Source organism: Tiliqua scincoides, chromosome 1 (assembly GCF_035046505.1).
Source record: "Tiliqua scincoides isolate rTilSci1 chromosome 1, rTilSci1.hap2, whole genome shotgun sequence".
Lineage (NCBI taxonomy): Eukaryota > Metazoa > Chordata > Lepidosauria > Squamata > Scincidae > Tiliqua > Tiliqua scincoides.
The window spans coordinates 67491943-67596398 of record NC_089821.1 but is presented as its reverse complement, the minus strand read 5'-3'; the positions used below and the strand labels follow the sequence as shown (position 1 = coordinate 67596398).

General features: G+C 44.6%; 9 protein-coding genes and 1 pseudogene across 10 annotated transcripts; 2 read left to right on the top strand and 8 right to left on the bottom strand.

The window, feature by feature from the left end:
* Positions 1-224: 224 nt before the first annotated feature.
* On the bottom strand, positions 225-1160 carry LOC136636484 (olfactory receptor 8U3-like; annotated as a pseudogene).
* Positions 1161-7302: 6142 nt separating this feature from the next.
* LOC136644433 (olfactory receptor 5J3-like) lies at positions 7303-8247 on the bottom strand. The gene has a single exon (XM_066620318.1). It carries the CDS (start codon positions 8245-8247, stop codon positions 7303-7305), a length of 945 nt encoding a protein of 314 aa, XP_066476415.1.
* A 5493-nt stretch (positions 8248-13740) lies between these two features.
* Positions 13741-14676, bottom strand: LOC136644427 (olfactory receptor 9G19-like). The gene has a single exon (XM_066620304.1). It carries the CDS (start codon positions 14674-14676, stop codon positions 13741-13743), a length of 936 nt encoding a protein of 311 aa, XP_066476401.1.
* Positions 14677-26129: 11453 nt separating this feature from the next.
* On the bottom strand, positions 26130-27053 carry LOC136662118 (olfactory receptor 5AP2-like). The gene has a single exon (XM_066639154.1). The coding sequence runs from the start codon at positions 27051-27053 to the stop codon at positions 26130-26132; it is 924 nt and encodes a 307-aa protein (XP_066495251.1).
* Positions 27054-31127: 4074 nt separating this feature from the next.
* On the bottom strand, positions 31128-32066 carry LOC136644419 (olfactory receptor 5AP2-like). The gene has a single exon (XM_066620291.1). The coding sequence runs from the start codon at positions 32064-32066 to the stop codon at positions 31128-31130; it is 939 nt and encodes a 312-aa protein (XP_066476388.1).
* A 6157-nt stretch (positions 32067-38223) lies between these two features.
* Positions 38224-39168, bottom strand: LOC136636385 (olfactory receptor 5AR1-like). Its single transcript, XM_066611425.1, has one exon. It carries the CDS (start codon positions 39166-39168, stop codon positions 38224-38226), a length of 945 nt encoding a protein of 314 aa, XP_066467522.1.
* A 4337-nt stretch (positions 39169-43505) lies between these two features.
* On the top strand, positions 43506-46489 carry LOC136636384 (olfactory receptor 5AR1-like). 2 transcript variants are annotated; one of them, XM_066611424.1, is made up of 2 exons: positions 43506-43520; positions 45554-46489. In XM_066611424.1, exon 2 carries the CDS (start codon positions 45611-45613, stop codon positions 46487-46489), a length of 879 nt encoding a protein of 292 aa, XP_066467521.1. In that variant the 5' UTR covers positions 43506-43520; positions 45554-45610. The 2 variants fall into 2 exon arrangements, with proteins under 2 accessions (XP_066467521.1, XP_066467520.1); XM_066611423.1 differs by lacking the exon at positions 43506-43520 and having other exon boundaries at positions 45545-46489.
* Positions 46490-56872: 10383 nt separating this feature from the next.
* Positions 56873-57817, bottom strand: LOC136636386 (olfactory receptor 5AR1-like). The gene has a single exon (XM_066611426.1). The coding sequence runs from the start codon at positions 57815-57817 to the stop codon at positions 56873-56875; it is 945 nt and encodes a 314-aa protein (XP_066467523.1).
* A 19401-nt stretch (positions 57818-77218) lies between these two features.
* On the top strand, positions 77219-78181 carry LOC136644413 (olfactory receptor 5AR1-like). Its single transcript, XM_066620278.1, has one exon. It carries the CDS (start codon positions 77219-77221, stop codon positions 78179-78181), a length of 963 nt encoding a protein of 320 aa, XP_066476375.1.
* A 10846-nt stretch (positions 78182-89027) lies between these two features.
* On the bottom strand, positions 89028-89972 carry LOC136654211 (olfactory receptor 5AR1-like). Its single transcript, XM_066631141.1, has one exon. It carries the CDS (start codon positions 89970-89972, stop codon positions 89028-89030), a length of 945 nt encoding a protein of 314 aa, XP_066487238.1.
* Positions 89973-104456: the final 14484 nt, after the last annotated feature.

Genomic DNA, 104456 nt, shown 5'->3' with positions numbered 1-104456 from the left:
TGGATGCAGCGCAGGCCTACTTACCTGCCTTTTCCAGTGCAAGTTATGATTGTGCCTTTCATTAGACAACAGCATAGTCTTTATCCACATGTGATGAGACACAATTCAGTTGTGCTTTAACAAGGTTGTTTCAAACTGAAGATCTTCTTCAATCTAGCTAAGGTGTCCTGTCTATAAAAGGTGGAGGAGAAGAAGAGTTCCCAAATCAGGAATGTTCATATATGCTAGAAAACAGCTAACCTTTTCAGGACTTTGCTGAGGGCATCCTTTACCTCTTGGTTCCTCAGACTGTAGAACAAGGGGTTCAACATGGGAGTCACCACTATGTAGAACAGAGAGGCAATTTTGTCTACACTGCGAGTTCCCTTAGAGCTGGGTCGTGCATACATGAAGCCACATCATCCATAGAAAATGGAGATAGCCGTCAGGTGGGAGGTGCAAGTAGAGAAGGCCTTCTGCCGGCTTTTGGCAGAGCGGATCTTTAGAATCGTGACCAGGATGTAGGTGTAGGAGGTGAGGACAATCAGGTTAGTTGATATCATATTGAAGCCCACAAACACAAATATCAAGATGTAATTGAGAGTGATGTCTGAGCAGGAAACAGCATAGAGAGGGGGACCTTCACAGTAAAAATTACTAATGATGTTTGGGCCACAATAGGAGAGTCTAGCTGCAGCAACCGTGTGTATCAAGGCATTTATAATTCCTGCAAGGTATGAAAGAGCTACTAGTTGGATACACCTTCTTCAGGACATGGTGACTAAATAGATCAGTGGGTTACATATAGCCACATAGCGGTCATAGGCCATCACAGCCAGGAGGTAGCACTCAGTAGTGGCACCTATAGCATAAAAATAGAGTTGAGTGAAACAGCTGACAAATTCAATAGTCTTCTTCTTTCTAAAGAAATCAGTTAGGAACTTCGGTGTAACAGACGATGAATAACAGATGTCCACAAGAGAAAGGTTGCTGAGGAAAAAGTACATAGGTGTATGGAGTTGGGAACTACACCAGATTAGGACTATCATACCCAGGTTCCATACCAAGGTGACAGCATAAACAGCAAGGAACAGCACAAAGAGGATGATCTGGAGCTGAGGACGATCTGTCAACCCTGTGAGTATGAACTCAGTCACTTGAGTGTTGTTTTCCCTTGGCATTGTTGTAACACTGTGGAGATCAAAAAACCACAGTCAGTGTTAGCTTACGTGGGAATGAGGAAAGTCATTGGGACTTACTTCTGAGGAGACACGTACAGGATTGTGCTCTTCAAGTAGGTTTACCAGAGGAGCGGTTTGAACAAGCCGCTCTTTCACACAGTGAAAGAAAAATGCTCTGAATTACCCCAGATGCAAAGAGTGGGGCCAGCATGTATGTGCCCAGGGGGTTCTAACAAGTGGTTCTTGATTAAGAAGAGTTGTAGCTCCTCAATTCTCTGACCATTCAAACTAACCCACAGCCTCACACTAATTCTCACTGGAACATGCATTTCATCTTCCACATTGTGAAGATTGTGACTTCCCTTGACTACCACTTGTATATGCCCCCGCTCCACTATGGGTTTGTTCAGTGTTCTGGAGTGCATCTGCAATTCATTAAGCTTGGCTTGTGCCTTAGATACGGGTCCCCAGAATTCTTTGCAACCTGCAATGGAGAAAGCAAGGGAGTTCTAAAAAAACATCTACTTCTGCTTCATTGACTATGCTTTAGCCTTTAATTGTGTGGATCACAACAAATTGTGGCAAGTTTTTAAAGAGATGGGAGTACTGTCTCCTGAGAAATCTGTATGCTGCTCAACAGTTAGAACCAGATATGGAACAACTGATTGGTTTAAAATAGGGAAAGGAATACGACAAGGCTGTATATTGTCACCCTGTTTATTTAACTTATATGCAGAGTACATCATGCGAAAGGCTGGGTTGGATGAATCACAAGCCGGAGTTAAGATCCCTGGGAGAAATATCAATAACCTCAGAAATGCAGATGATGCCATTCTAATGGCAGAAAGTGAGGAGGATCTAAAGAATGTCTTGATGAGGGTGAAGGAGGAAAGTGCAAAATGTGGCTTGAAACTTAATATTAAAAAAACTAAGACCATGGCATCCAATCCCATCACTTCATGGCAAATAGAAGGGGAAGAAATGGAAGCCATGACAGAGTTTATCTGCTTGGGCTCCAAGATCACTGCAGATGGTGACTGAAGCCATGAAATTAAAAGGCACTTGCTTCTTGGGAGGAAAGCTATGGTAAGTCTAGACGAGACATCACCTTGTCGACAAAGGTCTATATAGTCAAAGCTATGGTTTTCCCATAGTAATGTATGGCTGTGAGAGCTGGACCATAAGGAGGGTAGAGCACCATAGAATACACATGTTCAAATTATGGTGTTGGAGAAGACTTTTGAGAGTCCTGCTGGACTGCAAGGAGATCAAATCAGTTAATCTTACAGGAAATCAACCCTGACTGTTCATTGGAAGGACAGATACTGAAGATGAAGCTTAAATTCTTTGGTCATCTCATGAGAAGGGAGGACTCTTTAGAAAAGATCCTGATGCTGGGTGCAATGAATCACTTATAAAACTGTCATATGAGTACCCTAATGGTCTGACTTAAAAATGTATCTGAACTTTCCCCATGTCACTTACTTCCATTGAATCACCAGCATTTGTAAATAATTCTCATTTCTTTAAGCTTTGTTCTGAACTCTGAATGGTTGTATCTTTATGAAATCTTATGATGACTCTATCTAGTGGTGCGAGGGAAGCCAGGCTTACATCAATGTTGGATGACTCAGGAGATGTTGCTGTTTCTATAAATAGTGACAATATAGGGTAGAATCACTGTTCTCCTGGGCAAACATTTGCTTAGAGACTGACTGTCTCAAGTGTCTCAGATCCCAGATACACCAAATTGCTTTCACTACACAGTGATGGTAGCATAAGCTGGCACACAATTATCTGAAAGACTTAACCTCTGAGGAACACAAGGCACAAGAGAAACTGTGCAATGCCCAGAGCAGTGCCATGAAGGACCACATTCCCCTATGGGAAAACTTATTCATTTCCCCACCCTGTGATCATATGTCTCCTTTCAGGCCTTGAAATATAGGGAAGTAAAATATTGACCAGGCAACAACTGTCTTCTGGGGTTATCATATTTTCCACACTGCTGCTGAATGTTACTGAGGGTGCAATCCTAAGTATGCCCTGAGATGGCACAAGTTGCTTGTGCTGGCCCCGGATGGTCAGAAATGTGCTGTAAAGCACATTTGCGCCTCCCTCTGAGTAAGCTGCACCGACACATGGAGGTGCGCCAACCCATGGAGGCTATATCCAACCTCCGCAGCAGCAGATGATGTGGACGTCTGGCGGTGTGTGGGGACTGTGAGAAGGAGGCGGGGAGGGGGCGGGGAGGAGGCATTTCAGAATGGGGGAAGTCAGGTGGATCTTTGGGTGGGCTGGCAATGAGCAGGAGGCAGGGCCAGGACGCGGCAGTTATGCCAGATCCTAGCCCCATTCCTGGGCAGTGTGGAGCAACTTCAGGCTGCTCTGTTCTGCTCGGATCTGCGACACCTCTTTAGGTGGCGCAGATCCAAGTAGACCCATTGGGGCTGCTGCAACTCTGCCCAGGTTAAGGGGAAATGTTTCCCTTTGCCTAGGGCCGAGGCTCAGCCAGCCTTGAACTTGTGCTGGATACAGTGCAGACCAGCCGGTCTGCCTGTTCCAGCACAAATTAGCATTGCACTGCCCATGTGACTAAATGTGTCACTGCGAAGGCATTGTGACTCAGAGGCAATGTGGTGGAAAGATGGCAACCTCCAGTCAGGACGTATCAAGAGAAGCTCTGAAGTAAAAACCTCTGAAGTTAAGAAGCTCTGAAGTTAAAAAAAAAAAAAGACCTTTTGCCTTCATTTGTAAGAATTTCTTTACAATTAAGAAGTTCCATGCCTCATTAAAACATATTTTCACTGATTGCATTTTTATGCTGAGTTTTGTGTGAAGGAAAAACACCCCCCCCCCCCTAAAAAAAAAGTTTCTACACTAATATTGTACCATCTTGTTCTTAATTTTGATGCTTTGTTATTCCTCCCAGGTTATAAAATAAACTCTAAACTTAAACTGATTTTCCAAATCTGCAACCTGGTTCACACAGGTTGCTGAGGGATTTATAGCCATAGTTCAGTGGAGGAGTGGCCCAAGTCCCTTCCTTCCGCCAAGCAAGTAGCGTTTGCCAACTCTGGTTGAAGTGATTCCAGAAGATTTTTTTCCCCCAGCATGATATATGCTTATGAGCCCCTCAGATCGTGGTCTGCAAAATAAAGTGATTCCAATTTAGGATACAGAGGTCTGTCACTGTTGTCTCATACAAACAAAGAAGTCAGCAGTCATTCTTATGGAAGTGCATTGCATTATGTACATTACATAACAGCCGTAACTTGTCATAACATGTTACATGACATAGCACGTCAACTGATTCCTTGAAACTGAAGAATACCTGGACTAATAACCAATTTTTACTTGGACTGATCCAACATTTTTATTTTCTTACAAAATACAATAGTAGCAAAGTATGATATTGAACAATAACCAAGATGATTCAGGGCGCAATCCTGAACACACCTTGGGCCGACGCAAGTCTTGTGCATCAGCCCATGACAGTTGTGAAAGTGCCATAAAGCACTTTTGTGCCATCTGTGGAGGGGGCAGGCCAGTGCGAGCCCCATTCAGCCAGCCTAAAAGGTAAGCCTGCGCTGGCTGAGCTCGGCCAGTGCGGAGGTCTGGGAGGTGGGGAGAGCAGGTGTTTGGGGGCAGAGGGTGGATGGGCGGTAGACTGGCCCATGGGTGGGCGGGAGTTGAGCAGGGGGTGTGGTCTGTGTCCAGCACTTATGCCGCATCCTATCCCTTTTCCCGGAAGCCCAGGGCAGCTCTGGGCTGCTTGGATCTGTGCCACCTCTTTAGGCTCATAACAACAAAGTATGATATTGGAGGGCAGGAGGTCTGCTCTAGAGGGTAGAGCCTCCATTTGCCTGAAGATTAACATCCACAAGGTCGCTAGTTCGAGGCCACCGGCACCGTGCGACCTTGAAGCAGCTGGCAAGCTGCAGCTGAGCTGTTCCATCTGCTCGGAGCGTGGGAGGATGGAGGCCAGAATGTTAAACCAGATCGGAGTGTAACACCTTGAATGTGGTGGTTCTTGAAAGAGAGAACCTTCTTTCAATTTGTAAAAATCCCTGTGTGGATTTAATAAGCCTGCCTGTGTAAACCGCCTTGAATAAAGTCTTGAATAAAGACCAAGAAAGGCGGTATATAAATACTGTATATTATTATATTATTATTATATTGAACAATAGCAAAGATGATTTAGCGCACTGAGACCTAAGAGTTTGTTGCCGAACCAAGCGATGTAAGCATGCTACCTGTTCCATCTGCCTCCTAGAGGTTGTTAATGCTGATTTTGTGTTATCAGTAAAAGGCATTTGCTTTCCCCATTGATGAGCTGATTCCTGCCAAATTCAAAAAGAGCCCTAATCCTTTGCCAGTATAGTATGGATAAGAGAATTTAGGTACCAACCGCACAGGAGCCAACTGTAGCGATCAAATATATAGGGGGATGCAAATGGTTGTGTAGGAATCATGTGCTGTCACAGCCAGCAGGAAACATACATAACCATTCCTTTCTGTGAGCAGGTCTGAGACATTTTGGAGAGATGGATGCAGAATATCAGAGATTCATGAATGATAAGGGAGCGGCAGCCAGCTCTGGATGTCAGATGCTTTATTAGCATGGACTCCTTGATTCAGTTTACCCATGGGGTTAGCTAGGGTTGGGGACTCTTCTTTGGTGTAGTTAATGACTATGTTTACTCCAAGTCAGGAAGCGGCTTTAGTCCACATGTTCACACATGCTGTGCAAGCAAGGTGCAGTCTCCCATGGACTTTTCCCTGAAACAAGAGCCAGGAAATCATCTTCCAACGCAGCCTGCTAGAGTGGGAGCAGGAGAGGTGATGGCTCTGAAAAACAAAAAGTGTGGCCTTGAAGCCTGCAGTGCGATCTGCAGGCTTTCTGCCATCGGTCCAATTCCAGACTCAGGGCACAATCCTATTCAAAATTACAGCACCGGTGCAGCCACAATGCAACCCTGAGGTAAGTTCCCTTGAGGAGGCCTCTGTGACTGCCTCCCCACCACAGGAAGCAGCGCACACCCCATTGCCACAGCTGCTCCAGCACTGGAAAATTGGATAGGATTGGGCCCTCATATTGCTGGTATGGGCCATGCTCTCCTGGCACGCACACAGCACCACATACATATGTATACATGCATATTACATAATACACACCCAAATGAAAGCGACACAAAGGTTGTTGGGCAACAATGTGCCTTCTTTAATCTCCTCCAAATATTCTGCAACTCCAGGAGAACAGAGTACAAAAAGTAAAACAGTTTTACCTCAACATTCTTTTCCCTGCTTTTGCCCCCCTTGGCTGAAGGGTCTGCTATGAAAGAACAGTGCATTCATGCCCAGAAAACTTAAGGTTTTCTGAAAGAACTGAAGCAATCTGTTTTAGGAGATTAAATATTTAGGGAATTTATATGTCCATCATGTGATTTTGGGACTTGCACCTGAAGAATCTGAGGCCGGACCAGATGTGGTATGCAAGATCTGTGACTGGAAATTTTGGAGCTATTTTCCTTTTCAAAAATCTGCTGAGGAGAGTCCAAAATGGATGTGGCAAAAGCATGGGGGAAGGGGGTGGGAGTCAAAGCCCTTTCCTCACACACTGAGACCCTTAGGGTATGGGACCTTTTTGAAAAAGACAATGGCATGAGTTCCAGTCACGGAACTGACACACCACAGCTAAGTTAGCCTGCAGAGTTCAGTTGTCCAAGGCATGATAATTTATGCAGATGAAACTCAACAACATATTGTATTAAATGCAAATATTTTCTCTCTCCCCCAAGTGAAATTTTTCTTCCTCGTCAAGCAACTGGGTGACACCAAACATCAAGTTCAGAATCAACATCCACAGTACTAGATCTGACTATTTAAGAATGCAACATTCACTTGACATTTGAAAATAGATATATAGACACTACAGATATATAGATACTGCAGTGCATACATAATATGGTACAATTCTTTATCCAACACAACAATGTGCTTCACGTTTTATGGCACAGAATGATTAGAATGGTGTCCATCAGGGCTGCTTTAAAGTGAAGCAGTGTCTTCTGTTACCTGGAAAAACTACAACCACTAAAGATGGAAAAAAAACAGATGTATCCTCAAGCAGTGATGTTCCTCAGATGTGTTTGGAAGCAGCTTTTCTTCCTAGGACTTTTCCCAAGGCACCCCTTACATCCTTATTCCTCACACTGTAGATCAAGGGGTTCAGCATGGGAGTCACCACTGTATACAACACAGAGGCCATTTTGTCTAGGTTTTGCGGGTTTCTGGAGCTGGGCCTTGCATACGCAAAGCCAGCAGATCCATAAAAAATGGTGATGACCATGAGGTGAGAGGAGCACGTGGAGAAAGCTTTCTGCCGGCTCCTGGCTGAGCGAATCTTTAAAATAGTGATGAGGATAAATGCATATGAGATGATAATGGTCAGATTAGTTGCTATCATGTTGAAACCAACAAACACAAACTTCAAAATATCATTAAGAGCAATATCAGAGCAAGAAAGGGCAAGGAGAGGAGGGCCTTCACAATAAAAATTATGAATGGTATTTGGGCCACAGAAGGAGAGTCTAGAGGCAGCAACTGTGTGCACTAAAGCATTAATCGTCCCCGCACTATAGGACACGGTTATTAGCTGAAAGCGCTTTTGGGGGGACATGGTGACAAAGTACTGTAAGGGGTTACATATAGCCACGTAACGATCATAGGCCATCACAGCCAGGAAATAGCACTCCGTGGTGGAAAAGGAGGCATAAAAGAAAAGCTGAGAGAAACAACCCACAAAAGAAATAGTCTTCTTCTTCCTAAAGAAATCACTTAGGAGCCTGGGAGTGACAGATGAGGAATAACAGATGTCCAAGACAGACAGATTGCTAAGAAAAAAGTACATAGGAGTGTGGAGTTGGGGACTGGACTGGATTAAGAAGATCACGCCCAGGTTCCCCAACAGAGTGAGGGCGTAAATAGCAAGGAACATCAAAAAGAGGCTGATCTGGAGCTCTGGAAGGTCTGTTAATCCTGTGAGTATGAACTCCGTTACTTGAGTGTTGTTGCCCATTTGCATCACTGTAACACTGTAGGAATCCAATGAACAAAGTCAGAACTGGCCTTGCTTTCTCCAATTGAGATATTATTATATTGATAAAATAATGACTCAAAACATTATCTAAATTAAATCTCATGGAGGGATTTAAGCGATGTGAGGTTAGATTATTAATCCAAACCATCTTTGATGTTGTTCCTACAATGAGAAAATGCATCTACAGCCCAATCCTGTCTATTACCCCCCCCCCCACCAATGTAGCAGAACCAAAATGGTGATTGCTGCATCCTATTGTGAGGGAATGTCCAGGAGGACTCCTCTGGATAAGGGAATATTTGCACCAGGGGTAAGCCCCTGTGGTATGAAAGGGTCTGCTTAGACCTGCGCTAGCAAAATAGCCTAGACCAGGCCCCAATGCACCCTCCTGCCCCCCCTCCCTCTCCCACTGACTTACCTTTGTTGGCAAGCAGCAGGAGAAGTGCTGGATGAGGCAGGAAGGTGCAGGTCTTCCCACAGAACGCCTTTTGTGACTGGCACTGACTGCTTTACAGCAGTCAACACCAGCACAGGTGGCACGCTGCCATTGGGCGGAACACATAGGATTAGGCGGCAAGTATGTTTTTATAATATCATTGATTCCAACCATATGATTTTCCAAAAGTGCTCGGCTCTCAGTTAGGATCTTTCTGAGAGTTTCATATTCAGTGTTTGTCTGAATCTTTGAGTGAGTTTCCGGGCAAAGAGACTTACCAGGTAGACATCTCAAGGTTACCAACTAGCCAGAAGGATGAATCAAGTTCCAACTATAACTAATATGGTGACCCAATTGGAGTCACTTGGTTATTGTTTATGACACCAGTAATCTGCTGGCTTGACCAAATGCCTATCATGAGTTCACCACATTGAGGTACATGTCATTGTAAGTCAAATATAAATTTTTCAGATTGATATATAACATCAGCACCCCTTTAAAATTACTCTTGATTCATTAAACTATATCAACTTCTAAGTCTGCAATGCAAAATTATTTTGAAGCAGATGTCATTGAGGAAACTGACTTATGTGCCAATGAACATGGAGCATTTTCTATTAGCCTCTTATGGCAGCCTTACATCAGTTTCCCACTTTACCAATCACTGTAACCATAATATTTGTACAGTTCCATTTGGACTCTCTAGGTTTAACTTTTCAGAGATTAGTACTTTACCATCTTTGATCATCTTTAATGGAACAATCAGCATTCACATGGGTGATCTTCTGAGATACGGTGACTGTGGCAAGTGTCCTGCATGAATAGACTATGACCCTAAAACAAGTTTCACACTCAGTTCTCTGCCACTTGCTCAGGAAAAGCCAAACTGCTCCTCTCATCAATTAAGAGCTTTTCATACACCTGCTCCTCATAGCTATGCCTAAAGCATGTTCCAGTAAACCATAGCCCAAGCAGCTGTGGATGTGTACTGTTCATAATCAAAATCCCTTCCTTCAGAAGCCTCCTGAACTTACATTTTTTAAGCATTCTGTTTCTTTGGACTTATTCTGATTGCAGGACAGGATGATTCATTGTGAAACAAATAGCAAAACGCCTCTAGCTCCATGAGGAAAGTTGGGCTTATTTCAATTCCATGTGACTTAGGATGGAGCTCTCTGTATTTTCAGCAAACACAGGCATTGACTCAGAGCAAAACAAAAGAGATGACAAAGACCTACTGGGGAAACTTTTGCTTTGGGACATACTCCCAAGTATCTCAGACCCAAGGCATATCCCTGCAATCCAGTAGCAGTTATCTGATAATTACCCGATGAAGTCAATGACAGACAAATTATTATTATCTGAAAAGTTGGCCGACAATGTTTATAATGACCAAAGTGGCAATTCTATGGAAGTTCTAAATCGAGGGAACTTGAATTTTCTGTATTTATCCGCATCAGCATCAGGTACTCTGGGTGTCATCTGAAAGTTAAAGTCACATTGCTGAAATTAGCATAAGGACTGCTATCCAGGCTTTGGTCGTAATAACAAAAGGAGGGGCGAGTATTCTGGAGGCAACAAGAAAAAGAAAAGGAAATGGTGTCTCTTTCACAGGTTTCACTTTGGCCTCACCTCACACAGTTGCAGACATACAATAGGGTCCTTCCTCTGCTGTGAGCAGTGTTCCTGCTAAGGTGCACACCTCCCACCTGAGCTCCATGCAACGCAGCGTGGAGTTTGCTACACAGGACTTCAGAGATGATGTGATGATGTGATGCTGTCATCACTGAAAATCTGCAGGCAGTGTTGCAATGAGTTGTGATGCCATCCAGCTGCCAAAGGCGACTACGCACTGGCATGGACCTCTTAGAGGAGTGTCTCCTAAATGATTTTGACCATGACGCTAAAAATAGTTTTTCTCTCGGTGTGGTGAATGTTAATAATGATGGTGATTTTAAAAGACCTTCCCATGACTTTCAAGAATACCCATGTGGCCCTTGTTTGGGTCACAATACCTAGTTTGGGAACCACTGCCTTCGAGGGAATGGTGGCAGTGAGCAGTGGGTGCCAGTTCATAACAATCAACCGTCAGGTGTAAATGAGACCAGAGGGTGAGTGGGATCATCTTTCAGGGTCAATGTGGTCAGGGTGATGTTGGCTTCTGGTACACTTGGGCAGCTGCTGGTCTCTAGCCTTCCAACAGGGCCCCCCCTTATGCCTAACCACAGGCACTGCAGCAAGGATTTGGCCTACCTGTCATTATGTTGGCAGGTAGAATTTTCCCACAATTCCCTACAGCATAAAGGGAAAAAGCCCTCCCCACCCCAAGTGGCGTTTACCATTCTGTCACATTGCCGCTTTTCTTTCAAGCCGATCAGTGCACAGAGACACTCTATTGCATCTATTGCCCAGCATCCGAGCAGGCTATGCAGCAGGATGTCCAGGCAGATGCAACTGTCCACAGCAGGGGTGCTCACACTTTTTTGGCTCGAGAACTACTCTGGAACCCAGCAAGGCCCGGAGATCTACCAGAGTTTTTTTTACAATAATAGCATTTGCCATAACAGAATTTCCCACCTGCTTCTGCCCCATTTACCTTCCTCATCTCCTCCAGTTCTGTCAATTTACAGTTCATGTCTACTTAGAAGTCCCATTAATGTCAATGGGGCTTACTCCCAGGAAAGTGTGGATAAGATTGGGCTGTCTGCTCTCTGCCTTGGAGGCACCCATCCCTCTGACAACAATGTCTACATGTTGTCCAGATGGCTTCTCATTCCATCTGCCCCCCCCAATGGTTATCTCCCTCCCTTTAAGAGATGCCCCAAGGTTCCTCACAGGCACCAATGTTGCTTCAGAGTCCGGTCCGATGCCTGTCTACTAAGGTTCCATTATAGTCAATGGAGCTTACTCCCTGACAGGTGTGGACAGGACTGCAGCCCCGGAGCCCCACATCATATGCCTGTCTACTCAGAAGTCAGTATAGCCACTGGGGCTTACTCCCAGGCAAGTGTGGATAGGACTGCAGCCTCAGAGCCCCATCCTAAGCCTGTCTTCTCAGAAGTCAGTATAGCCACTGGGGCTTACTCCCAGGCAAGTGTGGATAGGACTGCAGCCTCAGAGCCCCATCCTAAGCCTGTCTACTCAGAAGTCAGTATAGCCACTGGGGCTTACTCCCAGGCAAGTGTGGATAGGACTGCAGCCTCAGAGCCCCATCCTAAGCCTGTCTACTCAGAAGTAAGTCCCTTTATAGTCACTAGGGCTTACTCCCAGGCAAGTGTGGATAGGACTGCAGCCCCAGAGCCCCATCCTATGCAGGCTTACTCAGAAAAGTCCCATTAGAGTCACTGGAGCTCACTCCCAGGCAAGCGTGGACAGGACCGCAGCTTCAGCTCCTCCAGGGGGACACTCTCACACTCTCTCTCTGCCCCTCATCTCCCTGCCTGCTCCAACCTCCCCACCGCCCTCTCAGGGGGCTCCTTGTGTACTGCCCCGTCCTCGAGCGCGCTCCGCTCCTCTCCTCGCCCCCACCACGCGCGCGCTCCTCCCGCCTTCCTTCCTCTTCGCTGCTAGTGACTAGACTAAGGGCTCCGCGATCGACTCATTTTGCCTGGGGATCGACCAGTAGATCGCGAGCAACATTTTGAGCACCACTGGTCCAGAGCATCCCTGTGCACAGATTGGCTTGAACGAGAAGTGGTTATGTAGCAGAATGGTAAGCGCAGCTCATGGGGAGGAGGGCTTTTCCAAACTCCGGATCTGACCCATGGGTCGGGGTCTGGAGACCCCTGCCCTAGAGCAGCAGTTTTCAAACTGTGGGTCCCGGAACCCATTGGTGGCTTGTGAAACTGATAGGGCAGATTAGGCTATGTACATCAAGGGTTAAACAGGCAGCTACCTGGAGGGGAGAGCATTGCTGCCCAATCACCATTAAATTATAGCCATACCCCTTGGCATTAATGAATCAGACCGCAGCCTCTAGAGCAGTGGTTCTCAAACTGTGGGTCCTGGACCCACCAGTGGGTCATGACCTACTTTTTGGTGGTTTATGGAAACCACGGGGCAGATTACGCTATGTTTATCAAGGGTTGGACAAGCTGCTGCTGGAGGGGGAGCTCTTCTGCCCCATCACCATTATAAGAACATAAGAAAAGCCGCATCTAGTCCAGCTTCCTGTATCTCACAGCAGCCCACCAAATGCCCCAGGGAGTACACCAGATAACAAGAGACCTGCATCCTGGTGCCCTCCCTTGCATTGGCATTCTGACATGGCCCATTTCTAAAAGCAGGAGGTTGCACATACACATCATGGCTTGTAATCCGTGATGGATTTTTCCTCCAGAAATTTGTCCAATTTCCTTTTCAAGGCATCCAGGCCAGATGCCATCACCACATACTGTGACAAGGAGTTCTACAGTCCAACTACACACTGAGTAAAGAAATATTTTCTTTTGTCTGTCCTAACTCTCCCAACACTCAATTTTAGTGGATTTCCCTTGGTTCCTGTGTTGTGTGAGAGTGTAAAGAGCATCTCTCTATCCACTATGTCCATCCCCTGCATAATTTTTATGTCTCAATCAGGTCCCCCCTCAAGTGCCTCTTTTCTAGGCTCAAGAGGCCCAAACGCTATAGCCTTTCCTCATAAGGAAGGTGCCCTAGCCCAGTAATCATCTTAAGTCGCTCTCTTTTGCACCTTTTCCATTTCCATGATGTCCTTTTAGAGATGTGGCGACTAGAACTGGATGCAATACTCCAGGTGTGGCCTTACCATTGATTTGTACAATGGTATTATAATAATGGCCCTAAAACACAAAGAAGGAAGTAATCACTCAGCTTTAGTTATTGTTCTTTTACTATTTGCATATACTAATTCTCATATTCTCAGATTAGATAAAAATAGTGTTGAGAGAATGGGTTCTATTCATATTAAAAATGGAAATTTCATTAATATGGTGACTTACAAAGAATGCATTATATAATGGGAATTCTGAGGATATTTCTATGCACAAATATAGAGCAAAATGCATGTCTCTAGGCCCATTTATTTATTCCACCCTCCATTTCTTTGTCAGTTTCTTCAGAGCATCCTTTACCTCCTTGTTCCTCAGACTGTAAATCAGAGGATTCAGCATAGGGAACACTACTGTGTAGAAAACAGACACTACTTTGTCCCTTTGTAAAGCATAGCTGGAGCTTGGGCGTGAGTAGATGAAGAGGATGGAGCCATAATACAAGGTCACGGCTGTCAGATGGGAAGCACATGTGGAGAAGGCTTTGAGTCTGCCTTCAGTGGAGCGGATCCTCAAGATGGCTGCCAGGATGAAGGCATAGGAGGCAAGGATAAGTGCAGAGGGGGTAATGACATTAGAAACCAAAATGAAGTAGAGTACAGACTGGTAGCTCCTGGGCACATTGCAGGCCAGCTTTACCAGTGGGGGTAGGTCACAGAAGAAATCATCGATAATGTTGCCAGCACAGAAGTTCAGAGTGAAGGTTTCTGAGGTGATGATTACAGCATTGCCAAAACCACTTAGATACGAGAGGGCCACCAGCCCTGTGCATAGCTTCCTGGACACGGCTGTGGCATAAAGTAGTGGTTTGGCAATGGCCATGTAACGATCATAGGCCATCGCGGCCAGGAGATAACATTCACTGTATGCAAGGCCTGCTGAGAAGAAGAATTGGGCAGCACACCCTTCCAAGGAAATGCTCTTGTCCTCAAAGATACAATTCACTAGGATTTTAGGGGCGTAGACTGAGGAATACCAGAGGTCCAAGAAGGATAGATTAGTGATGAAGAAATACATGGGTGTATGGAGGCGAGAGCTGCAACAGATGATTGCAATGAGTGTGATATTCCCAGATAGGCTAGCTATATAGAAGATGAGAAACACCACAAACAGGATCAGCTGCTGCTTTGGGTTGGTTGTAAATCCCAGGAGGACGAAGTCTGTTACTGTGGTGTGATTTGCTTCCTCCATGAATCTAGCAGGAATCAAATCATAAGGAAATTGAAAGTATGTATCAAAGTTATTGATATTACAGCAGAATCAAAGAGCTGTATTTTGGGGGTTCTTCATATGCTGAGGTAGTATAGTGGGAGGTCATTGGGATCTGCCTGCAATGGAGTTAGGGCCAGTGTGGGGTAAGCATTAGGGATGAAATGCAGGTACATCTTTTGCGGCACTAATAAGGTCATTTGGCTACGCCTCCAAGTCAAAGGAGAGCCAACAAGAGGGAATCAAGCCAGCAGTGGAAGATGAATAAGATCTTTTTTACAGCATAATAACAGACACTTTAGGAGCATTTCTTATAGGAACCTGGCATTGTGGAGGGTGTCCAGTACATAAGACTAGAGTTCAGTCAGCCTATTGCAGATGCTGCTGCCATTTCATATCTTTCTCGTAATTAAAACACAGCCTTCTGTTTCTTAGAGCACAGTCCTATGCATGTCTAATTCTGAGTAGATTTAATTCTAAGTCCCATTTTGTCCAATGAGACTTATTCCCAGGAAAGTATGGATAGGATTGCAGCCTTGGGTCCTTTGGTGGGCATTCTTTATCATTTGGCTTTCATCAACCCTGTGGTTTGGTGGAGAAAATCATACTTGCATCACAAAGGGAGTAACACACTGAGAAGTAGCAGCAAGTGCAGCTCAAAATGATGGCTGTGCTCAACTTGCACAGTGGGGGTGATTTTCAGTTCTCCTAGACCCACAAGACCTGATGTGAGGAGCCAGCTTCTAAAAGCTATTGCTGTTACCTTTCCGAAGGATCCATTACTCTTCTACACACATGCCTTGACATCTCAAGCAGTGTTACCTTCTCTTGGGAGTGCACAACTTCTAGGAAATGGCATTTAACCGAGAACCAAGTCATAAGTAATATCAATCACACTGTCTCCATAAAAATAGTGGCCATCGGGGTGCACCAGACTGGAACTATGGTGTGGGGAAGAGGGTTCGATTCTTTGTCAATGCCACAATCATCCCAATCAGGATTTCCTCCCCCCCCCCCCGACAGTTCTAGTTATGGTCTGAAAATAGCAGATATGCAGAGCCGAACTATTAACATCAAGTTAAGTTTCATCTTGAGTATGTTTGATCCATAAAATAGCTACCTTTACCTGTCTAAGGGCATAATCCTATCCAAGTTTCCAGTGCCGGTGCAGCCGCAATGCAGCCCTAAGGCAATGGAACAAACATTCCCTTACCTGGAGGAGGCCTCTGTGATTGCCCCCCCCAACCACAGGATGCAGCGCATGCCCCATTGGCACAGCTGCACTAGTGCTGGAAAGGTGGTTAGGATTTGGCCCTAACAGCCCAATCCTATGCATGTCTACTCAGAATTATCATTATAGCCAATGTGGCTTACTCCCAGGTAAGTGTGGATAGGATTGCAGCCTAAAATACCAAGGAATATATATTCTGAGAAAGTAACACATCCTAGTTTTCCTAATTATTTTCTATTCTGAAAATAGTGTGCACTCTATAGTCTATCAAAAGTGGTTGTAGTGTGTCTTTTTCTTGCTTCAGGTGCAGACCTCAGAAAAGGGTTTTATGCATGTGCACCCTGCCATTCACACAATAAACACCATGTGCTTTTTCCAAACATGGAAACTACATTTTATGTCAGAAACAAGCATTTATACAGCTGCTGTAGCTCAATTCAATTCCTAATTCTTCCAAAGCCCCCCAGTGGAAGTGCTGTAGGAAAGGTATGGTTTGCCTCCATTGTTTCCAAGGACAACTGGGGACAACCAACACCCAAACGTTTTAAAAATTCTGTCCCTCGTTTGCAAGCTTGGAGGTTTAAAGGTAGCATGTATAATATGAACACAAATACTATATTAAAAGAGGGAGACAATAGACGTGCGTTCTCCTTGGAAGCTCCCCAGTTCTGCTCTTACAAAATGGGGTCTTCACAGAATTGGAGTCTACACAATAGATAACTCACCTTAATGGAAGATGGCTAAGTGCCGTATTTATCATTACATTCTCTTCCCATTCATATTCTAGTTTGTTACCAATTCACTTTATTATTTTACACTCACTCTGATAACTTTGCCCCTGTTTGCAAGAAGCCATTCACATGATTGGCGCCATCTTTATGTCCTCAGTCTGAGCCTCGAATTCCCACAAATTGTCTTCACTTTAGTAGTCTTACCTTATCAAGCCCAGTCATGTCGTCCCTGTCCATGCTACTCAATGGAAACTTTTTAGAGTCAAAAGAAAGCATGATCTTCTCAGAGAATGGTGTTCCTTAATTAATAAATGTGTTCCAGGTTGTTTGTTTGCTGACCTTGGTGGGCTTTGCATTGAAATAGACAACGCACGACCCATGAAAGGAGAAGAGGGGTTTCTGGCTATCTTTGATGAAGTTTTGTAGAGTTTAAAAAAATGAGCTTGTTTCATGATAGGGGTCTAGAGTAAAACTTATTTCTCACTGCTAGTATCCAGTAGTCATGATTCAGTGTTACGCCTAAACAAAACAAACCTTGGCTTGTTGAGCACCAGGACTACCTTCTGTGAAACAGCAATTTCCCCTCATCGCATCAGTAGATCCTGAGTAGAGAACAAAGGTGGGCATTTTATACAGAACATTCCATTGTCACTCTAAGGAATATCTTCCCAATGGCTTCTTTAAAGCCACAAGACATCTGTGCTCCACTGGGATTAAAGGTTATTGTGATGCTGGCCAAATATGATTTGTTTGGAGTTTTTCTTCTGGAGTTTGGGATTAAATCCCCCAGAGTTCATTAGCTGAAATATCTTTTCACTACTGGTTTTATGTATACTGAACAAAGCTGAGGAAAAAGATAAGAAAGATAAGGAAGATAAGCCTACACCATGGCTTCCTCATGAGGAAGCTGCTTGAAACATTCACTAAAAAGGCTGTGCCATGTCTCCAAAACTAGACGTGATAGGGCAAAACAGATGCCATTTTTGGAATTGGCACCCCAAATATACCCAGGAATTGGTGTAACGTTTAAGGAAGCAAAATGTGTGTTGGCCTGTGTAACAGGCTGTTGACCCATGCCTTCAGCTAGCAGAATGCAGGTTGCATCAGCGGAAGGCCCTTATAGGATTGGGCCATAAATTTCAAGTGTAGGACATGAGGACAATCAGATTAGTTGATATCATATTGAAGCCCACAAAAAGATATATGAAAAAGAAATTGAGACTGATGTCAGAGCAAGAAAGAGCAAGGAGTGGAGGGCCTTCACAGTAAAATGGTTAATGATGTTTGGGCCACAGTAGGATAGTCTAACTCTGACAACTATGTGTACTAAATTACATACGATTCTAGCAAAGTATGAAAGAGCTACTAACAGGATGCATTTTCTTTGAGACATGACAACCAGATAGAGCAGTGGGTTACAAATAGCCACGTAGCGGTCATAGGCCATCACAGCCAGGAGGTAACACTCAGCAGTGGCACCTATAGCATAAAAGTAGAGTTGAATGAAACAACCAGCAAAGAAAATGGTCTTCTTCTTTTTAAAGAAATCAGTTAGGAACTTTGGTGTAACAGATGATGAATAACCAATGTCTAAGACAGACAGGCTGCTGAGGAAAAAGTACATGGGGGTGTGGAGTTGGGGACTGCACCAGATTAGGACTATCATACCCAAGTTTCCTATTAGGGTGACAACATAAACAATAAGGAACAGCACGAAGTGGATGATCTGGAGCTGAAGTCGGTTTGTTAGTCCTGTGAGTACGAACTCAGTCACTTGAGTGTTGTTTTCCTTTGGCATTGTTGTAACATTGTGGAGATCAGAGAGCATAGTCAGCAGTGTTTGCCTTGCTTTTAGCTAACTCTGATAGTGATATCAATGTTTGACAACAAGTCTCTCTCTGGAACATTGTCTCAAAGTGAGCAGAGTGAGATGGGAAGCTAGCAGAACATGTTATGTGTACAGTAAGAAATATTCATCCTGTCAGAACTGATGCAAGTCTATTTCTGAACATCAGCTCAAACCCATAGAAAATAAGATGCTTTTGATGGCCTATTGTGACTTGCAGTTGTGTTGCTGAATACAGCCACACTAATGACATGTACAGATTGACTTTTAAATTTGATTATGTGCTGAACCTTAAATTGTACTTTATGCATCACAATGCACATGAGTGGCTTGACCAATGATAGAGTGGGTGGAAAGCAAAACAAACTAAGGGCTGGTTGAAATTATACTTATCAGCCCAACCAGCCCCATGTAAAAAACATAAGTTCTCAGGAAGACACGCATCTGTCTTCTTCCCTTCTACCCAGGGCCTGCATGTAGATTTCATTGTAGCATGGGGATGAGCAGTTCATCTGAACCACCATTCCATGCACAATCATAAAGCTTCTTTAGGCTGCAATCTTTACACACTTACCTGGGAATAAGGAAAGTCAGTGGGACATACTTTTGAGTAGATATGCATAGGACTTTGCTCTTCAACTAGGTTTACCAGAGGAGTGATTCGGAAAAGTCACTTTTTAACTTAAACAAAAAATGCTTTGATATACCCCAGATTCAAGCAGAGGGGCCAGCATGTATGTGCCCAGAAAGTGACAGAGTAGCGGGTTGCATATAGCGACATAGCGATCATAGGCCATCACAGCCAAGAGGTAGCATTCAGCGGTGGCAAATAGGGCATAAAAGAACTTAATTAAACAATTGGCAAAACTTATTACCTTTTTCTTTTTCAAGAGATCAGTTAAGAATTTGGGAGTGACAGACAATGAATTACAGATGTCCAAAAGAGACAAGCTGCTGAGGAAAAAGTACATAGGAGTGTGGAGCTGAGGACTGGAGTGGATCAGAAAGATCATGCTGAGGTCCCCCCCCCCCCCAGGGTGATGGCATAAACGGCAAGGAACAAGACAGAATGATCTGGAGCTGCGGAATGTCTGTCAATCCTGTGAGTATGAACTCAGTCACTTGAGTGTTGTTTTCCCTTGCCATTGTTTTAACACTGTGGAGATCAGAGAAATATAGTCAGTGTTTGCTTACCTAGGTGTAAGGAAAGTCAGAGGACCTGAGACATGCATAGGATTGTGCTCTTCAGATACATTTACCAGTGCACATAGAGAAGTGGTTTGGACACTTTCACAGAACAAATGAAAAAAAAAGTTCTGAATTACCTCAGAGGCAAAGAGAGGGGCCAGCATGTCGTATGTGCCCAAGGAGTTCTGACAAGTGACAGTCAGGCAAAACGGATTGTGGCTTCTGGATTTTCTGATCATTCAAACTCATTCTCAGTCCCACACTGATTCTCATTACGTTTCAGTGACCAAATTGCATGTGCCTTCCCTCCAAGATGGTTTAATCACCACGAAGTACATGCACCTGCAAGAAGCCATCATGAGTCTTGTTTGGTGTTCTGGGGCATATCTGCACATCACATGGAGCTCTGGACAGTTCATCCAGCCTGGCGCGTGCCCTGGATATGAGTCCCCAGAATTCTTTGCAACCTGCAAGGGTTTTGTAGAACATATGAATGGTTTCTTACCAGGTTATCAACATGTCACAATCTTCTCATCTAGTAGAGTGAATTACAGCTTATATTGTACATCTTCATTCATGACATATGACCAGAACTTTGGTCAGCATCTGTGTGAAGACAAAAAAAAAAAATCAGTTTTCCTCCTTAGTTCTTTCCTTAAAATAAAAACGTCAATAAAAGCTTTTCACACAACTGTGCATTCCGTGATATTTGTCATTCTAATATGCCCCAGCAAGAAGGAACATGAAATCTGTCATATGAGTACCAATAATGGTCTTCTCCGATCTCTCAGACTTAAAAATGCATCTGAACTTACCCCATTTCATTCAGCTCAATTGCATTGCCAGCATTTCTAAAGAATTCCCATTCTTTCAAGCTTTCTTCTGATTGCTCAATGGATGTATCCTAATAAAATCTTTTGATCTTTCTAGTGTGTGAGGGAAGCCAGGCTTACATCGAAGCTGGATGACTCAGGAGATACTGCCATTTATCTCCTTCCCTCTCGCCTCTTCCCCGCCTCCCCCGCCTACATTTGGTCTTTGCGTTGGCACATCCAAGCCGATGCAAGGCGCTGGAGGAAGCCGGCGTGGAGGCTTCTGTCAGCCTCCGCAGGCCAGCATTTCTCTGCACACCAGCCTGGTTTCCTCCTCAGGAGGCACAAGGGACGAGTCAAGGGCAGGATTGCACTCAAAGTAAAGCTATGTCACCAGGGACAGGCCCCAGCAGTGCAGGCGCCCTGGGAGCAAGGGGCTACATGAGCATAAGAGGGTCCCCAGGAGCAGGGGATAAGTACTGCCTGGATCCAGCCCCCAGTCAGGGGGTCACCCTGGGAGCAGGGCATGGGAGCCCTTGAGACCTGAGGCAGATCACATGACCGGAAGGGATGGAGAATTTGGGGCTGGCTGCTGGGTTCATAAGGAGCCTAGCAGCAGTTAAAAGAGGACACTCTTCCCAGGGCTCAGGCTCCAGGAAGACGGACGGGGTTGTTCTGACAGGCCTCTTGCCTTACACTTGCCTAACCCTTGCCTGCGAGGAGCGGCAGTTGTTCCTCTGCCCGGGGCAGGACTAACCTCTCCGGCAGGGGCTGGAGGACAGAGCTCAGGGACAGAGCTCAGGGACTCAGGGACAGAGCTGCTCAGGGACAGAGCTGCTCCAAGTCCTGGACAGAAGGGATAGCTCCTTTTCATGTAGAAGGAGTGAAGGTGTCCAGGTGGCACCATATCTGCTGGAGGAGCCCAAAGGGATGCAGGCAGGGAGCAGAAAGAAACCCCCAGGGAGCCACACCACACACATCCAAGGAAAGGAAGCAGGGGTGCTGGCCTCAGCTCCCGCCCACCCACTGCACTGAAGCTCCAGTAGACACCCAGTGGCACCCTTCATGGCAGCGCCACAGTTCCTGCTGACCAGCTCGCCAGAAGGACTTTGCAAACGTGGCTCCTGAGACTCTTACTTACCTCAGCCTGGGGAAAGCTATATGAACTGTGGACTATATACGTACCAGGGAGACTGCCCTGAGGACATGGGTCCCAGTGACATAACTGGGAGCCCTGAGGAGTATAAAAAATCTCACAAGAATAAATTGGCTTGGCCAAACCAGTCAGCACTCCTTGTGGTCCTTTTTGTGGTGGGGTAAGTCTGCAGTTTTGTGGGTTTCCTGTCAATTCCACTTGGGCCCCCGGGGGGGGGGTGCTGGGCACAACCATGGACTTACAAGTCGTTAGCGAATGTTTTTCTTTTTTTCACAAATTTCAGGATTTTTTCCTTTTTTATTTTTTTATTTTTTTACAAAAATGAGAAGTGCAGAAAGCAGAAAAGTGCAGAAACACTGTGTGTTTTTATTTCAATATCACAAAAACAAAAGCCACCTCTTGCTATATGAGTTGTAAGCCCATCTGGGGACCTGTTGGGAATAGTGCATGGCTTTTAAACAGGGGTCTCCAAACTCTGGCCCAGGGGCCAGATGTGGCCTGCAGCAAGCCTCTATCAGGCCCGCAGCCAGCCTCTGGTCCCCTGAGGATCTCTGGCCCACTCAACTGAACACGACTTGGAGCTGTGCTCTGATCGCATCCAGAGCATGTTCTGAGCCTAAAAACATCACTTCCTGGTTTTCCGGAAAAAAAAAAACCAGAAGTAACTATTGTGTCCTCTGAAAGCCTTGGAAGGCTTTCTGAGGGCCCGGGAAGCCTCCCAGGCCCTCAGAACACACTCCAGGTATGGGATTTACTCCTGTGTATTTAAGTAAGCTGCTTGGGAGGTGGCGTAATAGGGGTCCATTTAAGTGTGTGTTTTATTTCTATGGTGTGTGTTGGTGCTTAGAGAAATCCTGGAAATTTGAGTCCATTCATTTATTCATTCATCTAAGTTCCATCTCTGATATATTTATTTAAATTTCATATTTAAAATTAATTTTTCACTGTCCCTTGACACCTTGCCAGATATTTGATGCGGTCCTCTGGCTGAAAAGTCTGGGGTCCACTGCTTTAAAACTTTGCTCCTTTGTCTTCAGAATGTCTTGGGGGAACAGCTTCCATTAACAGCAGGGGGAGTTCATCCCTCCTATTTCTCCTATACCTTGTATCACCTTTTGATATTATCAGCTGTGGTATCCTTCAGGACCAATTACCAGAAATGGGAACAAGGAGCACTGTGGTTTGACAGTTTCATTCCCATGTGGCAGATAAGCTTGAGAAAGTAGAGCTGGGAGACCTTGGACTGGTAATCACTATTTTTATCTCCAAACCTCTGAGAATGACACTACATGATAATATGGCATCACTCTGATGGGGTCTCCTGATAAAAAATAAAGTGATGAAGTTATTAGACTGAAAAGACCTATAGTGAGGGCAATTCCCAGAAGAGTAGATGAGAAGAACATCTTCAGAGCAGGATTTCAAGCACAACCTCCTCAAGACTTTTCCCATAGCAGTTCCAGAAGCAGCCACTCCAACTCAGGCAGCACCAATACCAGTATACTTGCACATGCCTGATCTCGTCTGATCTCAAAAGCTAAGCAGGGTCAAGCCTGGTTAGTACTTGGATGGGAGACCGCCTGGGAATACCGGGTGCTGTAGGCTTATACCATAGTCTTTCGAGACTGAAGATTGCCAACCAACGAATGTCCCCACTGCTGATACTAGTTTGAGACTTGGTTAGGGCCACTTGACTTCCAGGGCTCTGTGTTCCAGCAAGGAGAGTCATGTTTCCCTTGCCAGCCCTGAATTCCATCCTAGGCAACACTGATGTTAAAAGTGAGCTACATGTATACAAGAGGCTTCATCCAGCATACCATCCAGCACTGGTAACGAGTTGACCCAAGTGAATATGGTTGTTGTTGCTGCTGCTGGGTTGGTACAAGGACAGTTGCCAGACCTCTGTGCCATCCCAGGGTTTGGCTTCCTGGCTCAAAGCAGTAAATCTATGTTGTTTACATAGATTGTACAAATCTATGGTAAGGCCACACCTGGAGTATTGTGTCCAGTTCTGGTCGCCGCATCTCAAAAAAGACATAGTGGAAATGGAAAAGGTGCAAAAGAGAGCGACTAAGATGATTACTGGGCTGGGGCACCTTCCTTATGAGGAAAGGCTACGGTGTTTGGGACTCTTCAGCCTAGAAAAGAGATGCCTGAGGGGGGACATGATTGAGACATACAAAATTATGCAGGGGATGGACAGAGTGGATAGGGAGATGCTCTTTACACTCTCACATAATACCAGAACCAGGGGACATCCACTAAAATTGAGTGTTGGGCAGGTTAGGACAGACAAAAGAAAATATTTCTTTACTCAGCATGTGGTCGGTCTGTGGAACTCCTTGCCACAGGATGTGGTGCTGGCATCTAGCCTAGACGCCTTTAAAAGGGGATTGGACAAGTTTCTGGAGGAAGAATCCATTATGGGGTACAAGCCATGATGTGTATGCGCAACCTCCTGATTTTAGAAATGGGTTATGTCAGAATGCCAGATGCAAGGGAGGGCACCAGGATGAGGTCTCTTGTTATCTGGTGTGCTCCCTGGGGCATTTGGTGGGCCGCTGTGAGATACAGGAAGCTGGACTAGATAGGCCTATGGCCTGATCCAGTGGGGCTGTTCTTATGTTCTTATGTTCTTAAATGTTGCTGAATCTTCGCAGACTCTCATTTTTTTGTTCTTTTCTGAAAATACTTATTATCTGAGTGTGCAAAGCATTTCCCATTTTTTTTATGATTCCCTATGTATGGTGAGTAGGAATTGTTAAGCTTATATTGCAGAGGGGAAGACTGAGGCTCACAGACGATTAGCTTGCCTATAGTCACCAAGATAATTCATGGCAGAGGCAAGATTCATAACAAAGGAATCTTGAATCACAGCTCGGTCTCCTAGCTGCTTCACTACACCAGCTCTCAGGTCATTCTTGCTTCACTGTGATTTGCACAGCCCCTGAATTACTCTGATACAACTTTCTCACAGAGTAGTTCTTGCCTTGGAGTACACCCGGAGCAGTGGTGGTTGCAGAGGTGCTTACTTTTAGTGGCATACAAGAAGTTCAGGGAGGACTTAGGGCACAATCCTACCCTGCGCTGGAACAGGCAAGCCAAGAGACTTGCGCTTGAAGCCGCTCTGAACTCCCTGGGAACAGGGGTTGGGATCCAGCATAACTGCTGGATCCCAATCCCGTTTCCCATTCCCCACCCACCTGCCCCCAGAGCTGCCCACAGCCCACCCTCCCCCTGCCCCAGAATGCCTCCCTCCTGCCTCCTCCCCACCCACCCCAGAGCCTTGTGTTGGTCCAGCTGGGACGACGCAAGGCTCACTGCCTCCATTGACGCAGAGGCGGAAGTCAGCGTCCGCAGGCTGGCACGCCTCTGCACACTGGCCTTGCCAACTCCCAAAGAGGCACAAACGTGTCTTATGGCACATTTGCAATCCTCTTGAGCTGGCACAAGGGACTTGCACTGGCCCAAGGGTGCCTCTGGATTGCGCCCTTAATGACATAATTATGTCACCTCTGACATTCCCATCTCTTGCATTGGTTTATATGCAAAAAGCCTGCCTCCCTTTGGCGATTTTCAGGCTGTTTTGGGCCCAGCCGCAGAACACTTTTGCAGGTGAGCATTAAAAACATGATCAAAAGTGAGAGAATATGGCTGCTGGGCCTGAAGTGGCCCAAAAATAGTTGAAGGGAGACTTGGGTGGTGTTGTGTCACCCCCTGGCAGGCATCACATGTGAGTTGGCCCACCTCCATTGCCTCCGCCTTGTGATACCACTGCTTTCTTCAAGTGATCTGCTTTAATCAGACCTTTTTGCTCCTGGAGAAGATGGCAATTTGAAATGTGTTGAACATGATAAAGACTCTGGGCATCATTTTGAGGACTTGATACCCTCCTTTGGGGGTCAATTCTTAGAATCCCTTGGGCATACTGGTCCTCTATTTATATCAGGGTGATTCTAAGCATTTTTCTTTCATTTTGTAGAAGAGAGGTTTGTCCAAACCACTCCACTATTTGCACTGGTAAACCTATTTTCAGTGCTGAAAAACCCAAAACAAAAAACCTTGGTGGTTTTAAGGATCAATTTCTGTAGGTGCAACTTTAACAAAGTATTGCATGCAGTTCTACATATTTTCAGATAAGCTCATTATCCAGAGACAAAATGGAACAAGCTTAAAGGTAGCACTCCCAAAAAGTCCCATAAACCCCTACAGATGTGGAATAAATGTAGAGAAATTATGCAGAGAAATGAATCAATCTGAAAATCTAAGGCTGACCTTGAATTTTTGGCACAATACAACTAAAGAATAATACAATTCTTTACAAAACAGCATAGACTTTATTCACATGTGATTACACAGAATGATTTCAGTTTTGCTCTATCAAGGTTGTTTTGAACTGATGGTGTGTACAAAAGATGGAGGAAAAGGAGTTTTCCCCAAACAGGAATGTCAACTAAAGCTAGAAAACTGCTTATCTTTTCAGGACTTTTCTGAGGGCATCCTTTACCTCTTGGTTCCTCAGACTGTAGATCAAGGGGTTCAACATGGGAGTCACCACTATGTAGAATAGAGAGGCAATTTTGTCTACACTGCGAGCCCCCTTAGAGCTGGGTCGTGCATACATGAAGCCACTACATCCATAGAAAATGGAGATAGCCGTCAAGTGGGAGGTGCAAGTAGAGAAGGCCTTCTGCCGGCTTTTGGCAGAGTGGATCTTTAGAATTGTGACCAGGATGTAGGTGTAAGAGGTAAGGACAGTCAGAATAGTTGAGATCATATTGAAGCCCACAAACACAAATATCAAGATATAATTGAGAAAGATGTCAGAGCAAGAAAGAGCATAGAGAGGAGGACCTTCACAGTAAAAATTATTAATGATGTTTGGGCCACAATAGGATAGTCTAGCTGCAGCTACTGTGTGTATCAAGGCATTTATAGTCCCAGCAAAGTACGAAAGAGCTACTAGCTGGATACACCGCCTTCGGGACATGGTAACTAAATAAAGCAGTGGGTTACAAATAGCCACATAGCGGTCATAGGCCATCACAGCCAGGAGGAAACACTCAGTAGTGGCACCTATAGCATAAAAGTAGAGTTGAGTGAAACAACCAGCAAAAGAAATGGTCTTCTTCTTTCTAAAGAAATCAGTTAGGAACTTTGGTGTAACAGATGATGAATAGCTGATGTCTAAGACAGACAGGCTGCTGAGGAAAAAGTACATGGGGGTGTGGAGTTGGGGACTGCACCAGATTAGGACTATCATACCCAAGTTCCCTACTAGGGTGACAACATAAACAATAAGGAACAGCACAAAGAGGATGATCTGGAGCTGAAGACTGTCTGTCAGTCCTGTGAGTACGAACTCAGTCACTTGAGTGTTGTTTTCCCTTGGCATCATTGTAACACTGGGGAGAACAGAGAGCATAGTCATCAGTAACACTCAGTAGTGGCACCTGTAATATAAAAGCAGAGTTGAGAGAAACAACCAACAAATGCAATAGTCTTCTTCTTTCTAAAGAAATCAGTTAGGAACTATGGTGTGACAGAAGATGAATAACAGATGTCTAAGACAGACAGGTTACTGAGGAAAAAGTACATGGGGGGTGTGAAGTTGGGGACTAGACACGATTAAGAGTATCATGCCTAGGTTTCTCACCAAGGTGATGGCATGAATTGCAAGGAACAGCACAAAGAGGATGATCTGGAGCTGTGGATGGTCTGTCAACCCTGTTAATATGAACTCGGTCACCTGAGAGTAGTTTTCCTTTGGCATCGTTGCAACACTGTAGAGATCAGAAAAACAGAATCATCAGTGTTGACCCTACTTTTAACAATTGAAATATTTAACATTTGACAGTGATATAAATCACTACCAAGACTAAATCTATCTCTGGAACATTATCTCAAAGCAAAGTGAGATGGGAGAATAGTAGAGTGTCCATGAGAAACATGCCATCGACTTCAAATGTGCCATCATCTCTTACTGTCTAATTTGCCAATTAAGTCACCTGAAGAGTTCAAAGGCCAAAATTTTTGTGCCAATGGTTTTGTGCCTGGTTCAACAAGGCCGTTATCTCTAACTCTCTGAGTATCCTGTCAAGACTATGTTAAGAGAAAGCAGCACTGACAGACTTGCTCATCCCCTCAGTACTGATGGCCAATCTATTTGTGAAGTTCACATGGTGATGGGAAGTCCCATCCTGTCCAGAGCTGATACAGAGGGACCACAAAGTCCACACCATATCCAGCACTGTTTAGGGGCAGGCTGGCAGTAAAGGAACATTTGTTCCCTTACTCCATGTCGAGCCACAGTCTGCCTATCGTGCTACTTTGATCTGTGCTGGCAAAATCACAAAAAAGCCCAGTGTTGGGGGGGAAAGGCCAAAATCTGCTTGGAAGGCAAAACAGGATCTCATGCACCTCTGGACAATTCATCAAGCCTGGCTTGTGCCCTGGATGTGGGTCCCCAGAATTATTTGCAACCTGCAAGGGGTTTGTAACATGGCTCCTTACCAGACTATCAGTGTACAACAATCATCTTCTCATCTACTAGAATGATTTACAGTTGGTATTGTTGTGTGTCATCATTCATGACATACATGCAGACATTTGGTCAGCGTTTCTGTGAAGACGAACAGTCACTTCTTCTCCTTAGTTCTTTCCTTAACATAAAAACATCAGTAAAAAGCATTTCACAGAGCTGCTCCTTCTGTGATATTTGTGATTCTAATGTGCTCCAGCAAGTAGTAACAAGAAGCACCTATATCGGTCATATGAATACCACAACGGTCTTCTCATATCTCTTAAAAATGCATCTGAGCTTACCCCATTTCATTTACCTCAGTTGTGTCAGTGGCATTTCTGACCATTCTAATTTCTTCACACTTTATTCTGACAGCTCAATGGCTATATCCTTATGACTCTTTGTAGTGGTGTGGGGGAAGTCGGTCTTATATCAACACCAGATGACCCAGGAGATTTTTGCCATTTCTATAAAGAGTTATGCCTTAGGAACAATATAGGTGATGAGTACTGTTCTCCTGAGCAAAATGTTGGCTCAGGGATTTTCTCCCTGAAGTGTCTCAGACCCAGGTACATAGATTTGTGTGAGAGAAAATTAAAAACTTTCCTTCAGGTTTTTTTCCCAGCTAAGTGAAAAATCATCAGGCTAGGCTGCATTTGTTTCAGGAGTTTCCTATTTTATTAAAACAGCTGTTTTGTTGCCAGTTACTCAACATTTCTGATCCACCTACGCAGGAGCAAGCCCTGTTGACTATGATAGGACTTTCCTCTGAGTAGACACAGACAGAACTGTGCTTTGAGCCAGGCATGAAGAGTAAACAGGAGCATAGGACAAAATAATTCAAAATTGTATACTTCATTCACACCCAATTTTTTACATATACATTAATTCAGAGAGATTTGGCTTCATGCCAACTAAGGTAAGATTTTACATTTGGACCAATCAGAACCTGAAATAGTACATTGATTATCTGAGTAAAGGAGGGGTAGATACACATATTCAACAGAGTAATCCATGCATATTCAAGAATACAGCATCCTCTTATAGATCATCGAATTCCTCCTTTCCTGAGAACTCACTTTTGCATTCCTGAGGAAGGGGCCCTATTCTTGAGCCTACACAGGATTTCATATCTCTTTTGCTCAGCATTTGCTTTGGAATGTGGGAAGATCAGGTTTTCCAGGTTTCTCAGGGGGACGCTTTTAACTTCAGTTCTACAAAACCAAACCAATAGCCCATGGAAATACAATTGATAACACATAATTCAACTCAATAACTAACCAAATAAAATGATTAAAAATGAGTATCACAGGATCACATCAGAAATGGACTCTGCATTTCTTCAACACTTGTATTCAGTACACAGTGACATTCAAGTGAGCCAGATCCCAGTTATCGGAAAGGTTTACCAGTGGTAAATGTAAAGCACAAGAAAGAGAAATGTTGACATTCTGCATATTGGAAAACTAGCTTTGTATTTTCTTTCCCATCCTAAAACTTCAAATACATCTGAATGTACTGAGATTCCTGTTGCTAAAGGTAAACATATATGTGTTTCTCACTGCATAACTCATTTTCTTTCCTTTTTAAAAACTTATTTGTTGGATTTAGATTACATCCCTTTCTTCAATGAAGTCACACCAAAATACTATATAAAATATTGTTATGCCCTTTTATCTCATTTTCCATATACATGAGACATTTCGTTCACAGAGTGTGAACTGGCTTCTGGCCTCCTTGGGAGTAGTATTCCTAAATGTGCTTTCAATAAGTCATGAATTGTGTACACAGGGGAAATTTGTTACCTGTGCAGGAATTGAATGCAATAACCTACATCACTACTCAATGGATTGGCATATAAAGTGGTAGGGAAGGGTACAAATGCAAGAACAGAGAACATTTATCATGAGGATGCTGCATTCACCCTTCCATCTCATCCCAAGAGGACAGGTCCATGTCAAAGGGAGTGGGAAATGACATGACCAGGGTTGCAAAGGGAAGGAATCAGACTAGTCCTGATGAGTTCTAAGTAAGCATTTTATTGACTGTCTTCTCCTAAAATGGAGGCTTCTGGACAAAAGAGTGGTCACACTCTCACACGCATATCTTTGTGGGAACTCCAATAGTTGTTTTCACTTGGGCTCCTCAGGGGCACTAGATGAAACTTCACTAGTGCCTTGGGTCAGACCATAAGGACAGAGTGTTCAGACTCAGCTGGGCCCTCTTTAAGGAGTAGGTCTTGCCCTGCCATGGTTTCAGTCTTGGTCTTGCCACACAGGCTTAGCCCTGGCCTTTCCTATTCCTCATTCCTCTTGCTGCTGGCATAAAAGCTTAACATTTAGCATGTAGAGAGAGGAGCGCAAAACTCTCCGATTGCTCCCATTTTCCTATAATAACCATAGGTCTTCTCTGCTCTGTTCCTTCCACAACAATTGCAGTATCCCAGCATGTGTCTTGTTTCTTCCCCAGTAGGTAGAATGAAGCTGTGCCCAGTATGATGGGTAGGTTCACTATGTTGTATCCATAGAAGAATGGGCAGGCAGAGTCCATGGTTTCTATTGTGGCTTAGGTCAATTGCTGTCAATTTTATGCTGAGAAAGATTTCAGACGATGTCCCCCTCTGACTGGGTATTTTCTTCTTCATCGAGCATCTCAGGTTGGTACCTTACATCAAGCTCAGAAACAACAGGTTAGAGCCAATACATTTCTTCAAAGGATTTGAAATCTGAAGATGGAACTAAAGATACTATAGTAGATGTAGGAACTGGCAACAATTATTTACACAGCAGAGCAGCTCCTATTCACAATTTATGACACAGAACAATTTGAACTGTGTCTTTGAACACTTTGAGCTGCTTATAAATGGAGTTGTGTCTTCTGTTTTCTGGGAAAATATAACCTCTACAAAAAGATGGAAGGAAAGCAAGTATCCAGAAATAGTGGTCTTCATAAGTGCTGTAACACAATTTTTTCCCCTAGAAGTTTTCTGAAGGCACCTCTTACCTCCTGGTTCCTTAGACTGTAGATCAAGGGGTTCAGCATGGGAGTCACCACTGTATATAACACAGAGGCCATTTTGTCTAGGTTTTGGGAGTTCCTGGAGCTGGGTCGTGCATACATGAAACTCGCAGATCCATAGAAAGTGGTGATGACCATGAGGTGGGAAGTGCACGTGGAAAAGGCTTTCTGCCGGCTCCTGGCTGAGCGGAACTTTAAAATGGTGATGAGGATATATCCATATGAGATGAGAATGGTCAGATTAGTTGCTATCATATTGAAGCCAACAAACACAAACATCAACACATCATTGAGACTGATGTCGGAGCAAGAAAGGGCAAGGAGTGGAGGGCCCTCACAGTAGAAATTATTAATGACATTGGGGCCACAGAAGGAGAGTCTAGATGCAGCAACAGTGTGCACCAAGGCATTTATCATCCCAGCACCATAGGACACAGCTATGAGCTGAAAGCGCTTTCTTTGGGACATGGTGACAAAATATAGCAAAGGTTTACATATAGCCACATAACGATCATAGGCCATCATAGCCAGGAGGTAGCACTCAGTGGTGGCAAATACACTATAAAAGTAAAATTGAGTGAAACAACCAACAAAAGAAATAATCTTCTTCCTTTTTAAGAAGTCGGCTAGAAACTTGGGGGTGACAGACGATGAGTAACAGATGTCCAGGATGGACAAGTTGCTGAGGAAAAAGTACATTGGAGTGTGGAGCTGGGGACTGAATCGGATTATGATGATCATGCCTAAATTCCCTACCAGAGTGATGGTATAAATAGCAAGGAATGTCACAAAGAGGGCCATCTGGAATTGTGGAAGTTCTGTTAATCCTGTGAGGATGAACTCAGTCACCTGTGTGTTGTTTTCCATTGGCAGCACTGTCAAACTGTGGAGATCAGATGAACCAAGTCAGTGCTGACCCTGCTTTTAACATCTAAGATAGTACAGGTGTGTGCTGCTTCACAACCTTCAGCTCTTAGGCTCTTAATGAGGCGATCAGGTCTCCCATAGCCTGCAGCAGAATGTCTGTTTACACAACAAAGAGGCTCTTAATTCAACAAAGAGGAACTCTGTTTCCAGTAACCTGTGCAGCTGGCTAGTGTATGGCAGGAAGCTGAGGCGCTAGATTGGGCTAAATGTTTGCTTAATGACCTAACAGCATAACAACAGGGATCGGAGAATGTATCCCTGTAGTTAAGTGGCACACACCTATCATCTGAAAAGTCATACAGGTTGAGTCTTGCTATCCACAAGGCCTCTGTTTCCAGAATCCATATGATGCCAAAAATCCTGTTAAAGGAAATTTCTTTTTAAAAAAACAATGTCTCTTTGCGCAATGATTGACTTACCTTTGTAATGCACAACAGAGGCTTTAGGTAGGCAATCATTCTCTCTCCAGATGCTTAGAAAGGCTTCACTTCAAGGCAGCAAACCCTCCCTCCACCAGGAACACAGCACAGGGAAAGAGTGCAAAGAGGAGGTGATAATCACTTACATTCTTTCACATGCTCAGGGGGAAGGGAGGAGTCGCTTTCCTTGGAGTGAAGCTGTTCTAAGCGACTGGAGAGAGAAAGAGAGAGAGAGAGAGATTGATTGTCTGCTGGCTACCCTCTTCCGCATTAACAAGGTCATTGTTAAACAACTTTTTTCCTTTAAGGGCCCTTTTCATCGTCTTGGGCTAAAACTGCTGGTGAAAAATCTGTGAATAATTAGGTTATAACTATAATGGCTCAATTCCTTCACTAAATCCAATCTCATGGAGGGATGAAAGCACAGTGAAGTCGGATTAGTCAGAACTAACTTTAGTAGATGCTGCCTGCACAGTGAGGGGAAATGTAGTCTGCATTTACAACACTATCACTACCAATGGCATGATTTCCTAGGACCTAAACAATGATACAGTTTTTGCCTTCCAAAACCATGGGTAGGGTTTTTTTTTCAGAAAAAGAAAAAAGGTGGCACTTGTATACAGTAAAAAGTCTCAAATTTCACTTGAGGGATTTCTGTCATCCACAGTGTGTCCAGTGGCTGCATCATAACCTTGACTAAGAGTTTCAAGAAGGAGACCTATCCGTAAGGCATGTGAAGGTTACCAACGGGACAAAAGAGTGATTCAAGACCCAGGGACGTAACTATAATTAACATGGAATCCCAAGTGGCATAGAGTCATGATTTAGGGCTGTTGGCTTTGACCAAAAGCCTATCAGGATTCATGAATTCACCTCACTGAGGCACATCACTGTGGAACAAATCCAAACTTCTCAAAAGAACCTTTGTACAGGCACTACTGAAGTTGGGAGCACCATGAATGCTGCTGGGTAGCTCATCCAGAGCTCTGAGCAGACTAGCAGCCCAGTCCTATGGTGGCAGACCTCATTATCTGCCACTGTAAACCCCAGAGTGAAATGCTGGAGCAAAAGCCATGCCACTGTCGTGCTCACAGAAGCACTAGCAAAGTGAATAGGTCAGTGGAAGGCAAAATGGGGGAGGACAGGGAATGGTTTGGGGTCGAAGCAGGCTGGGCCGGGGGCAGTTTGAAAGCAGGAGGGGAAAGATCCCACTGGCAACCATTCAAGCTGAGATCCTATCCCACTTTCTCAGCCCCCAAATGCCCATTTCCTTGGATCTACACAAGCAAAATAGCTGGCAATGGCATAGGTGGGAGGAGATCCATTGGGGGCCAAGTGGTCTATGAGGGAGGCAAGCAAGAAAATTTTTTACCTCTGTCTGGTTGCTCCACCCCACAGCATGCAGCACACAGAGTGTGTTATGGACAGCTGAGCTGGATGTTATGGTCTGGCAGGGGATAGGATTGAGCAGAATAAAGATCTACCATGTGACTGTGAATTCATTTAAAAAAATAAAAAGCTCCAAGCTGAACATGGCAGTTTGCTTCTCTTCTTGGATGGGGATGTGTGTGTTCTAATAAGCAACCAATCAGCAGAAGAACACTCTTCCTATAGCAAATTGGATGTCCTATATTTTGGGATGCCTTGCCCTCTTTTGCAGTTATGACATCCAGACACCCTGCCCCAATCCACACTCCACTCCTCGTGTTACACCTCCTTACACTTCACCTGTGACACCTCCCCTGCACCAGCTTACCTGTTTTTGTGCAGGCTGCCAGCCATGGCAGCAGGCCTCTGATGATGATGCTGTCACTACTGCTGCTTCGCAGCAGCAATTTGAAAATGGCCACCAGAGGTACACCACACACACTGCCATAAACATTTTATGACTGCAGGACTCTCTCCTGCTGTCATAGGTCAGCTCATAGGATCGGGCTACCGAGTCTGTAACCAGATGTGGAAGGGCAATGGGGTAAGAGATAATCATCCTTCCCCTCTGATCAACTCTTTGGCTTATTCCCATGATCAAGCCAACAAAAGGGATCAAATAGAAAAAGCAACTACGTAGAGAAGGAGAGTATCCTTTATTCTCAGCACAGCCTAACACCAGTTTGCCACTTCACCAATCACCATCTATTAAGAATATCAATTGTCCAATTGCATTTGGACACTCTGGCTTTTTCCCTTCCTAGCTAGATCACAGATCAGGTGTGCAATTTTCTTTCCAAAACAGCTTTCCAAATAGCTCCTCAGATTATTCATTTTCTTAGGGCGCAATCCTAACCAACTTTCCAGCACTGACCTAGCTGCAAAGCAGACCCAAGGCAAGGTGACAAACATGGCCTTACCTTGAGGAGACCTCCTTGATGGTCTCCTCACTGCAGGATGCAGTGCACGCCCCACTGGCACAGCTATGTCAGTGCTGGAAAGTTGGTTAGGATTGCACCCTTAATTTATTTTGAAAAAGCTTGTCCTGAAGTTGCTTTCATAGCTATGACTAAAACATGTTCCCATAAATAATAATTCAAGCAACTGTGACCTTGTTCCATTATAACCACAAAGGGGTTCTCACAATCTGTAGACTTAGAAGCCTCCTGAACTTACTTTCTTCCTATTTGCTCAGTTGCACCTTTTACATTTTCTAAACATTCTGTTTCTTTTGAACTGAATTCTGATTGCAGAGCGGGATGCTTCGTTGTGAAAGCAATAGCGAAATCCTTGCTGTTTTGTGTGTGGAGGGGGGGAAATCCAGGTTTATTCCAACTCCAGTTGATTCAGAATGGAGCTCTCTGCATTTGCAGCAAATAGTGACATCAACATGCTGTCTCCTAAACAATGAAAAAGAAGACAAAGATCTACCACGGGAAGATCTACTAAAGAGATTTGGGACGTATTCCCAAGTGTCTCCAGCCCAAGGCACATCCCTATAATATAAAAACAGTTGTCTAATAATTACACAGCAAAGTAAATGAGAACCAAATTATCCTTATCTGAAAAGTTTGCCAACACTTGGCATGTAACGCATGAGGAGGATCAAAAACGTAGCTATCAAACTGAACAAAACCGACAGCTTTGGCTAGGGCAAATTCTGGAAGATCAGATGAAAAGAACTGCTACAGGGATACAGATACTCCCAAAGACTGCTCAAGTATCAGCTCCAGAACTAGCCAAGTCCTATGTTGGACCTCCTAGCTCAGCCATTTTCAACGGGGGCCATATGGCCCCTTGGGGAGCCCTGGCACATTTGAAAAGGGCCACAGACTTGCTATTCAATAATACATGGTTTTATGTTTATCAGTGTTGCATCCTTCTTTGACGGGGGGCCCTGGAACTTGAGCTTCTAAGGAGCCATAGAAGCTCCTTAGAAAAAAAGCTCCTTCCTTTTTCCAAAAAGAAAAAAAAGTTTGAGAACGTCTGTCCTAGTTGAGAGGCTGAGAAGGAGCAGCCTGCCTATGGCCACTATGAGTGCTTGGCAGAGACAAGTTTCATATCAAGGGAGTCTTGTGATTGTGTGTGACTGTGAGCACTTTTAGACAGCTCATGGCACAATCCCAAACTTACCCTGCACTGATACAGCAACCATTACACTGGCATGCACTGTCACAAATGTGTTGTAAAGCATGTTGCAATGATGCAGAAGTTAGTGGTGCTGGCAGGAAGGCCTGTACCATCCTGCTGGTGCCAGTACAAGGAGGAATGTGCACTGGAGCAGTGGTGGACCTCCCCAGCACTGTGCCCCCGGGGCAAAGGCATGGCCTCAGGTGGTGCTCCTTGACCTTTAAATACCCAGTGTAAATATTGGGGGGGGGGGATTCTATTTTTTACTCTGAGCTGGCTCTGCATCACCCATCAGTGCCATGAAGGCTTGCCCATAGGCAAGGGATAAATGCTCCCTTACCTCAATGGGACATCTAGGACAGAAAAATAAACCATGGGATGCAGCCCATGCCCGATTGGTGTGACTAAATCAGTTCCAGGTGGTGTTAGGTAGGATTGGGATACCTGAAAGGCATCACACAACACACAAATTGAACAATGGAAGCATCTTAAATCACAAAGCACTGAGAAGCTCATAGATGTCTTGAATTATTGCTCCTTTGAATGATTTTTCCCCATGAAACAGGAAAAGTGATTGAAGATGACATTGTTTTCCAAATAGAGAACTTGCATTTTGATCCAGCAGTTCTCTTCCATATGCTGGAAAGATGTTCCATGTGCAGGACAAATGATCTTAATAGAAAACATCTCACTGTATTTGGAAAAGTTGAACTGCTGCACTGCTCTTGCTTCTGTGTGTGGAAAGTGATACGGTGTCCTCCTATACAGTAGCACAGCAACCTTATATATATATAGACACAGCACATATGCAGTCTTGTTTTTCCATGAAAACATGTTGTGTATGCAAGAAAGGGCACAAGGATGATGCAGTGTGGCTAATCTGTCTTTCTCAGTCTCCATGGAGAAGTGATAAGTTAGCCTATGCACAATATAGGCATGCGGTGCTTAACAATAATTCACTTAACAACAAGCCAAATATATGACAGTGGTCAAAGCACAAGTATGATGCTCTTAATGAGGCAATCGTGTCTCCCATAGTCTGCAGCAGAGTGTCTGTTTATACAACAGAGAGGCTCTTAATGCACAGAAGAGGCAATCTATCTCCAGTAGCCTGTGCAGACAGCTAGTGTCTGGCAGGGAGTGTCGTTTACACAACAAAGGCAATAGATTGGACTGTATGTTCACTTAATGACCTAATCACATAACAACAGGGATCGTCAAACGTATCCCTGTCATTAAATGGTGCACACCTGTACTATTGATTGCTGTGCCTTTCTTTGCCCATGTCTTTCAACTGAAATCATCATCTCAAAGTCACTTACTTTGGAACAATTCCAGAAGCCTTAGTCACTCACCTTTTTATCAAGTGATTCAGATATTGCCAACTAAATGGCTTGTTCAATAGTAAATAGCGCATGTGGGGTGAAGGTTTTTCTTTCCTGGTCTTCTAACTCATTCAATAGTTGACAGTTATTTTTAAGTAAAAAGAAGTAATTTTAAAAAGTTTAAAAAAATAAGAATTCTAAATATCATGCAGACAAAAAGTGACAAGTGATAATGTTGCTCTCAAGTTAAGGCAGAATTCAGCTTCATCTTGATCAGCTTCCTAAAAGCTTCTTTAACATCCTTGTTCCTCAGGCTGTAGATCAGAGGATTGATCATGAGGATCACCACAGTGTAGAATACCGAAGCGTAGTTGTCTTGGTCCAGGGAATAAGATGAAGTGGGTCATTGATACATGAAAATCATAGTCCCATTAAATATTGTGACCCTCGTAAAGTGGGACCCAAAGGTGGAGAAGTCTTTGAGCTTCCCTGAGGCAGAGGGCATTCTTAGGATAGCCACTAAAATGAAGGCATGCGAGACAAGGATGACTGAAAGGGACCTCATCTCAACAAAACCACCAAAACAAAACCACTGCTTTGGCTTGTTCAATGATAAGCAGCACATGTGGGGGTGAAATTCTGTTTTTCCTTTTCTTCCTGATTTTTTAACTCATCAAAAAAATTGAGGACTAGCTATAAGTAAAAATAGTGGTACATTAATGTTCTGAATAACAGTTCTAGAAATTAAAAAAGTTTCAATATCATGCTCACACAAAGTGATGATAATGTTGCATCTCAGGTTAAGAAAGAATTTATTTTCTTCTTGATCAGCTTCCTAAAAGCTTCTTTAACATCCTTGTTCCTCAGGCTGTAGATCAGAGGGTTGAGCATAGGGATCACCACAGTGTAGAACACAGATGCCCATTTGTCTTGGTTCAGAGAATAAACTGAAGTGGGTCGTAGATACATGAAAATCATAGTCCCATAAAATATAGTGACCCCTGTGAAGTGGGACCCACAGGTGGAGAAAGCTTTAAGCTTCCCTGAGGCAGAGGGCATTCTTAGGATAGCCACTAAGATAAAGGCATAAGAGACAAGGATGACTGAAAGGGAACTCACCTCGACAAAACTACCAAAAGTAAAAAGCAGAATTTCATTGATGTGGGTGTCTACGCAAGAGATTGCAAGGAGGGGAGGAACATCACAGAAGAAATGGTTGATGAGGTTGGAGCTGCAGAACTGAAGGCTAAAGGTGGCCGTTGTGTGTATTATGGCATTAGTTGTGCCGGCAATGTATGATCCAAGTGACAGCCACGTACAGAGAGATTTGGACATGGCAGAGGAGTAGAGCAGTGGGTTGCAGATGGCCACATAGCGGTCGTAGGCCATCGCTGCCAAAATGTAACACTCAGAACTTACAAAAACTGCATAGAAATAGAGCTGGGCAGTGCATCCAAGAAAGGAGATGGTTCTGCTGTCAGATACTAAGTCGGTCAGCATTCTAGGGGCAATGGCAGAGGAGTAGCAGAGGTCACAGGAGGACAGGTGCCAGAGGAAGTAATACATAGGGCTGTGCAGTTGGGGATCAACTGAAATCAGGGTGATCATGCCCAGGTTTCCCACCACATTGACTAGATAGATTAGCAGGAACACCACAAAGAATATGATTTTTATTCCTGGATCATCTGTGATGCCCAAGAGGATGAACTCAGTAATGGTAGAACTATTTCCATCCACCATTCTCTGAAAATGATAAGACAGTTTGAGTAGATGTAGGATGTTATGATCTCTGAGATCCCTGGAACTGAATGTCAGGGTCTTTTCCAAAAACCAGGTGCTGCAGAGCCACCTTTCCTTTCCTGACTGTCTCCGTTAAAGCATCTGTTAGGAAAGAGGAGGAAAAAATGCGGGGGGGGGGTGTGAGAGAGAAAAAGAGAAGACATTAAAAAATTAACTTCTCCCTTTCGCCTGACTGGAACTTCCCTGATGCTCGCCTGTTCTGAATGATGGCCCCATGAGGTTTTCCATGCTGCAAAAAAAAGTAAGCAAGCACACCCAGACTCACAGAATCAGAGTTGTTCACATTTGTGACTCATTTCAGAGTCAGTCAGTCCCCAAGTCACTGAGTCAGTGCCCAAGTCATTCACACACGTGACTTGTGTACACGAAGAAGCAAAAAAATGTGTTTTTGCAACTCTGACTCAAGTTCTGAGACTCAAGTTCCCATTCCTGATATAGATGGTCTTCCTGTATATTAGACGGATAAACCTTTATCTTCTCTGCCAAAGGGACAAAAACTGCAGTACTATCAAGCACACAATTTCACAAGCAGAGCAAGCAAGGGCCTTCCCTATTAAAGGCATTTCTGAACATACAAATGATCATATATACACCTCGGTTTATCTAGAACCATAGCTTCAGCCAAAATTCCTGGTTTCCTCTCCACATATTCTGGTTCAGAATGTGGTATTTCCTGATTTGTATGCAAGCTGAATCAAGATATTTCCAAATAGTGCGCAAAAGTAATTGTCCAAAGAATTATAGTCATCATATCATGATCACATTGGATACTGCATTTAGCTATTTCAACAGTCTAAAATCCACAGAATTACTTATGCTGTAAAAGGACTGCATTCCTATACACACTTATCTGAGATCAAACCCCATTGAATAGAGTGGGACTTAGTTCTGAGTTAACATGCAGAGCATCGTGTTGTCACTCTTTATGTCTCTCTTAAATTCTCTGCCATCAACCCTTTTTCTAAGAATTCCAACACCTCTAACACAATCCAGATTGTCTTAAATCATAATTATGATACTGATGAAGGTGGAAGTTGGAAACTTTAACATTAACAACAATTTCTATTTAGTTTTGTCACTGAAGAATAATATCCAATACTGCATTGGATATTATTTGTCAATGATCCAGAGCCTGCTTCTCAGCAATGTTGTTTGTGGTTGTTTATTCCTTCATTGAAGTAAGTGGGGGGGGGGGGCTGGTGATGCAACAGTACTTACCCAGCTCTTGGTGGAGAGCTTAGCAGACTCCGAATCACTGACTTCTGCTTCATTTACTTGCCTACTTAAACTGTTCTGTAAATGGCAGGAATAAAACCCAAATGTAGTTCTCAAGGTCAGTAGTATTCTCAGGATCCCAGTGAACTCCTGAGCATCTTTAGCTGCCCATCTGCCTAGGCACTATTTATAGGGCGCTGGGTTTTCTGCCTCAGAAAAAATGATGTCATTATGTCTCAGTAAGAAGTGCAGGAGCTGAGAGCTCGGCTCCCAAAGGGTTGTGTTCTTTGATTCCCACCGCAGGGGATGCATGTTCTTGCATATAGTGTTTTTAGAGGGATAGTCATCCTATTCAGTTTGCTCTCCAGTTTTCTGTGGCATTATTTGTTCTTGTTACCAAAACATTGAACTTTGACCTTCTCATCCATGCAGGAGAATAGAAGATATCATAGAATCTAAAGGCGAAAAATGGAATTTCAGCCTCCATTTTCTGTGATGAGACATCTGGCACGTACAAAGCACAGAAAGCTTTGACAGACAAAAGCGGATGCGCCAGAGAGAAAGCTGCATTGTTGTTGACCATAACCTAAGTGTTTCTAGCTAAGTGAATGTTTCAGCTGTGCTCTCAATGTCAGCCTGACTGTTTTACACTTATCAACCTGTCTGCTAATTGCTGTAAAGGCTTGCTTTTACTAGTTTTCAGAGAAAGTGCTTCTCTGAAACCTAGTAAAAGCAAGCCTTTATAGCAATTAGAGTCCATCTTCTCTGTGTGGGGGTGTCAGGTGGGCTGAAGGAGAAGGCAGCTTCTGCTTGGGGATGGTCCTGGTCTGGGGCCTTTCAGGAGGCCACAGGTTGGCTCAGGGGGAGGGGGTTAAATCACCCTGCTCCTCCACCCTGGCGTAGCCCTTGAGACTGAGTCCTTGGCAGGAGCTGTTGGACACACAGCCTTCTGCCTCTCCAGTCCTGGCTTTCTGCCCTCATAATGGGCCTCCTGTCTGTTATATAGGCTGCATCCTTCTCCAGTCCCGCTCCTTCCTTACTGGTGAAGGCACAAAAGGGACCCTGCCCAGGGCCTCTCTTCCTGGTGTTACCTCCCTTGTCTCTTCCTCCTCCCTGACCTCTTACTGGATCAAGTCCTTCAGGCCTCCCACCTTCTCCCCCACATCAGGTACTCCAGTCAGGGAGAGACGCCCTGTCAGCAGACCTCTCCCCACAAGCTGGGGATGTGGGAGGTTGTCGGGCATACTTGCCTGAGCCAGGCGGCTCTCCCTCTTGCCTGGCCAAGCTGCCTTCCTCTTGTGTCTCCTTGGCCCCCTTGCAAGGTAAGTCTGGGTCTGGTGGGGAGGAGGGCACCCTGACACTCTGCTTTTCTCCTCTCCACATAGAGAAAAAAGTCTCTCTAGGCTAGGCCTGTTTGTTACAGAGTTTTCTTCATCAAACCCAATGGGTCAAACCCAATCCATTCAAGGACCCCCTGTGGATACCAATTTCCACAGATAATTGACAGTCCACTCCTATGCATGTCTACTCAGAAGTAAGTCCTACTAGAGTCAATGGGCCTTACTCCCAGGAAAGTGTGGATAGGATTGGGCTGTAAATCTGTAGAAAGCCCTCAGAGGACCTTCCTAATGTGACCAGAAGCATATTCTGGTCACATCCAGAAGTAGTTCTGAGGCACAGGGAGGCACAGAGAAGCCTCCACAGGGCTTCAGAAAGCCTCACAGAGATTCCCGAGGCACTTCCAGTTTTTGCACTGATTTGGGCTGCTATTCTGATATTGAATAGTGGCAAATTGTGTGATGGCACTTCTCACTTTGATGGAGGCACAAAGGATTTTAAACCTTTGAATTAGCCAGGGAACTATGACAGAATATCAGACTGAGGGCGCAATCCTACCCTGCCTGGAACAGGCAAACCAAGAGGCTTGTGCTGTATCCAGCGCAGGATAGGGGCCCAAAGCGGCTCAGCCAGAAGCAAGGAGAAACATTTCCCCTTACTTCTGGGTAAGGCACGCTGGCCCCTATAGGTCTCCTCAGAGTTGTGCCACTGCCTGAGGTTGTGCTGGATTCTAACCCTGTCTCCTGCTCCCCACCCACCTGCCCCTGGGGCTGCCCATTGCCCACCCTCCCCCGTCCAGGAACACTTCCCACCCCACCTTCTCCCCACCTCCTCCCTGCCTAGCCCAGAGCCTTGCGTCGGCCCAGCTAGGCCAACGCCACAGAAACAGCCATGGAGGCTGGATTCAGCCTCCATGTGCCAGCGCATCTTTGTGTGCCAGCTTACTCCTGAGGAGGTGCAAACATGCTGTACAGCACATTTGCGACCCGCCTGGGCTGGCACAAGGGACTTGCATCGGCCCAAGTGAAGGGCAGGATTGTGACCTAAGTCAAGTATCCCTCCATTTCTGTTCCAGGCACTGTGCAATCTATTGGCAGACATTTTGCAACAGCCAAATTATGTTCCATTGTCATAAATGCATCTACATAACAGCCCAATTCTAAATGGTGTTGGACTGTTAAGAGTTTTGGAGTCCAATTCTATTCAGCTTGCCAGTGCTGATGTAGCTGCAATGCAGTCCCAAGTTAAGGGAACAAATACTTTGTTACCTTGAGGAGGCCTCCGTGTCTGCCCACCACCCCCACAGGATGCAGCTCATACCCCATTGGCATGGCTGCATCAGTGCTGGAAAGTAGGATTGGGCCCTTAATCATTGTGTACTTGCATGGATTCAGGATGAAAATGGAACTTTGCCTCCTGAGATCAACTCAAGAGATCAGATGTGAATCTGCTCATAATTCATGCTGTATTTTTGTTCAATGTTCTGTCTACATCACATGATTCTATGTACAAAATCAAATTGCTCTTTTCATTGGTTTGTTAAGGAGAAGTTATGGTTTTTACTTTGCTTCCTATCTAGGTTTTAATTCTGGGCCAGTGTCAGAGATTTTTACACTAACCACGTGTCTCACACCTTAGATCCTTGCTTGCTTCTTGCAACTTTGCTAAGGGTTCACTGGCAGTAAGATATTCCTTTACTTTTATGGAACAAAATTCCATCTGGGGAGGGACTGCAGGATGTCATCATCACTCCCTGATGGTGAACTTCCCAGAAACATTTGGCTGGTCAGAGGGCTGGATCAGATGGAACTTCTTGTGATTCAGCCAAACAATTAAATCTGTTACATGTGGGATAGGGGAACTGATCCAGAGAGAGAGACATGCAGCGCAAATCTGAAATGAACCCTAGGAGAATTGCAAACGTGCCATAAGGCACATTTACACCTCCTCATGAGTCAGCAAGACTGGCACACGGAGGCATGCTGGCATGTGGAGGCTGACATAAACCTCCGCACCGACGGAGGCACCATGTCTTGCATCGGCCAAACTTGGCCGAAGCAAGACTCTGGTGTGGGCAGGAAGGAGGTGGGAGGGGGTTGTTCCTGGGCAGGGGGAGGGCAGGTGGTGGGCGGCCCTGGGGGCGGGTGGGTGAGGAGTGGGAGGCGGAGCTGGGATCTGGCAGTTATGCCAGATCCCAACCCCTGGGAGCTTGGAGCTGCTTCAAGCCGCTCTGCTCTTCTCAAACTTGTGCCACCTCCGGAAGTGGCTCAAGTCCAAGGAGATCCATAGGGGTCAGGGTACCTTACCCAGAGGTAAGGGGAAAATTTTCCCCTTAACTCTGGCTGAGCCACTTTGGGCTCCTATCCTGCGCTGGATACAGCACAAGGCTCTTGGTTTGCCTGTTCCAGGGCAGGATAGGATTGCACCCAATACGAGTGAGCTGAGTGAGCAGGTCATAAGACTCTTAGGCTGCCTTCAACCAAGTGTTTGTCTTTCTCTTCAAGCAGATTTAGAAATTTTGCAAGAGTCAACCACAGGGTTCCATGATAGTTTGTCCTCTCTTCTGTCTAGCCCACTGCTGTACATTGACTAGGAAAATCTCTCCTGGGAGCTCTGGCAAACACTATTTCCAGCCCTCCTGTCTAGGATTCATTAAACAGGGATTTCAAGCACTGAACCTGGGACCATTTGCATACAAAGAATACTACACTATACTCTCAACATACAGGCACCCAGTTCACAAAGGCTCCCTTTCTGCCTAACAGTTGCCTGATAAAGTTAGAAGCATGGCTTTTCCAGGTACATGGCCCAAGGAAAAAACTTTGCCTTGTTGATTTCTATGATACCATCTATTCCCTACGCAGATGAGGTCAATGTTTGTTGTTCTTGAAACTAGAAAAAAATAATGCCACAAAGAACTGGAGAGCAAATGGAATAGGATGACTATTCACTTAGAAAAACTGTATGCAAGAACATGAATCCCCTGACGGGGGAATAAATGAACACAGTCCATTGGGTGATGAGCTCTCAGTACTTCCTACTCTGCTATAATGACATCATTTTTTCTAAAGCAGAAGACCCAGTGCCTAATAAATAGTGTCTAGGCAGTTGGGCAACTGAAGGTGCTCTCACAAGGTCAGGGGGTTCATCAGAATACTACTGATCCTGAGTTCAACATTTGGGTTTTAGTCCTCTCACCTCCAAGAGACTTTAAGAAGCCAAGCAAATGAAGCAGAGACCTTAGTGACTTGGAATCCTCTAAAATCCCTACCAAGAGCCTGGGTAAGTCTTATTGCATCACCAGCCTTCCAAAATTATTGAAGAATAATATGCAACACTAAATATAAATATCAAAGTAATTGACTAGAGGTAATGTTGATTTTAAATAGTTCAGCTTCCACCTTCATCAGTAACTCAGTTACTGTGTCACCAGCCAAGGTGGTGACAATCTGAAGCTTGTTAGAGGTGTGGGAATTCTCAGAATGGCTGATTTGGGAGAATTAAAAATATATATGAAGACTTAACCACATAATCATTTGCATGTTTACGCAGAAGTAAGCCCCCACTCTGTTCAAATGTTGTGGAGACTTCTCATTTCTGCCCCCATTTTTTCTCTTTCTCTTTTTTCCTAACAGATATTCCAGACCAGAGAGAGAAGAGGGATCTGAAGCACCTGGTTTATAGAAAAAGACCCTGACATTCAGTTGCAGGGATCACAGAGATCTTATATTCCAACATCTACTAAAAGTGTCTTATTCTGAGAATGGTTGAGGGAAATAGTTCTACTGTCAATGAGTTCATCCTCTTGGGTATCTCAGATGACCCACAAATGCAAATCATATTCTTTGTAGCGTTCCTGCTCATCTATTTGGTCAACATGGTGGGAAACCTGGGCATGATCATCCTGATCTCATTTGATACCCAACTTCACAACCCCATGTACTTCTTCCTGTGGCACTTGTCCTTCTGTGACCTCTGCTACTCCTCTGCCATTGCCCCCAGAATGCTGTCCGACTTAGTATCTGACAGCAGAATCATTTCCTTCTCTGGCTGCACTGCCCAGTTCTACTTCTTTGCAGCCTTTGTAGTTGCTGAGTGCTACATTTTGGCAGCGATGGCCTACGACCGCTATGTGGCCATCTGCAACCCACTGCTCTACTCCTCTGCCATGACCAAACCTCTCTGTATGTGGTTGTCATTTGGTTCCTACATTGCCGGCACAACTAACGCCATAATACACACAACGGCCACCTTTAGCCTTCACTTCTGCAGCTCCAACCTCATCAACCATTTCTTCTGTGATGCTCCTCCCCTCCTTGCAATCTCTTGCTCAGACACCCACATCAATGAGATTCTGCTTTTTGCATTTGCTGGCTTTGTAGAGATGAGCTCACTTTCAGTCATCCTTGTCTCCTATGCCTTCATTTTAGTGGCTTTTCTAAGAATGCCCTCTGCCTCAGGGAAGCTCAAAGCTTTTTCCACCTGTGGGTCTCACTTTACTGGGGTCACCTTATTTTATGGCACTGTGATTTTCATGTATCTACGGCCCACTTCAGTCTATTCCCTGGACCAAGACAAATGGGCATCCGTGTTCTACACTGTGGTGATCCCCATGCTCAACCCTCTGATCTACAGCCTGAGGAACAAGGATGTTAAAGAAGCTTTTAGGAAGCTGATCAAGAAGAAGCTAAATTCTTTCTTAACCTGACATGCATCATTATCACTTGTCATGTTGCGTGATCATATTTAAACTTTTTTAGATTCTAGAACTGTTATTCAGAATATTAATATACCACTATTTTTACTTATAGCTAGCCCTTAATTTTTTTGATGAGTTAAAAGATCAGGAAGAACAGAGTTTCACCTCCACATGTGTTGCTTATCATTGAACAAGCTTAAGTAGTTTACAAGTATTTCCAAATCACATTTGATAGAAAGGAGGTTAACTGAAGCTTCTGGAATTGCTCCAGTGTAGGTTATTTGGAGACAATGGGCTCAGTTCAAAGACATATGGGCACAGAAGGGCACAGCATTCAGTAGTATTGTCCACAGTTCTACCATGCAGACTCACTTCTCCATGGATATTACAAAAGAGAAACTGAAGTTGTGCATTATCCTTGTGCCCTTTCCTACTTACCCGACATGTTGCCCATGCAAAAAACATATCTGTTAATGTATATGAGGTTGCTGTGCTGCTTATGCATAGGAGCACCCCTTATAGTTTTCCACATGCAGAATCAAGATCACCAGACCTCATGAGGAAGCCATGGTGTAGGTTTCTTCATGAGGAAGCTGCTTGAACCATTCACTAAAGAAGCTATGCAATGTCTCCAAAACTAGACATGATAGGGAAAAACGGATGCCATTTTTGGAATCAGCCCCCCAAATATACTCAGGAATTGGTGTAACGTTTAAGGAAGCAAAATGTGTGTTGGCCTGTGTAGCCTGAATTGGAAAGAAAGCCTACATTGTGTTTTATGTGAATTGCCCAATTGTCTGATCCATCCAGAAGGCTTATCTGCCTGTAACTGGAAGGAAGGTTCTTATTTCCTTTTTTGAAAATAGGGACCAAATTTGATCTAGTCCAGGATTCTAGAATTACTCCAAATTTATTAATTCTTGTAAATAATTCTGCAATGATTGGGGCCCACCAATCCGGTGCTGCTTTATAGATATCTGATGGAATTGTGTCTGGACCAGCTTCTTTATCCTGTTTCAGCTGGTTAATAATTGAAATTACCTCATCCACTGAGACTGTGGGCCATTCTGGGAGGTCTGGCAGGATATGTGCCTTAACAACAGAGATAGATTTAGATTCATTAAAAAAAATTGATTTAAAATGTGTTTCCCACAGATTAGCTGAAATTATGGTAATACCGATTGGCTCTTTATGAAAACAGCCTGATATTATTTGCCAAAAACTCTTGACTTTTTTAGATCTATCAGCGTTAATTAAGAGTGACCATCTTGCTTCTACAATGTGATGGATTGAAACTCTAACAGCATCCTTCAGGCGGGCGGTCAGCTTGAAATATTGGTGTAACAGTGGTCTACTATGAGTATCTCTGAATTTTTTCAGAGATGAGTATCTCTGAAGTGCTGCGAACAGCAGTTTTCAGATATAAGCAGATCTGATCAATCTTGGTAGAATCATCTCTCCAACCCTCAGCTCTTTTGGGGTGAAGGGATCTGAACTAATATATTCAAGAGAGTGGATATTAGGTCCTCAAAAAAGAAGATAATCCCTGGTTGGTCCAAAGTAGACAACTGAGGGATTTCCTTTGTTTGTATCAATGCACAAAATGAATCCTTAGAATCTGGGTCCCATTTAATTCTTTTTGTTATGCTTGAGTAACCAGCTTCCTCCTGGATATTAGTGTTATGATAACAATTTGGAAAATAAGCTAAATCACACATCAGAGGTAGGTGGTCACTAGAATGAGGGTATCCAACACAAAAGTTAGCTATCTGTGGAAGGAGTTGAGGGGGGACCAAAATGTAATCAATGACACTTACACCTCTAGATGAGATGTGAATGAATTCTCCATTATGGCCCAATACATTTAGGCCGTTCAGCCAAATAAGGCCATAGGTAACACAGAATTTGGCTAGAAACAGCCCTGCAGCATTGATTGTTCTGTCTTTCTATTGCCTTTCAAATAAGCAGGGCTCAGGCAACATCATATCCGTAGGTAAATCCCAAAGTTGATAAAAGATGTCAGAATTTTGCCCCACCCTGGAGTTGAGATCTTCTGCGATTAGTGATTTATAAGATGGGAATTTACCAGTCAGGTCATTGATTATACCACTAAGATATACCCATTGCTTTTCTGTTGCAGATTTATCTTTTAAAGGAGGCATGTATACATTGATTATCATTATGCCACTTTGTGGCATTAACTTCAGCTTGATCACTTGTATTTTGCAACAACTATCAGCCATAAACAACAACTTATACCTGAAAACAGGTTTCACTAATATAGCAAGGCCTCCAACTGGGTGGCCTTTTACTGCATTCTTCTGTGCAGGCAAAGATATAGAAGAAAACCCTTCAGACGCGATAGGTCTAATTGTCCAAGTTTCCTGCAGTAAAAGAACATCTTGGTCTCTTAAGACAGTGTCTAGCTCTTTTCCCCGTGTCTTTGCAAACCAGCCAGTGATATTCCAGGATAGGATTTTCAGCTGGCCTCGTGGGATGCTCTGGGAGCAGTTGGGTAAGGGTCAATCTGATGGAATTGAAGTTGAGGGGATTTGAGTGTCTAGACCCCTTTGGTTATTTATAACAAGTTGCTGTGTCCCAGACTCAGGGATAGAGTCCTCAGCCAGTCTTGATTTGGCTTCCAAGTTGTTCGGCAGATTAGCTCCTTCTGGGGCTGTTCCAGTTACTAAAAGGGATTGAGTATGGTCAAGTGTAGAAGATATCTGCAGCAGCTGACTAAACTGAATATCCTTTGATGAAAGCTGAGGTGATTGTACTGTAGCTTCCTCTAGATCAGCAGGTGTTGACTGTTGTTTAGTTGGTGGAGGTGATTTGAATGTGTCTGCTGCTGCTTCTTCCAACACCACATCCAGCTGGCAAGGGCCACTGACAGTGGACATCTTAGATAGTAAATCCATAGGATTATAAGGCAATTTAATAGGCTCAGGGATCTGAGCCACATTGACATATGATGACCCTGAGGAGGCAGAGCACCCATAAAAAGGGGAGGACAAACCTCTCCCAGCTGGGGGCTCTTGGTGGATCTCAGCCAGGAGAGACCACCTCTGGGGGGGGGGGGCACATCTGAGAAAGATGTTGGACAGTCTTGTGAAGGAGGTAAGCTCTTGGGTGGTGCAGAAGAACGGGGTCAGCACAATGTCCGTTAATTCTTGCCAGACCATCTCCACCTTCTTGACCATCCGCAGCTGCTCCTGTCGGGGAAGAACTCTAAATGCCTCCAGGGCCTCCCTGGTCAGTTCATCCTCATTGATGTCCAACTGCAGCAGTAAATCTAAAGACTGGAGGCTTGTGTCACAGTTGGAAAGCCTTTCCAAGGTGACATCATAGTTTGAGGAGGGTTGTTAGACGGGTGCTGAGGAACGTCACCGGTACTTTTAATATCCTCAGAGCTGAGCACAGAATTCCTTGAAGAGTGTTTCCTGGCACATTCTGTGTCTATGTCAGGCATCTCATCCTGTAGCTTGGTGGATGAGTTAATAACCCTCTCTGGGTACCTTGTAGAAAGTGACTCCATATGATCCCTTGTAACCAGTTGGTCATTTGGAGTTTCAAGGGGTTGTTGATTCAAACCTGAAGAGGAGGTTGATACCCTTTTAGCAGTCAACTCTGTAGGTAGAGGAAAATCCAGAGGTGCAGACTGATCCTCCAAGTTCCTTGAGTTATTGGATTCTTCAACAACTTCCATAGTGTCAATCTCAGCTATTGAAAACACTTCTTGTAAGAATATAAGAACAGCCCTGCTGGATCAGACCATAGGCCCATCTAGTCCAACTTCCTGTATCTCACAGCGGTGCACCAAATGCCCCAGGGACTACACAAGACACCCGTATCCCAGTGCCATCCCTTGCATCTGGCATTCTGAGGTAACCCACTTCTGCAATCAGGAGGTTGCACATACATATCATGGCTCATAACCCCGTGATGGACTTTTCCTCCAGAAATTTGTCCAATCCCCTTTTAAAGGCATCTAGGCCAGATGCCATGACCACATCCTGTGGCAAGAAGTTCCACAGACTCATTACACACTTGGTAAATAAATATTTTGTTTGTCTTAACTCTCCCAGCACTCAATTTTAGCAGATGTCCCATGGTTCTGGTGTTATGTTAGAGGGAAAAGAACATCTCTCTATCCACTCTATCTATCCCCTCCATAATTTTGTATGTCTCAATCATGTACCCCCTGAGGGGTCTCTTTTCTAGGCTGAAGAGGCCCAAACACTGTAGCCTTTCCTAATAAAGGAGGTGCCCCAGCCCAGTAATCATTTTAGTTGCTCTTTTTGCACCTTTTCCATTTCCACTATGTCTTTTTTGAGATGCAGCGACCAGAACTGGACACAATACTCCAGGTGTGGCCTTACCATCGATTTGAACAACAGCATTATAATATTAGCCATTTTATTCTCAATACCTTTTCTAATGATCCCAAGCATAGAATTAGCCCTCTTTGCCACCACCACACATTGGGTCAACACTTTCCTCGACCTGTCCATCAGCACCCCAAAATCCCTTTCCTGATCCGTCACAGACAGCTCAAAGGTTCTCACACATTTAGCACCGGGACCCACTTTTGAGAATGAAAATTTGTCAGGACCCACTGGAAGTGATGTCATGACCAGAAGTGACATCATCAAGCAGGAATATTTTTAACAATCCTAGGCTGTAATCCTACCCACACTTACTCAGGAATAAGTCCCATTTACTAACATTGTTAAAAAATATATACATAGTAGCATAGTACAAGTCTGTAACATTTTCACAAATGCAGTTACATACCTTGGTAGCATCAAGTCTGATATATTAAAAATAAAATATTGAAATGAATAGGGACCCACCTGAAATTGGCTCGTGACCCACTTAGTGTGTTCCAACCAGTGGTGGGATTCAAATAAATTAGCAACAGGTTCTATGTCCTAATGAGCAATGAGCAACTCAGCTTCAATTGTCTGCTGCAAAGGAAGTTGAAAGACTATAGCTGCACTCCTATACTGTATAGTACACACTTTCCTGGGAGTAAGTCCCATTGAACATAATGGGACTTACTTCTGAGTAGACAGTCATAGGATTGCACTGTAACTTTAACACGCACCCAATGTCTAAATCCAAATTGCAAGGCTGCAATTCTGTCCTCTATAGTCATACTTACAGGCCTCTGGCCACTAGTTTCCAAGGAGGATAAACATGCAGCTGAAATGCACACTTCAAATGGACATTTTTTCTTGAATTCTCAAGGTAGTTGTATAATGAAATCAGGAAGGCACCAAGAAGAGGAGGTGGGAACTGCCAGGGCTCCAGGTTACCAACCTCTGGAGACACCACAGCAGCATAGCACCTTCACATCTGCACAAAACAATTTGCTGCACTGGGCTTTGAGCTGGGCCACCTTCCTTCTTAGTGGGAACTTGGTGATTTTTACCAGAGCAGTCAATCCTCTCAAGGATCTGGTTCACTTTTAGTGGTGAACATCTGGTTAGCAAAAGAGCACTGAGCACATAGTCTGACACCTCATCATCAACCAAAAGCACAACAGCATAGTAACATCTTTACATCTCCCCTTCTTTTTTGTTCTATTACAGCATTCCTCAGCATCTGCCTCTCGCTTGCTGTACCATTTTGCATGGCCCACCTCTGGGAAGTACAACTGGAAGTAACTGGAATGACTTTATCACCAGTTATTTCCATACTAAGAGGCCAGACATGATGCAACAAACAACGGTAAGAGGCTCAGGCTACAATCCTATCCACTTTTTCCTGGTAGTAAGTCCCATTGACTATAATGGAACTTACTTCTGACTAGACATGCATAGGATTGAGCTCCCAGGGTAGATGGGAGGTCTTTTTTGAGTGCAAGAAAAGCAGAACTGAGCCTCCTACCACTGTTTGTTGCATTGTATTGCTGGTCTCACTTCCAGGCAGTGGAGGTCTGGGGGGGGGGGGTCCTGCCATGAGTACCACTGGGCACCACCTCAAGTACTACTAGTGGTATGAGTACTACTGGTTGAGAAATGCTGCTCTAATACTTTTACCACCCAGTCCCAAAAAGAATTCCAGTGAACTCTAAAGCTTCCCCCTCCAACTTCCAACTCTGCAATCCAATGCACATCTACTCAGAAGCCCAACAAGTTCAAGGGGAGTTGTTGACTTCCAGGGTTTGAGAGAGAATGGCAGCCTTGAAGGACAGTTTCACTAATGAGCAAAAAAGTACTATGAGGGGACTGTTCTTCTAGGTTGGTTTCCGACAGGCAACAGCAGATACCTATCACTTTGGTCTACTCTAGTGGTGAGTCTCCCACAAATTTGAGGGCTGCTACTGACCAGGGAGTGCAAAGCAGGGGCCTGCAGTGGGTGGGGAGGCAGGTGAGGCAGAACCTCCCCACCACAGTCCTTCGAAAGTGTTGCAGCTGTGTAGGTGCCCAAGCACCCACAACCCAGCCTAAAAATGAAAATTAACAGCACATGTAACAAGCCTGCCATTTCACTTGCATGGGGGGGAGGGAGAATAACCTAAAACCTCTAACCTCTTTCTGCTAGAGAAGCAGCAATGCTAACTGTACCATCCTCAGCACACTTACCTGGGAATAGCAGCCCAATCCTATGCAAGCCTACCCAGGAGTAAATTGCATTATATAGTCAATTGGGCTTGCTTCCCAGGTGTGAGTAGGATTGCAGCCTAAGGGCTATCCAACTTTCCAGAGCCAATGCAGCCACACTGCAGTCCCGAGGTAAGGGAACAAACATTCCCTTGTCACAAGGAGACCTCCAGGACTTGTTGCTGGAAAGTTACAGTTAAAAGGACTTAGGACCAAATCCTATTCAATTTTCCAGTGCCAGTGCAGCTGTACCAATATGGCATGCACTGTATCCTGTAGTGGGGGGCAGGGAACATTTGTTCCCTTACCTCAGGGCTGCATTGTGACTGCACAGGTGCTAGAAGAAAGCCTCACTGAGCACAATAGGATTTACTTCTCAGTAGACATGCATAGGATTGTGCCCTAAGGCTGCAATCCTACTTCCACTTTCCTGGAATAAGCCCCATTGGCTATAAAGAGATTTACTTCTGAGTAGATATGCATCGGATTCTACTCAAAGGCTACAATCCTATCCACACTTTCCTGGGAGTAAGACCCATTGAACACAATAGGACTTACTTCTGAGAAGACCTGCATAGGATTGTGCCCTTAATGAAGTAATGTTTTTTTGCCACATTCCTGCCTTTTTTTAACCTGAGGAATTTCAGCTGTGGGAGCATCGCCTCTATGTGTCTATTATACAATCATTGTGTAAAAACACGTTGTACAGCAATGAAAAGATCCCAGGCACAAAACTGCATTCCCAAACCCCAAGGATAAAAACCAACCCCATGGTGCAGTTCTGTGCTTGTGGGAAGTAAGGACACAATCCCTATGCCCGTCTACTCAGAAGTAAGTCCCATTATAGTCAATGAAGCTTACTGCAGCATGAGAGCCCAAGCCTATGCATGTCTATTCATTATAGAGTCTCATTATAGCCAAAGGGGCTTACTCCCAGGAAAGTGTGGCTAGGAGTGCAGCCTTTGAGCACAATCCTATGCATGTCTACTCAGGAGTAAGTCCCATTATAGCCAATGGGGCTTACTCCCAGGAAAGAGTGGATAGCATTGCAGCCTGAGGCAAGATGAGTGCACGACCCAAGGCGAAAGTGAGTGCCCCCTGAGGCCACCTTGTTGTGGGGGGGGGAGCTGCTGACTGAAGGGGGGGCTAGAAAGGTGGCCCTTCCAAAGCACGGAGGAGGTCCTGCCAGCAGGGGGGGCACCCCTCACCTGAGTCCACGACACAGCTCACTCCCCTCCCCAGCCAGGCTGAGAAAAGGCATGGAAAGGGGAGGCGCCTCCCTCTCGTTTCATAAGTGGGAGCACTGGGGCATAGCAAGCGCTTCCAGTGGGAAACTCCAGCCGGGTTTGGAGGGGCCTGAGGGCTCTACGGAGGGGGGGGGGGGCTCTGAAACAGGAGCCTGCTGTGGGTGGGCAGAGTCTCCCCACCAGAGTCCTTTGAAAAGCGCTGCTGTGTGTGTGCTTAAGCACCTTACACAGTGTTTGTGGTGCTTTTTGAGGAACTCCGGTGGCCAGGCTCTGCCTCACCTGCCTCCCCACTCATCACATGTCCCTGCTAAGAAATGGCAAAGGAGAGAGACACAGGGAAGGGGGGGCAGCCCCGGGCAAGGCGTGCTGGAGACTTGGGCTCACCTTCTCCTCCTCCTGCTTGTGCTCAGCTTGCTCCGGCCACTCTGCAGGCGCCCAGCCGCTCTACTTCCCACCCAGCGCCCCCCTCCCAGTCCTGCGAGTAGCGCTGCTGCGATTGGCTGGCCGCGCTCATAGCTAACGTTTCGCAGAACTGACCCATAAGCTAGCAAAGGGTTCTGTAGAACCGGGTAGAACCGGTTGAATCCCACCACTGGTTCCAACCCACAGTGTGAGAAACACTGCATTAGCCTATATGTGAAGATTTGATGTTTTGCCCCAATGTGCATTACTTTACACTGACTGACATTGAAATGCATCGGTCATTTTGCTGCCCATTCTCCCAGCTTGGAGAGATCCTTCTGGAGCGCCTCACAATCTCTTCTGGTCTTCACCACTCAAAATGTTCGGTGTCGTCCGCAAATTTAGCCACCTTGCTGCTTAACCCTGTCTCTAGGTCATTTATGAACAGGTTGAAAAGCACCAGTCCCAGGACAGATCCTTAGAGCACACTGCTTTTCACCTCCCTCTACTGTGAGAATTTCCCAATGACATCCACTCCCTGTTTCCTGATCCTCAACCAGTTCCTAATCCAGGAGAGGACCTGCCCTCTAATTCCCTGGCTGTGGAGTTTCCTCAGCAGCCTTTGTCAAATGCTTTCTGAAAATCCAGGTATATAATAGCCGCAGATTCTCCCGCATCCACATGCCTGTTGTATCCGCAGATCCATTTATCTGCAGATTGGGTCCACAGGGGCGCCTGTGTGCACCCCCATGGGACACATCTCTATATGTAAAATTAAGGACCTAATCTTGTCTAGGCCTTATGCTGGCACATTGTAAGTCCTGGGCCATGGTGCAGCAAGTGCTCTGCAGTTTTGTGGTCCACTGCCACCAAAGCAAAGCCTTGGAAGCTGTGAGCAGGTGATACTGGCTTGCAGAATCTCCACTGTCAATGGTAATATGGTGACAGGATGGATCAGGGGCTGATCAAGGAGGAAACAAGCTGGACTAGAAGTAGGAGTGGTGTGGAGCACAGCAACAGCCATGCATGCTGGCTCCTATTGCCCCCATCTTGGCCCAGACCCAGAGTCTCCTCAGACTTATGCCAGCATGTCCCTTTGGGAACCAGGTGGCCTACAGGGAGGTAAGTTAAAAATATCTTCACTTATGACGTCATTAGCCAAGAGCTCGCACTAAGCTGTGGACAAAGTAATGCCATTTTAGTATCAGCTCACTGACTTTGCCTCTGGTCTTGAAATGATTGTTAGCAAAAAGCTGTGTGCCACCCCACACCCAGTGCCTTTGTTACAGCAATAACACAGCCTCAGGAGCCACCTTTTACCTTCAGGTCTTCACTTAGTGCTTTCAGTCCCAGTTCCCCAGTACCAGTAAATAAAATCTCACAGCAAATTTTTTGGCATGAGCCATTTCTTTAACCCTTCCAATACCAATTGTGTCCAGGCACATAATCTGAATTAGAAAGAAAGCCTGGGGGTGTGCTTCCTCCATTTTGACATGCCTGATCGTTTTCATAGTGACAGTAGTACCTTTGAAACTTTTCATCTTCTTACAGTGTACTAATTAGCTGCTAAAGAGTTTGCTTACAAGAGAAGAAAACGTCTCTTGGCAAGCTGGTCTCAAAGCTCCATTGCTGTTAACTAGAACCAGGACAGATTGTCAGACTGGAAGTCAACAAACTTATCCGTTCCAGAGAATTCTTTCTTTATTCACCAGGGCATGAGAATGACAAATGAGTCATTGGGTAATTATAGCTATAGATATGTTTTTGCTTGGACAACATGTGGGGTTAGTAGGAAAGGGCACAAGGATGATGCACTGTGGCTATTCAGGCTTCTTTTGCAATATCCATGGAGAAGCGAGTCTGCATGGTAGGACTGTGCACACTACTATTGATTACTGTGCCTTTCAGTGCTCACGTCTTTGGCCGGAACGCATCATCTCCAGATCACTTACATTGGAGCAATTCCAAAAGCTTCAGTCAATCTCCTTTCTATCAACTGTGATTTGGAAGTTGCAAACAAAAAAATTGAGGGCTAGCTATAAGTAAAACTAGTGGTATATTAATATTCTGAATAACAGTTCTAGAAACTAAAAAAGTTTCAATATCATGCTCACACCAAGTGATAATGTTGCATCTCAGGTTAAGAAAGAATTTATTTGCTTCTTGATCAGCTTCCTAAAAGCTTCTTTAACATCCTTGTTCCTCAGGCTGTAGATCAGAGGGTTGAGCATGGGGATCACCACAGTGTAGAACACGGATGCCCATTTGTCTTGGTCCAGAGAATAAACTGAAGTGGGTCGTAGATACATGAAAAGCATAGTTCCATAAAATATAGTGACCCCTGTGAAGTGGGACCCACAGGTGGAGAAAGCTTTGAGCTTCCCTGAGGCAGAGGGCATTCTTAGGATAGCCACTAAGATGAAGGCATAGGAGACAAAGATGACTGAAAGGGAACTCACCTCTAAAAAACCACCAAAAGTAAAAAGCAGAATCTCATTGATGTGGGTGTCTGAGCAAGAGATTGCAAGGAGGGGAGGAACATCACAGAAGAAATGGTTGATGAGGTTGGAGCTGCAGAAGCGAAGGCTAAAGGTGGCCGTTGTGTGTATTATGGTGTTAGTTGCGCCGGCAATGTATGATCCAAGTGACAGCCACGTGCAGAGAGATTTGGACATGGCAGAAGAGTAGAGCAGTGGGTTGCAGATGGCCACATAGCGGTCGTAGGCCATCGCTGCCAAAATGTAAAACTCAGAACTTACAAAAACTCCATAGAAATAGAGCTGGGCAGTGCAGCCAACTAAGGAGATGGTTCTGCTGTCAGATACTAAGTCGGACAGCATTCTGGGGACAATGGCAGAGGAGTAGCAGAGGTCGCAGAAGGACAAGTGCCACAGGAAGAAGTACATGGGGTTGTGGAGTTGGGGATGAAATGAGATCAGGATGATCATGCCCAGGTTTCCCACCATGTTGAACAAATAGATAAGCAGGAACACTACGAAGAATACAATTTGCATTTGTGGGTCATCTGAGATCCCCAAGAGGATGAACTCATTGACAGTAGAACTATTTCCCTCAACCATTCTCAAAATAAGACACTTTTAGTAGATGTTGGAAGATAAGATTTCTGTGATCCCTGCAACTGAACATCAGGGTCTTTTTCTATAAACCAGGTGCTTCAGATCCTTCTTCTCTCTCTGGACTGTCTGGAATATCTGTTAGGAAAAAAGAGAAAGAGAGAAAATGGGGGCAGAACTGAGAAGGCTCCAGCACATTTGAACAGAGTGGGGGCTTACTTCTGCGTAAACATGCAAATGATTACGTGGTTAAGTCTTCATATATATTTTTAATTCTCCCGAGTCAGCCATTCTGAGAATTCGCACACCTCTAACAAGCTTCAGATTGTCACCACCTTGGCTAGTAACACAGTAACTGAGTTACTGATGAAGGTGGAAGCTGAACTATTTAAAATCAACATTACCTCTGGTCCATTACTTTGATACAGTGGTGCCTTGCATAATGAAATTAATTCGTTCCGCGAGTCCTTTCGTTATGCGAGTTTTTCGTTTTGCGAAGCGCGTTTTCCCATAGGAATGCATTGAAATTTAATTAATGCGTTCCTATGGGCAAGAAAAGTCAGAACAAAGTCAAATTTGGTTTACAAAGTGTTTATTAAGCGCTCTTTAAAGGCATACATACTGTACTGAGGATTTCAAAAAGGGGGGGATGCTGAGTGGGGAGCTTGAAGGCTGTAATCCTGTGCACACTTTCTTTGGAGCAAGCACAATGGTACTTACTTCTGAGTAGACACGCACAGGATTGTGCTCTAAGCTGGGGCGGAGGACAGAGCAGCTGCACTCAATTGCTTGCTTTTGCTGTGATCATGGAGGGAAACAAGGAAGCACAATGGGACTTACTTCTGAGGAGACACACACAGGATTGTGCTCTAAGCTGGGGAGGAGGACAGAGCAGCTACACTCAATTGCTTGCTTTTGCCGTGATCATGGGGGGAAACGTGAAGGAAATGGGGCAGTGAGAAGGTGAATGAGCGATGGGGGGGATGCTGAGTGGGGAGTTTGAAGGCTGTAATCCTGTGCACACTTTCCTGAGAGCAAGCACAATGGGACTTACTTACATAAACTGACATGAAGATCCTCCCGTTACTAGGGTGGATGGGATCATAAACTGACATGAAGATCCCCCCTTATTAGGGTGAATGGGATCATAAACTGGCATGAAGATCCCCCCTTATTAGGGTGAACGGGATCATAAACTGGCATGAAGATCCCCCCTTATTAGGGTGAATGGGATCAGGCTTGCGGGGGGCGGGGAGGCTGCAATGGCAGGTTGCTGGGGGGGGCTTACATTCAGATGCTGGATGAGGTGAGTGAAGGCACCCCTCCCCTGCTGTGTGAGTGTGGGGGGGGCAGAGCATCTGTGTGTGTAAGAGAAGGGGGCAGCCTGTGTCTGTGAGAGAGGGGGGAAAGTGTTTGTGTTGCAGAGAAGTTGTGATGCTCCAGGCTTGGGGTGGGGGGAAAGAGAGGCTGTGATGCTCCAGGCTTTGGGGGGGGGGAAGAGAAAGGCTGCAATGCTCCAGGCTTGGGGGGAGAGAGGCTGGGATGCTCCAGGCTTGGGGAGAGAGAGGGCTGTGATGTTCCAGGCTTGCGGGGGGCACAAAAATGGGCGGGAGCAAGAACGTGCAACCCCTGACAGGCACACAGGAGCCTGGCCCTGTGAGTGAGTGAGTAAGGGGTGGTGAAGAGAGCATAAGTGTGTGTGTGAGAGGGAGGGAGGGATGCTGACTGACCCACTGCTGCGCGAGGAAACCCCAAGAACTCATCATCCTTCCTTAGGGTGAACGTGAGCATAAACGGGCATGAAGATCCCACCCTTAAAACAAACCAAAACAAACCAAAAAAAAAAATTCGTCTTGCAAAGCACGGGTCATAAAAATTCATTGTGTGAGTCACCAAAAATTGCAAAACGCTTTTGTTCTGCGAATTTTTCGGTGCGCGGGGCATTCGTTATGCGAGGTACCACTGTATTTCTATTTAGTGTTGCATATTATTCTTCAATAATTTTGGAAGGCTGGTGATGCAGTAAGACTTACCCAGGCTCTTGGTAGGGATTTTAGAGGATTCCAAGTCTTCTCTGCTTCAGTGCTTGCCTCTCTTGGAGGTGAGAGGACTAACACCCAAATGTTGTCCTCAGGATCAGTAGTATTCAGATGATCCCCTGGACCTGCTGAGTACCTTCAGTTGCCCAACTGCCTAGACACTATTTATTGGGCACTGAGTTTTCTGCCTCAGAAAAATGATGTCATTCTAGCAGAGTAGGAAGTACAGGCACTGAGAGCTCGGCTCCCAATGGACTGTGCTCTTTGATTCCCCCGTCAGGGGATTCATGTTCTTGCATACAGTGTTTCTAAGTTAATAGTCATCCTATTCCATTTGCTCTCCACTTCTTTGTGGCATTATTTTTTCTAGTTACTAGAACAACAAACATTGACTTCATCTGGGTAGAGAACAGATGGTATCATAGAGGCAAAGCTTTTCCTTGTGATGCAAACTAAGAAAAGCTATGTTTCTAAGGGCACAATCCTGAGTCGCCTTTAGGCCGGCGCAAGTCCCTTGGACCGATCCAGGAGGGTTGCAAAAGTGCCATAAAGCATGTTTTCACCTCCTCAGGAGTCAGCTGGGCTTGCACAAGGATGCACAGTGACCCAGGGAGGCTGAATCCAGCCTCCATGCCGACTTCATGGGGGAGCCTTGCATTGGCCAAGCTCAGTTAACCCAAGGCTCTGGGATGGGCAGGGAGGAGGAAGGCAGGAGGCAAGTGGGAGACGTTCCAAGGCATGGAGAGGTCGGGAGGAGGAAGATCCCGGGGACGGGTGGGTGGGGACTGGGAGGTGGGGCTGGGACCTGGCTCTTATGCCGGATCCCAACCCCCATTGCTGAGTAGCACAGAGTGGCTATAAGTCGCTCTCCTCTCCTCTGACTTGTTCCACCGCACAAGGTGGGGCAAGTTCAAGGAGACCCATAGGGGCTTCAGTGGCTTACCTGGGGGTAAGGGGAAGAGTTTCCCCTTGCTTCCCACTGAGCCACTTTGGTGCCCTATCTTGCACTGGATACAGTGCTAGCCTCCTGGCCTGCCTGTTCCAGCACAAAATAGGATTGCATTGCACCTTTATCAGGCAACTGTTAGGCAGAAAGGGAGCCTTTGTGAACTGGGTACCTGTGTGGAGATAGTATAGTATAGTATTCTCTGTATGCAAATAGTCCCAGTTTCAGTCCTTGAAATCCCTGTTTAATGAATCATAGATGGGAAGGCTAGAAACAGTCTGCCAGAACTCCTAGATGATCCCAGTCAACGTACAGCAGCAGGCTAGACAGAAGAGTGGACCTTGTGCATGACTGTAGCAAAAATTCTAAATCTGGCTAGTAGAGAAAAAAAAAAGAGTTGGTTGAAGACAGCCTAAGATTTTTAACTGTGCCCTGTCCAAATCTCAGCTCACTCATATTGGGTGGCTTAAATTCTTTTTAGTCTCTCTCTCTCTCTCTCTCTCTCTCTCTCTCTCTCTCTCTCTCTCTCTCTCTCTGCATCTCAGTTTCCGTCTCTCACTTGTATTAGATTTTATTGTTAACTGAATCTGAACGAGCATTCTGACCAGTCAGATGTTATTGGAAAATTCACCACCAGGGAGTGATGACAACATCCTACAGTCTCTCTACCCCTCCAACCCCCAGATGAAATTTCTTTCCATAGAAGGAAAAGAATATCTTATTGACAGTGAAGCCTTAAGGAAAGTTACAAGAGGCAAGCAAGGACCTAAGCTGTGGTCAGTGTAAAAATCTCTGACACTGGCCCAAAATTAAAACCTAGATAGGAAGCAAAGAAAAACCATAACTTCTTATCAAAACCAACCAAAAGAGCAATTTAGTTTTGTACATAGAATCATGTGATGGAGACAAAACTTTGAACAAAAATACGGCATGAATTATGAGCAGATTCACATCTGATCTCTTGAGTTGATCTCAGGAGGCAAAGTTCCATTTTCATCCTGAATCCATGCAAGTACACAATGATTAAGGGCCTCCTCAAAGTAACAAGCATTTGTTCCCTTAACTTGGGACTGCATTGCAGCTGCATCAGCAGTGGCAAACTGGATAGAATTGGACTCTCAGGGCAAATTGAATTGGCAAATTGGATAGAATTGGACTCTCAGGGCTGATGCAAGTCTTGCTGAGGAAACCAGTGCAGAGGTTTGTGTCAGCCTCCACAGGCCGGCACTCCTCTGAGCACCAGCCCAGCTTACTTCCAAGGAGGCACAAACGTGCCTTATGGCACGTTTGCAACCCACCTGGGCAGACGCAAGGCGCACAATCCATGGGCCCTCAGTCTGATATTCTGTCATAGTTCCCTGGCTAATCCAAAGATTTAAAATCCTTCTTGCCTCCATCAAAGTGAGAGATGCAACTCTCTCCATCCCAGGATTTGCAACTATTCAATACCAGAATAAAATATACCAGTTTTTTCAATGCAAAAACTGGAAGTGCCTCTGGTCACCTCTTGGAAGCGTTCTGAGGCCCTGGGTGTCATGAATATGTACAGTTTAGGCCTAGTAGCCTGTAGGGCCTGAACCAAACTTAACCAGTAACAGAGAAATGGCTTGCAGTTCCTAGCTGCAAGGATGTGAGTAACAACAGCCAACAGAATTAACAACTCAATGGAAGGTAATAATGTAGCACCTACACAGACAGAAAGGTGCCCAACAAAGAGGGAATGCAGCTGTGGACCTCCAGTGGGAGGGGAGAGCTGAGAGGGCTAGCATCCAGCCCCACTTCAGGAAGATTCTGTCCCCAAGAGTTTCTGATTGGACAGTTTAAAATAAGTACAGAGTCACCTCCATCCTGTTAGCCTGAAAAGTATAAGAACAAAGCCCAAAGGGGGTGTCGGGTCTTCATCTTTTGGTGGAAAAGGTTGTGGCTGCAACATCCTGCAGGGAGAGCCTGCTCCACCAGGGCCATGTGGCCTCATAGGTAACCTGGAGGAAAGATCTACAAAAGAAAGCTGATCCAGGTGAGAGTTAGGGAATAATAGAGATAGCCAGTTAGCTTTGTTATTTTAATGCTGATATGTTTCCTAGACGTTTTATGCATCTAGCATTTGCTGCCTTTTGTAACTTTATGTAACCCTATGTATTTAATAAAGTAAAAATCCTTTTACTAAGTCGTTTCATTGTCTGTTGGGGACAAAGGTTCAGAATCCTGCCTAGCCGTTCAGCAAGCTACCAAATCCTCACTGAAGACTAGTAACTTGAGGACTGAGGCTTTAATTAAAGAAAATGCTCAGTGCCTGCAAGGGATAGAATTAAGCCTAGAGGGTCTCGGTGTCCCTGGACTGAGACACTGGCACGTACAGGGTGGTGGCAGTACTACCAAACAGCAGTCCTTGAGGGCTCTAGGTTTTGAGAACTAAGAACTCTGAGCACCTGAAAACCCTGGAAGTGTACGACACTGAGTAGGCCTCACACAGCCTCCTTGTGCCTCAGAACACCTCCTGGATGTTACCTAATGGCATTAGGAAGGTCCTTTGAGGACTCTCTGTGGATTCAATTATCTGCAGAAATTGGTATCCACATTGGGTCCTGGAACCTGTGGATACTGAGGACTCACTGTACCTGCAAGATGACCAGCCTGGCTACAGAAGACCCATTGGGTTTGATGAAGAAAACTCTATTTAAAACAAGCTTAGTCGAGAGAGAATTTATTTTTTTCTGTGTGCAGTTGAGAAAAGCAGAGAAGATGGATTCAATGCTTCTCTTGAATTGTCTAGTACAGGGGTCTCCAAACTCCAGCCCGGGGGCCAGATGCGGCCTGCAGTGAGCCTCTATCCGGCCTGCAGCCAGCCTCTTGTTCCCTGAAAACCTCTGGCCCCCTTGGCCAAACATGACTGGAACTATGCTGTGGTTGCGTCTGGAGGATGTTCAAGGGCCAGAGAGGTTAAATGAATGATCCCATTCATTCATTTATTCACTCATCTAATTTCTATCTCTAATTTATTTAAATAAATTTTATATTTCATTTTTTTCCAGCCCTCAACACCGTGTCAGATATTTGATGCGGCCCTCTGGACAAAAAGTTCGGAGACCCCTGGAGAGCAAATGGAATAAGATGACTATTCACCTAAAAACACTATATGCAAGAATATACATCCCATGACATGGGAATCATACAATCATACTACTGACTTTGAGGTCAACACTTGGATGTTAGTCCTCTCACCTACAAAATTTGTCCATTGGGGAATATTCAAATAATCCCAAGGCTAAGGAGCCTGCTTCAGTGCTAGTCACTGTCAGATGGGCCCCAGAAGTTCACTGACATTTTCTTGGTATACAGCAAGCTTCGTCTTATGCCAAAAACAACTTTCTTAATAGATTTCCGATCAGTGCTATAGCTTCAGGAAACGATTACAACTGGTGTAGGTAAACAAACAGCACCTATGCTGGTCTAGGCAGAAGCAACATTTATTTCAATGGGATCTCCTATCAGGTAAGCATAGGATTGCAAACAAAGGATTACTGGGTTGGATTTCAAGACAAATGCATGGAAAGACATTCCTGCAAGAGTACACCCCTTTACCCTCTTCTCCAAGGCACCCCAATGTGGACTTCTCAAAGTTGGGGGATCCACAAGAATGAAGTGAAATGCAACATGAAGGGCTTCCTATGCAGGGGAAATTAGGAAGACGTGAGAATTTCCCTTCTATATGGCAGAGCTTCTAATTGCAGCAGGAGCTACCATTGAATTTACTCAATTTCTGTATACAGAAACATTCTTTTTCAACATTTTGGATATATGAAAATTGTGCATAGAGCAATCTTTGTCTTAACTTTTGATATTTCCTTTCTTCTTCTTCTTCTTCTTCTTAAGAACATAAGAACAGCCCCACTGGATCAGGCCATAGGCCCATCTAGTCCAGCTTCCTGTATCTCACAGCGGCCCACCAAATGCCCCAGGGAGCATACCAGATAACAAGAGACCTCATCCTGGTGCCCTCCCTTGCATCTGGCAGTCTGACATAACCCATTTCTAAAATCAGGAGGTTGCGCATACACATCATGGCTTGTACCCCGTAATGGATTTTTCCTCCAGAAACTTGTCCAATTCCCTTTTAAAGGCGTCTAGGCTAGACGCCAGCACCACATCCTGTGGCAAGGAGTTCCACAGACCGACCACATGCTGAGTAAAGAAATATTTTCTTTTGTCTGTCCTAACCCGCCCAACACTCAATTTTAGTGGATGTCCCCTGGTTCTGGTGTTATGTGAGAGTGTAAAGAGCATCTCCCTATCCACTTTGTCCATCCCCTGCATAATTTTGTATGTCTCAATCATGTCCCCCCTCAGGCGTCTCTTTTCTAGGCTGAAGAGGCCCAAACGCTGTAGCCTTTCCTCATAAGGAAGGTGCCCCAGCCCAGTAATCATCTTAGTCGCTCTCTTTTGCACCTTTTCCATTTCCACTATGCCTTTTTTGAGATGTGGCGACCAGAACTGGACACAATACTCCAGGTGTGGCCTAACCATAGATTTGTACAACGGCATTATAATATTAGCCATTTTGTTCTCAATACCCTTCCTAATGATCCCAAGCATAGAATTGGCTTTCTTCACTGCCGCCGCACATTGGGTTGACACTTTCATCGACCTGTCCACCACCACCCCAAGATCTCTCTCCTGATCTGTCACAGACAGCTCAGAACCCATCAGCCTATATCTAAAGTTTTGATTTTTTGCCCCAATGTGCATGACTTTACACTTACTGACATTGAAATGCATCTGCCATTTTGCTGCCCATTCTGCCAGTCTGGAGAGATCTTTCTGGAGCTCCTCACAATCGCTTCTGGTCTTCACCACTCGGAAAAGTTTGGTGTCGTCTGCAAACTTAGCCACCTCACTGCTCACCCCTGTCTCCAGGTCATTTATGAAGAGGTTGAAAAGCACCGGTCCCAGGACAGATCCTTGGGGCACACCGCTTTTCACCTCTCTCCATTGTGAAAATTGCCCATTGACACCCACTCTCTGCTTCCTGGCCTCCAACCAGTTCTCAATCCATGAGAGGACCTGTCCTCTAATTCCCTGACTGTGGAGTTTTTTCAATAGCCTTTGGTGAGGGACCGTGTCAAATGCCTTCTGAAAGTCCAGATAGATAATGTCCACAGGTTCTCCCACATCCACATGCCTGTTGACCTTTTCAAAGAATTCTATAAGGTTCATGAGGCAAGACTTACCCTTACAGAAGCCATGCTGACTCTCCCTCAGCAAGGCCTGTTCGTTTATGTGTTTTGAGATCTTATCTTTGATGAGATCTTTCTTCTTCTTCTTCTTCTTCTTCTTCTTCTTCTTCTTCTTCTTCTTCTTCTTCTTCTTCTTCTTCTTCTTCTTCTTCTTCTTCTTCTTCTTCTTCTCCTCTTCACCCATTCTTTTCTCCTTCTCTTCTTTCCTAACAGATATTCCTGACAGTTCAGAGACAGAAGAGGGATCTGAAGCACCTGGTTTATAGAAAAAGACCCTGACATTCAGTTCCAGGGAACACAGGAATTGTAACTTCTACTGAAACTGTCTTATCATCCTGAGAATGGTCCAGGGAAATAAATAAATGAATAATAATAATAAAAATAATAATAATAATAATAATAATAATAATAATAATAATAATAATAATAATAATAATAATAATAATAAACAACTTTATTTGTATCCCGCCCTTCTCCCTAAAAGGGACCCAGGGCGGCTAACAACATGTAAAAAAACAGATTTAAAAAAACATAAATTAGCACAAATAGCAGATAAAAAAAACATATTAAAAACACATTGACAGAGACCATAAAAACAGTAGTCAGGGGGGTCACGTGGGAGAGTCCAAGCCACAGGACGTTGGAATTTGGAGCTCCGGTAACAGTACTCTGTTTTAAATTTTCCTTGCCAAATTAGAGAGTTTTTTGTTTTATTTTTGATTACTCGTGAACTAAGGAACTTCTTCCCCGCACTTTTTTTGCTTTATTGACTTCAAATGTGCAAGTTTATTATGCTTCGTCCTTGAGATTGTTTCCGTCAGTTGGAAGTTATCTGGCCGCCATTTTTTTGTGCAGAGCTCAACTGTTTGTATAACTGCGGTTAATTAATCTCTCCAAACGAGGCGTAAAAGAGCTTTGTCTCCGACAAGTCCCGACCTTGAGCCATCATTACCTTATTTGAAACAAACTAAATTAGAGAAGTTTATGTCCTCCTACATTCCTATCTCTAAAGAACTTCCTTTGAGCCAGCCTTCTCTGCAAGAGTTTTTCCAGCCTGTGTCTCCCCTTTCGAAAGAACAACCTTTGCTGGAAACTTTAGAAGCTCAGCAGCCAGCTCAGTCTGAGGGGAGTGCACAAATGATTGATGGAAAGCCTTGCGAATTATTCAAGAAGCTTAAGGAATATTCCCAATTGACGGCCCAGACGGTATCTTCTATATTTTCTCAGACTTCCCATATATCGAGCCTCTTAAAGGAGCAACACCAAATGATTTCCCAGTTATCAAACTTTTTTGTTAATAATCTTCATCAATCTGTATTGGAGACGAGACACTCTGCTTTATCCTTAACATCTCATCCTAAGTTCGCCTCTGCAATTCCGATGGAACATTCAAGCCAACTTGTCTATCAAGCTTCTGCTGCTGTGCTATCTTTCGATCAACTGGCACGCAGGAGGCACCCAGTCTGGTCAACAATCTATTTGGCCAGAAGACATCTAGCTACCCTGCTGAATATTCCTGTTTTTAAGGTTGATTTACGGAATCTTGTTCATTTATCTTCGTTTCGTCGCCCTCTTCGTCTCCTCCTGGAATTTCGTTCTTCATATATTCCGAGACTTTTATTTGCTTCCACTAGATCTCTTCAGGAAGTAGGTATATCTGCTCATCGTTATTTTCGTGATTCCACCATAACTAAACTGGTTCCATTTAAAACTTCTCTTCAGGGAGGAAATATGGACGTTCCTGCGTCAGTACAGTCTCCCTGCTCGCCAAAGAACTGTTCCTTTTCTATTCCTCTTTTGGATTGTTCTCTGTCTGCTTCCAAAGTATTTCCCCTTCCTTGCCCTTTGGAGGCTGCTAAACCAGAAATTGTATGTTCAAAAAAAAAATTGTTGTCCATTTCTTCTGTAGGGTCGAATGATCCTTGCTCCAGTCAGCCTCCTTTAATACCTACTATGTCGAATTTAGAAATCCCTTCTGATTTTATGGTTTTAAATGATGCTTTATCTCCTCCAGCTGTTTCCTCTAATCCTAATCCTATACCCCTTCCACATACATCCCTTTTTCCTACCTGTATTATTAAGAAAACTTCTTTAACTGATTCTTTTCGTTTAATTGATGCAACTTCCCAATATCCCCCACCTCTAAATTTCGATTTTACTGGATCTAGTCTGTTAAATAATACTGTGAGTAACAATTTTACATCTGGACTTCCTTTAGATATCCAGAACACCTCCCCTATTCCAACCATAAACCAGCTAGAGGTTTCTTATGATCCTCAAGCTTCTCCTAAAAGTTATATCGTTCCTTCTTCTAATTGTTGACTAACTGATTGTTGTTGTTCTTCTTCTCTGCATAATGTTATGACTATTACTTTAATCTCCTGGAACATTTCGGGGTGGTCCAGAAAAGCTTCAGATAAAGATTTCATCTGTTATCTGAAAACTTTTGATATAATTTTATTTCAAGAGACATGGTCTTTGTCTTCTCCGACCATCCCTGGTTATGTTCCCTATCATTTACCTGCTTTCAAAACCAACATCTTGGGACGTCCACGTGTTGGACTCTGCTGTTTTGTAAAGTTATCATTTCCTTTTTCCTTTTTTCATATTCCAACTCAATCTGTGTATTTTCAAATTTTTCTTTTACAGATTAATCTTTTTAAGATTTTGTTGTTCAATGTGTATATCCCCCCTGCTGCTATTACTCCTTCTAATCTATGGGAATCTCTTGAAAAACTTATAGAAGATAATTTAAAAGCTTTTCCTTCTGCTCTGTTGATAATAATAGGAGACCTTAATACTAGAATAGGCCCCAGTAATACTGCGCTCGCTCAACACATGAATTGGTTATCGGATGACCAAATCCCCCCTTGGTTTCATTTTCCAAGGGTTTCCAAAGATTTATCTTTTAATAGTTATGCTGCTTCCTTTATTGATCTATGTGCTTCTGCTAATGTAGTTACATTAAATGGTTCTAGAGGTAATGATTCCTCAGGAGAGTTTACCCATTTTTCAGTGAGAGGCCCGAGTGTTATTGATTATGCCCTTGTTTCCCCTGATCTCTTACCTTTTCTTTCTGACTTCTCAGTGGGCCATCGTTCTGAGGGAGATCATCTTCCACTTATATTAACATTTTCTTTTCCCTATGATGTCCCTCATTCTTCTTCACTTTCTGTTAACTCCAGTCGTTCTTATAAATGGTCTTCTATTTCACAACAAGCTTTTTCTCAGTGGACTCGTCTCCCGGAGACTACTGTTCTTATTAGTAATCTTTTTACCCTCTCTTCCCCATCCTCAGCTATAAGAGATTATAATGCTTTAATTGATTCTCTAGTTAATTTTCTTAGTTCTTCTAGTCCCTCTCAGTCATCCAGAGCTCCTTCTAACCATAATTCTTGGTTTGATGCTGACTGTTGGCAATTAAAGAAACAAATACATTCCCTTTTTTTTTTCATTCGCTCCCATCCAATCCCATCATTTTTAAGAGATTACTTTTATTTGCGCAGATCATGCTATGATTTATTTGATGAGAAAAGACATCAGTACGCCCTGCGTAAGTGGGATCAATTATATTCTGCAATTATTTCTCATAATCATAAGGCCTTCTGGTCTTTAGTCTCCAGATCAACCCGCTCAATCTCAAATTTGTTTCCATCTATTTCTGCAGCTACTTGGGTTGATTTTTTTTCAAAAAAATTTTCATCTCTGACTCCAATTTTTTCCTCTAATAATGTTCCACAGGATCTTTTGGAATGGCCTCCAGTTTCCCCCGATGAAATACATGAGTTAATTCTTTCTTTAAAACCTGGTAAAGCTCCTGGGCCCGATAACATTTTGAATGAGACTTTGACTAATAATCCCAAATGGTGGGCTGAACCACTTGCATCTTTTTTTACTTTGGTTAATTCCACTGGTCGTTTTCCCGATGCCTGGTTGTCATCCATCCTTATTCCAGTTTATAAAAAAGGTGATCCTTCATTACCTTCAAATTTTCGCCCAATAAGTTTATTATCTAATATTGGGAAATTGTATTCAAAGTACATTTTAACAAAACTCTCTTCCTGGGCAACCTCTAAAAACCTCCCTGGAAAGGAAGAGATTGGTTTTCGGGCAGGAGCTTCTACCCTTGACCATATTTTTACATTGACTCATTTAGCTGAGAAGTATTTCATTTATAATAAAGCTAACCTTTTTGTTGCCTTTGTTGATCTTCAAGGTGCTTTTGATTCCGTGAACCGAGACCTTTTATGGTCCAAACTACTCAAATGGGGAATAGATCTGCGATTATTATTTTTGTTACGCCAATTACATTCCCAGAATTTTTGTCAGGTTCGAATTCCAAATTCTAATACTCTCTCTGACAGATTCCCTATTCACAATGGTGTCCGCCAGGGTTGTATTCTTGCTCCTTTATTATTTAATTTATTTTTATCCGATTTACCTTCTTTTCTTTCTTCTTCTATTCATTCTACTCCAGTTTTAAATGGGGTCCCTGTCTTTACTCTTTTATATGCAGATGATGCAGTACTATTATCCTTAACTAAATCGGGACTTCGCTGCATCTTGGCTACATTTCAGGAGTACTGCAAACTAAATGACCTAACAATTAATTCGAACAAAACTCAAATTATGGTGTTTTCCCGTTCTTGGTCCCCTATAACATGGACGATAGGGCCAAACATATATAAGCAAGTCCAGTCGTATAAATATTTAGGTCTTATTTTTCATTACAAACTTTCTTGGTCTCTTCATAAGAAAGCTATCATTTCGTCTCTTTCCCCTCAACTTAAAGCAATATTAAATTTTTTTTTTACAATGAAGGTAATCAATATGTTCCAGCTGCTATCCAGATCTTTCAGTCCAAAATTCTCTCCCATTTGTTTTATGGTGTTCCAATTTGGATTAAAGCAATTAACAAGGATATTGACCAGATTGCAACATCTTTTTTTCGCAGAATTCTAGGGATCCCAAATTTAATTCGGGTATCCACAATTATCCTAGAATTAGGTATTCATTTACCATCAACTACAGCCTGGTTACTTACCTTTAAATATTGGCTTAAATTGTTTTTAAATTCTCATTCAGGTTCTTTTTTATATGATTTGTTAAGCGATTCTTATTCTTCTCCTTGGTTTCGGTTGATTGAAAATAAACTTGTTTCTCTTGATCTCTCTTTAGAATCCTTGGCAGATTTGAGTCTTACAAGAGCATACTCATTGATAAAAGACAAGCTTTTAGCATTTGAATTTAATTATTTAAGTATTAATCTTAACCCTATTTGTTCTCCTCTTTCTTTTGGCTTGGCCCCATCCTTTAATCATGTATCAAATTATTTTTATACATTAATCAATCCATTACATAGGCGAGCCTTTATGTTAGCTCGTTTTAACATCTTCCCCTCAGCAGTTCATTCTGGCCGTTTTTTTAACATTCCACGGGAGAAAAGGCTCTGTCTCTTTTGTCATGAGTCACCTGATTTTTTGTTTCATATACTCTTTTTTTGTCCAGTTCATCTTGACATTCGTAAACATTATTTAAATTCTTGGATTTCTCCTGACCTAACCCCTTCTGATATTACCCTCTCTAGGTTCATGAGTGATGTTTGTGACTCTTTAACCGCAGCTGTTGCTGGTTATTTATCTGAGATTCTTAAAATAACGTTGTCAGAATTTAAATAATTCTGGTATCTTGTTTTTAAGTTGTTGGGTCAGTATGCAAGTTGTTGCGACAATTGTAAAATATGTCTTAATTGTGTTGTGTTGATATGCCAATAAAGGTTTCAGACAGACAAACAGTAGTCAGATTAAAAGACAGAATAAAAAGAGCACAAAAGAGCAAGTCACAGAGGAATCAGGCCTGTAAAAAACTAAAAGATGTATAAAAAATGTTAAGAAGGCCAAAAAATCAGAAGGCTTGTATAAACAGCAGTGTCTTCAGGCCTTGCCGAAAACTCTCAAGAGAGGGAGCCATTCTCAAGTCAAGGGGAAGGGAGTTCCATAATGTTGGTGCCACTAACGAGAAGGCGCTATTTCTTGCAGCCGCCCCCGGGACCTCCTTGGGTGGCGGCACTTGTAAAAAGGCCTTCTCTGATGACCTGAGAGGGTGAGCCGGATTGTATGGGAGTAGGCGATCTCTAAGATATCCTGGCCCAGAGCAGTATAGGGCTTTAAAGGTCAAAACCAGCACCTTGAATTGTGCCCGGAAACGAATGGGCAGCCAATGTAGCCCCCGGAGAAGCGGACTGACAGAGTCAAACCACCTAGCTCCAGTGACCAAACGGGCTGCCGCATTCTGCACTAATTGCAGTTTCCGAACCGTCTTCAGGGGCAGCCCCACATAGAGCGTGTTACAATAATCTAACCTCGATGTCACCGTGGCATGGATCACCGTGGCCAGGTCTGCACCATCCAAGTACGGCCGCAGCTGGTGCACCAGCCAAAGCTGAGCGAAGTCCCCCCTAGCCACAGCCACCACCTGGGAATCCAGGAGCAGCTGCGAGTCCAGGAGGACCCCCAAGCTGCGAACCTGCTCCTTCAGAGGGAGCGCAACCCCATTCAGAGCAAGCCGATAATCCATCACCTGCATCAAGGATTTCTGAACCAGGAGAGCCTCTGTCTTATCCAGATTTAATTTCAGCTTGTTAGCCCCCATTCAGATCCTCACTGCTTCCAGACAGTGCTCCAGGCCCTCAACCGCCATCCTGGAGTCTGGAGGAAAGGAGAGATAGAGCTGGGTGTCATCAGCATATTGATGGCACCTCACTCCAAACCCCCGTAGAACTACTGTCAGTTCAGTAGTTCATCCTCTTGGGTATCTCAGATGACCCACAAATGCAAATTGTATTCTTTGTAGCATTCCTGCTCATCTATTTGGTTAACATGGTGGGAAACCTGGGCATGATCATCCTGATCTCATTTGATCCCCAACTTCACAACCCCATGTACTTCTTCCTGTGGCATTTGTCCTTCTGTGACCTCTGCTACTCCTCTGCCATTGTCCCCAGAATGCTGTCCAACTTAGTATCTGACAGCAGAACCATCTCCTTAGTTGGCTGCACTGCCCAGCTCTATTTCTATGGAGTTTTTGTATGTTCTGAGTTTTACATTTTAGCAGGATTCCAGGTAAGACCTTACATTTTGGTCTAGGATTCCAGGTCAGACTTTCCCAGCAATTCACTGGCACAGGTCCAAGTAGACCCATCTGGACCTTGGAGGCTTACCCAGAAGAGACTTCTGAGATTCCCCCTCTCCTGCAGGATGCAGCACGTACTCAGGCACCATGGCTGTATTGATGGGGGTGGGGAGATAGGATTGTGCCATAAATGTCAAAAACCATTGATTGCTTATCCCATTCTTTGGAGCATTCAGTCCACAACATAGAATTCTATGGAAGAAAAAGATACAAAAAGCTGCATCACAGGACCCCATATGTCTTTTGTCCTTCACTCTTTTGTGTGACTTGCTAACTCTGTGTTTGTGCATTTGACCCACTGCTGCTACATTAAGCCATCCCCATCAAGCACTTACTTTCTTTCTTCCTTGGGCCACAGGCAGATGGACAACTCTGTCTCTTCCCCCCCCCCCTCGTTTAGGGCTGGCTCCTTCTTTGGGCAAGGGTTGCAATTATCATCCGTCTCTTTCTGCTTCCTGCAAGGTAGACACGGAAGGAATAAGGAGCCTGGAAGAAGTAGTAGAGACTAGTATAGTGGATGGTCTACCACCTATAGTCTCTACTGCTCTCCCCAATTTCCTTCTTCCGCCGTTGGCCAGTTTCTGCCTTTCCAGAAGTTGGGGAAATGACTGAGAAGAAGGGAGAACTGGAACCACCAACTTCAGAATTCATACCACAGACACTGGGGTCCACATATGGACATAGAGCCAGTCCTTGCATGAAAACAGCTGTAGTAACTCTAACCCATTGCAACTAGGAGTGTCTCTTTAATGAGGTGCTTCCTGTTGCACTTCTCATTTGCAGGCCCTCATTAACCTTTGGCTTCCTATATCCATTTGGGGAGAACTGAACAAATGGGATCTCATTAGAGCCACAGTCTGAGCCACAGACGTTTGTATTGGCAGCCTTTCCTCTTCTGGGTCCCTGGATGTGGATGTACCATTTACTCTGGATTTCTTTCTTTCTTTCTTTCCCAAGACAGAAATTTATCATGGGCTGCCATTCATACACTTTTGCACATCTGCGCTGCCAAGGTAAGACACACCTCAGGGAGCAAGTCCCAAAAGTCACAGACTCTCCTTATTAGTAGTCCTCTTCGTGTGATGTAACTCCACATGCAGAAAATCAGCACATTGCAGGAGGACCCTTCAGAAATCCATGGGTGAGTAGGGCTCACCCCCACCACAGAACCCTAAGGAGGAACAGTGGGATTTCTTTCCATAGAAGGAATGGTACTGAAGCTTCAACACCTTTTGCTTCAGGGCTCTGATAGTGACAGCCCTTAAGGGAAGACACAAGAAGCAAGCAAGGAGATCAGCTGTGAGAGAGCTGATAAGTGCAAAAATCTCTCAGAATAAAAACCTAAAGAGGAAGCAAAGCAAGAATCATAACTTCTCCTTAACAATTCCAACAAGGGCTGCAATCCTATACACGCTTACCTGGAAGTAAGTCCCACTAAATTCAGTAGGGCTTACTTTTGAGTAGACATGCATAGGTTTGCACTGAAAAAGAGTGATTTGGCTTTTTATATAGGACCAGGAGATAAAGTCAGAAAGTAGAATGAATTATGGACAGCTCTTGGCTCTCCTTTCTTTCTCGGGAAGCAAAGTACTTTTAACTCAGGAATTAGAATGAATTCAAAGTTGGTTTGCTGCAACAAGACATTGCAGAGTCATCTGCAGGGGCTTGATGAGACAGTGTGACTGGGAAGCTTCTCATGCTTAAATTGAATGTGTGACTTTTTTGATTTTAGGTTGAGCAGGAATATCAGCAGGTAAACCACCTCTTAAAGGAAGCAGGAAAACAGTTTCTCATTATTTTCTCTCAGCTACTGAACTAATAAAGGTACATATAAGCTGACTTCCTTGGATTTCCTCACCTGAGTTGATCTGTTGAGTTAATTCAGGAGGATAGTTAGGACATTACAGTTCTCATTCATTTTCCAACCATCAGATCTTTGACAATGTGATTGTCAAAGATTTCTGTGGTTTGTATGTGCCAGATGACTCATCATAGAAAATGGAGGTTGAAACTCCATTGTTCTCCTTCTGGTTCTGTGATATTATCTATTCTCTTGAACAGATAAGAGGGTCAAAATTCAATGTTCCAGGAACAAGAAAAAATAATGCCACAAAGAACTGGAGAACAAATGGAATAAGATGACTATTCACCTAATAACACTATATGCAAGAACATGCATCCCATGACGTGGGAGTCATATGATCCTTTGGGAGCTGAGCTCTTAGCACCTCCTGATCTGCTATAATGACATCATTTTTTCTGAGGCAGAAAACCCAGCATCCAGTAAATAGTGTCTAGGCAGTTGGGCAACTGAAGATGCTCAGGAGGTTAGGGGGATCATAAGAATACTACTGACATTGAGGTCAACACTTGGATGTTAGTCCTCTCACCTACAAGAGATTTTAAGGAGGAAAGCAAATGAAGTAGAGGTCAATGACTTGGAATCCTTGCATCACCAGCCTTCTAAAGCTACTGAAGGTCAAGCACAGCTTTGATAGATTTCAGCATCCATCATCCCAACACAGAGAAAGAGCAAGAGAGAGAGCGCACTGCAGAGAAGTAGGCTCTGGATCACTGAAGAATAATATCCGACACTAAATAGCATTGTCTAAATTAGTGATTGACCAGAGAGAATGTTAATTTTAAATAGTTCAACTTCCACCTTCATCAGTAACACAGTTAAGGTGTCACCAGCCAAGGTGGGGACAATCTGGAGCTTGTTAGGGGTGCTGGAATCCTCAACAGAATGGTTGGTGCCAGAGATTTAAAGAGAGATATAAAAACAACATAATCCTTTGCATGTTTACTCAGAAGTAAGTTCCATTATGTTCAATAGGGCTTACTTTCAGGTAAGTGTGTATAGGGATTGCAGTCTATGGTAGCCTATGCATTATCCTCAAGATAGAGACCATGAGGGCTTAGGATCTTTAGTTTCTATATCGAGACATTTTATTCTACTTTCAGTATCCTAGGATTTGATGCTTTCTCAAGTGGAAGTATCTCCAAGAATCTATGCTTTCTCCAGCTCTCTCTATGGAAGTATCTCCATAGCGGTTTTGGCAACCAGATTGGAAATGTTTAGGAACAGGCTGCTTGAGCTTCTTTACTGTTTTGGCTGATGTGATTTTTGAAGTGCATGTAAAGGTCTGTAGTCAACATACTGAAAGTGGAATTCAGGGAGCTTGCTTTTGATAATGTATACTACATGGCTGGATTTGCATTCTGTTATTCTGTTTTAAAAATAAAATGTCTTACCAGTTGTTGTGCCTTTAAAAGTGACCATGTCCCTACAGAAAGTGCACATGACACCAGGAGTGGATCCATGGTGATCTGACCCAAGATTGGTGATGAGTGACTGAGGGCCCAAACCTAACCGGCCATTGGGCTGGTGCAAGTCACATGCACCGGCCTGGAGATATTGCGAAATTACCGTAAGGCACTTTCGTACCACCAGGAGAGGAGGGATGCCGGCTGATGCTAAGGTAAGACCATGAGCTATCACTGAACTTACCTAATTTCTGTATACGGAAACATTTTTTCCAACATTTACAATATATGAAAACTGTGCATAGCGCAATCTTTGCCTTAGGGCAAAATTCTAACCATGTCTACTCAGAAGTAAGTCCTATTTTGTTCAATGGGGATTTCTCTCAGGAAAGTGTGGTTAGGATTGCAGCCTTAACTTTTGATAACTTCCTTTCTTCTTCTTCTTCTTCTTCTTCTTCTTCTTCTTCTTCTTCTTCTTCTTCTTCTTCTTCTTCTTCTTCTTCTTCTTCTTCTTCTTCTTCTTCTTCTCCTCCTCCTCCTCCTCCTCCTCCTCCTCTTCACCCATTTTTTTTGTCTTTCTCTTCTTTCCTAACAGATATTCCGGACAGTCCAGAGAGAGAAGAGAGATCTGCAGCACCTGGTTTATAGAATAAGACCCTGACATTCAGTTCCAGGGAACACAGCAATCATAACTTCAAACATCTACTGAAACTGTCTTCTCATCCTGAGAATGGTCGAGGGAAATAGTTCTACTGTCAATGAGTTCATCCTCTTGGGGATCTCAGATGACCCACAAATGCAAATCGTATTATTTGTAGCGTTCCTGCTCATCTATTTGGTCAACATGGTGGGAAACCTGGGCATGATCATCCTGATCTCATTTGATCCCCAACTTCACAACCCCATGTATTTCTTCCTGTGGCATTTGTCCTTCTGTGACCTCTGCTACTCCTCTGCCATTGCCCCCAGAATGCTGTCCGACTTAGTATCTGACAGCAGATCTATCTCCTTATTTGGCTGCACTGCCCAGCTCTATTTCTATGTAGTCTTTATTAGTTCTGAGTTTTACATTTTGGCAGTGATGGCCTACGACCGCTATGTGGCCATCTGCAACCCACTGCTCTACTCCTCTGCCATGTCCAAATCTCTCTGTACATGGCTGTCACTTGGATCATACATTGCCGGCACAGCTAATGCCATAATACACACAACGGCCACCTTTAGCCTTCGCTTCTGCTGCTCCAACCTCATCAACCATTTCTTCTGTGATGTTCCTCCCCTCCTTGCAACCTCTTGCTCAGACACCCACATCAATGAGATTCTGCTTTTTACTTTTGGTAGTTTTGTACATGTGAGCTCCCTTTCAGTCGTCCTTGTCTCATATGCCTTCATTTTAGTGGCTATCCTAAGAATGCCCTCTGCCTCAGGGAAGCTCAAAGCTTTCTCCACCTGTGGGTCCCACTTCGCGGGGGTCGCTATATTTTATGGAACTATGATTTTCATGTATCTACAACCCACTTCAGTTTATTCCCTGGACCAAGACAAATGGGCATCCGTGTTCTACACTGTGGTGGTCCCCATGCTCAACCCTCTGATCTACAGCCTGAGGAACAAGGATGTTAAAGAAACTTTTAGGAAGCTGATCAAGAAGAAGCTGAATTCCTTCTTAACCAGAGGACTACCATGTCCTTGAAACTGCAGTTCCACAGGGAGCTGACCCTCATTTGGTACTGGTTCCTGGGCATTGGTATCTTCTGGTTCAACCTTCTGCTACACAGGGTCTGTAGGGGCACTAGGAGGTCTTGTCCACTAGGAGGCACTTGTGTGTTGGAAGCAAAATGTGTGTTGACCTGTGTAGCCTGAATTGGAAAGAAAGCCTACATTTTATGTGTTTTATGTGAATTGCCCAATTGTCTGATCCATCCAGAAGGCTTATCGGCCTGTAACTGGAAGGAAGGTTCGTATTTCCTTTTTTGAAAATAGGGACCAAATTTGATCTAGTCCAGGATTCTGGAATTACTCCAAATTTATTAATTCTTGTAAATAATTCTGCAATGATTGGGGCCCACCAATCCGGTGCTGCTTTATAGATATCTGATGGAATTGTGTCTGGGCCAGCTGCTTTACATGTTTCAGCTGGTTAATAATTGAAATGATCTCATCCACTGAGACTGTGGGCCAGTCTGGGAGGTCTGGCAGGATATGTGCCTTAACAACAGAGATAGATTTGGATTCATAAAAAAAAATTGATTTAAAATGTGTTTCCCACAGATTAGCAGAAATTGTGGTAATACCGATTGGCTCTTTATGAAAACAGCCTGATATTATTTGCCAAAAACTCTTGACATTTTTAGATCTAACAGCGTTAATTAAGAGTGGCCATCTTGCTTCTGCAATGCGATGGATTGAAACTCTAACAGCATCCTTCAGGCGGGCAGTCAGCTTGAAATATTGGTGTAAAAGTGGTCTACTATGAGTATCTCTGAATTTTTTTTATAAGTGCTGCGAACAGCAGTTTTCAGATATAAGCAGATCTGATCAATCTTGGCAGAATCATCTCACCAACCCTCAGTTCTACTGGGTGAAGGGATCTGACCTAATATATTCAAGAGAGTGGATATTAGGTCCTCAAAAAAGAGGATAATCCCTGGTTGATCCAAAGTAGACAACTGAGGGATTTCCTTTGTCTGTATCAATGCACAAAATGAATCCTTAGAATCTGGGTCCTATTTAATTCTTTTTGTTATGCTTGAGTAGCCAGCTTCCTTCTGGATATTAGTGTTATGATAACAATTTGGAAAATAAGCTAAATCACACATCAGAGGTAGGTGGTCACTAGAATGAGGGTATCCAACACAAAAGTTAGCTATCTGTGGAAGGAGTTGAGGGGGGACCAAAATGTAATCAATGACACTTACACCTCTAGATGAGATGTAAATGAATTCTCCATTATCCCCCAATATATCTAGGCCTTTCAGCCAAATAAGGTCATAGGTAACACAGAATTTGGCTAGAAACAGCCCCGCAGCATTGATTGTTCTGTCTTTCGATTGCCTTTCAAATAAGCAGGGCTCAGGCAACATCATATCCGTAGGTAAATCCCAAAGTTGATAAAAGATGTCAGAATTTTGCCCCACCCTGGAGTTGAGATCTTCTGCGATTAGTGATTTATAAGATGGGAATTTACCAGTCAGGTCATTGATTATACCACTAAGATATACCCGTTGCTTTTCTGTTGCAGATTTATCTTTTAAAGGAGGCATGTATACATTGATTATCATTATGCCACTTTGTGGCATTAACTTCAGCTTGATCACTTGTATTTTGTAACAACTATCAGCCATAAATAACAACTAATACTTGAAAGCACGTTTCACTAATATAGCAAGGCCTCCAACTGGTCGGCCTTTTACTGCATTCTTCTGTGCAGGCAAAGATATAGAAGAAAACCCTTCAAACTCGATAGGTATAATTGCCCAAGTTTCCTGCAGTAAAAGAACATCTTGGTCTCTTAAGACAGTGTCTAGCTCTTTTCCCCGTGTCTTTGCAAACCAGCCAGTGATATTCCAGGATAGGATTTTCAGCTGGCCTTGTGGGATGCTCTGGGAGCAGTTGGGTAAGGGTCAATCTGATGGAATTGAAGTTGAGGGGATTTGAGTGTCTAGACCCCTCTGGTTACTTATAACAAGTTGCTGTGTCCCAGACTCAGGGATAGAGTCCTCAGACAGTCTTGATTTGGTTTCCAAGTTGTTCGGCAGATTAGCTCCTTCTGGGGCTGTTCCAGTTACTAAAAGGGATTGAGTATGGTCAAGTGTAGAAGATATCTGCAGCAGCTGACTAAACTGAATATCCTTTGATGAAAGCTGAGGTGATTGTACTGTAGCTTTCTCTAAATCAGCAGGTGTTGACTGTTGTTTAGTTGGTGAAGGTGATTTGAATGTCTCTGCTGCTGCTTCCTCCAACACCACATCCAGTTGGCAAGGGCCACTGACAGTGGACATCTTAGATAGTAAATCCATAGGATTATAAGGCAATTTCATAGGCTCAGGATCCGAGCCACATTGACAGATGATGACCCTGAGGAGGCAGAGCACCCATAAAAAGGGGAGGACAAACCTCTCCCAGCTGGGGGCTCTTGGTGGATCTCAGCCAGGAGAGACCACCTCTGGGGGGGGGCCACATCTGAGAAAGATGTTGGACAGTCTTGTGAAGGAAGTAAGCTCTTGGGTGGTGCAGAAGAACAGGGGGTCAGCACAATTTTTGCCAGACCATCTCCACCTTCTTGACCATCCGCAGCTGCTCCTGTGGGGAAAGAACTCTAAATGTCTCCAGGGCCTCCCTGGTCAGTTCGTCCTCATCGATGTCCAACTGCAGCAGTATCCTGATCACCCAATTAAAAGGTGATCGGAGTTTGTTTGGCCTGGCCGGGACACGAGAGTCCCTCCCCAAAGGGGAGGAGAAAGGGGCTGGGTCTGGCAGCTACAGCGGACCTTTTAAAAGGGCACGAGACCCAGCCCTCTTCCTTCTTTGCACGTGGGCAACGTGGGAACAGAGTGGACCTGACCCCATCCAGCCACCTTAGGACCAGTGCAACTCCAGAGGAGGCCTCCTGCGCTGGATCTCATGTGCAGTGTGTTTGATCTGTAAGGTGGGGATGGGGTTTTGGGCAGGCTCTGCCCAAGGAAGGATCAGGTGCAGTGCAGGCACACTTTCCTGGGAGTAAGCCCCGGGGAGTGCAGGGGGACTTGCTTTCCTAGGAGTAAGCCCCGGGGAGTTTCCCACACTTTCCTGGGAGTAAGCCCCGGGGAGTGCAGGGGGACTTGTTCCAAGCAGACATGCTTAGAGTGTGCGCTCAGTCCCTGGCCTGCTGGGTGGAGGGGGCAGGCTGCCGCCTTCTAGCTCAGAGCCAGTTCTCCCTGCTGACCTTGCCTGGGTCTGCAGTGCACAGCAGCTCCTGCTGCTGCTTCCTGGGAGGGTGCCCACAAGGGTTGCTGGAGAGGGGCGCTGTGATCGCAGGGCTGCTCCAGGCTCCCGCCTGCCCAAGTAGCAGGTTGAAGTGCGCTCATAAGAACATAAGAACATAAGAACAGCCCCACTGGATCAGGCCATAGGCCCATCTAGTCCAGCTTCCTGTATCTCACAGCGGCCCACCAAATGCCCCAGGGAGCACACCAGATAACAAGAGACCTCGTCCTGGTGCTCTCCCCTACATCTGGCATTCTGACTTAACCCATTCCTAAAATCAGGAGGTTGCGCATACACATCATGGCTTGTACCCCATAATGGATTTTTCCTCCAGAAACTCGTCCAATCCCCTTTTAAAGGCGTCTAGGCTAGACGCCAGCACCACATCCTGTGGCAAGGAGTTCCACAGACTGACCACGCGCTGAGTAAAGAAATATTTTCTTTTGTCTGTCCTAACCCGCCCAACACTCAATTTTAGTGGATGTCCCCTGGTTCTGGTATTATGTGAGAGTGTAAAGAGCATCTCCCTATCCACTCTGTCCATCCCCTGCATAATTTTGTATGTCTCAATCATGTCCCCCCTCAAGCGTCTCTTTTCTAGGCTGAAGAGGCCCAAACGCCGTAGCCTTTCCTCATAAGGAAGGTGCCCCAGCCCCGTAATCAGCTTAGTCGCTCTCTTTTGCACCTTTTCCATTTCCACTATGTCTTTTTTGAGATGCGGCGACCAGAACTGGACACAATACTCCAGGTGTGGCCTTACCATCGATTTGTACAACGGCATTATAATATTAGCCGTTTTGTTCTCAATACCCTTCCTAATGATCCCAAGCATAGAATTGGCCTTCTTCACTGCCGCCGCACATTGGGTCGACACTTTCATCGACCTGTCCACCACCACCCCAAGATCTCTCTCCTGATCTGTCACAGACAGCTCAGAACCCATCAGCCTATATCTAAAGTTTTGATTTTTTGCCCCAATGTGCATGACTTTACACTTACTGACATTGAAGCGCATCTGCCATTTTGCTGCCCATTCTGCCAGTCTGGAGAGATCCTTCTGGAGCTCCTCACAATCACTTCTGGTCTTTACCACTCAGAAAAGTTTGGTGTCGTCTGCAAACTTAGCCACTTCACTGCTCAACCCTGTCTCCAGGTCATTTATGAAGAGGTTGAAAAGCACCGGTCCCAGGACAGATCCTTGGGGCACACCGCTTTTCACCTCTCTCCATTGTGAAAATTGCCCATTGACACCCACTCTCTGCTTCCTGGCCTCCAACCAGTTATCAATCCACGAGAGGACCTGTCCTCTAATTCCCTGACTGTGGACCACGCAGCTGCAGGACTGTTGCAGCTCCCTGCATGCAGCTGGCAGGCAAACTCAGGGCTCCCAGTGCACTCCACATGGGAGCAGGATCTGCATGGCACGGAGCAGATGCCTGGCCGCATGTTGCTCGAGCTGCAGGACTGTTGCAGCTACCTGCATGTGGCTGCAGGCCAGCACCTCCAGGAGGTGTCCTGCCGAGCCCGGATCCCTGCTGCATGCAGGATCAGGCACATGGGGAGTCGCCATGGGAGGCGGGCGCCAGCTCAGCACCTCCGCGTCACCCACTTTCATGTGAGTAAGCCCCAGGGACCATAATGGGGCTTGCATCTGAGGAGCCAGGCAGAGGCTTAAATGCTGGGGCTGCAACCCCAACCACAATTTCCAGGGAGGAAGCCCCTTAGACTATAATGGGGCTTGCTTCTGAGTAGGCATGCAGAAGCTTGGATCATGGGGCTGCAGTCCTTGTCCCACTTTCAGGGTGTAAGCCTCTTGGATCTTAAGGGGCCTTGCTTCTGAGTAGGCATGCAGAGGCTTGGACCATAGAACTGCAGTCCTCGCCCCACTTTCCAGGGAGTAAGCCTTTTGGACTATAATGGGCCTTGCTTCTGAGGAGGCAGGCAGAGCCTTGGACTCTGGCTGCAATCCTAGACACACTTTCCTGAAAGTAAGCCCCATAGTCTATAATGGGCCTTGCTTCTGAGGAGGCAGGCAGAGCCTTGGACTCTGGCTGCAATCCTAGCCACGCTTTCCTGGGAGTAAGCTCCATGGACTATAAGGGGCCTTGCTTCCGGATTATAGGGCTGCAGTTCTCACCCCACTTTCCAAGGAGTAAGCTGCTTGGGCTATAAGGAGGCTTGATTCTGAACAGGCACACAGAGACTTGGTCATAGGGTTGCAGTCCTCGCCCACTTTACGGGGAGTGAGCCCCTTGGGTGATAATGGGGGCTTGCTTCTGATGGGGCATGCAGAGGCTTAGAGCATAGGGCTCAGATCCTGGCTCCAACTTCCAAGGAATAAGTCCCAGGAGTATAAGGGGTCTTGTATCCAGGTAGACATAGCTGGACTTAAGGCTACAATCCTGATCACACTTTCCTGGGAGTGTGTTCCATCGATTTTAATGGGACTTAATGATGAGTATACGGGCATAAAATGAGCTCCAATGAGTGCAAGCCAGTACAGATACACCAGCCCAACCACCCGCAATGATCTCCTCCCAGGCACCTGACCTCCTCCTTGTTAATACTTCCTCAGTTTTGGAGGATATTTAGAGGCATATGGGGAGCCCCTGGCCATCTCAGATTGCTTACAGCATACACTCCATCTATGTGGGAGCCGCTTTGAAAGCTGCCTGGCCAGGCTTCAGCACCCAAGGAATGGGGCAGAGTGGATGGGGCATTTAATATGAGAGTATAGCATTTAATATTATGTTTTCCCTGGGCATCAGCAGGGCATTTAGTAACTCACTTGGTGGGCATGCTGCCCTTGTTCCTTGGGAGAGGAGATATGTGTGCTGCCCCCTACGCCTTTAAGAGAAGAGTGGCGTTCCATGACCAACCTGCTTAACAGGCATGCTACCCCTTCTCCTTAGGGGAGGATGACGATCTGTTACCAAGCTGCCTAATGGGTGTGCTTACCCGACTTCTGTGGGGGTGGTGGTATTCTGTCAACAATGTGCGTACCAGGAGTACTGCCCCTACTCCTTTCAGAGAGGGGGGGTGTTCTGGTGCAGACCCACTTAGTGGGCATAATGCCACTAGGCCTTTGGAAGAGGGGAGGAGGTTTCTGTTAACAACCCGCATAGCCGTTTCTCCTTAGAGAGGGGTGATGTTTCGTTACCAGCCCACTTAATGGGTGCACTGTCCCGGCTCCTGGGGAAGGGGCAATGTTTGGTTACAACCCCCCTTATGGATTTGTGGCCCCTTCTTCTTCGAGAGGGGGGCGTTCTGTTAGCAACCGTTTAATGGGTGCTCTGCCCCCGACTGGGAAAGGGGTAATGTTCTGTTACCAGCCCGCTTGTCAGGACTGACAACCCACTGGCAGGTATGCTGCCCCTGTTCCTTGAGAGAAGGGCGAGGTTACCAACCCACTTAATGATGAGTGGTCCCTCCTCCAGCGGGGGAGGGGTGAGGTTATGTCAGCAAAGTTGCTACCAACCTGCTTAACAGGCAGTGTTACCAACCACTTTAATGGGCATGCTATCCCTGCTTCAGTGGGAAAGGTGGGATATGCTGTCAACAACCTGCTAACAGGTACGCAGCCCTTATTCCATTGTAGAGAGGGGCAATGCGGCTAACTCACTTAACAGGTAGACGGTCCCTGCTCTGGTGAGGGAGGGGCGAAGTTCGGGTAACAACCTGCTCAGCTACCCCTACACCTTTAAGAGAGGGGTGAGGTTTTCCAACCTGCTTGACAGGTGGGTTGCCGCTGTGCCCAGTTAAGGCACTGCAGGAGTACGAGTGGGAGCCCTGTTCCAGCACGCGGACAGCTCCCCGCTGACTTTATCCCAGTCTAGGGTGGTCTTTTCACATGCCCTCATAGCCCTAGAGTTGCAGCCAAAGGAGTATAGCCTTCATTCCAGGTAGATCCTTGGTGCTCTACAGCTTATAGACACTACATTTGGATCTTTTAGAGGCAGGCTCCTTCATTGGCACCCCCCTTTTATGGGGGGGCACTGCAATGGGCAGGGGTTGTGGCAGTAACTTATCTTTCTTCTTCTGCAGGATGTGGTGAGAAGCTGGTTCGTGAACTGTCTGTGGCCAGTCCATGGTAGTTTGGGCCCGCAAGTGGGCAGCCATGAGGCATTTTGGAATGCAGCTTGGGCACGGCCCTGCCATGCAAGTTGGCTGACTGGCCAAGCAGAAGATGTGGTGGGGCCAGCTGCTACCCGCAATGGCGGAGTAATTGAAGGAGAACAGTGCCAGCCACTGTGCTGAGGTGGAGAGGATGAGGTGGAAAGTTGCCAAAGAGATTGGCCAGTTTGTGGCATGGACCGGTGGACGGGTCATTGTGCATCCAGCCATTGCCTTCTCAATGCCTGCTCTCTACAGAGGAGATGGCTGCACTTGTCTGAGCAGAGGGCGGACATCTTTCTGAGAGACCTGCAGGATTGCCTTAAGGCGCGTCTCCCCCTGGTTGGGAGCGGGGGGGGGTCAAGCGCTAGGCTGACCCCTCCTTGTGGCAGGTGGTGCAGGTTAGGAGGCGTGAATGGGACTTTTGGCATGCACCTTCAGGTGGCATAGGCAGGGCGGAACCCTATTTCAGTCCTCAGGGGCTTGGCGGCACGAGGACGTAGACGGGGCCCTGGCCGGGACCGCGGGGCACACCTCAGAGGCTCAGCGGCTCGAGGTGGCGCAGTCCACGGTCCGGCTGCCTTCCCCTTAAGGGATAGACATGGATGAGACACGCTGCCCAGCAGCGGGGCGTGACTTGGAGTCGGGTGCATGCCCGCCTGGGGGCAGAGGTTTCTGGTACCGCCCAGAGGTCCCTCCCCGCACCACAGGGGCTTTCGCTGCCTCGGATGCTGCAGGTCTCAGCCTCTGCTTCTCTTGCTAATGTGAAATAAAGTGGCCCTTTTCTCCCATATCTGTTGTCTCGAGTGTTCATTGGACAGTGCCGAAACAAAATCTAAAGACTGGAGGCTTGTGTCACGGCTAAGAAAGCCTTTCCGAGGTGACATGATAGTTTGAGGAAGGTTGTTAGACGGGTGCTGAGGAACATCACCGTTACTTTTAATATCCTCAGAGCTGAGCACAGAATTCCTTGAAGAGTGTTTCCTGGCACTTAATTCTTAATTCAATTCTATGCCAGGAATGGCATAGAATTAGCCTTCTTTACCACTGCCACACACTGGGTCAACACTTTCCTCGAGCTGTCCATCAGCACCCCAAAATCCCTTTCCTGATCCGTCACAGACAGCTCAAAACCCATTAGCTCAGTGGTTCTCACACATTTAGCACCGGGACCCACTTTTGAGAATGAAAATTTGTCAGGACCCACTGGAAGTGATGTCATGACCAGAACTGACATCATCAAGCAGGAACATTTTTATCAATCCTAGGCTGCAATCCTACTCACACTTATTCAGGAATAAGTCCCATTTACTAACTTTGTTAAAAAATATATACATAGCAGCTTGCTAAAAGTACAAGTCCGTAACATTTTCACAAATGCAGTTACATACCTTGGTAGCATCAAGTCTGATATATTAAAAATAAAATATTGAAATGAATAGAGACCCACCTGAAATTGGCTCGTGACCCACTTAGTGTGTTCCAACCCACAGTGTGAGAAACACTGCATTAGCCTATATGTGAAGATTTGATGTTTTGCCCCAATGTGCATTACTTTACACTGACTGACATTGAAATGCATCTGTCATTTTGCTGCCCATTCTCCCAGCTTGGAGAGATCCTTCTGGAGCACCTCACAATCTCTTCTGGTCTTCACCACTCGAAACGTTCGGTGTCGTCCGCAAACTTAGCCACCTTGCTGCTTAACCCTGTCTCTAGGTCATTTATGAACAGGTTGAAAAGCACCAGTCCCAGGACAGATCCTTAGAGCACACTGCTTTTCACCTCCCTCTACTGTGAGAATTTCCCAATGACATCCACTCCCTGTTTCCTGATCCTCAACCAGTTCCTAATCCAGGAGAGGACCTGCCCTCTAATTCCCTGGCTGTGGAGTTTCCTCAGCAGCCTTGGATGAGGGATCGTGTCAAATGCTTTCTGAAAATCCAGGTATATAATATCCGCAGATTCTCCCGCATGCACAAGCCTGTTGTATCCGCAGATCCATTTATCTGCAGATTGGGTCCACGGGGGTGCCTGCATGCACCCCCATGGGACACATCTCTATATGTAAAATTAAGGACCTAATCTTGTCTAGGCCTTATGCTGGCACACTGTAAGTCCTGGGCCATGGTGCAGCAAGTGCTCTGCAGTTTTGTGGTCCACTGCTACCAAAGCAAAGCCTTGGAAGCTGTGAGCAGGTGATACTGGCTTGCAGAATCTCCACTGTCAATGGTAATATGGTGACAGGATGGATCAGGGGCTGATCAAGGAGGAAACAAGCTGGACTAGAAGTAGGAGTGGTGTGGAGCACAGCAACAGCCATGCATACTGGCTCCTATTGCCCCCATCTTGGCTGAGACCCAGAGTCTCCGCAGACTTATGCCAGCAAAAGAGCTGGTGTAGGTCTGAGGACACCCTTTGGGAATCAGATGGCCTACAGGGAGGTAAGTAAAAAATATCTTCACTTATGACATCATTAGCCAAGAGCTCGCACTAAGCTGTGGACAAAGTAATGCCATTTTAGTATCAGCTCACTGACTTTGCCTCTGGTCTTGAAATGATTGTTAGCAAAAAGCTGTGTGCCACCCCACACCCAGTGCCTTTGTTACAGCAATAACACAGCCTCAGGAGCCACCTTTTACCTTCAGGTCTTCACTTAGTGCTTTCAGTCCCAGTTCCCCAGTACCAGTAAATAAAATCTCACAGCAAATTTTTTGGCATGAGCCATTTCTTTAACCCTTCCAATACCAATTGTGTCCAGGCACATAATCTGAATTAGAAAGAAAGCCTGGGACGTGCTTCTTCCATTTTGACATGCCTGAACATTTTCACAGTGACAGTAGTACCTTTGAAACTTTTCATCTTCTTACAATGTACTAATTATCTGCTAAAGAGTTTGCTTACAAGAGAAGAAAACGTCTCTTGGCAAGCTGGTCTCAAAGCTCTATTGCTGTTAACTAGAACCAGGACAGATTGTCAGACTGGAAGTCAACAAACTTATCCGTTCCAGAGAATTTTTTCTTTATTCACCAGGGCATGAGAATGACAAATGAGTCATTGGGTAATTATAGCTATAGATATGTTTTTGCTTGGACAACATGTGGGATAAGTAGGAAAGGGCACAAGGATGATGCACTAAGGCTATTCAGGCTTCTTTTGCAATATCCATGGAGAAGTGAGTCTGCATGGTAGGACTGTGCACACTACTATTGATTACTGTGCCTTTCTGTGCTCACATGTCTTTGGCTGGAACGCATCATCTCCAGATCACTTACATTGGAGCAATTCCAAAAGCTTCAGTCAATCTCCTGTCTATCAACTGGGATTTGGAAGTTGCAAACAAAAAAATTGAGGGCTAGCTATAAGTAAAAATAGTGGTATATTAATATTCTGAATAACAGTTCTAGAAACTAAAAAAGTTTCAATATCATGCTCACACAAAGTGATGATAATGTTGCATCTCAGGTTAAGAAAGAATTTATTTTCTTCTTGATCAGCTTCCTAAAAGCTTCTTTAACATCCTTGTTCCTCAGGCTGTAGATCAGAGGGTTGAGCATAGGGATCACCACTGTGTAGAACACAGATGCCCATTTGTCTTGATCCAGAGAATAGACTGAAGTGGGTCGTAGATACATGAAAAGCATAGTTCCATAAAATATAGTGACCCCTGTGAAGTGGGACCCACAGGTGGAGAAAGCTTTAAGCTTCCCTGAGGCAGAGGGCATTCTTAGGATAGCCACTAAGATGAAGGCATATGAGACAAGGATGACTGAAAGGGAACTCACCTCTACAAAAGCACCAAAAGTAAAAAGCAGAATCTCATTGATGTAGGTGTCTGAGCAAGAGATTGCCAGGAGGGGAGGAACATCACAGAAGAAATGGTTGATGAGGTTGGAGCTGCAGAAGCGAAGGCTAAATGTGGCTGTTGTGTGTATTATGGTGTTAGTTGTACTGGCAATGTATGATCCAAGTGACAGCCACGTACAGAGAGATTTGGACATGGCAGAGGAGTAGAGCAGTGGGTTGCAGATGGCCACATAGCGGTCGTAGGCCATCGCTGCCAAAATGTAGCACTCAGCATCTATAAAGGCTGCAAAGAAGTAGAACTGGGCAGTGCAACCAGAGAAGGAGATGATTCTGCTGTCAGATACTAAGTCGGACAGCATTCTGGGGGCAATGGCAGAAGAGTAGCAGAGGTCACAGAAGGACAAGTGCCACAGGAAGAAGTACATGGGGTTGTGAAGTTGGGGATCAAATGAGATCAGGATGATCATGCCCAGGTTTCCCACCATGTTGACCAAATAGATGATCAGGAACACTACGAAGAATACAATTTGCATTTGTGGGTCATCTGAGATACCCAAGAGGATGAACTCATTGACAGTAGAACTATTTCCCTCAACCATTCTCAGAATAAGACACTTTTAGTAGATGTTGGAAGATAAGATCTCTGTGATCCCTGCAACTGAACATCAGGGTCTTTGTCTATAAACCAGGTGCATCAGATCCCTCTTCTCTCTCTGGACTGTCTGGAATATCTGTTAGGAAAAAAGAGAAAGAGAAAAAATAGGGGCAAAACTGAGAAGGCTCCAGCACATTTGAACAGAGTGGGGGCTTACTTCTGCATAAACATGCGAATGATTATGTAGTTAAGTCTTCATATATATTTTTAATTCTCCCAAGTCAGGCATTCTGAGAATTCGCACACCTCTAACAAGCTTCAGATTGTCACCACCTTGGCTAGTGACACAGTAACTGAGTTACTGATGAAGGTGGAAGCTGAACTATTTAAAATCAACATTACCTCTGGTCAATTACTTTGATATTTCTTTTTAGTGTTGCATATTATTCTTCAATAATTTTGGAAGGCTGGTGATGCAATAAGACTTACCCAGGCTCTTGGCAGGGATTTTAGAGGATTCCAAGTCTTCTCTGTTTCAGTGTTTGCCTCTCTTGGAGGTGAGAGGACTAACACCCAAATGTTGTCCTCAGGATCAGTAGTATTCAGATGATCCCCTGGACCTCCTGAGTACCTTCAGTTGCCCAACTGCCTAGACACTATTTATTGGGCACTGAGTTTTCTGCCTCAGAAAAATGATGTCATTCTAGCAGAGTAGGAAGTACAGGCACTGAGAGCTCAGCTCCCAATGGACTGTGCTCTTTGATTCCCCCGTCAGGGGATTCATGTTCTTGCATACAGTGTTTCTAAGTTAATAGTCATCCTATTCCATTTGCTCTCCACTTCTTTGTGGCATTATTTTTTCTAGTTACTAGAACAACAAACATTGACTTCATATGGGCAGAGAACAGATGGTATCATAGAGGCAAAGCTTTTCCTTGTGATGCAAACTAGGAAAAGCTATGTTTCTAAGGGCACAATCTTGAGTCGCCTTTAGGCCAGCGCAAGTCCCTTGGGCCGATCCAGGAGGGTTGCAAAAGTGCCATAAAGCATGTTTTCACCTCCTCAGGAGTCAGCTGGGCTTGCACAAGGATGCACAGTGACCCAGGGAGGCTGAATCCAGCCTCCATGCCGACTTCATGGGGGAGCCTTGCATTGGCCAAGCTCAGTTAACCCAAGGCTCTGGGATGGGCAGGGAGGAGGAGGGCAGGAGGCAAGTGGGAGACATTCCAAGGCAGGGAGAGGTCGGGAGGAGGAAGATCCCGGGGACGGGTGGGTGGGGACTGGGACCTGGCTCTTATGCCGGATCCCAACCCCCATTGCTGAGCAGCACAGAGTGGCTATAAGTCGCTCTTCTCTCCTCTGACTTGTTCCACCTCACGAGGTGGGGCAAGTTCAAGGAGACCCATAGGGGCTTCAGTGGCTTACCTGGGGGTAAGGGGAAGAGTTTCCCCTTGCTTCCCGCTGAGCCACTTTGGTGCCCTATCTTGCGCTGGATACAGTGCTAGCCTCCTGGCCTGCCTGTTCCAGCACAAAATAGGATTGCATTGCACCTTTATCAGGCAACTGTTAGGCAGAAAGGGAGCCTTTGTGAACTGGGTACCTGTGTGGAGATAGTATAGTATTCTTTGTATGCAAATAGTCCCAGTTTCAGTCCTTGAAATCCCTGTTTAATGAATCATAGATGGGAAGGCTGGAAACAGTCTGCCAGAACTCCTAGATGATCCCAGTCAACATACAGCAGTGGGCTAGACCTTGTGCATGACCATGGAGTGCATGGACCTTGTGCATGACTGTAGCAAAAATTCTAAATCTGACTAGTAGAGAGAAAAAAAGAGTTGGTTGAAGACAGCCTAAGATTTTTAACTGTGCCCTGTCCAAATCTCAGCTCACTCATATTGGGTGGCTTAAATTCTTTTTAGTTTCTCTCTCTCTCTCTCTCTCTCTCTCTCTCTCTCTCTCTCTCTCTGCCTCAGTTTCCATCTCTCACTTGTATTAGATTTTATTGTTAACTGAATCTGAACAAGCATTCTGACCAGTCAGATGTTATTGGAAAATTCACCACCAGGGAGTGATGACAACATCCTACAGTCTCTCTACCCCTCCAACCCCCAGATGAAATTTCTTTCCATAGATGGAAAAGAATATCTTATTGACAGTGAAGACTTAAGGAAAGTTACAAGAGGCAAGCAAGGACCTAAGCTATGGTCAGTGTAAAAATCTCTGACACTGGCCCAAAATTAAAACCTAGATAGGAAGCAAAGAAAAACCATAACTTCTTATCAAAACCAGCAAAAAGAGCAATTTAGTTTTGTACATAGAATCATGTGATGTAGACAAAACATTGAACAAAAATACGGCATGAATTATGAGCAGATTCACATCTGATCTCTTGAGTTGATCTCAGGAGGCAAAGTTCCATTTTCATCCTGAATCCATGCAAGTACACAATGATTAAGGGCCTCCTCAAAGTAACAAAGCATTTGTTCCCTTAACTTGGGACTGCATTGCAGCTGCATCAGCAGTGGCAAACTGGATAGAATTGGACTCTCAGGGCTGATGCAAGTCTTGCTGAGGAAACCGGTGCAGAGGTTTGTGTCAGCCTCCACAGGCCAGCACTCCTCTGAGCACCAGCCCAGCTTACTTCCAAGGAGGCACAAACGTGCCTTATGGCACATTTGCAACCCACCTGGGCAGACGCAAGGCGCACAGTCCATGGGCATTTCAGGATTGTGCCCTTAGTCTGATATTCTGTCATAGTTCCCTGGCTAATCCAAAGATTTAAAATCCTTCTTGCCTCCATCAAAGTGAGAGATGCAACTCTCTCCATCACAGGATTTGCAACTATCTAATACCAGAATAAAATATACCAGTTTTTTTCAATGCAAAAACTGGAAGTGCCTCTGGTCACCTCTTGGAAGCTTTCTGAGGCCCTGGGTATGTCATGAATGTACAGTTTAGGCCTAGTAGCATGTAGGGCCTGAACCAAACTTAACCAGTAACAGAGAAGTGGCTTGCAGTTCCTAGCTGCAAGGATGTGAGTAACAACTGCCAACAGAATTAACAACTCAATGGAAGGTGATAGTGTAGCACCTAAGCAGACAGAAAGGCGCCCATCAAGGATGGAATGCAGCTGTGGACCTCCAGTGGGGAGGAGAGAGCTGAGAGGGCTAGCATCCAGCCCCACTTCTTAAAAAAACCAACAAAAAGAGCAATTTAGTTTTGTACATAGAATCATGTGATGTAGATAAGATCTACATCACATGGAAGATTGTGTCCCCTACATCACATTGGAAAATTCTGTCCCCAAGAGTTTCTGATTGGACAGTTTAAAATAAGTACAGAGTCACCTCCATCCTGTTAGCCTGAAAAGTATAAGAACAAAGCCCAAAGGGGGTGTTGGGTCTTCATCTTTTGGTGGAAAAGGTTGTGGCTGCAACATCCTGCAGGGAGAGCCTGCTCCACCAGGGCCATGTGGCCTCATAGGTAACCTGGAGGAAAGATCTACAAAAGAAAGCTGATCCAGGTGAGAGTTAGGGAATAATAGAGATAGCCAGTTAGCTTTGTTATTTTAATGCTGATATGTTTCCTAGAAGTTTTATGCATCTAGCATTTGCTGCCTTTTGTAACTTTATGTAACCCTATGTATTTAATAAAGTAAAAATCCTTTTACTAAGTTGTTTCATTGTCTGTTGGGGACAAAGGTTCAGAATCCTGCCTAGCCGTTCAGCAAGCTACCAAATCCTCACTGAAGACTAGTAACTTGAGGACTGAGGCTTTAATTAAAGAAAATGCTCAGTGCCTGCAAGGGATAGAATTAAGCCTAGAGGGTCTCGGTGTCCCTGGACTGAGACACTGGCATGTACAGGGTGGTGGCAGTACTACTGAACAGTGGTCCTTGAGGGCTCTAGGGTTCGAGAACTAAGAACTCTGAGCACCCCAAAACCCTGGGAGTGTACGACACTGAGTAGGCCTCACACAGCCTCCTTGTGCCTCAGAACACCTCCTGGATGTTACCTAATGGCATTAGGAAGGTCCTTTGAGGGCTCTCTGTGGATTCAATTATCTGCAGAAATTGGTATCCACATTGTGTCCTGAAACCTGTGGATACTGAGGACTCACTGTACCTGCAAGATGACCAGCCTGGCTACAGAAGACCCATTGGGTTTGATGAAGAAAACTCAATTACAAACAAGCCTAGTCGAGAGAGAATTTATTTTTTCTGTGTGCAATTGAGAAAAGCAGAGAAGATGGATTCAATGCTTCTCTTTTTTTTTTTTTTGTATATACATTTTATTAAAATTTTCACAATACATTATATCTATAGTAGATCCAAAACATCAAGTTACAATTCACTCCTTACATTTCTACATATTTTTCTTTACTTCAATATAAATTTCATTTCCACTCCCCCCTCCCTCCCCACCCCGGACTTCCCACAATGTTTTAACCATTTATCATTTTATTTTTTTACCAAGATAAACTTTTGTTCATTGTATAGTTCTTATTATCATTCTAATAACATTAATGAACCCTTGACCTTCCAATTTTTCTCCAAGTAGTCTTCAAATTTATACCATTCCAAATGAAATTTCTCTAGCATTTCATCATTCAAACTTCTCGTAATTTTATCCATTTCCATCATATATATCATCTTTTGTAGCCATTCGTCTATAGCAGGCACTTTTTCTTGCTTCCAATACTTTGCATATATCATCCTTGCTGCTGTCACCATATACCATAATAAAGTTCTATCATTGACTGCTATTACCTCTAAATTTAAACCTAGCAAGAACAATTCCGGACTCTTATAAATTGTGTATCTTAATACCTTCATGACCTCTATAAATATCTCTGACCAGAAATGCTTTGCTTTTTTACAAGTCCACCACATATGGTAGAAAGACCCCTCATACTCACGACATTTCCAACATTTGTTAGATAACTTATTATTCATAATTGCTAGTTTGTTTTTTTTGGAGTTAAATACCACCTGTACATCATCTTATTACAATTTTCATTTATATTATTGCATATCGAGATCTTTAATGATTTCTTCCAGAGATGCTCCCAAGATGTCATCATTATTTCTTTATTTACATTCACTGCCGACTTCACCATTTGTACTTTTACAAGTTCATCTGCAGTGTACCATTCATTTATCAGTCTGTAGATCTTTGAAATTTGCTTTTTCTTTTCTCCCAGCAGTATCTCTTCTAGTTCAGAATTTTTTCCCCTAAAACCAACAGTTCTCTTATCTGCATCAAATAGGTCTTTGTCTGTACCCAAACCAGTCATACCTAAAAGTTAAATCGTCCTTTTTCTTTAATTCCACCTTCCCTCCCTCCATGTCCAAAATATCTTTGTACTGTAACCAATCTTCTCCTTGAGAGGTTGATGTCGGTTTTATAACTTCCGCTGGAACAATCCATAGCGGCTTTTTTTCTCCCAGGCATTTTTTATATTTTTCCCAGACCATGTAAATACTCCTTCTTATGAAATGATGCATGAAGTGTCCATCCATTTGTTTTTTCCTGTACATCAAATATGCATGCCACCCAAAAATCTTGTCATGACCTTCTAAAGATAAAAGTTTTCTGTTTTTTAGATTTAACCATTCACTAAGCCATGACAAACTGCTTCATAATACAACCTCAAATTTGGTAGTTGAAATCCTCCTCGTTCTTTAGCATCACACAGCACCTTCATCTTAATTCTCGGTTTTTTTTCCCGCCCACACAAAATTCAAAAGCTTCCTCTGCCAATGCTCAAACATTTTGAAGTCTCTAATTATCGGTATCGTTTGTAAAAAGAACAGGATTCTTGGTAGCACGTTCATCTTAATCACAGAGATTCTACCTAGTAATGATAAATTCAACTTATTCCATCTTAACATATCCTTGTCGATTTGTTTCCACAGTTTTTCATAATTATTTTTATACAACTCTATATTCTTCATTGTTAACTCCACCCCTAAATATTTCGTTCTTTGCACTACTTCACATTCGATCAGGTTTTCTATATCTTTTTGTTTATCTTTACTGACATTTTTACATAGAATCTTGAACTCTTATTTATTTACATAAAAGCCTGCTAAATCTCCAAATTCCTTTATTTTTACTAACAGATTTGACAGTGATTTCATTGGGTTCTCTATTATAAACAACACATCATCTGCAAAGGCTCTATATTTATATGAAAAACCTCTACATCAAACCTGAGATTTCAGAGTCCTCTTTGACCTGTAAAAATAAAATTTCTAACACCATTATAAAAAGCAATGGAGACAGAGGGCACTCTTGTCTTGTACATTTTTCAACCTTAAATTTTTCTGTGTTGTCAGAGTTTACAGTCAACGAGGCTCTCTGGTCACTATATATTGCCTTAATTGCCTTTGCAAAGTTCTCGCCCAAACCCATCTTGTCAATTAATTCCAACAGGAAGTCCCAATTCAGATTGTCAAATGCTTTTTCAGCATCAACAAAAAAAAAGGCAACTTCTTTCTCTGGGTATTTGTCATAAAATTCTACAGCATCTATCACCATTCGCAAATTATCTTTTATTTGCCTATTTGGCAAAAAACCTGCTTGTTCTTCCGATATCAGCTCACTTAACGTTTCCTTCAACCTTTCCGCCATTATCTTTGCAAAAAGCTTATAATCATTGTTTAAAAGTGAGATAGATCTATAGTTCTTGACATTTAAGTCTTGCGCCTCTTTTGGTATCAAAGAAATATTTGCTTCTCTCCATGTGTCTGGAATAGATCCCATTTTTAAAATCTCGTTCAGGAGACTCTCTAACATGACCACCAGGTCTAATTTTAAAGCTTTATAGAATTTTATCGTTAGGCCATCTGGGCCGGGAGCTTTTCCCAGCTTGGTATCTTGTATGGCTTTCAATATCTCCATTTGTGTAATCTTATCGTTTAATCTGTCTTTCATTTCTTCCTTTATCTTTGGCACATCTAGCTTTGACAAATATGTCTCAATTGCCACTTTGTCTATTTTTTGCTTTCCATATAATTTGGCATAATATTTATAAAACTCTCTTTTTATTCCATAATGATCCACTATATCTTTACCATCTTGACAGATCTTCGTAACAATTTTTTTCTCTTTTCTTTTCTGCAATTGCCATGCCAAATACTTCCCTGGTTTATTTCCTCCTTCAAAATATTTTTGTTGGAGTCTTTTCAAATTCCATTCCATTTCTTTTAATGCTAATGCATTTAGTTGTTCTTGTAGAATCTTTATTTCTCTTAATATAGACTTTTTCCCTGGCCTTCTCTTTAAATCATTTTCTTTTTGCTTAATTTTCTCCTGAATGTCTTTATACTTAAATTCTTTTTCTTTTTTCCCCAACTATTTAAACTTATTAGGTTTCCTCTTATCACAGCCTTATATGCATCCCAAACCTTCCTAATTTCTACATCATTGTCCATATTAGCTTGAATGAAGTGTTTGGTCTCAGTCTGTAAATATTCAACATTTTTCTGCTTTGTTAATAAGTCTTCGTTAATTCTCCATATCTTCTTTCTAGCCTTCGTTGCTGCCTTCCATATCATTGGATTATGATCAGAATTCTGCTTAGGCAGTATATCTACACTCTTAGTTATTAAGGTTAACTCTTTAGACATCCAGATCACATCTATTCTCGAAAAAGATTCATGCCTTGCCGAATAAAATGTATAATCTTGCACTCCTTGATTTAATTTCCTCCATATGTCTTCCAAGTTTTCTTGCTCTATCAATTCAAAAAAAGATACTGGTAGTTTGCCTTCCTTTTGTTTACTTTTAGTCTTCCTGTCTAATTCTAAATCCACAACTCCATTTAAATCTCCCATCAATATTGTTTGTTCATAATAGATCTGACCCAGATCCAATTTTAACGCTTCGAAAAAGCCATCCTTAGCTCCATTTGGTGCATATACTCCAACTAATAATGTCTTTTTGTAGTTCAACATAACTTCTGTTGCCAAATATCTTCCTTCTGCATCATTAAAAATTAATTTTGGTTCTAGCTCTTTCTTTAAATACATCACTATTCCTCTTTTTTGTGGTTGCCAAGATAAATTCTTCCCCCAAATTCTTATTTTTCAAAAGTTTATAATCCTTTTTACAAATATGTGTTTCTTGCAAGCAAACAATATTTGCATTTTGTTTTTGTATCCAATGAAAAATTAATTTTCGTCGCTGTGGTGAATTTAGTCCATTCACATTCCAAGAAATTAGTTTGTATTCCATCATTGATATAAAATTAAACTTTATTTCTTTTTTAGTCCAAATCTTTATTATTCACCAAAAACTCTTCCATCTCGCTAACTGTTTTAATTGTAATCCGTGCACCCTTCAAATAAAAACTTAATCCTTGTGGAATTTCCCATCTATATCTTACGGCTTTACCTCTCAACTTGTCTGTCAATTTTCTGTATTTTTTCCTATCTTGCACCACTTTCCTTGGTAGTTCTTTCATGATCCCAATTTCTACCCCTTTTACCTTCAAAGGGTCCCTATAGTGCTTTCTCAATATTTCTTCTTTAGTTCTCTTTGTTATTAATTGCACTATTATATCGCTTGGCAGGTTCTTTTGGCGGGCATACTGGGAATTTATTCGGTACACCATGTCACATTGATATTCCATTTCCTCAGGTTGTAAATCTATAAATTCTGCCAAGATTCTAATCACTTCTTTTCTATCTTCTTTTGTATCTTCCATTAAATTCTCTGGCACACCTCTCAGCCTTAGATGGGTCTCCATAGCATAACATTCCAATTTCAGCATATAATCTTCAAATCTCTTAGTATCAGTAGTCACTCTGTCAATCTTTCCCTCTACTTCTTGTGTTTTCTTTTCCATATCTTGTACTTTTTGATTTACTGTCTTCAACTCAACTTTAACTTGTATCACTTCATTTTTGAGGTCTCCTATCAATCCTTTCATTCCGTCCATCATTTTCTCCATATTTTCTGTTATTTTGGTACACATTTCTTTCATAGAGTCATTAAGTTTCTTCTCTAAACTTTCCATTGCCATTTGCAGATCTTTATCTCCCTTTTTTGCCATTTTCGAGCCGCTCCAGGTAAGTGCTCTTTGTCTCACTCTAAAGTCATACGACATGTAGCAAGCGTTTCCCTATCAAAACTCAGTATTTCCCACTTTCTATAATGCTGTATAGTCAACTTAATATTAACATTAAGTTTTCCCTTAGTCAAAACGGCGGACGCGACTTCTTTGTAGTACTCTTTACTTCCTGTCTTCTCTTGACCTCTTTCAAAATGTCCACTCAAATATTTCCTCCCAATCTTCTGACCCTCTTAAAATGGCCGCTCCTCCACTTCCTGTTGCTATATGACATTCTCTCAATGGCGAAATCTCACTTCCAGGCTACAATCTCATGATATTTTACCCAGCACCCCCCAATAAAGACACAGGCAAGGGTATATGGTACAAAGGGCCACTTTATTAACTATTTAAATATACTTCAGATTGCAACAGGGCCTAACAAATAAGTCATGCGGGTTCTACATGGGGGAAACGGAGCTGCCCGTCTACTTCCCCCTATAGTGATATGGGCGACCACACCAGACTCAGGGCAGCATCAGTACAAGCCTGCCGCCCCCTTCATTGTCACCCCGAAGGGGCAGGGTGGCAGGCTAGCTCAGGCCACCCGAGCGAACCCGCGGTGCGCCTTTACCACCAGGCCGAGGTTCATCCAGCCTGTGCCACCCAGCCGGGAATGCCAGCATGACCAAGCGTGGAGTCCACCCGGCCCTTGCCACCCTGCGGTATACACCAATATGACCTTACCTACCCAAAACCCGCACGACACCTGCCACCCGGGGGGTCAGCCTAGCGCTAGGCCCCACCGCCCCACACGGAAACAAATTTCCGCAGGCCCAGTTGCAATTCAAGAAGAAAAGTATAATTGCCCAACACCGAAAGGTGTACTCCATCGCTTCTGAACAACTGGGGCACATCATAGCTGATGCCTGGGTGATAAATGACACCGACTCCGTAAAGGGGTACCGCCCGCCTCACATACGAATTTACCTTCTTCCTATCCAGTTCAATCTTTTTAACATCAGAGGCATAACACCAAACACTGTGAGGCAAGAGGTCAGACCATAAGATGACCATCCCGCAAGATGCTGATTAATGTGGAGAATATCGCTGTAGGTCTGAAGCCTCAAGGACAGAGTCGTCCTCTGGCCCAGGTCGTTCTCTCCCAAATGTATAACGACGATGTGAGGCTGGGCATGGGCATGCACAAACTCATAAAAAGCAGGAAGAAGCTGATCCCACAGCATTCCCCGCCGTGCAACCCAATGCACAGTAGCCAAGGAACCAAGCTGCAACTGCATGCCAAAGCTACTGGATGCCGCCTTCTTCCTTGCCCAGAAAATGATGGAGTGGCTGAAGATAATGACCCGAACTGCTCCTGCCCTGGAACCTGTGGACAGGAAAACAGGAATCACAATTCCCGAAACATGCATCACTTAACCATATAGCACCTGGCAAAGCCAGTGCAAGTGAGCGCCCAACCACTGTCACGGGACGAGCCCGGAAATATAGCATGCAAAACAGGAACATGTGGCAGTACCACTATAAACTTCTGGCAATGCCAGTACAAAGAGCGCCCAACCGCTGTCACGGGACAAGCCCGGAAATATAGCATGCAATACAGGAACTTGTGGCAGTGCCACTATAAACACCTGGCAATGCCAGTATAAAGAGCGCCCAACCGCCTGGAAATTTCTGTGGTATCTGCATCACCCCTCGCCCCTACCACCAGGGCGAGGGGGAATAGCTGAACGAATCCCGCTCAGCGCTTGTCAGGCTCTCTGACGGAATATGAAAATGCACAGGAGTGCCAACAGCCAATCCTCTAAAGGTCCCAGGCTGGGAGGCCGATATCAGCTGCAGCCGATGCAGCCCCAATCCCGAAAAGTGCAGGCCGTAATCTTCCGCCCGAAACCCAAGGTCCGCCACTGCCCTGCGAAAAAGGACCCTAAACTGGAAAAACATAACAGGTGAGGCATCAACATGACAGAACAAGGCATCCCAAACCACAGGACGTGTAGCCAAACAAGACCAGCATCAGCAAATCTTGAGGCCTTGGCACAGAACGCCAATGCCGCCAAGTACACTGATAAAGACCCACACAATACGTTAATGCCCTGCAGGTATAAAAGAACCGCATCAGGTGTTCTGGCGGAATAGGCCAGACTTGGGGTACGGCCAGGGCTGCCCAAAAGGCCTCAAATTCCCTTGCCTCCCTTTGATAGCTGTGAAGGTAGAAGGCGCAAGCGCAGACAAAATTACATGCTGCACTTTGCACAGCCAAGGGTCCTAAGCCAAAGGGGCATCGGGTCGGGATCCCGCCGCACCCCTGGAGCCAGCTGCCGGAAATGCTCCACCTAAAAAACGAGATAGGGTGTCGGCTATGCCGTTATCAAGACCCTGGATGTGCCTAATGAAAAACAAGGTGTTAATCTTAAGGCAATGCAAAACAAACACCCTCACCAGTCCCGTTATCCGTGGACGTCTGCTGGTTAACGACAAAAACCACAACTTGGTTGTCGCACCAGAAACGCACGGTGGAGTTGGCAAATTCCTCTGCCCATAATTGAACTGCCACCGCAAGGGGGGGGACAGCCCTAAAAAATCATGTCTACAGTAACCTCTTCTGAAACCCATGTATCCGGCCAAGGGGCAGAACACCATCTCTCTCTAAAATAACTCCAAATCCAAAACCACCCGCAACATCAGAGTGAACCTGCAGCCCCGCCCCAAGTAAACACTCCTGCTGCCAAAAGGATACACCATTATCAAACTCCAAAACTGTAACCAGATTACCCAATCTGCCTTCATGTCCTGGGTGATCCGCAGGTGATGGTGAGGCCTCTAATACCCGCCATGCAGGCATGCAGCCCCTGAAAAAAGGCCTGGCCGGGGGCAACTACCCTGCAGGCAAAATTCAGATGCCCCACGAGAACCTGCAAATGTCTCTAGGACAATTTCGGAGCCTGGAGGCCAGCACGTATTAGCTGCTGCAGCCTAACCAACCTGTTGCCAGGCGGCCTACTGCACCGCTGTACTGCACCGCTGTACAGTGTCTAATTCAATACCAAAAACGTAAGGGTAGTTGCGGGGCCCTCAAAATAATAGACCATTGAGGCGAGTCGTGCTCTGCTCACCACTAACCACCCCAAAAGGGAGGCAGATTTCTCGAAAGGGCACAGGAAATTGCACATCCCATTGGTAGCGCTTTATCCAGATATAAGGAACCATTAAACTGAAAACCAAGCAAACAAAAATCATCAGGGTGGACGGGCAAGAGTCTGACTGTAGACACAATATCCGCCTTGGCCGTAAGGGCGTCAAGGCCACAGCCACGTACTACCCTGATAGCTTGGTCCAAAGAATATATCATAATGAACTAAGGTGTGCAGGGATCCTATCACTAACTGAACCCCCATAAGGATAGGACAGATGGTGAATGAGATGGAAGGTCCAGGGACCTTCTTGGAACTACACGTAACGGGAACACCTAAACATTGGGAAACGGAGGAGACTTAAAGGGGCCCACCAGATGGCCGGCTCCCTATTCCTTATCTATCTTAGCTTAAACTGTTCCTTCCATACCCTTTGCCGACAGGAGATTCCTGGCCCAGGTAGACCTGGAGGGAGGGGCCGCAGGAATCTGAAATCCCTTGTCACTACCTTCAACTAATGATTGAGTGTCCGAAAACTTTGGATACCCCTACAAAAATACAGCCCACACCTCTACTCTAATCAGGGTGGGCCACCTTCCCAGCTTGAGGGGGCTGACCACCCCCACTTTTGGCCTGCCCAGCTCGGAGCCTGGGACTCCTCCTAAATCCTGCCAACTTGGGGCACACGGACACCGAGTGCTGGCCGTTGTACTGCCCGCTGACATGTGCAAGGGTGCAACCTGCCCTGCCGCACCGCCCCATGGAGTTAAACTCATAGCAGGAGCGGGGGGTGAACGCATCACACTCCTAACATCCCTGCCACTGGCCTGGCTGCGCCCAGAGCAAATGCCCACTAAGGATCAATCGCCCAAATTGGACCGGGCCGGCCAGATAATTTGAACCCACAATCCTGCTCTGAAACCTGCCAGTCGAGGGGATAATATCCAGGTACTTAAAGTGCAGCTGCCCGTGCTGCCTACATTTGAATAACTACTGCAGCATAAATAATATATCAGGTCAACCAATTATTCCAATTTTTATCAATTTTTCTGCCTTCACCCCACTTGGGGGACAGGCACTGGGTCACCCACCTTCAAGGCTGGCTCAGGTTGCTACACACAATAAACTAAACACATTAACAAACTCGCCCCGCTAAATTTTCCTTTAACTGCCAAGGCGAGTTGACCACCCAAAGGCAGGGCCACATCCCACTAGGCCACCCGTGGACGCTCACCTGACCCTTCCGTGGCTCCCTGAGAGAAAACCCCATACAGGACATCAGCATAAGGAGCTAGGCTGTAAGGGACACCAGAGACCATCAAGATCCGATGCCTGTACCTGAACAACTGGAGGTCCCAGAGCCTGTCGCTCAATGAGCTTGTCCAAAGCGGTTAATCTCTTCTGTGCCCAGAAAATGACGGAGTGCCCACAGATAAGAACCTGAACTGTCCCTACCCAGGAACCTGGGAAGATGCCCACCTGTGGCTGCTGCTGCTCATCAGGGTCCCACTGTGCTTGCACAACCGGAGGTCTGGCTGGAGCCTGTCACTCCTTAAGCTCCTCCAATGGTTACTCTGGAAGAGAGGATTTGCGTTAGGTTCGCCCCACGTCCCTTCCTGGTAGACCTCCCTGGGGAGGGAAGCACCTGATGCATTGACCATCACCCAAACCAGCGTTTGCACATTGCACTCTCCTTCTTAAAAGCTTCTACCTGTGCAACCAGAGCCCACAGCTCAGCTGTATCATCCTCCTCCTCTGAGGAAGAAATCAGTGCGAGCTGGGGGGGGGGCCTTCCCCCCTGATTTCTTATTCCTCATTGGGCATACAGACGTCTCAACAAAAAACCTGGGGGGGGGGGTGGTGGCAACTGACAGCCACCTCTCACCCCTCCAATATATTTCTATTAGAGAAATATATATATATTATTTCTGAGAGCCCAGTCCTATGCATGTCTACTCAGAAGTAAGTCCCATTATAGTCAATGGGGCTTACTCCCAGGAAAGTGTAGACAAGATTGAAGTCTTATTTATCATAACCGTCTTATTATTTAACAATCATTAATTAACAACAATTGTATTTTTTTTTAAATTATTATTATTAATAGCCAAAAAAGGGGGGAGGGTCAAGCGGGGGGCGGTTTGCAGTGAGTACTGCTCAACCTTGCTTCACAAAGCACTGATCCCCTGCTGAACCACCCCGGGCTCCACTCAGGGCACAATCCCCACAAGGTCTACTCAGAAGTAAGCCCCGTTCTATTCAATGGGGCTTACTCCCAG

What these genes read in the sequence shown, in the direction of transcription:
- LOC136644433 (XM_066620318.1), bottom strand. Translation starts at nt 8,247, where the DNA reads ATGCAAATGGGCAACAACACTCAAGTAACGGAGTTCATACTCACAGGA.
- LOC136644427 (XM_066620304.1), bottom strand. Translation starts at nt 14,676, where the DNA reads ATGGAGGAAGCAAATCACACCACAGTAACAGACTTCGTCCTCCTGGGA.
- LOC136662118 (XM_066639154.1), bottom strand. Translation starts at nt 27,053, where the DNA reads ATGCCAAGGGAAAACAACACTCAAGTGACTGAGTTCGTACTCACAGGA.
- LOC136644419 (XM_066620291.1), bottom strand. Translation starts at nt 32,066, where the DNA reads ATGGAAAACAACACACAGGTGACTGAGTTCATCCTCACAGGATTAACA.
- LOC136636385 (XM_066611425.1), bottom strand. Translation starts at nt 39,168, where the DNA reads ATGGTGGATGGAAATAGTTCTACCATTACTGAGTTCATCCTCTTGGGC.
- LOC136636384 (XM_066611423.1), top strand. Translation starts at nt 45,545, where the DNA reads ATGGTTGAGGGAAATAGTTCTACTGTCAATGAGTTCATCCTCTTGGGT.
- LOC136636386 (XM_066611426.1), bottom strand. Translation starts at nt 57,817, where the DNA reads ATGGTTGAGGGAAATAGTTCTACTGTCAATGAGTTCATCCTCTTGGGG.
- LOC136644413 (XM_066620278.1), top strand. Translation starts at nt 77,219, where the DNA reads ATGGTCGAGGGAAATAGTTCTACTGTCAATGAGTTCATCCTCTTGGGG.
- LOC136654211 (XM_066631141.1), bottom strand. Translation starts at nt 89,972, where the DNA reads ATGGTTGAGGGAAATAGTTCTACTGTCAATGAGTTCATCCTCTTGGGT.